The 117,786-nt window shown below is 33.3% G+C and overlaps 3 protein-coding genes across 3 annotated transcripts in view; 1 reads left to right on the top strand and 2 right to left on the bottom strand.

The window, feature by feature from the left end:
* Positions 1–8,893: 8,893 nt before the first annotated feature.
* Positions 8,894–70,309, bottom strand: LOC139529105 (trafficking protein particle complex subunit 11-like). The gene is made up of 32 exons (XM_071325379.1): positions 70,199–70,309; positions 54,206–54,416; positions 52,311–52,480; positions 51,972–52,157; positions 48,167–48,266; positions 47,195–47,268; positions 46,552–46,648; positions 45,622–45,755; positions 45,038–45,179; positions 44,025–44,115; positions 43,121–43,200; positions 42,278–42,356; positions 41,795–41,849; positions 41,050–41,195; positions 40,516–40,577; positions 32,650–32,776; positions 32,159–32,231; positions 31,521–31,578; positions 31,124–31,282; positions 30,483–30,661; positions 29,683–29,808; positions 27,597–27,649; positions 26,230–26,321; positions 25,110–25,169; positions 17,429–17,554; positions 15,642–15,749; positions 15,076–15,127; positions 13,279–13,384; positions 12,725–12,953; positions 10,603–10,770; positions 9,639–10,219; positions 8,894–9,261 (listed from the first exon to the last, which is right to left on the bottom strand). The coding sequence occupies exons 2-31, from the start codon at positions 54,407–54,409 to the stop codon at positions 10,187–10,189; spliced, it is 3,369 nt and encodes a 1,122-aa protein (XP_071181480.1). The 5' UTR covers positions 54,410–54,416; positions 70,199–70,309; the 3' UTR covers positions 8,894–9,261; positions 9,639–10,186.
* Positions 70,310–79,998: 9,689 nt separating this feature from the next.
* LOC139529106 (tripartite motif-containing protein 54-like) lies at positions 79,999–82,069 on the top strand. The gene has a single exon (XM_071325381.1). It carries the CDS (start codon positions 80,035–80,037, stop codon positions 81,226–81,228), a length of 1,194 nt encoding a protein of 397 aa, XP_071181482.1. The 5' UTR covers positions 79,999–80,034; the 3' UTR covers positions 81,229–82,069.
* A 17,492-nt stretch (positions 82,070–99,561) lies between these two features.
* The window catches only part of LOC139529107 (uncharacterized), a 20,840-nt gene continuing 2,615 nt past the window's right edge, over positions 99,562–117,786 (bottom strand). The window contains exons 2-3 of the mRNA XM_071325382.1: positions 102,635–102,780; positions 99,562–100,275 (exon numbers count right to left, since the gene is read on the bottom strand). Coding sequence (XP_071181483.1) covers positions 99,598–100,275; positions 102,635–102,778 — 822 coding nt within the window. The 5' untranslated portion in view covers positions 102,779–102,780 and the 3' untranslated portion in view covers positions 99,562–99,597. The remainder of the gene's footprint in view (positions 100,276–102,634; positions 102,781–117,786) is intronic.

Raw genomic sequence — 117,786 nt, 5'->3', positions numbered from 1 at the left:
ATTAGGGTTAGGGTTACAGACATCATTAGGGTTAGGGTTACAGACATCATTATGGTTAGGGTTACAGACATCATTAGGGTCAGGGTTACAGACATCATTAGGGTTACGGTTACAGACAACATTAGAGAGGGTTACAGACAACGTTAGGGTTACAAACAACATGACGGTTAGGGTTACAGACATCATTAGGGTTAGGCTTACAGACAGCATTAGGCTTAGGGGTACACACAACATGACGGTTAGGGTTACAGACATCATTAGGGTTAGGCTTACAGACAGCATTAGGCTTAGGGGTACAGACAACATGACGGTTAGGGTTACAGACATCATTAGGGTTAGGCTTACAGACAGCATTAGGCTTAGGGGTACAGACAGCATTCGGATAATGGTTACAGAAAGCATTAGGGTAAAGGTTACAGACAGTATTAAGGTTAGGTTACAGACATCATTAGAGTTAGGGTTACATACATCACTAGGGTTAGAGTTACAGATAACATTAGGGTTAGGGTTACAGAAAACATTAGGGTTAGAGTTACAGACAACATTAGGGTTAGGGTTACAGACAACATTAGGGTTTGTGTTACAGACATCATATGGGTTAGGCTTACAGACAGCATTAGAGTTACAGACAGCATTAGGGTTAGGGTTAGACAGCAGTGAGTTAGGCTTTATTAGGGTTAGGGTTCAAGACATAATTAGGGTTAGGGTTACAGACAACATTAGGGTTAGGGTTACGGACAGGATTAGGGTTAGGGTTACAGACATCATAAGGGTCAGGGTTACATACATCATTAGGGTTGGTTAAAGACATCATAAGGGTTAGGGTTACAAAAATCATTAGGGTTAGGGTTACAAACATCATTAAGGTTAGGGTTACAGACAACATTAGGGTAAAGGTTACAGATAACATTAGGGTAAGGGTTACAGACATCATTAGGGTTAGGGTTACAGACAGCATTAGAATTAGGGGTACAGACAGCATTAGGATAATGGTTACAGACAGCATTAGGGTTAAGGGTTACAGTCATCATTAGGGTTAGGGTTACAGACAACATAAGAGAGGGTTACAGACAACATTAGGGTCAGGGTTACAGACAGCATTAGGGTTAGGGTTACAGACATCATTAGGGTTAGGCTTACAGACAGCATTAGGGTTAGGGTTACCTGTAGCATTAGAGTTAGGGTTACAGACATCATTAGGGTTAGGATTACAGACAACATTAGGGTTAGGGTTACGGACAGGATTAGGGTTAGGGTTACAGACATCATAAGGGTCAGGGTTACAGACAGCATTAGGGTTAGGGTTACAGACATCATTAGGGTTAGGGTTAAAGACATCATTAGGGTAAGGGTAAAAGACATCATAAGGGTAAGGGTTACAAACATCATTAGGGTTAGGGTTACAAACATCATTAAGGTTAGGGTTACAGACAACATTAGGGTAAAGGTTACAGTTAACATTAGGGTAAGGGTTACAGACATCATAAGGCTTAGGGTTACAGACATCATTAGGGTTTGGGTTACAGATATCATCAGGGTTAGGGTTACAGACATCATTAGGGTTAGGGTTACAGACAACATTAGAGAGGGTTACAGACAACATTAGGGTTAGGGTTACAGACAGCATTAGGGTTAGGGTTACAGACATCATTAGGGTTAGGCTTACAGACAGCATTAGGAATAGGGTTACATGTAGCATTAGAGTTAGGGTTACATACATCATTAGGGTTAGGGTTACAGACAGCATTAGAATTAGGGGTACAGACAGCATTAGGATAATTGTTACAGACAGCATTAGGGTTAGGGTTATAGACAGCATAAGGGTTACAGACATCATTAGGGTTAGGGTTACAGACATCATTAGGGTTAGGGTTAAAGACACCATTAGGGTTAGGGTTACAGACATCATTAGTGTCAGGGTTACAGACAACATTAAGGTTAGGGTTACAGACATCATTTGGGTTAGGGTTACAGACATCATTAGGGTTAGGGTTACAAACATCATTAGGGTTAGGGTTACAGACAACATTAGGGGTTAGGGTTACAGACAACATTAGGGTTAGGGTTACAGACATCATTAGGGTTAGGGTTACAGAGATCATCAGGGTTAGGGTTACAGACAACATTAGGGTTATGGTTACAGACAACATTAGGGTTATGGTTACAGACATCATTAGGGTTAGGGTTACAGACATCATTAGGGTTAGGGTTACAGACAACATTAGGGTTACGGTTACGAAAACATTAGGGTTAGGGACAATACATCTTTAGGCTTAGGGTTACAGATAACATTAGGGTTAGGGTTACAGACAACATTAGGGTTAGGGTTACAGACATCATTAGGGTTAGGGTTACATACATCATTAGGGTTAGGGTTACAGACATCATTAGGGTTAGGGTTACAGACATAATTAGGGTTAGGGTTACAAACATCATTAAGGTAAGAGTAACAGACAACATTTAGGTTAGGGTTACAGACATCTCTAGGGGTAGGGTTACAAACATCATTAGGGTTAGGGTTACAGACAACATTAGAGTTAGGGTTACAGACAACATTAGGGTTAGGGTTACAGACATCATTAGGGTTAGGGTTACAGACAACATTAGGGTTAGAGTTACAGACAGCATTAGACTTAGGGGTACAGACAGCATTAGAGTAATGGTTACAGACAGCATTAGGGTTAGGGTTATAGACAGCATAAGGGTTACAGACATCATTAGGGTTAGGGTTACAGACATCATTAGGGTTAGGGTTAAAGACATCATTAGACTTAGGGTTACAGACATCATTAGTGTCAGGGTTACAGACAACATTAAGGTTAGGGTTACAGACATCATTTGGGTTAGGGTTACAGACATCATTAGGGTTAGGGTTACAAACATCATTAGGGTTAGGGTTACAGACAACATTAGGGGTTAGGGTTACAGACAACATTAGGGTTAGGGTTACAGACATCATTAGGGTTAGGGTTACAGAGATCATCAGGGTTAGGGTTACAGACAACATTAGGGTTATGGTTACAGACAACATTAGGGTTATGGTTACAGACATCATTAGTGTTAGGGTTACAGACATCATTAGGGTTAGGGTTACAGACAACATTAGGGTTAGGGTTACGAAAACATTAGGGTTAGGGTCAATACATCTTTAGGCTTAGGGTTACAGATAACATTAGGGTTAGGGTTACAGACAACATTAGGGTTAGGGTTACAGACATCATTAGGGTTAGGGTTACAAACATCATTAGGGTTAGGGTTACAGACATCATTAGGGTTAGGGTTACAGACATAATTAGGGTTAGGGTTACAAACATCTTTAACGTAAGAGTAACAGACAACATTAAGGTTAGGGTTACAGACATCTCTAGGGGTAGGGTTACAAACATCATTAGGGTTAGGGTTACAGCCAACATTAGAGTTAGGGTTACAGACAACATTAGGGTTAGGGTTACAGACAACATTAGGGTTAGAGTTACAGACAGCATTAGACTTAGGGGTACAGACAGCATTAGAGTAATGGTTACAGACAGCATTAGGGTTAGGGTTATAGACAGCAGGAGGGTTACAGACATCATTAGGGTTAGGGTTACAGACATCATTAGGGTTAGGGTTAAAGACATCATTAGGGTTAGGGTTACAGACATCATTAGTGTCAGGGTTACAGACAACATTAAGGTTAGGGTTACAGACATCATTTGGGTTAGGGTTACAGACATCATTAGGGTTAGGGTTACAAACATCATTAGGGTTAGGGTTACAGACAACATTAGGGGTTAGGGTTACAGACAACATTAGGGTTAGGGTTACAGACATCATTAGGGTTAGGGTTACAGAGATCATTAGGGTTAGGGTTACAGACATCATAAGGGTTAGGGTTACAGACAACATTAGGGGTTAGGGTTACAGACAACATTAAGGTTAGGGTAACAGACATCATTAGGGTTAGGGTTACAGACATCATTAGGGTTAGGGTTACAGACATCATTAGGGTTAGGGTTACAGACAACATTAGGGTTAGGGTTACAGACACCATTAAGGTTAGGGTTACAGACAATATTTGGGTTAGAGTTACAGACAGCATTAGACTTAGGGGTACAGACAGCATTAGGGTAATGGTTACAGACAGCATTAGGGTTAGGGTTATAGACAGCATAAGGGTTACAGACATCATTAGGGTTAGGGTTACAGACATCATTAGGGTTAGGGTTAAAGACATCATTAGGGTTAGGGTTACAGACATCATTAGTGTCAGGGTTACAGACAGCATTAGGGTTACAGACAGCATTAGGGTCAGGGTTACAGACATCATTAGGGTTAGGGTTACAAACATCATTAGGGTAAGGGTTACAGACAACATTAAGGTTAGGGTTACAGACATCATTAGGGTTATGGTTACAGCCATCATTAGGGTTAGGGTTACAGACAGCATTAGGGTTAGGGTTACAGACATCATTAGGGTTAGGGTTACAGACATCCTTAGGGTTAGGGTTACAGACATCATTAGGGTTAGGGTTACAGACAACATTAATAGGGTTAGGGTTACAGACGTCATTAGGGTTAGGGTTACAGACAACATTAATAGGGTTAGGGCTACAGATACCATTAGGGTTAGGGTTACAGACATCCGTAGGGTTAGTGTTATAGATTATTGATTGTAGTTGTAATTTTTTTTTCCCCCTATTTGTATGTAAAAGTATAGATAATTAATCATCCATTTTAGTTTAAAGCAACTACATGTTCTTAATTTATTTGTTCTTTACAGTTTAATTCAGAAGAAATACCTACATGGCTAGATTATACAATTAATTATCTAATTACTTAAACAATTCTATATTAATAGTCTTGTAATTTTTATGAAAGGCATAATTTCAAATCTTATCTTTAACTATATTTTGTTTATCAATTTTTTTTTTAAATTTACCTGTGACGTCACTTTTGTTTCATCTATCTACTTGTGTGATTAACAATGCATGGTTCTGTTGTGCTGTTTTTATATGCTGTCCAAGGTTGTTTTACATGTTTGTTTTGAATCTGTGGTTAGTCAGCACTTTGGTGCTGACATGGATATCAATTATATGGTATTTTTTTTATATAAATTTCCTGTTTGCAAAAGTATGAATTATTTCTAAATACTAAGGTTTTTCATATCTCAGGCATAGATAACCTTTGCCGTATTTGGCACAACTTGTTGGTCATCAACGTTTTTTACCTTTATACTTGTTTGGCTTTCTGACTATTTTGAGTTGGCATATCAAATTATAAGCCTGATACCTTTGATAACTATTAGCATGTCGAAATGTATTATTGTATTGTTTAGTGGTCTGTCCTAAATGTTCTTGCATTTATTTGTACTGTAGTCCTGCCATGTAATGTTGTCATTTTAGTGTTAAAGCATAGCTATAAAAGTGTAAGATTTCGCTGGACACAAAAACATGTTCAACCCACCATATTTTCTTAAAATGTCCTGTACCAAGTCAGAAAAATGGCAGCTGTTATTTTAAAGTTCATCTCTGTGTGTGTTAAATTGTCGTATGTTTTTTTGTTGCACTTTAGTGTTTCTGTTGTTTCGTTGTTTTCCTCTTATAAGTGATGTTTTTCCCTTGATTTTAGTTGAAATCTGGATTTGTTTCCTCTCAATCAATTTATAACTTTCGAATAGCAGTATACTACTGTTGTCTTTATCTACCACAGTAACTACAGGTGAGCGACAGAGGCTCTTGAGAGCCTCTAGTTATTGTAATTATTTGTTTACCAGACCAAATAGTTCATGGTTATTTGATTTTTTGATAATTTAGGACTGCATTTTTGAATATATGATTATCTTGTTTAAAAACATTATGTGATTATATTGGCAAATGCTTTTTGATTATGTCATTACTTGGACGCCCTCATTAAGGGACTCTAAAATATCCTGACATGACAATTGAAACATTTCAAACAATATATATTTAATCAAAGAGCAGAATGCTCTGAGGGATACGATTGCCATAGTTTTCATCGACACATGTATAGCAGTTCTGCCAAATTTTCATTTAGCAAATGCGTGAGATTTGGCAAAAATTGAAAAGATCAAAGAGGAAAAAAATAGATCCAAGGATACTGCCGCAAAAAAGCATGAACATGTGTGAGTCTCAAGCATTTTTGGCAACCCTGGTACAGCTGGATAGTATTATTTTCAAAACTAATTCAACTGCACATGCAAAATGCAATAATCTGAATAGTCACTCAACTTTAAAAATAGCCAATCCCGGTTACAAGAATATGAGCCATGTACTTATTGTGTTTTATTGAATCATAGTTATCCCGTACCATTGTAAACTCGTACCACTAAAAAAACTTGTACCAATGCAAACTCGTACCACTGCTAACTCGTACCGACTTATTCAAATGCATTTAAATGGTGTTAAATGATGAATATACATGATATACGTTACTTTCACTCAATACCTCTTTAGTCTGTAAAATGTATATAATTTGAAAGTACAATGACCAATTTGTAGCTAATGTTCCTTGTCTATTGGATAGAAAATACTGTGGCAGATGTAGATTATTAAAGTATTAACAGTTTCACCCGAAGAAAATATTAATTTTTCATGAATAAATCTTAGCAGTTAGTCAAAATGATTTCCAAAATTATTTTTACTGTCTATAAATAACAATGAAATGTAACTGAGGTCCCGAATTTTCCCGTCAAAAAAGCACATGTTTTTCAACCGTTGTAAACATAACATTCAATTTGTGATCATGGATTACAGCTTTAATTAACTTAAATTGGATATATATATATTCAATTTAAGGTACAGTTAAGGCAATGTTTTAACTTTCTTCTGGATTAAGTTCTAGTTTGAAAGATCAGTTTAAAATAATGCTTAAAAACATTCTTTATTTTTGTCCAAGTTTAAATTAAAATCCAGTATAAAATTCAAGTAATTCAACTTTATTTTTATTAAGTTTACAAACGAAAACCCATAAAACATCATATTTTTTAATATATTTTTAATGGTTCGAGTTTACAGTTGTTCAAGTTCTGAATGGTACGACTTCCCAGTGGTACAAGTTACCGTGGTACGAGTTAACTTGCTTCCGTATCTTATCACCGTAATTCTAGGAGGAACCCCATTTCTAACTCTTTAAATATTGAAGTTCCTTTGGGTCAGAGGGCATGACTTCTTTCCGTACACACTCCTCTGTTTAAATTGAGATCGTTCTTAATTTAATACGACGTTTTTCGGCATCTAACGAGTTAATTTTTCTTGTCGAGTCGTATTTATAGTATTTCGATTTTGACGGAAATACTTCCAGAAGGGAGACAACTCGAAACGATAATATGAAAGACTCCATTTCGGCTGAAGGGGTATTGTAGGTAACTTTTACGATGTGGAATTCATTTATTTTAATTTAAATTATGCATTTGATTTAAAATTATGCAACAACAATAACCCTCAAAAGCAGACAGACATAGAAAGAATCCCATGAGTTTCAAATTAATCAATGAAGCGGGGAATCCAGAGCAACCACTCAATCTGATACCCCTTGAAATCATGAAAATTATACGCATGTGCATTAATACATAAACAAACCGCGACTTGCGATTTGGAACAAGAACGTTTAAATTAAATGATATGATGAATGGTTCTCCATTTCTTTATGAGAGTACAACATCAAATATCAGTTTCATAACGGTAAAATATAGAAATACTCCACTTCAGTTCTTATGACAGAAATAGAATTACCAGAATTCAGAGAACTCTCGCATTTATCAAAACTGGGGAATTCCCTCTGACGTGTTTCTAAATTTATAAAAACACTAAATATAAATACTGTTTAATTCTGATTTTCCGTGTTGTTAAAAACACGCATATAAGTCCAGGGAAATATCACACATGAAGATTATGAGAAGAACATTACAGGAAAGTGGTATATGTTCAATCCTTTTGCTTGTTTTTACCTTTTAAAGCAAGACAATCATAAGAATCTGAGATGTTGCTGAATGTTTAGAATAAAATGAATGACGTGAGGGAATGTAGCATGAGTCAACGGTAAAAGTCTACAGATTGCTTGAAAGCAATCGTATCCCAAAAAGAGCTTCTCAAAAACAAATAAAACAAGAATGTGTCATAAGTACACAGATGTCCCACTCACACTATCATTTTTCATGTTCAATGGACCATGAAATTGGGTAAAAAATCTCAATTGGCATTAAAATTAGAAAGATCATACCATAGCGAATATGTGTACTAAGTTTCAAGTTGTTTGGACTTCAACTTCATCAAAAACTACCTTGACCAAAAACTTTAACCTGAAACTTCCACTTTCATTTTCTATGTTCATTGGACCGTGAAAATGGGGTCAAAAGTCTAATTTGGCTTTAAAATTAGAAAGATCATATCATAAGCAAAAAGTGTACTAAGTTTCAAGTTGATTGGACTTTAACTTCATCAAAAACTACCTTGACCAACAACTTTAACCTGCAGCAGGACAAACGGACGCAGACAGACGAAAGGAGGCAGAGACCAGAAAACATAATGCCCCTTTACTATTGTAGGTGGGGCATAAAAACAAATTAGGCAAACATGAACCAACAACTTCCACTGAATTAAAGTCTGACTTTGGACAGGCACATATAGAATGTATCGAGCACAACCTTCCCTTTTAACCTAGGGCAATGAGTGGTGTAACAGCATAACAAAGAACAAACTTAAAAGTTTAAAACTGGCAATCTTAGTCCGTTAGAGTTATATTTATACAATTTGAATGCAACTGCCACATGCATGGTTTGAAATCCCACACACAGCTAGTGAAACAGTTTTTAACAGTACTCCAGGAATACAAATCAAGCATAAAAATGTCAAATACCATTATTATACTGGACACAAAAAAGGAAAACACCTAATAAATTTATTTATTTTATCTTCTTTGAATGTTGTTATACAGTAGAACATATAAATAAATAACACTTTTATATAACTTTAACTTCAATAAATGTATACACAACAAAAATCTTTATATTGAAGGTGTAAATCAAGTGAAATTAATGTTTATTTTTCAATTGTTTTGCAAATATTGAGAGTTATATGAAGAAACAACTTGCAAAAACTGACATTGTGAAATACAAAAGAATTTGTATATAACAGGATTTATAGGAAATGAAAATGATTAAAAACACATTGCAATGTATCAACGTTATACATAAATATCTAATACATATAATAATCAAGTTTTTGAACATCAAACTTACTGTTATTTAAGAATTGAATGCTTCTTTTTGTAAATTCATTGGGGTGTAAAAGCGTTGACCGAAGTACATTTTGTATGAAGCGCGGAAGCGCTTCATTCTAAAAATGTGCGCACGGTCAACGCTTTTACAACCCTATGAAGTTACAAAAAGAAGCATTCAATACTTATAATTACATTTTTTAGCTATGATCAAGAAAAAACGAATTTTATATTGTTTTTATTTAATTCACCTGTGCACTTTATTGTGGGACCACGTGTTATCATGAATGAAAAGTTTTATTGAGTGATACAATTGCTTACGGAATAACATGTGATGTGCTGTTAGCTAATCAGAATAAAGTATTATAATGAAACATACATCTAATGTAATTATATAGTTTTGAATATCAGCACAATCATACAATACTAAGAATTGGTTTTATTTGCAATAACAACGGTGTAAGGTGAAAATCTTCAATCTTGAACATAAATTATTGAAACTAATAGTCATTAAAAAATAATTCCAGATACATAAATAGCATCAGGATATTATTACAACGGTCACAGAAAATTATGGCTTTTTTTATCACATAATACTACAAGCTTGAAAGTCATATTTTAAAACATTAACTTACATTAGTCAAATGTGACAAGATGGAATATCTGACAGATTTATCAATTTAATAACTGATATTGCACACATCCCAATTAACTTAGGTACATTTAAAAGAAAGAAAAAACCCCACCCATGCAAGAAGGTACTTCAGCAGTATATACAAACATAACTGCCTTAAAGTTTACAGTATGTTAGAAACTAGTATTTACATACAATTAGTATCAATCAGCTAGTAGAGAAACCTACAAATAACATATATACTGGTCCCACTGAGGAAATGACATGAAATTTAAATATCTAGATTCTAGAATGGAAATGTACATGATTCTATCCACAATGCATTCCATGTTTTTTTCACACACCAGCTGACAATGTCTTCCCAGTTGGCTGTAAATAAAAAAAAACAAAGATCAAACTAAGACTGTAAAGTATTGCAAAACATCACTTGTTTTTCCAGTTTTTAACATTTTTAACAATATATTTGGGGATAATTGTTTATACTGACAGTACTCTTAGCACAGTCTATAAATATACTATTAAAATGAATTATAAAATGCAATTTAGCCAATCAGAGTTAAGGTGTTCTAATTTTATCCCTTAAAAATTAATACTATTTGATTTCAAGTAGATTTAGGTTACTCATAAATGCATAAAGCAACCAATAACAATCATAAAACACATAAAACACGTTTTTGAATTTAGCCAAGTTGTCATAGAACAAGCACCCCTTTTTTATTTATTGATTAAGTTGAACTATAAATGTACATTACCTTTATAAAGACATGAGAGGGTAACATTTTCTGTACTATAGGATCTATAGTCCCTGGGTATCTAACCATGTTGACAGCAAGTTTTGGTAGCAGCAGATGTCCAGCCATTAAAGGGAATAAGTTGTACATCAAATTGTATGGCTTTCCTGGTAAGACTCGGAAGTGAATCTATAATATTTTGAAAATAATAATACTATTATCATGATTATATTGTGGATTCATTTATTTTCATTGATATGCAGAAATCTCTTTTTTGTGGTTTGCCATACAATTATATTGATTGATTGTTGGTTGCTTAACATCCAGTGCCAAATATTTCATGCATATTCAGGACGAGAACAAGTTCACAATAAATACAATAGGTAGGTTGATACGATAGAGCCCATCTGGGATGATGGTCGTGGAAAATTGGACTGCCACTGGAAAATGAGGGTATATTGGATAGGGACAGAAATTTTGCCTTGCAACAGGCCACCTACAGAACCCTCAAAAGAGTTGTTGCAAGGGTTCTTAACGTGCAAAAAGTGTGGCACTCCCTTTACACGAGGCATCGGATTTAACGTCCCCCTTCTGACCGGACGTGACTGCGAACTTGATACATCCCGCACAGCCAAACGGACGCCCCAATTCGGCAAGCGTTTTACTGCCGGTCGGGAGAAGACCAAGTGACCATATTTCTATACCCCAGTCACCCTTGGGGTACCATACAATTATATAGAAATTGTGTACTTCATTGAATTTTTAAATATGTGAGTCATCTATAACCCTGAAATCAATGTTCATTGGTATCCCACAAATAACAATGAATCCACGGTTTTTTGTTGAAGGAAAGCACCTTTTAAAATGGCCACAGAAAGTCTTAAAATCATCCTTTATACCTTTTTAGAATTGCTTTTAAGATGTCTTAATAGTGTCTGCAAAGATTTAGAATTGAAATGAAGTACTGTTACATTAAAAAGACAATTCACTACAAACATGTCAAATGTACATCAACTTGTCCTTTAACTTTTCTTATTGATAGACAATTACCCCTAACGGGAAGGATTGTGCCTGATGTTCATATGATGAAATCATAATCTTTCAGTCAGTTTAATTGAAGTCTGGAGCTGGCATGTCAGTTAACTGCTAGTAGTCTGTTGTTATTTATGTATTATTGTCATTTTGTTTATTTTCTTTGGTTACATCTTCTGACATCAGACTCAGACTTCTCTTGAACTGAATTTTAATGTGCGTATTGTTATGCGTTTACTTTTCTACATTGGCTAGAGGTATAGGGGGAGGGTTGAGATCTCACAAACATGTTTAACCCCGCCGATTTGTGCGCCTGTCCCAAGTCAGGAGCCTCTGGCCTTTGTTAGTCTTGTATTATTTTAATTTTAGTTTTTTGTGTACAATTTGGAAATTAGTATGGCGTTCATTATCACTGAACTAGTATATATTTGTTTAGGGGCTAGTTGGACGCCTCCGGGTGCGGGAATTTCTCGCTACATTGAAGACCTGTTGGTGACCTTCTGCTGTTGTTTTTTTCTGTGGTCGGGTTGTTGTCTCTTTGGCACATTCCCCATTTCCATTCTCAATTTTATTAATAGTAGAAGCAGAATTATAAGGCTTATAATAGCTTTTACTTGAGCCCTAGACCTTCATTGTAATAAAATTTGACCGTGATTTATAACATGATCAAAACTGTATGAATCGACTTAAATTTCTGTTCCAGAACATAGTAGACATTTTGATGAATATATTTGTTTGAAAATGACTAAAATAGTACAAACAAGAAAGTGTCCATAGTAATATCACACTATCATTTTCTATGTTTAGTGGACCTAAAATTTGAGGCCAAAACTTGAATTAGGTATTAAAATTAGGAAGACCATAGCATAGGGAACATGTGTACTAAGTTTCAATTTGATTGGACAACAACTTCATTAAAAACTACCTTGACCAAAACTTAAAAGAGATGGGACAGACAGATGAACAAATGGACGGACTGAAAAACATAATGCCCCTAGGTAGGGTATAAAAATGTATAGCAGCATACTATTTATTCATGAAGATCATATCTAAGGTTTTTTTTAAAATTGTGCTTCAACTGACATATAATATAACTTTTATAATGATTTACCTGCTTGTTACCAGAAAACATAAAGTTATCATTAGGTTCCATGGAAACTTCCATTTCCTGTGGATAGGAGGTCCTATTGTGTATGACATAACAGAGAGGGAGCAGTTGTTTCACACTACCATAAGCTGGTAGTCGTAGATCTACTGATATTGGAATGTGTTCTATGTTGACTACAGGTAAAGGAAAGGAAGTTGTTACAAATGGTAGCTCCACATCACTGTCCCATTTTCTATGAACGAAACAAAGATAAATTAGTTTCAGTTTCATAATAGTCCATGAAAGTTTGACATAAAGTCAAAGATGTCTAACATTTTTTAGCTAAAAATAAAAGTCAGAAAATGTGACAAGAATGCCAATGAGACAACTTACTACCAGAGACCAAATATATAGAAATTCAACATTAATTAAATGAACTTTTTGTAAATGTTAACTGCAAAGAAATAATTTTATCAGTATAAAAAAGCAATATAAAATTTTTTGGAGAGTTAAATGTTGATTGTCTATATTGCATGTATATACGTTATCTCAATCAAAGATATAATAAATCATTGTACCTTCTCCATGAAACAGTGTAGGTTCCTAGTGATGTTGAGGTCTGTGATGTAGATTTGGTTATCAAACAAAAACACTCAGTTGCACATTCTTTCTTGTTTAAACACACTGTAAAATACAAAAGATTTTTTTTATAATTTCATTTGATTTCCATTTTGAAAATAATGTATGATTATTCATATATTTAACTTCAAGATTTTCAAAGTACAAGTAGAAGTAATGTACAGTGAAACCTGGGTAAACCGAACCCTGATAAAACCGAATTCCAGTTTAAACCGAACAGTTTTCAAAGTCCCACAAAATTTCCCTATCAATTAACGTTAATCTAACCTGAAAAAACCGAACCCTGTCAACACCGAATTCCGAACGCTTTTTGAAGGCTCGTTAGTAAATTTGTATCTAAACATTACCTGTCAAAATCGATCAATACCAATCAAAACAATAAAATATGATTAATTATTTGCATGATTTAATTAAACAAACACAGGATGGCAGAGTATCCCCGAAGGTATTTGAGGTTTAATGAACTTGTGAGTTGTTATTACAAACTAATTAGCATGTCTGTGTCCATGTATAAAGTGATTTTTTTGTAAAGAAACGTTAAACTGGTCAGCTACCCCCATCGCCGATAATGACAAGAAAGGAACTTTTCCTCAGATCAATTAAATGCACCTTACTCAAATAATTACGGCAAAAAAATGAAAACTGCCATTCTGTAGCTAAACTGTTTAATTAAATAATAGTTTTAAAGCCTTTCACCGGATTAAGAAGTCGTGCAACACAACAAGGTCAATGGATTTCGATTGCTAGATTCCCTTTAGAGGCCCTATATATTTGATTCGAATGCTCCTGAAGACTTCCGTTAGCTATTTAGCAACGATAAAGTCCGGGAATAAACTGGACCCCTGCTGTTGTTTCACTGTTATCGTGTGCCGAAGTATCAATCAGCGGGTGACCAGTTTAGTTCGTGAACTCGCGTGTACAATGACATTCCCGATTCAACTACGGAATCGTCATATGACAGTGACTGTGAATCTGAATTGGTCAGTGAATTAACGGATGAGAAAATAATTATAAAAGGCAAAATCGCTCCACGTCGGACATTTCCCAACGAAGAGCGTGATTGACGGAGTGGCGTTTGATTTATAAACAAAAATGTAGCAAAACGTCTATCTTTTATCTTCTTTTATTTTTACATTTACATCTAAATCAACACAAAAATAAACTGTCAGCTGTTGTGTCACCTATTATTCCTGCCAACATTATTTTGGTGTCGACTTCCGCCTACCTCTACAATCCGAACACCTGTGAAAACCGAACAAAACGCAAAGTCCCGTGGGTGTTCGGTTTGGACAGGTTTCACTGTATGTATAAATACTGTGGATTCATTATTATTCGTTGGATACCAATTTTCGTAGCTTTAGTGTGTACAGGTGAACCATAAAATTAAATGTTCAACAAATAACAAATTTTCTATTACTAATATGCAGCATTCAGTAAAAACCACATAAATAAATATCCATGTACATACAAGTTTTCTGTAATCCACAAAAATTGGTTCCCACCAAAATATATGAATCCACAGTAATATTTTTTTTAAACTCTGATAAAAATAAATTGATTAATAAAATTGAGAATGGAAATGGGGAATGTGTCAAAGAGACAACAACCCGACCAAATAAAAAACAACAGCAGAGGGTCACCAACAGGTCTTCAATGTAGCGAGAAATTCCCGCAAGCTATTTGTTATCCTTTTTTTATTTGAGAAAGAATATATCAGAACAGAATAGAGACCATACCTCCTTGAATCTGTGAAACTGTTTCCTCGTCTGTACTCTGTATGTTTGTAGGCTAAAATTTAAATAACTAATATTTATTATATCCTAAAATTCATTCAAGAAATAATAATTTACAATTCTTTATCAAATAGCAGTCTATATTACACACTCAAAAAGTATGCAAAAACAGAGAGAAACCTAAATATATGTCTATGGCATACCATCACATTTCCATGTGTAGCTTTGTCAAAACCCTAATACTGCATATATTTTAACAAGAATATGTGTTCAAAGGAGACATTGCATTTGCCTGCTGATCTTATCATATTTCCATTTTCTTTTAACCACAAAATCAATACCCTACTTTGACATTTATTCAAAAACTTCTCCGCATAAGAATGTGTACTTAGTAAAAAGTTATCAAATTTCACGGAAGACTAACTTTTTATCTAACTTCTCTACCAGGAACATAAACTGAATAATAAAAAATGTTGTGCCTACTTAAATAAACTATTTATAGTTTAAAGTAAATCAAGAAGAATCATATCATGGTCATATCCTAAATGAAACACATAAATCATGTTTACCATTTGAAGTTGACTAGATTTAAATTCTACAGGCCATGGTGAAGTACATGTTAGTTCTGGTAGTAAAATGAAAGGTTCCTCTGCTTGGATATTCTCGATTTCTTCAAACTGGAATATAGAAAAAGCCATAACAAATGATAAAAAAAGTTTATATAAGATACAGGCATAGTTTATAGAACAAGAGGCTCTCAAGAGCCTGAATCGCTCACCTTGATTTTTTGGCATTTATCTTTCGTTTAAGAGTTTAAGTGTCCAATTTCATCGTAGTTTGTTTTTTTGGTTTAATGTATATTAATAAGTGTGTGAAAATGCATTTTTTTTGTCATACTTCTATGCTTTGGTTTTTGAGATATAAGCCAAAACTGCATTTTACCCCTATGTTCTATTTTTAGCCATGGTGGCCATGTTTTTTGCAGAAACAAAAAATAAAACACAAACTTAATTCTAGATACCCTAAGGGTCATTCAGCTTAAATTTGGTTAGAATTGGTTCAGTTGTTTTAAAGGAGAAGATTTTTTAAAGTTAGAAAACATGATAAACAAATTGTGTAAAATTGTCAATTTTGGTCATACATATTTATTTGAAGATCTTACTTTGCTGAACGTATTTGCTGTTTTCAGCATATCTTCATCAATAATACTATTCAAGATAATAACCAAAAACTGCAAAATTTCCTTAAAAATTACTAATTTAGTGGCAGCAACACAACAATGGGTTATTAGATTCCTTTAAAAATTTCAGGGCTGATAGAACTTTACCTTATGAACACTTTAAACCCATGTCAGATATGCTCTAACTGCTTTGGTTTTTGAGATAAAAGCCAGTAATTTGCATTTTACCCTTATGTTCTATTTTTAGCCATTGCGGCCATGTTTTTTGATGAAACAGAAAATAGAACACAAACTTTATTCTAGATTCCATAAGGATCATTCAGCTTAAGTTTGGTAAGAATTGGTTCAGTAGTTTCAGAGGAGAAGATGTTTGAAATAGTTTATACTAGACGGACGACGACGATGACGGAGCCAAGTGATGGCTAAAGATGTGATGTAATTGATAATTACAAATAAAATCTATCATAGGAATAGAAAAATCTCTAAAAGATTTCCTTCCAGTAAGTTGTGAATTTTTATAGCCGATAATATAGTATGGGTTTTGCTCATTGTTAAAGGCTGTGCAGTGACCTATAGCTGTTAATTTCTGTGTCATTTGGTCTCTTGTGGAATGTTGTCTCATTGCCAATCATACCACTACTTTTATAAGTTAAAAAGAATACAACATTTGTATGAATAAACTTGATACAAACTATAAATTTACAGACAAATCATGCCAACTGCATACACTTTGCTTGAACCCTAAACACAATAAATTCAATGTCTATTGAATACCTGCTTTAATTTTTCTACCTTTAAAAAAATTGGTTCATTGGTCCTGTAGACCTTTTTTGTAATACAGCCTGATGCCATGTGCCTGTTATTCAGTGGATGTCATTTTCTGATGTGGATCATACAGGTTTCTCATCTTTAGATTAGACCGTTGTTTTTCCTGTTTGATATGTTTTATACAGGTAATTTTGGGTCCCTTTAAAGCTTGCTGTTCCATGTGAGCCAAGGCTTCGTGTTGAAGGCTATACTTCGTCCTATATTTTTTAAAACTTTTTATATATTATTACTTGGAAGGAGAGTTGTCTTATTGGTTCCATACCACATCTTCTTATATCTGTGAAGACTGTTCTTATTTATTTATCTTTCAAAGATGGGAGTTTCCCATGATTACAAATTCGTACTCACCTTCATAGACTGGAGTTTGACAGCTACATCAAATGGAGACACAGTTGTCACGGTAATGAACTCTTCTTTCTGACAAGAACATGTGATCTGTGTCTGTTTCGTTGGTACAGAAATAGAATATTCAACCTGTAAATATAACATTACCAGACTTTAAAACAATGCCAAACTGTTTAAAAACTCTAGTAGCTAAGTTGATGACCCATTGGTGGCCTTTAGACACTTTTCTGCTCGTTGGTCAGATTGTTATCTTTTTGACACATTCTCCCTCAGACTCAATTCTATGAGAATTTAATAAAGTAACACGTAATTCATGATTATCATTCGACTACTGTAAATTCTGAAATTATTGTAAGTTTTTAATTAATATGAATAGAGTAAAATTGTACAACATGTAATAAATCCTCTCAATTATTTCACAATTTACAGTGCTGTGGATTCATTTATTTCGATGGGTACCTATTTTGGTGGATTAAGAAAAACTAAAATGCTTGTGGATATTTAATTTCATGGTTTTGCTGAAGTCTGCATATCAACCTAAATAATTTTGTTATTTGTTGCACATTTAATTACATGGTTCACCTTTACCCACAAAATACCCAAAAATTGGTATCCAATGAATAATAATGAATCCACAATATCATCATTTTGCAATGTAAGAAAATAGTCTGTTCCCCTCTTGCTGATGCTACTTAACTTTTTGTTGGTCCAATAAAAGTTAATGTTGAAAATCTCAAATATGTAAATTCAGACACATTCAGGTTGTATTAAGGCAAATAAAGCAACAAGGTGAGTATGGCAACAATAACAACTTGCATTTTGATAACTGAAATATAGCCTTGTATGTACTTTTTTTCTAAATCACAATAACAAAACTTGCATTTTTGTCAACTCTTGAAATTAAGTCAGAAACCTTGTCAGTGTTTGTTTTTAGCCATATCTTTACAAATTTTGTCCCTCAGGAAATTCTATATCTTATACTGTATTACTTTTAAAAACTAGATGTGTCAAAGCGACACGAATGGCCCCGTCTCAAAAAGTTGGAAAATCTACAACTTCTATTACAGACTACACATGTGGAAACAAAAATGATTGTAGTCTCACATATCAAGAATCAGCTCAAAATATGGAGGCCTATAGAAAATAAGTCTGTATAACTGTGATTTTCAACACGTTTCAAAGGAAGGACGAAAGACACCAAAGGGACAGTCAAACTCATAAATCTAAAACAAACAAACAACGCCACGGCTAAAAATGAAAAAGACAAACAAACAACAGCACACATGACACAACATAGAAAACTAAAGAATAAACAACAGGAACCCACCAAAAAACTAGGGGTGATCTCAGGTGCTCCGGATAAGACCATAATTTTGGCCAAAATTAGTGGAGCGTCAAAGAGTTGAATAATCTGCAATTTCAATAACACATGTAGACACAATCATGATGGTAGTCTCACATATCAAGAATCAGCTCAAAATCTGGAAGCATATAGAAAAAGAATCCGTATAAGTGTGATTTTCAACAATTTTCAAAGTTGTAAACCCAAAATTTTGGCCAAAATTAGCGGAGCAGAACCAAACTTAAACTTGATCTGTAACTAATCATGGTTTGCTCACATACTAAAAATCAGCCCAATATCTGAAAGTATTTAGAAAAAAGGTTTGTATAACTGTGATTTTCAAAAATGTATCACAGTTCAAAGCCTGAAATTACAGCAAAAATTAGCAGAGCGGAAGGAAACTTAAACTTGATCTGTAACTCATCATGTCAAGAACCAGCCAAATATCTAAAAGCGTTTAGAAAAAAAAATCTGTATAACTGTGATTTTCTACAATTCATCAAAGTCCATAGCCCGCAATTTCGGCATAACTTAGCCAAGAGGAACAAAAGCTAAATTTGATATGTAACTCATCATGGTTAACTGACATACCAAAAATCAGCCCAATATCTGAAGGCGTTTAGAAAAAAAATCCGTATAACTGTGATTTTCAACAATTTATCAAAGTCCATAGCCTGCAATTTCGGCATAACTTAGCCAAGAGGAACAAAAGTTAAACTTGATCTGTAACTCATCATGGTTTATTCACATACCAAAAATCAGCCCAATATCTGAAGGCGTTTAGAAAAAAACTCTGTATAACTGTGATTTTCAACAATTTATCGAAGTCCAAAGCTCGTAATTTCATCAAAAATTAGTGGAGCGGAACAAAACTTCAACTTGATCTGTAACTCATCATAATAAACTAACATACCAAAAATCATTTCAAAATCTGAGGCGTTTAGAAAAAAACTCCATATAACTGTGATTTTCAACAATTTATCAGAGTCCAAAGCCCGTAATTTCGTCAAAAATTAGTGGAGCGGAAAAAACTTCAACTTGATCTGTAACTCATCAAGTTAAACTCACATACCAAAAATCAGCCTTATATCTGAATGCGTTTAGAAAAAAAACTCCATATAACTGTGATTTTCAACAATTTATCAAAGTCCAAAGCCCTTAATTTTGTCAAAAATTAGTGGAGTGGAACAAAACTTTAACTTGATCTGTAACTCATCATAGTTAACTCACATACCAAAAATCAGCCCAATATCTGAAGGCGTTTAGAAAAAACTTTGTATAATGCTTTGTTGCGGAATGACGGAATTTCGGACAAGGGTAAAACTACATGTATATGGCACCGACAACTTCGTTGCGGGGGCCATAAAAAACTATTTAGGAATACTAGGTTCACATATTGCATTAACATGTCTCTATTCATAAAAAAAATATATTCATATTGATGAATATATTTTTTTTATGAATAGACTCCAAGTTCAAAGCCTAGAAGTCTTTTGATTATGTTGTGTTGCTGGATTGATGTCTGATTGAGTTATGATCACTTCTCCTTTTTTCTACTTCTCATATTTATCTGTGATTACTCAGCTCATCTAGGTTTAATAAAGACAAAGTAAAACTTTTAAAGTTGAGAGTCCAATAAGATACAATGATTAAGTCCACATGACATAACAAGAGTTCACACAATGAAATGTCTTGCTTTTAATACTGACCATTGATTTTATGTAGATAGTCCTAAATATAAAGCTTTACTACAACTATCCCATAAACTTAACATGACCCAGAAAATGAGGTCAAGTTCAGATAAACCAAACTGGAAATACCTGTACACCTTACAATCATTTCGGACACAAAATATTCTTTAAAATTAGATGAATTATTGCACATAGTACAGGAAAATTTAAAATTGATCAATGAACCATGAAAATCAGGTCAAGATCAAATGAACCCCGTCAGATAGAATTTAACACCTTACAATCATCACATTCTTAACCTTTTGCATACAGTACAAATGTATCTAAGAAACAAACTAAACATGGAAAACTTAAGATTGACCAATGATCCATGAAAATGAGGTCATGGTCAGATGATAATTGCCAAACAGTCATTTACACCTTACAATCATTCCATACACCAAATATAGTCAATCTATTGCTTATAGTATGAGAAAACCAGACCAAAAAACTTAACATTGATTAATGAACCGCAAGGTCAATCAAGCATTCTGTGAGTATTGCATGCCATGGCTATTATTATGTCAAGCTTTCTTCGGGCTCAACAAAACCTCTTGATTGATAGTTTCACCTCTTTAAGAATGGTTTACCATTCCTGATTTTTTTTCTGATAATTGAAGATTATCTCTGATTTTGAGAATGCCTCATTCATATTTCAAGTGGATCTGACATTCTGTGACTTGAAAGAAAATTCTTCTCCCATAAAAATAAGTCTTATAATGCAAAAATACAGCAATGATGTCCCTGTCTTAATTAAGTCTTTTAAAGTACCTGGTACCCTTTTTATTTGGTAAACAGAGATGTAGGAGTACAACTTGACATGGTTGCGTTATTTGCTCACTGTTTATGACCATACAGGGACCTATAGCTGTTGACTTCTATGTCACATGGTCTTTGGAGGAGAGTTGTCTCAATACAAAATCACATCTTCTTATTTTCTTTAGTCTTTAAGCGTCAAGAACATTTCCTTAAAATTTAAATTAATTTAAAAAAAGTGGTTCTCTATTTATAACTCGAAAACCACAATTTTTTAGTATTTTCACATAATCAAGAACCATTTTATTACATCTATAAGCGCCACTGTTGAACTCCTGAACAGCAAAAGTGAAGAAAAAAAACCACACATAACCAGTCTTTAAGTGTCCAGGATTTTCCCTTAAAATTCCAATTTATTTAAAAAAGGGGTTCTCTATTTATCAAACCACAAAATTTTGAATTTTGTAGACAACCAAGAACTTTAATTTTGAAAAGAGCCACCTATCATTTGGAAACTGAAAGTCTGATGGACATAGGGCAGACTTCCGTTTTACCCTGGACTCTGATAAGGGGATGTATAAAAATACAGAAGGTTAAAAAAAACAATTTTAAAATATAACATTTAATATTTCTTATGATAATATTAAAATGACAGTGTTTATTAACTTCATGTAATTCTGGTAATTTTGTCTTATCATGTGTCTTTCTTTTTAAATCGTATTACACATTTTTGTATTGATTAAGACATGATTCATACAGGTCTAGGTCTGTAAGACCATTTTCATTGTAGTGTGGATTCCTTATTATTCCTTGGATACCAATTTTTGTGGATTTCATGATTACAGTTGAACCACGAAATTTTAATATCCATGAATGTGCAAGTTTTCCTTCATCCACAAAAATTGGGACCCACGAAAATAAATAAATCCACAATATACAGGTTTCAGAGTTCTATGATATAACAATTTTATCATGTGAATTAAAGTATTTTGTAACTTCTTTATGAAGCATCAGTTAAATGATTTTAATGAAAACAAAGAAGCATTCAGGCTTTAAAATTCTTTCATAATTATATTATGGAAGAAAGTTTCAATATAAAAATTCTCTCTCTTGAAAGCGCCACAAGTTGCTGATTGGTTTTAAAAGACAAACAACAAATAAACGAATAAACCTGATCACTGTCTGCCGCAAACAGATTGACTTTTCTAATACAAATTCCATCAGAGTCTAAAATTGTTAAACTTGTCCCTGAATCATCAACCACAATTATATTTCCAAATGTTGTTGAGACCAGATCATAAGGTCTGGTACATTTTTTGTATTTCCACTTCACTTTCCCATTCTGATTCAAATCTACGACTTCATTTTGATAAAGACAGGATAAGATTGTATGCCCGTTTATGTTTTCTGTAATTCTGTATCTATTCAAAGAAACAGCCTCGCCCCACTTATATTGGCCTTCACACTTGAATTCTTGCATTCGTCTTCCATCTTTGGATAAAAAAAGAAGGTTCGGTTGAATGGAGCATGAGCTTCTAATATAGCTAATGCTTGGAATATCTTTCAGATAAAGTAATGAAATCTTTCCACTTTTAGTTGCATGCAAAGCCAAAGGATAGTTATTACTTTCTGGCAAGGTATATAGTACCTTTGGTTCATCTTGTGAATTTATCATCTGAACTGAAGCATCTATTCTTGAAATGAAGAGTAGATCCTTAGATTCTGAAATTGAACTATCTACAACAGACTTAAGGTTTGTGATTGTTCTAGGCTCTTTCTCTAATTGCATTTCAAACACACTTAGTTTATCTCCCACCCATGTCTTATCCTCAGTTGTTGCTAAACTGCTCTTACTATCAATGTATCTGTGCAGCTTATCAGAACGGTCTAACTGAATCCCAACTCCCACTGGTATCTTGTTACACTGCATAGATCCCACAATTTGTGTCATATCATTTATCTCCCCTGCATGAAAAGTTTTAACTTCCTGTGGAAAAGCTATTTCATGATCAAATTGACTGATGAATTCAGAAAAGTTTCTAACATCACTTCTAATGACTTTTATATTATCTTTTAATTTCGATTTCGTAATTTCTTTCATTTTTAGTCTGCATTTGCTTTCATCAGACTTTAATTTTGACCTTTTCTCTGAAATGTTTTGCTTGTTTTTATCCAAATCGTTCTGCAAATCATTTACTAATTCATTGGTATACTCATTCAATAACTTCTTCAACATTTCAGCGTGTTTCAATAATTTTTTCTTTTCATTGTCATACTTTTCTGCATAAAATAGATCTAAATATTTCAAAGCATTGATTTTTCTAGATATCAACGGTAAAATATCTTCTTCAAACTGAGTATTTAATTGATTAAGTTCCTCCATTTTGTTCTCATGAAATTGATCAAGGGTCTGGACCTTATGTTTTCCGTGTTGCCCGGACATACATTCTGGACAAACAAATTCCTTACAGTCCACACAATGATTTGTGTACAATCGATTATGGTTATGACAAGAAATATCAACAAGGTTGGGTCTCCATTGTGAACAAATGGGGAACTGAGCTTCCTGTCCTGAGACCGAAGCCCTGGTACAACGTGATACTGACAGTTCCATTATTGCAATGACAACAGCACACTAAATAATAACATTTTCAAATGAATTTTATCTCTTGTAAAGTATAAGGTTCACATTTTGTTTAATGGACAAGTGCATTTTGTTCTTCCTGGTCTATTTATAGTTTATATATATATATGTAATCTAATTTATCTGATAAAACTTAATATGATTAAGCATATCATTGTTTTATCTAATGCAAGTATGCAGTAAAATTTTATTTTTATTAGAATTTGTATGAGCTCACTAATACAATGATTTACAAAATTTTGTTGTAAATTTTTTTTTTTTTATTTCAAACAGAATGAATTTATATTTTGATTCTGTCTACATTTGTAAAATGTATATGTTCACACAAAAAAAAAGACCATGTGCAAAATAAAGACTGCCATCATGTAACCAAAATCATTACATCCTTGTTTTCTTGTCTTGTCCCGTTTTGTCGATTCTGTTTACCCCCAGATTATAAACTAGAGGCTCCAAGAAACCTGTGTTGCTCACCTGATAATCTTAGGTTAACAATTGATACATGAAACAATGCAAAAATAATACTTTTTTAAAGGAATCTTTGGAGATCAAAATCTAATCATTCCTTTGATTTTAACAACTTTCAACACATATAGCTAAAAATTTGAAAGAAACATTCAAAACGATTTTTTTACCCTTTTATATCCTACTCCTTTAAATGAATTATAAGCTACATATCAAGTGTTCGTCTCCGTTTTTAAAAAGATATGTAAGTTATGCAGTTAGATGTTGGATAAAAGAAGAGTGTCAATGAGATTTACCAGCCCTCCAAATTTCAAGTCTGATTTTTGGACAAAATAGCATATAGTAATCACTGAATATAAATATCTATAAATATGTGATCCAGTAATCTAACAAATAATGTCAAGTGCATTTTGTAAATATTGATAATTTACATGTTTGTATTGTCATATTGACTTCCTGGTTAAATGTTCTCTAATAGGTTCTGTACTAGACTTTGTACATTCTATACTATGAGTGGGTTGATACATGACAACTGGCCTATCTGTCATCACACTGTTATCACAACCTCTTGAATGAAAACTTTATATTGAAAATGATTGAAAGTAATAACTGTACATTCTAACCTTGAAGATTTTGATTGGTTTAAACAAATTTTAATTTCAATATGAAATTTTATAAATTGACAACATGTTATATCATTAAAACTAAATCATCAGGTTCCCCTTCAAAAATGTATTTCAATATGATTACCTTGACAAAAACTGTTTTACTTCCTGTTTGCATGTTCTTGATGTACATCTTTCTACTGGACTGAAATAAGGAAATACAATCAATCACTTTTGCATAAATTCTATAAAGCATTTACTTTCAGAATTCAGTATACATGTACTATTAATTCAGAAATTATTGTGAGGGTTTTATTAATGCTCATATTGCAACTGGTGGTGAATGCAATAACAAGAACTTGCATTCTATTATCTGATACATGATTTTTTTGAATTTACAATAATTTTCTACTGGACTGAAATAAGGAAATACAACCAGTCACTTTTGCATATATCCTATAAAGCATTAGTATTCAGAATTCAGTATGCATGTACTGTAAATTCAGAAGTTATTGTGAGGGTTTATCATAAATGCTCATATTGCAGTGGCGGATCCAGGGGGGGAGGGGGGTTCCAGGGGTTGGAACCCTCCTTTTTTTTGGCCGATCAATGCATTTGAATGGGAGCATATAGTTGGAACCCCCCCTTTACTCTGGGTTGGGAACCCCCCCTTTTTAAAATGGCTGGATCCGAGCCTGTATTACAATAATAAGAGCTGGCATTCTATTATCTGATACAAAGAAATAAATGCCGATTTGTCTGAATTTGCAATAAGTAATCTTTCATTTTTTTGTCATTTCTTTAAATCCCCATTACAAATTAAATGTATGCAATAAAATCTAAATATACAGTATAGCAGAGTACAGCATCCCTTTATAAACTTATCATTGTTTAAACTATTATAAAACCAAGTTCATAACTTTTTTTGTGTCCCTTTGACATAACATCAAACCAAACTTTATAATAGATGAGTTTCAAATGTGTGCACTTTGTAATTATAATTTATCATAATCAAATGCTAACTTTTAAAACTAAGTTCGTAAGTTTTGTACAGTTCTTTTTAAAAATCTATATAATTAATGGATTAGTAGAAATTTGTAGGATATTATTTAATAAAAGTAATGTTACAAGAACAATTAAGAAAATACTTACTTCAAGCTACCAAGCCTAATTTGGTGTTCTGTTATTAAGCTTTTTGAGTTGGTACATTATATAAATATTTTGAATTCTGATAAGTAGATTGATGTAGATTTTATTAGACTTACCATTTTTCCAGCCTGTATAACACCTATGTTAGCTTCCATTCTCTGAATCTCCAAGTTACCATCATATTCTGCCTTGTCCATACTTATATGAGCTGGAAAAATTTAAGCAGAACGTGTTTCTTAATATTCCATTAATATTATTGTTGTTATATGGTTATTGATTTTCTTGCCTTATAACCCAAATATCATTTTCTTACACAAGAAAAATTTATTAAATGCCCTATTAAAAGTAAAACTGGGATCAAATTTATACAATGTGTCTGGTTTTTGGTGGCTGATTTCTGCTCTTTGAATGGGTGGTTGTGTTTTTGACACATTCCCAGTTTCCATTCTCAATTTTATTCAACATATTTATGATGTAAAGTTTCAGCCACAAGTCACAATGTGAACTTTATACATGTATTCTATATTTTGTGTACCTCAAGAGTAGTGATAAACCTTGGAAGATTTAGATATTAAGTTAGTACCATAGGGTTAGATTGAAATTCATGGAATCTTTACTAAAAAATACAAGCCAACTTACATATTTGCAATGCAAGCATTCATAGTTTTTATTCATTTGTACACATTTTGGACATGAAAGACTGAAAAGGGAATATTTCCAAATATTTAAAGAAAATTTCAAGAAATCTCTTTTAATGACAATGAATTGACAAGAATTCTACTCTTAACTAATTTCCTATATACTAGTATATATCTATATATAACCATAAACAAGTCTTAATTGAAAACACCTTTCAAACCTATGATTGCGTTGGATAAAGCCGCAATTTCTATACGTGTGCATGTTGTAGAGGGGTCTAAATACAGCACAAACAACATTTTGCAAAAGACTAAAAGAGTGAAAAAATATATTTAAACAAAAGGCACTTGACTAACAGGTCGAACAACTGATGTTCTTAAGCCTTGTTGACTGACATTGACTATTGCCAAACAAATTGATCACAAGGTGTATCAATGGATCTCTATATTAATTTAATACCAAGTAGAAAACAATAAACTTGCAGAAAAGATGGTAAACCACAGCATGAGGTGCTAAATTTTTTACACCATATCCGGATTTGACAATTAATGTCTCTTCAGTGACGTTAGGGATCGAAAAAATATTTGAAAGGCAATTTAATTTACCTCAATTAAGGATAGACTTTTGAATGTAAAAGAGGCCAAATAGGATGAACAGATTATATAAACCGGAGTGAAAATATAATACAAGCCCAAAGAAATAAATATAAACAAGTCTAAATTGAAAATAACGTTCAAACCTATGATTGCGTTGGTTAAAACCCGCAATTTTTATACGTGTGCATGTAACAAATTTGTTGTAGAAGGGTCTAAAAAAAGCACAAAATAACTATATATATATGTACCTGTTTGTTCATTTGTAGTATTCTGGCTCTGGTCTTTTAAACCAAAAGATAACCTGTAAATGATTTTAAAATTTGAGATAAAAAGTAAAACTTACAAAAATTAGGAACTACAAGAATGTGTTCCCAGTAAACAGATGCCACATCTGCACTATCATTTTCTATGTTCAGTGGACCATGAAAATGGGGGAAAATCTCTAATTTGGCATTGAAATTTGAAAGATCATATAATAGGGAACATGTGTCCTAAGTATCAAGTTGATTGGACTTCAACTTCATCAGAAACTGCCTCGACCAAAAACTTTGACCCGAAGCAGGACAGACATACGAACGGACAGACAAATGAACAGACAGACGCACAGACCAGAAATCCATAATGCCCATAAATGGGGCATAAAAACTGCTGTTGAATATAAGTAGTTCTTTTACAAATAAAGGGCTGCGCTTTAGCACATGATACACCCGCTGCTCTTTTAACTTGTCTTTTATGCTTTAAATGAATTTATATGATCAACTAGAAATATATATACAAATCAAAAGGGATGTTACATTAATATATTCACCAAAGTTTCATAAAATCCCCCTTTTTTAAGTATAAAAATTCATTACTTAAGAAAACGTAAAATCTAAAATTTAAAAAATGGAAAGGGAGCTTATGTCAATAGATATAAACAATTTATCAAAGTTGCATAAAATTTTGTGAAAGTGTTAGTTATTGTCCCAAAATTGGAAAATCCCCCCTTTTTTAAGCATAAAAATTCATAACACGGAAATGTAAAATCTGAAATTATAAAAATTGAAAGGGAGCTTACATCAATAGATATAAACAATTCACCAAAGTTTCATGGACATTGGTGAAAGCCTTTTTGAGTTATTGTCCGAAGTGTTGAAAATCCCCCTTTTTTTTTTTTGAATAAAGCCCCATAATTCCAAAACTTAAAATCTGAAATTTATAAAAATTGAAAGGGAGCTTACATCAATAGATATAAACAATCCACCAAAGTTTCATGGACATTGGTGAAAGCCTTTTTGAGTTATTGTCCGAAGTGTTGAAAATCCCCCTTTTTTTATGAATAAAGCTCCATAAATCCAAAACTTAAAATATGAAATTTACAAAAATTGAAAGGGACCTTACATCAATAGATATAAACAATTCACCAAAGTTTCATGGACATTGGTGAAAGCCTTTTTGAGTTATTGTCCGAAGTGTTGAAAATCCCCCTTTTTTTATGAATAAAGCCCCATAAATCCAAAACTTTAAATCTGAAATTTATAAAAATTGAAAGGGAGCTTACATCAATAGATATAAACAATTCACCAAAGTTTCATGGACATTGGTGAAAGCCTTTTTGAGTTATTGTCCGAAGTGTTGAAAATCCCCCCTTTTTTATGAATAAAGCCCCATAAATCCAAAACTTAAAATCTGAAATTAAAAAAAAACGAAAGGGAGCTTACGTCAATAGATATAAACAATTCACCAAAGTTTCATGGAAATTGGTGAAAGTGTTTTTGAGTTATTGTCCGAAGTGTGGACGACGGACGGACGGACAACGGTATACCATAATACGTCCCGTCTAAAAGACGACGGGCGTATAAAAACTATAAATATAAAAGTGTTTTTATTATACATTACTTCAATAGTTATCACCTGTTGTCATGTTGACTGTTATGAAAATATGAATTGAATGATTTTGTTGTTGTTTGGTTGCACCCTCCATTTACATGGACTAATTTTAGTAGAATGTCTGAATGGGTGGTTTGTTTCATGTTGTCTCAGCAAAAAAGGCTTCATCATGGTGAAAGCTTATTCAACGTTTAGTATTAAGTAAAACTGAAGATAAACTGTAATAATTTATCTTGACATGCAGTGTTATTTAAGTAACAAACTTGAGGTAAGAAATAAATTTTTTGTGTTAGGCTATCTCATAATTCGGTAATTTTGTACATTACAATTAAGCTTAATTATTCCTATGCAATTACAAATGTAAACCATAATTTACAACATACATGTGTATCAGTATTTACTTCAATATAGAACCTATTTTTTTAAATCTTTGAAAAATTTAATGTAACAAAGAGGAAATCTTACCTAACATCCATAATATCTAATGATTCCTTATTTTCTACATCAATCACTAGTTGGTAGAACTCATTCAGCAGACATGGTGGTTCATGGTGTAATGTAAAGTTAACATTGGCTGGTCTGTGGGTCACTCTTCAAATTAGAACAATTCATTACATAAATAATTAATTTCTAACGGAATATAAACAGTGAAATTCTTGAATATCTATTTTTATAATTTGACCATTTAAATTATAAGCTTTATATTATAGATGGAAATTAATTGACTGATTGACAACTGCTTAAGGTCCAGCACACAATTTTAGATGCAATTTCAGATTAATCTCCTGAGACATAAATATTAACCATGCTTTGTATGTAAAGACCATAATGAGTCAGATTTGTAAAATGACATCTAACAATGTAACAGTTTACAGGAAGATATTTCTTTTTCCACATAACAAATATTCATATGGTACCTAGTCAGTCAGTCAGAGTCTTGTTTGAGTCACATGGGCATTCAGTTTGCCATAAAAGAATTACACCCAAAACAAACCTGTTCAAATTGATTTTAAGTTTTCACAATCTTCTTGACAGAGAGAATTGTAACAATCTCTTTAGGATTAAGGCATGCGTTTTTTTTCTCAATCAACCATAATCATTTTTTTTTTACACAACAAAGTAATGACTGAGAATTAGGTTATAATTCATTTTAAGGCATAATTACTTGATGGCAGATTTAACATCAATAGTATCCCACTCCAATGGTCCCTGGCTGTTTACATGTTTTGGTAAGATAGACAAGGCTATCTGTAAGGATAACTTACTTGATGGCAGATTTAACATCAATAGTATCCCACTCCAATGGACCCTGACTGTTTATATGTTTGGGTAAGATAGACAAAGCCGTCTGTAAGGGTGTGACAGCATCACCACCCCCACCAACCCACTTCAACTTTCCTAAACTTCCTGTTTCTAAACCAAACTCTAAAACAACTGCCGTTATCTAAAAAGAACAAACACAATGCAAGTTCTACATTCAAACTGGAATAAACCAATGAGGTTATCTGACCAAGACAATAGGTAAGTTTACAGAAGGCTGATTTAAATTGATATTTATCTCAGTTCTAAAAGTTAGAGAATGATGGCTTCATCAATATTTGTAGGGTATCCACTATTGTTAATACCTTAGATAAAATTTATCTCTAAATATTAAATGGAGAAGAATATACATTTAAACTGACTTTATCAACACCACAAAATCAAACATGCAGGAAAATAGAAATTTCGCCTCAATTCACAAAATTTGTACTATTGAAAACAATTGGAATTCAAAGCATATCATTAAAAAAAATTATATTTGAACATGGAAAGCAACTAAATAGATTTTTAATATAAAGAATTGAGATAAAAGAGTTTTAGATATAAAGAGTCAACTGTATTGAGGCTTATTTATAACATTGCTTACCTCTAGCTGTGTATCAACATCATCCTTTACAGGTAGAAAACTAAATTTATAAGATTTTGGTTTTCCTGGTACTAAATATAGATCAGCCTCTGTGCCTTCAGACTCTGAAGCAGCTGACACACCATGGCCATCAATAACAATACAGTACTGGTTGTATATCTGTAAATGTTGAATAATTGTTGTTTAAGCAATGTACAGTGTCAATATTCCATAACCCACTAATTTTAACGAGCCATTTTCATGAATAGAAAATAAAGCAAATACAAATAGTTGCCAATATGAAAAACTCGTATCTCCCTTTTAATAATTATCCAGAAATTAACTAAATGGTAAAATTAAATTATTGTTAAGCCTGCTTAAAAGTTTTATAGGCGAAACATAGAATCCATCAACATACCTGGTTACTAAAGAAAACTGACAACTTTGAAAATCTCACTGGAAATTGACAGCTTGCTCTAAAAATACAAATTAAGCTTATTTTAGGGGAAAACAAGAATGTGTCCCTAGTATATGAATGCCCCATCTGCACTATCATTTTATATGTTCAGTTGACCCTGAAAATGGAGGACAATCTCTAATTAAAAATATCATATGGAACATGTGTACTAAGTTTCAAGTTGATTGGACTTCAACTTCATCAAAAACTACCTCAACCAAAAACTCTAACCTGAAGTGGGACAGATGAAGGAATGGACGAATGAACAGAAGCACAGACCAGAAAACATAATGCCCATAAATGGGTCATAAAAAATATTTGTGGTTAAGTTTTAAAAATTCCAATCCAAAATGTATTTTATTAACATTTTGTTCCTTTCTGTCAATTTATACCATTGCTGAAATTTATATGTAGATTTAAGGCATTAAAAAGAAATTGAGGTTTTTGTTTAAGGTTTTGTCATATATTTCACTGCAAAAATAACACTTGCAATAGGAAAATTTAAACTTATTGCAAACTTTATCATTTATTTCCCATTTTGTAGTGATTTTTTAAAAAGTGTTTATTTTAGCACTTATAGATAAAAGTTATTGTCTTACCTGAGGAATACATCCAATTCTATTTCTTTATCTGCAGACACAGTATCAACAGTAAATCTGGCTTTACACTCAACTGTAATGGGGAAAAGAAATTTTTGTTATGAAAAAAAAAGACCTCAAGGAATGTGTGCTTTTAAAAAAGTTTATTGTTAGCTTCTGATGATATATACCAGATACAGATATCTGGAAATATTATCTTTACCACAAAATAACTCTAAAACTCAAAAGATACATGTTCATATACACTGAATCAAGTGTGATATGATATTTCTTCAATTAAAACAGTTAATATTAACATAAGCATTTGATGCAATACTAATCTGGTCCATTTTTGCTAAACATCAAAACATTACAACATTGCAAAACTTTCGCATTCAATGCATTTGTGAATTGATAATAGCAGTAACCTGCAATGACAAGTAAAGGATTGTTTTGAACATTTATTAAGGAATAAATTGGCATTTTTGGCTAGATATAAAACAGATTTTTACCAAAAGGAACAATATTCTGCATTTCTATGGTGAAGGTACATGGAGTATCCATTGTAGTCTGCCATAATCTTCTAGCTGCTTCTGACCCCTGAGGGTCCAGACCTGGCTCTGGTTCAGGCTGGTCGTTCTGAAAAAACATAGTCATGTGTTACAGAACTTATCATAAGCGATATGAACAAATGACAAACAGAAAATAATCTCCTTGTGCATAAGACTAAGGTCAAAGTTTTTATTTTATTTTGCTTATGCTTGTTAGTAATTTTTTTCATATGATAAATGACCTCAAAACAAGCAAAAATAAAAGAAGAATATGTCTTAAAGGGAAACTTCGCAAAAAAATCAAAAATTGATATTATGTCCATTCTGTATAAAAATGCTCAAATTTATAGATATTAAAGTTTTATTCCGCTAAATAAGAGATCACCATCGATTTTAAATTTTGAGTATCAGTTCTCTGCTCTCCGCCATCTTGTCACCTTCTCCGATGAAAAATCCCGATATGTCTATAAACCACAAAGGAACAAAACTACAGTAAACGATGTAGTCGTAATTGCGTGTCGATATCTTGTCAATCGTACGGTTGTTTTATCTGACTGAATAACTTGATACGGAAAATGGTCTTATATTTTTAAATAACCATATAGTCTGTTATTTTTAAACTGATAATATTGTAATTAGTTAAAAAGTCAAAGTTCAAATCATAAATAAGTGTTCCGTGGAAATTGTTTTCGAAAATCTAATTCGTTCATAATTCTTTCAAGTAATAAACTTTATTTAAATAAATTCGGATCTTCCCTCATCTGATCACCAGCATGGCTAAAGGTATTACTCCCAAAGGTATTGGAAGGGGTGTAAGGTGACACGTCCAGGTATTCAATCGATTTCCTGTCCGGCTGGCTTGCAAGTTCATGCATCGTTTCACTTCTGTAGGTATTGATCAGTGTACACGACCGTTACTTATAACTTTCCATTTTGAACTATCAGGTGCATGTATAATATACATTTTTGTCTTGCGTGTCCGAAAGTGATATTTATACTAGTCATTACTGAACTCATACGCTTGTTTATAAATAACATTTCTGGTGTAAAGAATATTATCTATAAAAAAAAATTAATACAAAAAAAAAAATTGAAGAAATACAAATCTATTTACATATTTTTCCAAGGGTTAATTTGGGAAAATGTAATATATACTCATTGTCAATAGTTTAGGACAGATTGGAACATACCAGAATTATTGATTTAAAAAAATGTGCGCACTTGTCGACGATTCGTGTATACATACGCCTGGGTAGAAAGTTACGGAACTATAGTCAGTAGCGCAATTTAAAATATGTATACATGTATACATTGAACATAAGAAAGAAACATACATTTTGTGTAAATTGTGGTAAAAGTTTTGTAAATTATTATAGACTAGTCCACGTATGCCAACAGTATGTAATCAATGAATTCGATAAGACTATTGTTTACCAAAAGAAGAAGAAGAAAAAAAAAGAAACAATTTGATTTAAATACAGGTCAATTTATAACTTGCTTTGGTTCATCGAAGTTAAGAACATAGTAAACTCACAGATTTATATATCAATTAGATTGTTCTCGAATAAAGGACGAAATTTGTCATCATCACAATTGTTCCAACATTCATGTAAAATATATGCAACTGGACGTACACTAATAATCCCCAAGGGATGTGAATATTTTCTAGGAAAACTATTGAGTATCAATTTCGGGATTTATTTTCTTTCTTGATATTCAATGACAGCAATTTAAAGAATAAACTGCTTGTCGGATATTTGTCCGCTTTAGGGGTATTCTTGCAAGTTGAACAGACTTATAATAACATTCAAAAATAGGGAATGATAACATTAAATTCGTTGTCTTTTAATTTTAAACATCGTTGGTCAAATAGTTATTTAAGTATATATATACCTTGGGAGACGACGATTATTATAGTAGTCTCAGATTTTAATAAGGACGTTCCCGATTATGAATAAATTTGGTTGACGTTTTTCACACTTGAAAAGAATATCTATTCGTAATTTTTCGATTCCATTCCAATACAAAAGTATTTTTTCTTTATTCGTACATATTATATTCCGCTTCGGTAGAGTTATCTTCAGATAGTTTCATATATTAATTAATACATGGCTTCCAAAAGTCTAAATGTAAGTGTTCTCGTACATTTTTTCGCCCAATAAAGACAAATAAAAATGATTTAGTAAAGCTATTTGTAATTTCTAAGTCCCCCTTTTTTATGAGACATAAATCAAGGACAAGACTTGTATATCATTTCATTCTGACATATGAATTAAGTTTCCCGTCTTTAACCGAAAATTGTGTATTTCTTAGTAAATTAACTTATTTGAATTCAAATAAATAATAGCACCAAATATAATTAAATAATTCCACGGCGACCAATTTTTATTTGTCATCAACTTGAATATGTATTTGTAATGTGTGTATTAAATGCTCCCACTGATCCGAATAGACAGTCACACCTGGCAAGGTGTGCCCTAGAGGCGTGGTTAAATATCGAAGTGCAAATAACAATTTACCTTTCAACAAGCCATCTACGAGTATTGCCACAGAACCGTGAATACACACATCGTATAAACCTAGTCATAGCAGAGATAGTAAAAGGTCAATAATCATGAGGCCCCTCATGGGGGGGTCCTAGTAATCACATAATCACCATTTTTTTGCCAATATAATCACATAATCATTAAATATTTGCTTATCTTTAGTAATCAAATAATCATAAACTAAAAATACAGTCCTAGGTAATCAAATAATCATGAAATATTTGGCTTGATAATCAAATAATCATTAAAAAAACGGCCAAGTAATCACATAATCAAAAACCCCATGAGGGCCCTCAATCATGAGTACACCAACATATTGTCTTTACAGATTATTGTACTTTAATTTGTTCACCTTATCAGTCCGAAAATGCATTTATTAAAAATAAATTTATAACTTTTTGTGTTGTCTACAAACATAATTCGAATATATACGTTTAACATAGATAATTTATCTCACGAATGAGTACAATTGAACGTCTGTGCGTTTTATCTTCTTATTATCGGATGGTTATTAGATAAAGCATAAGTCATCGGCGCGCTTACGATTACGTTAAAATATGATTAAAAACCAAGACTTTTAATGATTGTATTTTAAATCCCGGCATGCAAAAATCAGGAGAAAACGTCACGACCTACAGGAAGTAGTTGATATTTTTTCATTAATTATTGAATTTCTCCTTTATTACTGCACATATAGCGATAAAACTTTGTGAATATATATATTATGTCATAATGAACATATTTAAACCATAAGTAAAAAATCGTGAATTTTCCCTTTAAGCATTGCAATTCTCCCAAGTTAAAAACACGCATAACTCTGACTGCATGTTGTTGTCTTAGCATTGTGTATGAGTTTCAAAACATTTGAGGAAATCTTATGTTAGAGTTCGGAAACGTTAATGGGACAGACAGCACGACAGATGTATGGTCAAGGGTAATACTTAAAGCCCCTTTGCCTACAGCAGGGGCATGATATTAAGAACAAACAAAAAATTAAAACAAATAAAAGACAATGACATGGTATCACAGATTGTCATGACACATCTGATATTATAACTGCCAACTAAATACTGTAAATTCAGAAATTATTGAAATCTTTTTTTAATGTGAAAACTACATTTTTGTACATGTACTTGAGTATTGTGATAATTAGAACTAACAATCTGATATCAAATACATATTTCTGTACATATATAGCTTTTCCTAAAATTGCAATAACTTACATTGTAACTTGCATTTTTGTTCATTCTTCAAAAATTGCAATAAATGCACACAATCATTTCTGAATTCAGAGTATATAATTATCTGAGTAAGAATTTTCTAATTTTATTTACTTAAAAACTTAATAATTTTTTACATCTGTAGTCTCTTATGCAATGCTGTGATAGTTATATGCCATTATATCAGTTCCTGTTACATTTGTCCCAGTGGAAATAAGATTACTAATAATTATTTTCACTTTGAATTTATAACACAAAAGTACACCTATTTCTTAAATTTAAACACTACCACTAATAATACTTTTACTCCTACAGTTTCTTACAGTCACTGGGGTAAAGCTGATGACCGTAACTGCATTCACGGTCATCCCAAGATGTCGGATGAAAAATTAGGTCAGTTTCTGTATTGTCTGTTAAAGTGTTTCTGTATCATTTTCTTTACAAATCATACATTGAAACGATGTAAATTTATAAAAGAATCACTCGAAAATCACTAATTACTTCCGAGAAATGTGCATGAAACGGGAAATTCGATTTGAAAAAATCGTTAAGATGACCGTAAATCATAATCAAAATATTTTCAAGATGACCGTAACATAAAACAAGGATGACCGTGATTGGTAAAAAGATGACCGTAACTTGTAAAGGATGACCGTAAATTGCATTTTTCTCGTAAACAATGAAATATTTATTGATATCGACGTTAAAATTTTAACACAAATTGACAGCGATACGACGAAAATTTGAAGAAACATGAATGTGTCCCTAGTACACGGATGCCTCATCTACACTATCATTTTCTATGTTTAGTGGACTATGAAAATGGGATAAAACTGTAATTTGGCATTAGAATTAAAAAGATCATACCATAGGGGAAAATGTGTACTAAGTTTCAATTGTATTTAACTTGAAGCTGGACAAACGGACAAACAAACAGACGAACGGACGAACGTACGCACAGACCAGAAAAACATAATGCCAATAAATGGAGCATTAAAAACATTAATAATACATACGAATATTTGGTAATCGAGCCCATGTGTATGGTTCCAGAGGAAGCAGATTAAATTCTTAATTTGTCTTAATATATGCAGGCGGAAACACTTTTGAAATAGAACAAACGAATCGAAGCTCTGTGTTTATCGAGAAAGCGATAAATGTTAACTGTAATGTTTGATATAGTAACAAAATTTTAAAAAGTTAATAGAAACAAATAAAACGACAATTTTCTTATTTTTAAAAACACCATTTGCATACGTTTTCAATGTATCTATTACATAGTAATGCAAAACAATAAGATATCAAGTCGACGACATGGTTCTTATCGGGGCCTTTTATAGCTGACTATGCAGTATGGGCTTTGCTCATTTTTGAAGGCCTTACGGTTACCTATAGTTGTTAATGTTTGTGTCATTTTGGTCTTTTCTGGATAGTTGTCTCATTGGCAATAATACCACATCTTCTTTTTTATATATAGTATCTATAAGTTGGATGTAGAAAATGCATAACCTCCGATTTTTTTTTTATCACGGACGGAGAACATATCAATCTTTTAGTTCAGAAATTTTCGTGTCTGTCCTTCCATTATGTGAATCAAGAAAAAATTCCCCAAAACAGGTAACGATTGTATCGAAACGAGAAAAATCGAGTGCACCTTTTTATGTTAGGCATGTTTGGGGTGTATATTTTGTCTTTAAAACGTACAAAGCAAGAGTATTTTATATAGCATCTCGCTTCAGATTCTATCATTATTATGTATCAAAGCTACAGGTTGACTTTATAACGTAAAAAAAATGACAGGACGAAAAGATGAAATATATGGGTCAAGTAAAGAATCACAAAAACAGAGTAGGTGTGTTCGAATAGCTATTTTTTCTAAAAGTACTTGACGACAGTCTTTTAATTTGGATGATGAAAATGGATATCTTCGAAAAAATATGATTTTCTTGTGTGTGATAACTAGGGTTTATAATCTTCAACTACTGAAAATGTTTAGTCTGCCCTTCCACGAAATATTTAATTAGAATTTTTTTAAATGCTTAAGAATTTTCAAAAATTCCATCTGACATCCGAACAGACAATATTTTAAGTTGAATCAATGCAGACAAGATCATTAACTAATGCTCATTAGCTAGTAGATACATTTGTCTTTTAAAATATAACTGACATATAACGATCGATCGTAATGGTGCTATGTGGATAAATTTATCAGTTTTCAAGAGCAAAATTGGCAGAGCGTCATCCCTACAATGGCTTCCATTTCTACGATTGTGAGCATGAACTGGCGTAATGGGGAGATAATTTTGAAGAAGTAGAATCCTGACTGTATGAATAACATTTCTGTATATATACAAATTGACAACGTTCCGCCTTGTGATACGCTTTTCGTACAATACTATTTTAAGGATCTACTTTGCTGGAGCTCATCTTCACTAGTTTATTCGAATGATATTTTCAAAATGTTTCTCAACGGTTATTTTATTTGCATGACAAAATGAAAGACGATATAATATCAATGGGTGTACATGCCAATTTTCGGCATTTTTAAAAATGTGTATTTATTATATGTCTTTTAATGGAATCCCAGACACAAAAAAAAAAATCTTTTGTCGAGCAGTTGAAGGCTGTGCACCGCATTTTTTTTCATTATGCTTGTAAGGTGTCATTTTATCGCGCTTTTGTAGCATTTTTTCCCTTCCTGTTCATTTGCATGTCTTTTGTCAAATTCATTTTAAAAATTAAACCCTCTACTGTTAAAAAGATACATATGGTAATCTTTGCATTTGAAGCACGTCTTATTTTCTTCTACCTATAGGATAAAACTCTCATGTTAATATGTGTATTCCAACACTATTAATCATTTGATATAAAAAGATAGTTATATAAATACGGATATTTCTTAGAATTGAGGGTCATCCTTTAAAAATTACGGTCATCATTTACAAATTACGGTCATCTTAAAAGCAGTTACGGTCAGCCTTGTTATGAATCTCTGATTCTGTTACGGTCATCTCGATCGTGATTTACGGTCATCTTGGCGATTTTTTCAAATCGAATTTCCCGTTTCATGCACATTTCTCGGAAGTAATTAGTGATTTCCGAGTAATTCTTTTATAAATTTACATCGTTTCAATGTATGATTTGTAAAGAAAATGATATAGAAACACTTTAACAGACAATACAGAAACTGACCTAATTTTTTCATCCGACATCTTGGGATGACCGTGAATGCAGTTACGGTCATCAGCTTTACCCCAGTGTACAGTAGGTCAATATCAAATGTCTGGGAAGATTATTCCAGAAACACATGTTACCAGAAATAAGCTGATTCACCTTTAAAAAATACATGCAAAAATTGACAACTAAAAGTATTAGGAAAGTAAAGAATTTCCAAAAATTTTAAAGTTATCTTACATATCCTAACGTCCATAATTAGACAGGTGAATAAAAACAAAACTCTATAAAAATTACTAAATGATATTACCTCTTGTATTATACATATTTCAGTTATTATCAAAAATAATTTCAATTGACAATGTCAAGGGAGATAATTCTACTCATCTTTTGGGGAATACCTGGGATGATGGGACCTAAGACAAATTATACATAAATTTTATTGACATACTGATTGAGACCATTCTTAGTTAAATTTGTATGTACTCATTGAAAATTTTGCTTATTTTGTAATAAATGATTTTTTTTTCAAATTGAAAAATAAAGAACTTTATCATATCTTTGTCTTTTGGACTTTATAAATAGTTGTTTCACAGACACTCATACCACATCTCTTTATTTTGATATCTCAAAATCAGTTTAAATTTTGCTGATATATCGTTAGAAAATGCATTCAAAGTTAATATCAGCTAACGTTGAACTTGATAACTTTTCTTGGCTAAATTTTGAAAAGATGAAATATTTTCTCATGTATCTTTACCCAAACTGAAGAACTTAGAGATTTCAAACAGGGAAATGTGGATTTTTAAGCCATCAAACCCAAATGTTTTTTTTTTATCAGTAGTGATATTGAGAACAACAGTGTCTTAGATTAGAATTTTACTCACAGACATAACTTTGATCAGATTCATTTGGATTCTTGTCTTTTCTTCCACACTACATTTAGAATCTTATAAACAATTAAGGTCATTTCATTTACAATGTTTGTTTTTGTAGTTTTATAAGAAAAACATAAAATCTAAATAAATTAATATCAAAGCAAATCTACCTGTTTTCCATAGTCATGATAGTAGAATCCAAAATATTTAAAAGTTTTAATTACAGGCAGGCTACATTTTTGGCAACTTGGATAGGAAAATATAAAATCAAAAAATCATATTATAAAATTTAAATCTCTAACACTCACAATGTAAAAGTTTCAGAAGTCAATATTGATCCTGTGAAGATACAATCAACTAACTACTTATTTCAAGAGCCTTGTTGCAATTTCTAGAAAAGATTTTAAGATTTAAAATATTATCTGTTCAAACTTTCATCTTTTCAATCAAGAGTAACCAATGCCACTCTATTTAGTTTGAGCCATTTTTCTAAATGGCTGTTTCTTTCAATCAAAGCCATTTTTATTTTCAGTAATTGGATACAGGTTCCTATCAATTCCATGCAATTAGAGACATAATCTTGCACTTTAGCTGTTAAGTAGGCACATTTTAAGGAAATGTCCAGTATTGAGGTCAGTAACAGCCACCATCTTTCTGCTCTATAATCCCACATAACTTTGTTAAGCAACCTGCAAAATATCAAAGTCAACAATTGAAAATAACAATGTACTCTTATTTGTACAGTTTATTTTCTATCCATGAGTTTGACTCTCCCTCTGGTATCTTTTGTCCCTCTTTTATTTAAGTATTTGCTATTGGTATTATGTAGCTGAATGAAATACTGCAAATATGGAATAATCAATGTAATTTTTGATGGTTTCAAATTGTTTAAAGTGACATTTTTAATATGCAAGTGTTTATTTACCCTAGAATAACTAGATGTCCGTATGATGCACATATTTTACCCATTAGTATATATGTAACATTACCCTTTTTGGGTCACATAAGTTAATAATCATATTTTTAAGTCATCAAACAATTGACTTATTGAGACCTGCAGATTATGCTTTCCTTTAGCTATTTCAGAGTAGTCTATAGCTAGTCCTACAGACAAATAGATTGGTTATCTGTCAGACTAGTATATTCTTAAAGGAGGGTAGTTAACCTAACTTTATAATGACTTCACAGTTCAACTAACAAGCAAGTTAACAAAGATTCTACCTTTACCAACACACCCAAGGCATTCTGCTGTAATTGAAATATTCTGACAGGTCTACTACAAACTTACATCAAAGATTTACTGTAGTCTTTAGCATGGAAGTACTCCTCACCCATCTGTACCACTACAATGTAATAACACATACTTCTTTAATACATGCATCTTATTTATGCTTCATTTTTATGAGTTGTATTTTATATTTATACCTTCATTTACTGTGGACTCATTTATTTTCGCGGGTACCGATTTTCGTGGATAAAGGAAAACATGTATGTTAGTGGATATTGAATTTCGTGGTTTTGCAAAGGTCTGCATTTGTTACTTTTTGAAATTTGTCATTTGGTGAACATTTAGTTTTGTGGTTTACCTGTACCCACGAAATCCATGAAAATTGGTCCACAACGAAGAATAATGAATCCACAGTAACCTTTTGTAAGATCTCATTTAAACAAATGGTTAAACACTTTGAGTGTTACTTAAGTAACTTTGCGAATTATTTGATATTGTATTTTTTATCATGGATTTCATTGAATAAAACTATAAACATCTTACTTAGATATCTCTTCATCCTTGGAGACTTGTATTTCTTGAACTGAGCCACAGCACTACTCAGCAATGGTATAATTAACCACTGAAATAATCATAACATTTATTACTGTAAACAAACTTATTTTTGTTAATCGTTTTATTGCATGTGGTTATTTCTACCGGATTACACAATATCTAAGAGAGATTTTTCTAATTTTTTGGACTTCATTTTAAATAAATATTGAGATGCCCCAAATTCTTTTAAACACATGTACATAGGCAATTTTCTAATAGAGTTTTGATTAAAGAAACACTTAAAATATGCTCTGACTAAAATGAATTTCTGCCATACAATCAGCATATCGTTTCAATTTTTTATCTCAAAAAAATTTCAACATCAAATACAGAAAATTTGGCAAAGAACAAAACAAGTGTGTATTCTTCCATTTTCATAAAATCTTAATAACTGTTAATTAAGAATCAAAGAGATTTAATTTCAATAATAACAAATACTTTATCATTGCATTATAGCATACATACACCTGATGTTCAGGTGTTGTCCGTTGTTGATGTGGTTCAAATGTGTTTCTCAAGTTTCATTTTTTACAAAGATAAGACTTGATTTTCCTGTTTGAATGATTCACACTACTCATTTTTAGGGCTCTTTATAGACTGCTATTCAGTGTGAGCCAAGGCTCTGTGTTGAAATTTTTGGATGGAAAGTTGTCTCATTGGCACTCATACCACATCTTTTTATATCTATCTATTGTCTATTTCAATTCTTAAACATGTTATTCATGGACTCCTTGTGTGTATTTCATGCTTATAAACGATTATTTCTAAAAATATTACTGATCTGACACCTACAGAATGGTCTTCCTGTACTTCTAAACTCTGTAAAGCTAGAACACCATCCTTTTCTCTTTGTAGATCTGGAGCCTCAATACCTATTTAAAATTTAAGCATCATCAAATATTCAATTTGAACTCTATGTAGTATGAACTTTTACATGAAAATATAACGATCCTGCCACATTTTTTTGTGCCAGCACCAAGTAAGGAATTTCATAATTGGTTTAATGAGCAATTTTTACATTTTCTGTTTGATCTATTTGCCTAATATTTCTTAAGATCATAAACAGGACATAATACATTAAAATATGAGACAATGATGTCAAGAATAAAAGCAGCAACATTGTACAGTCACTTTTAAATCTGAAGTATTTTTTATTAAGGCATAGGACTATTTAGAGACTGATACATGTATATTGTAAAGGTACATATTTAAGTGTTGAAGAACATACAAGTATGTTGACCCTATCAAAATAATATTTTAGATGTTTTAAGGTATTTATCCCACATCTATTATTCATATTAGAGATACATTTAATTTAGTAAAAACAATTAGTGGCTATCAAGAAACACACCCTCACAGTCATGCAATCTTTTCATTATTAGGGAACAGTAAAAGCTGAGACTAAATAAAACATAATTGTGGTTCCTATCAAATGTATGAAGATTTGATGAATGAACAAAAATATTTGTGATATTGTGATAGTTCATTTCACCATTTCACAAATGTTTTTGTACATTCACAATTTCAATTCACAAATAATGGAAACATAGGAGGTATTTTAATTAATGCTAAAACAATGATTTCAAAATCTAAAATGCAAGTTTTTATTTTTACGGAACATTATACTGTTGCAAGTATTCATAAAAATACGAGAACACCCCAATACATTCTGAATATACAGTATTAAGATACTAACTCTGGTGTCCCTGTCTCCAAGGTCTTTGTCCATAAAAGTCTAATTTATACAGGTTTTCTAATGGATCAGGATGAAGAACCTGTGTCAAAGGCTGAAAACAAATGTTACATAATGTTCAAACAATGTAAGAAGTAACTGAATATTTTGTTAACAATCTCCTCTTTGACAACTAAATAAGATTAAATTATTATTGTTTTATAAGTACATAATACCATACATAGACAGGTTGGTCTAACTATTATTTTCTTGCAGAACAAATGTTGAATTTTGCTTTTGAAACTTTTTAGCAGATATAATCTGAATAGACTGTCAAAATACATAAGACTAAAAAGAGATGTACATGTATAGTATTAGAGCATTACTGAAACAGAGACCAAACTATGTAAGACTAAATGATATCAGCTCTAGAAGCATATAAAATTGAGAATGGAAATGGAGAATGTGCCAAAGAGACAACAACCCGACCATAGAAAAAAACAACAGCAGAAGGTCAACAACAGGTCTTCAATGTAACGAGAAATTCCCGCACCTGGAGGCGTCCTTTAGCTGGCCCCTAAACAAATATATACTAGTTCAGTGATAATGAACACCATACTAATTTCCAAATTTTACACAAGAAACTAAAATTAAAATAACACAAGACTAACAAAGGCCAGAGGCTCCTGACTTGGGACAGGCGCAAAAATGCGGAGGGGTTAAACATGTTTGTGAGATCTATAATCTGTTTAATAATTGGTAGTTTTAAGATCATTTTGTTATGATAGTAGACTCTATCTATTCTACTTTTATCTGAAAATCTATGGGTAGTAGGAACACATACCTTTTATGTAAAAAAAAATGTTTTGAGAAAAATAACTTTTTTAACACATATAAAGTTGTTTTTTGACCGATCAGTTTAGCTAAACAATTTCCTTCTTCTAGTATCTTGAACTAGGACAGTTTTATAACTATTAAAGACTTGGTTTCTTTACCTTTTTTTTTGAAGTATGTGACCTCTAGACTTTTCCTCTTACCTTACATAGTCCTCTACACAACTGTTTCCTAGCAACGGCATGATTGGCAGCTTGTTGGTAGTAGAACCCAGGATGCTGAGTTTGTATGGCCGTTAGTCCTAACTTGATAGCTTCATCAAATAAGTCTCCAAAAACTTGAAACCTAAACATTGAAACAGGGTATTAATACAGTTCACTTTGCATACATAATCCAACAATTGGAACTTAGTGACCTTCTCCATCCATACAAAAACAATTCAAGTGCCTTCCAACAGCCCCATATATTATATTTTTGGAGTAGCACTAAAGAAATGTTACATTTCATGTGATGCATTTGTTATGTTGGAAAGTATTTGTCACGATCTTGGTGATCAACAGACATAATTAATTTTTTTACCCATATGATTAAAATAAAAGGTTGGGTTAAGTATATACTTGACACAATCTGTGTCTACATATTCCATGACCCCTGAGAATTTTACTGACATTAAAAAAGTTGTTTTTTTATAGATTGCATAATTTTTAATTTATCTTAAAATTCATATATATGATCATCACAACTACTAAAATATATGTCATGTGACTTATAAAGTTGATATACTAACTGTTTCGACATCCATGCACTGTGCTCAAATGCTAACTCAGCAATTCCAATCTTCCCTTTGAAGAAGTCAATATGTTTCCTAAACTGTGCTATAGCATCTAGAGGAGCATTGTGTTGGAATGATAATCTGCAAATCTGAAAATGAAAATTTGCTTTTTTAAGAATATCATTTATTGGAATTTAAGAATATTTTTACACAACTTCAGAAAAATGCTGTAAAAAGAATTCACTAAGCACTTGATTTTTTTTTTATTAAATAAAAAGAGATGTCAGATATAAATAAATCAGACCTATTTGACAAAAAAAAAATACATCTATCTTCAATTCAAAAACATGCAGTACATCATAAACTTAAAATAGGTCATAGCCAGGTAACACTGAGTAAACCAATGAGTAAAGACATTTTCCATTGATTTTTATAGTTTGTTCTTATGTTGTACCGTTAAACCACTGTCCCAGGTTAGGGGGGGGGGGGGTTTGCAGCTAAAAACACGTTTATTTGTCCGCACATTAGTCAGGAGGTAAGTTTTCTCTTTTTAATTGTTTTAGGGCCTTTTATAGCTTGATATGTGGTATACCCATTGTTGAAGGCAGTATGATGACCTATAACTGTTCATTTCTGTGTCTCTTGTGGAGAATCGTCTCATTGGCAATCATACCGCATCATCTTATTTTCATAATGATAAATGACTACTGTGGATTTCATTTATTTTCATGGGTACCAATTTTCATGGATTGAGGAAAACTTACATGTTCGTGGATGTTTGATTTTGTGGTTTTGCTGAAATATGCATACAAACCTATAGAAAATTGTGTATTTGTTGAACATTTTATTTCTTGGTTCAATTGTTCAACCATGAAATCCACGAAAATTGGTTTCCAACGAAAAATAATGAATCCACAGTAGAATGTTAAAATCTTAAGTACAAACTTTGTAGTTGATGAAACCTGCTATACTCTTAATCTCCAACAAGTTGGTGTCATGCATTCTAAGTTCCAGTAAGTGTCCATATGCTTGTTTATAGTTCCTAAAATATAATCAGATGATTTATAAAATATGTACATCCCAATAGGAAATTTTAAATATTTCCAAGTATTTTGAAATATTTTCATTCAGATTTTTTTTACTGCTAATTATATAGTGAAAAGGTATTTTCAATGCTCAATCCAATAACAAAATTACAAATAAATAAATTTGGGTCCTACATTAATATTTAAATTTTCAATTATACTATATTCAAATAGTGTTGGTACTTATTTGTACTTGTAGCAAACTTACTGTTTAAAGGTTAATGACAATAAACATTTGAATTATAATTGAAATATTTTGTTTATATTTGCACTACATATTCTTAAATCTGTACTATTAACTTCTAGTGTGTCATTTTTTAATTTTTTTAAGAGCTTGCAGATTCCTGATAATCTTGCACAATACCTCCAGGGTAGCTATCATCAATCTTATTAATAGATGTACTAGGTAGAAGCATTTTACTTTACCAAAGTTGTAGGAGATTTTTCAAAATAAGGCCATTTCGGCAATGCAAACTTATCTTAATCTTTGTGTTAATACTTACTTGATAGCTGTGTGACTGTCCTGCTTTAGTTCATTGAAGAAGGCTATCTTAAACTGATGTCTCACAAACAGGAGCTAAAATTACAAATACAGTCAGTTCAAACTTACTTTACATAGATTCCACATGTTTTTTTTTTCATATTGATCTTTTTATTTTTACATTTAGGTACTTTTGATAACTATTTACACCACTGGGTCGATGCCACTGCTGGTGGACGTATCGTCCCCGAGGGTATCACCAGCCCAGTAGTCAGCACTTCGGTGTTGACTAGATTATCAATTATATGGTCATTTTTATAAATTTTATGTTTACAAAACCTTGAATTTTTTCGAAAAACTAAGGATTTTCTTACCCCAGGAGTAGATTACCTTAGCCATATTTGGCACAACTTTTTTGAATTTTGGATCCTCAATGCTCTTCAACTTTGTATTGATTTGGCTTTTTAACTATTTTGATCTGAGCGTCACTGATGAGTCTTATGTAGACGAAACGCGCGTCTGGCGTATAAAATTATAATCCTTGTACTTTTGATAACTAATTAGGTCTTTTTTTTTTTGGATTGTGAGAGAGCTGTCTACATATTCCATTATATCAATGTTCTATTTCTATCACTTTCATTTGGTCTCTTATGGAGAGTTATCTCATAGGCAATCATACCACATCTTCTTATTTTCATAATATATTGTAATTGTCATTTTTTTATCCACATTTTGAATCACTTAAAAATTTAATCTGCAACTATTTTTCATGTAATTAATATAAAAGGTAGAGAAGCATAAATCAATCAAATGTGTCTCTCACACATAATAATTTTACTTTTTTATGCTTTCCTAAGGTATTTCCATTTTTCGTAAATTTTAATTTTTACAAAAAAACAAGGCCTACCTACATGGATGTAACACCTCAATCAAAACCATTAACTGCAATAAACTATTCCCTAAACAAAGTGGAGATAGGTGTTACTATAATTACCTGGTGTGTTGTTTTGTTGAGGAAGTCTCTATGTGACTTGACTTTTCGTGCTTCACTATGATAGTAGCTTTGGGCCAATTCATAAAAAGCATTTTCTAATCTGTAAAATATAAACTTTACTGTAATATATCCTAGAAAAATAGTAAATATCAACTGAATGAATTTTTAATTGGGTCACAGTCAAGGTACTGTAAAGAAACTAGGTCACACATTTTTGTAAAATTTTACAACATTTGCTTGTTGATCTATATCTAAACATAAAACAAATTGCAGATGTCACTAACTTTAAAAAGTTAAATGTGTAAACAAATACTTTGGTCACATTAAATGCATTGTCAATTTATTTTATCATTGCTTTGAAATATGACTGTTTACAAATAAGGGTTCAAAGATTATATTTGCTATTTTAGAGAATGATGAGCCAAGGAAGCGAAGTGATATTATGTCTTTGCTGTTGCACATGCCATATAAAAAATAAATAGAGAATTAAAAGAGATGATGCCCTTGCTTGCATATAATGTTTTAAAGGATCATAACTACAGAATGGTGAAAGTGAATCCACTTAAATCAAACTTGATCTGAGTTTTGTGGTAATAAGCATTGTGTATAATTTTCATATAAACCAATTTCGTGACATATGTATGGACAGACAGACAAGGGTAAACCTTAATGCACCTTTCGCTAAGACGAGGGCCTACAATCCTTTCTTTTACACTTAGATGATCTACATTATACAAAGTCAAGGGTTTATTGTTTTTCTAAATCAAGTTATGATTCATTCAATCTCAGTTCTCCGATGACAATCATTAAATTATGACCTCACATCTTACTTACTAACAATTCATTTCATTTTAAAAGTGTTTCATCATAAAAATGAATGAGGATACTAAAGGAAGAGATGACTAAAGCAAACAAAGTAAATGTAAACTTCTGTCCATCATAAGAGATAAATACTTGACATTTTTAAGTAGAATGACTGAGAGTGCATATATATATGAAAATAATCAAGAATTCATTAAATATGTAAGAAGAATGGATATATATATTCACTATGGAACATGTCATTTGATATAAAAGATTGACCCTGACTCCCCAGGGGCGGATTTAGGCGGGGGCGTGGCGGGCGTGCGCCCCCCCCCTAAAATTTGCAAAGCATGGGTTGTCTTCAACTTATTTGAGTATCAGAAGAGACCATTCAATCTTTTTTAACATTCAAAGTATATAAAACAGTCAGTTTAACAGAATCAACGTAATTACTAATCAACTGACCTACGATTTATTTAAGTTCTATAAATATTATATACTTCCAAAGGAAGCTGTGTTTGATGAAAAAATAAATAGGTATTTAGCAGTTTAAGTACAAACAATTGTGACATTGTATTTGCGGTTTTTGTAATCAATTTCTTTGATAATCGAAGTTCTGAAACATCCCTAGCCCTTACTCCCTTTCACAATTCCATTATAGCACGGTCAAGAAAACAGTCTAGACGAGATGCTTTCTTAATGTCCTTAATGAAAGATAGAAATACTGTTTCAAGTGAAAGGTTAGTTTATAATTTGATTCTCTGTGTCTTTACATGTATATATTTCTTACTTGCAACCTGAAAATTTTACCGAATTATGTACCGTATTGTATCCATGGGAACCCCAGAAAATAAACACAACTTCGCAAACGCATCTCATTCTGACTTTAGTGGTTTGTGGCGAACACATGCATATAAATTCTGGCACGACCACCGAAAATCAAAACAAGTAAAAACAAATATTATGGAAAGGACAATTAAAAATCACGGGGGAAAGTAGAAAATTTCGTTTGCAAAATCTACTACTACTATTGGTCAGGTGAGCTGTTTTGATCTGTCTCGTCTCACTATGCTTCCGTCGGTCCGCCCGTCTATCTGTCAACGCTCCACATACATCGTCTTAACCAAGTTTGCTGGGGCTGGTGTTATGGAGTGTTAAAGTCATTCTTAAGTGAACCGGTTTCATTTCACATTATTGAAAACATGTAAAATAATTTAATTGGCTTTAATCATGTTAATAGACACATTGACGATCTGCAAACAAGGGTTATTTATTTTTGTTATGTTTCTGTATTTCTTTTTGTCACAACTACCAGCACCATGTCTTTCAAGGATTGGTTGAGATATGTATTACCTGATATTGCTCTATAGATCATTTTACAACAAGTGCTGGTGCATGTATTGTAGATTGGTTTGCATAGGAACAAAGAATCAAAATAAAATGATCTTCAGCCTCTGTTTTTTGGGCTGCAGCTTTATAAACAAATATATATGCAATATGAATCTCTTAGTGCATAATTTAGGGGTGTTAGGAGATTGTTGTAGATTTTTCTAATTTGTAGGAGACCTTGTCATAACTCGAAGGTTCTTCGCAGAACAGAAACATATGTTTCACCTCTCTCCGTCAATCTGTCAGTCAGTCACTAGTGATTGTAGATTGTTGTCAGAGTGGATTAAGGTGGTTTCTTCTTGAAACTTTAATTTCTCACTTATTTTATCTCACAATAGTCCAAAATACCTATATTCCACCCCTTTAGAAGAATATTTCAATAATGTTACCTCAAAAAATTTTCGCCACGCTCCGCACGGCGAATATAAAACTTTGCGCCCTCCCTAATCTAAAATCCTGCATCCGCCCCTGCTCCCAGATCAAATACCAAGGTATAACTACACCATTCTGACTTTTTTCAAGTGGAAAACTATATGTCTCTTGTGAAGAGTTTCCTCATTGACAATCATACCAATTACCACATCTTCTTATTCTTATGTAAAGTACACACTTTGTTGAAATAATTCTACTTTGAATTACCATTGCTACATGTGCTAGTGTTAAGTAAACCACTATGGAAAAGATCGAGTGGTAATGATGTAGATCTATGTAGAGGCTACAATATTGAACACTGCCCTTGTTAAACTTTCATTTATGAACTCATTATATTTGTATGATACGTGTACATATGGATTATGCAGAATAATTCTACAGAATGGTACATGTGTATTTCAGAGTGAATCACACCCAATTGCCAGCCTTTGTTGTGAAAATCACCATCCACCAATGTAGAGTTTTAACTGAATTCCCTTGTGTGTACTGTACATGTAAGACTAGCTTGTACCGTTTTGCACAATTTTATTATTCCCAAGTTTGGACCAGTTGTTCAGGAGATGAAATTTAAGGTAACAAGCTTAAGACAGCAATTAACAAAGACAATTGCAAAAAAAAAAACAACAGCAATGACTGACACTTTCCTAAATGGGACAAGAGAACTAAACAAGAAAATTAGCAGACATAATATAATGAAGCAGTTCAAATTATACTGTCACTTACACAAGAATCTTAAGCCTGTTCAAAAATATATTGTTTGAGTTTGTGTCATTATAACATACACTAGTTTAGTAATTTGTGTGTGCTTTTATTATTGTGATAGATAAAATGCTATAAAATTTTAGACTGCTAAATTCTATATTTGGGAATGAGATCCTATAGTAGTTTTCATAATAATTAAATCTTACAAAAAATTGTCAATATACAATAAATAGTTTTTCATTTACATGATTTAGGACAAAACTTAATTTTAGTTTTCACATTATGTTACAGCTGATTTTTTTTATGAATGAAATTTATGTTTGCTTGTGTGTCTGGTATGGTATAAACTAATGCTGTCTATTTAGTAAACACCACTTGTAATTCAATGTATCGGAAAACAGAAATATTTGACAGATCCAAAATAGTGTTCAAAAACCATATCGTCAATGCTTAGCTGCTGACATTACATCCCTCCTACCTTATAGTATATCCTATGAGATGGTCTGTGTGTGGAAGCACATACAGTTGTTTTGCTGACAAGTCACATGCACTACATAGGGAAGCAGCTCTCTCTGCAGCAATCACATCTTCTCCCGGTGGTAATGGGGCATTTTTCTGTATCAATACAACAGCTACTTTAGTTGATCTGCCTTGTAAACTATTTCTGTAATAAATCAAAGTCATGTGAAACAAGGTTCATGAAATTCAAATGGTATTGAAATTATTGAACCAATGCATGCATATACATAAACTCACTAAGTCTTGACTGCACGTTTTGTTTATTCATTACCTATCTCTAAACAACAAAAATGTTTACCTGACAATTTCCACTCTGGTAGCACATTCCATTTGTCTCTCTTTCCACATTGGTTCATCCCAGTCAAGGTCAAAGAAAACCACGACAACAGCAGGAACTTCCTGTATATGTTTGTGCATCCATCCAGTCTTGACGATACCCTTTGGAATGTACCACTCATATGACTGTCTCTGCAATATACATACAATAAATATAAGAGGGTCTATATGGAGTTTACAGTATAGAGAATAATAGAACAAAAAAATAAAGATTGAAACAAGAATGTGTCCTCAGTACACGAATGCCCCACTCGCACTATCATTTTCTATGTTCAGTGGACCGTGAAATTGGGGTAAAATCTCTAATTTGGCATTAAAATTAGAAAGATCATATCATAGGGAACATGTGTACCAAGTTTGAAGTCGATTGGACTTCAAGTTCATCAAAAACTACCTCGACCAAAAACTTTAACCTGAAGCGGGACAGACGGACGGACGGACGGACGGACGGACGGACGAACGAACGGACGGACGGACGCACAGACCAGAAAACATAATGCCCCTCTACTATCGTAGGTGGGGCATAAAAAGACATTAAATATTTTAAAGAATACAGGAATGAAGGACCTTGGCTTAGGCCATTAGTTTTCTTGGTTTATATATTTCAAGTAGGGGTCTTTATGGCTTACTATACTGTATGGGTCTTTAACATTGTTGTAGGCCATATGCTGGCCTATAAATGCTTACTTCCACTTATTTTTTTTAACTCTGGTGGACTGCTATTTCATTGACATTCATACAACATCTCCCCACTTTAATAAATACTAGTAAAAATACTTTTCAGCCCTTAAAATTTTTATTTGATACATTTTTCCTTATTTTTTTTAGCCCAAGGTGGTAAACAATGGGTTAACACTGACTTTTCATCAAAATCTGTAGCTTAGACTTAAAATGTTTTTTGTAAGTTTTTCAGGTAATTTTAGTTAAATATGAAGTTTAAATATGTATAAAAAAGGTATTTTAAACTTTAAAGGCAGTAAGTAATGCATAAAAAGATCCACAATGAAGTCTTTGAAAGCTGCAACTTTTGTATACACTAGAACACACCCGTGATATCGCGGGTTCGTGACTGAGTTAAAGTATATAACTATGCGCAAGCCTTATTTTAGCATTAGTATTGTAATCTGATAAAGTCATGCCGATTATAAGATACACAGTTTTCTCTGCTATCAAATCCTTCTGTTTGAACCCGTCGAACTGGAGCTTATCAATTATTGGTAATATTAATTATTTGGAAAACAAAAGGTCCTGGAATGGAGTATTTCTTAATCAACAGCATTGTCCTATATTAGTTATAAATAAAGTTGAATTCTTTGATTCACTGTTTTACGTCATGCCCGCTAACAAATTGAAAACTGTACCTATAAGCCTTTTTTTTAGTCCGGATTTTTAGTATTCGTATTGTTATCTTAGAAAGTCTTACTGATTAAAATACTACAATAGGTAACAATTTGACAATTTAGTAGTGTCAACCCTATGATTATGACCAGTGTATATATAGCATATTAATCCTGAATACACAGTTTGTTGGTGCGCCTGTCAGATGCGGAACGTACAGATAAGGTAATAGGTAACAGGTGAATATACTATTGGTATCGGTATCGGACCCGACCAGGAACTTCTTAATTATTGGCAATATTAATTACGTGGAAAACAGAAGGGCCTGGAGTGGTGTAATTTTTAATCTACACCTTTGTACTATATTAGTTATATATAAAGTTGAATTCTTTGATTCGTCGTTTTTACGTGATGACGGCTGACAAATTGGACCTCGTAATTTTAATTTTTAGTATTATAGATATATCAAATAGATGTCTACAATGGATGTGTCTCACATGAACATTTTGTTTTACTTACCTTGTTTGTTCTACATTTAGGGTACTCATGATCTCCTGAGAAGACCTTAAACTGCAGTGGTACACGATCAGGTCTTCTGTTGTTACAAAATGAGTCCCATATCAGTTTATGAATTGCATTATAAGTAACATCCAGACCAGTCAGGACTATTAGACTAGTAGGTCTACATAGAAGTTCTTCAGGAAGCAGACAAGCCCAAGACATTATAAATCTGAAATTAGAAAAGATTTACATTTTCACATTATGAGAACAAGCTAGATATGAACAAAAGAAAGACTTAAACAATAGATGATAGTTAATTCTCATAAAACCATGCAAGTACAAAGGTTACAGAGAAGTTAAAAAAATAATATACATAAAAATAAAAAATGCATTAAAAATGCATAAAATTCAAAATTTGAATGAGTGCCATGGAATATTTCATGCTTATGATCAATAATGATGTGTTAATAATCAGTAAAGACATCTATGATACATAGACAATTCAACACCCTGCATGCGGCTTATTGCCCTGTTGTGAAATTTTATTTTTACTTATTCATCTTACTTGTTATGGCATGTTGCTTTACTTTTACTATGTTTCTTCTATATTAAAACATTAGGTAACACACTGTCATTTAATAGATGTTTTTATAATTTTGGAAAGATTGTCTATTAGAAAAGGTCTGTTCAACAAAACATTGATTGATTGCAGAAACACAGATGTACAGATAATTACAGATAATTACATATTTACAGATTCATGGATTTGTTTTTGTATGATATATTACAAGAAGTAAAGTAAAGAATCATTGAACTATATGGCATCTTCCATTTTAACCCTTGGAATTGAATCAACACTTTGACTGACATCCATTACAAATGCTATATACTTCCTGTGCTATCATTAGATATAGAACCAGTGACGGACATATCTTCTCAAAATTTGAAAAGGATGTCTGCTGAAAAAATGGTGACTAATCTGCAGTTTCTGTAAATCTATGAATCCATATTTCTGCTATCATGGTTATTGACTGGTGTTTTGAAAATAATCTGTTCACCAAGACAACAGATCATTGAATGCTTTACAATTCTGATTTATTGTTGCCTCATGCAACATTTTATTGGTAATTTTTGGCATTCAAAGAACAAGTCAGATATGGTCAGTATACACCTTATCGCTATTTATCCGCCATTATTGAACAAGGCAAAGGTTCTGGTACGTAACATTTTGAAGCAACAATGGAAAACTTATTGTTGTATGACATCAATCATAAGTTCAAGAGGCACACATTATCTGGTAAACATGGTAATCGCAGCAGATTTCAGAATAGCAATAAGGTGTATTGGATTTTTCTACCTTTGCTCAGTTACTCACATACATGTACGTATACATGTACAGATTTAACCTTATTCTTATCAGATTAAATTTCATTTCTAAATCATAAATGTAATGCAACAGTATACTTGGGTGATGTGTTTTCATATTAATAACAATTTTCACTGCTTACAGCTTTCACTGTTGAGTTTTTTTTTACATGTTTACTCAAATTTTAAAAGCATGTTCTGTCCCATGTTTTTAGGTATTTAGATTTTTTGGTCAAGGCTTGCTACGATTTTTTACTGTTTCCCATAATTTGTGATTTTGTCTGTCAAAATAATAGCTTCATATGCTTTAGGTTGGAATTAAAATTTGGATCAGTACACAAGCAGGATATGACTATAAAATTCCGAAATGAGTATTTTCTAAAGGCTTGGTTCTGGTGATCGCTTGAATTATAAAAAAGTTATTTTTATACTTTTCAGTACGTACTAAAAACAACTAGTAAATAGTTTTAGTATGGTGTTTCAAGTGCTGAAATTGTGATTTTTTTCAGATTGGCACTGGGATTCTACAAAGGACATTATTTTTTGGGGAAATAAAAAGCAGTTTTCAAAATTTGGGATTTATAAATGTATAAAGTTAAGACTGTTTTCAACTTTTAATATGTATCAAGGATGTATAAAAAGAATTGTCAATAGAATATTGAATAACCATTCTATATAAGAACAATGATATGACAACTTTGACTCGATGGTTTGTAATAGAAATGACAAAAAAAAACACATGACGGTCACATGTCTTGAAGATCAGGTGTCTGACTGACAGACGATATAGCTATACTTCATCTTACCCCTTAGAACTGCAGAATTATTCTCACCAACTATTCTAGTAATGCATAATTTTAAGGCAGTGTCTGCGCGTACCCGCATGCGGGTACGAATAGCAAAATTGCCGTTCGTAGGCTACGCGTACCCACATCCGGTTTTATAATAAATTGCCATCGGATCGGGAATTAAACGTAAAATATATACAGAAATTATCGCAATATTAGTGAATAAAATTGATCAACTACTTAGAAGTTTTGTATATGTATGTAAGTGAACAGTTTTCCTCGGTTAATAAATATTCTTAAAATGGGAAAAGAGTGATATACGTGTGGGGAAGACATTTCAAATTTATCCTGAATTGGAACAATATGTTCAAAAGTATCACATGATCAGTCGATTAATTTTATCAGAGACATATAATATTATATGTCTCTGATTTTATACAATTGTATATGAAAACAAACTCAGAGTCAATTGCAGCTGCAGAGAAAAGAAGAACTGGAAACACAAAAAATAAAGAGGAAATAAAGTTTTACAGAATATTTTTTTCCTGTATTCACGGAGGCAAAAATTTTAAACAAGTTCGACAGGAAAAATTAAGGCCTAATACATTATTTCTGATAAACAAAGGCCGATGCCAATAATCTTCTATGAAAGCTTCGTTAATAGATAACAAAATGTTTGACGAAAATGTAAACCTTCAGCGCATCAAAAAATATTTTGCCTCTGAGGCGTGGAAGCAACTTAAAATTCGGATATTATATATTATAGGACTATAATAGAGGGGGAGGACAGGGGGTACCCTTCTCCCTTCTCCCACCCCTCTTCTCCTTTCTCATACCCCGTTCTCCTTTCTCCCATTAGAATAAAACATCTCCTTTTGAGATATTTTTTCTTGATATATTAGAATTTTTTTTAAAAGGAGAGATATTTTATTTTTTCTCCTTTCTCAAACTTTTTCTCCTTTCTCCCAGCCTTCCTCTCCTTTCTCCTACCCCCTTTCTCCTTTCTCCCACCCCTTTCTCCTTTCTCCTACCCCCTGTCTCCCTTACCCCTGTCCTCCCCCTCATAATAGTTTACAGGGACTGTACACTGGCAGACCTATTTGGAAAATCACCGTGATTTTTGTAAAAAAATCGGTGTTTTTTGGACAATCTGCGCGGAACGGATAATAAATAGAGGTTCATCGTAAATTTTCCGTTTTACAGAATATTTTGCGGTTCTCCGGAGATTTTCCGTGTCTCAGGGAATTATCCGTTTGTCCGATAAAACGGGTGTGTATTGAGTTATTGATAGAACCAGTGATGCGTGAGCGACGGTTATTGAAAGGTCGGTTGTATAATCCGTTATGCGTGAGCGACGTTCAATCATTAATTGATCGTTGTATAATCCGTTAAGTGTGAGGGACGGTTGTATTGAGGTACAGATTGTGTTATATGTAGAAGTTAACAGAACTACTAGTATCATTAATTGATTGAGATATAAGGAATTTTTAAAAATTTATCACATAATGTCTTGTAAATTTAGAGAGAAACAGATTATATATTTCTCGGGGTGAAAGGTTTACTTTTATGGTGGAAAAATACATTTGTATTTCTGAGGCCGCAGATCATTTAAACTTCATTGGCAAATAGGAATTTTTAACACGGTCTTGATCACCTGCTGATCCATCAATCGTTCAGAATGAAATGCACATTTATACCTCTTGGGGTTGAAGGCATATATTAGCAAAATTAACAATATGCTACGATGAGATAATAACAAGTTGCGAATATGGACATGCATTCATCTTTATAATTAATCAGTTCATCTGTCATTTGTTTTATTAAATTACTTTCCAATTGTGGTATAAATACAATTTTATCATTGTGTAAGACGATTTGAGAATAATGCTTTCATCGTAAATACTTCAGAAATTATAATTGATTCAAGAACCGTTTATTGGAACAAAAATAAAATGAACGGCCTGGAGGAAGTTCTAACCTTAGTTGATATCATGGGTTAATTGGTATAGCAGTATGTTACGTAATACAACGATCGTCGATGCATAATATGCATATGTATGTATATAGTATGCATGCAACTGGATTTCGACAACTCGTGGGTTGTCTTTTAGACAAAGAAGTTCCATTTTAAAGATATGAAAGTACGTCAATGCACGTCTTGTAAACTAATCTGTTACTTTTTGAAATATAAATAAGTTATATTTAAAAGATTGGATGGTTATTTCACACGTATCAAAGTTCTTCTGTCATCATTACTGTTTTTCAATTATATTTTGAGAGTTCGATCTTAAAACTAAGTTCGTCCTGACATTTATGGAATATTTGCCACTGGAAGTTAAACAACCAACAATCAATCATCTTATTACAAAATTTAAAATATGCCTGAGCGATAATATTCTCTTAAATTTTAATGTGAAAGACAGTTTCTCCATTTATAAGAAGGCACTTCGAGGTCTAATGTTAAGTGTATCTACATCCCGGGATTGAGATTTATTTACTATACTAGCAAAAAAAAAGAAAAGAAAAGAAATGATGATACGTTTTTTTTTAATAATTAAATAATTAACGTTAAAAATATATGTAATTAACTTGATCTAAAACTTGACCTCGCTCATAATAGAGAATGTTAAAAAATCAATTGTGTCGACTGCACGGGATTGTCCAACGGCGGGAAATACCCTTTAACTATAAACACAGGTGATGTTACTGACCGATTGTGGAATGTCAACTCAGGGTTAAAGTGATGTGTAATGATTGTGCGCTTGAAAGTTGAGGCTCTAGTAGGTTCATTTCAATTGATAATCGATAATCTAAAATCATTTTTTTTTCCAAATCAACGATGAAGTTTTGGATATTATGGAAGGGATTTTTTTTACGGACAACGGAGGTACCTTAAAAGTCTATAGGAAAATATACAAATAAAATAATATAAAACAATTTCGAAGGTCACAACTTGTATCTTATAAATCAATGATAAAGCGACTTCATCAGTATTAACAGTTATAAGATTGCAATCAGATGACTTTTAATTTTGTTTGTGTTTCAGGAGTGGGAGTGTATAAGATTACCTTATATTACAATGTTTGTTTATATTGCTTGACCCTTATGGGTGTAATTTTGCAATAAAGATTAAAAATATATACCAGCATTGTTTCTGGTCTGTCTGTTCGTTTGTTCGTTCGTCCGTCTGTCCCGCTTCAGGTTGAAGTTTTTGGTCGAGGTAGTGTTTGATGAAGTTGATATCCAATCAATTTTAAACTTAGTACACATGTTCACAATGATATGATCTTTCTAAATTTAATGCCAAATTAGAATTACCTCATTTCCTCAGTCCAATCAGGGACTTTCTATACTAATTAAAGAAAGTCCTTGGTCTGTTAAACATAGAAAATGATAGTGCGGATTGGGCATCCGTGTATACTAGTGACACATTCTTTTTTTAATTTATTAAACTTGTTCTCAGTGGCAGATCCAGATTTTTTTTATATATAAGGAGAAGGGAGACTAACTGATAATGTCATGAGAGGACCAGCTCCAGTCATTCTCAAGTGATTCCCTATATAATCAATATTTATTTTTCAACAAAAGAGGGCGGACACCGTGTCATTCCCCCTTTATAGCCGACTGAGAAACTCAAAGGGCTGTTTAGGCAGTCAATGTCGTCAAAAGCTTCTATGTGTTGTATAGCCAGTCATTGAGTCAGTGTCGTTAAAAACTTCCATGTATATCAGTCAATCAAATCAAGACTATTAAAAACTCTCATCAACGCCATTCCCCACTAAATCCGGCTCTGGTTCTATTAATTTCATTACTTCTTCAACATACTAGTATCGGGAGCATGTGAGTATGGTAGCACTCCGTAGATAGGTCTGTAGTTTTGCATGTATGACACTAACAGTTGGCCTAACTTATTAGAAGGCCAGGGTTGGAAGGTTATTCAACATTCTGTGGCTCAATTGTAACTACAAAATGTATATTTTCTGTGAAGTGCTACCTAAGCCGTGGCCTGGTGAACCCTACCCATTTTTTTCAAAGGATTTTCCAATAGCACATCGAAACACTTCCAGCATTCTATATTTTTTTCACCAAATAAATTGTACCTCAGCATAATACAGGTCATGAGGTACATTTGTTTGAGGAGGGGGTTTCAATTACTGTTTAATTTCCTGTTACTACGAATTTTCGGGATTTTTTTTTCCTCAGATTTGCCCTGTTGTCTTTTCTTTTAACTCCGAGTAAACCCTCACACGCGATGTTTACAGAATTATTTGTTTGAAAAATTAAATTTGTTGTATTACCTCTTTTATCAAAATAATATTTAGTTAGCTTTATTAGCGCCTTTTCAAAGTCCAAGCATTGAACATTGCAAACACATATAGATATTTTCAAATGAATTAGAAAATATCTTCCCAAATCGACAGAACGAACAGAGAGATATTTGCCACTGGTCTTTTACCCAGTTAACGATTCACTCTTGAATGCATTTCTCAAAAAACGATGGGAAACAGAAAAAAAAACCAGACTATATCTTTTGGATAAACAGCCAAGAAAATTTCCAGACATGAATATAACTGCATGGACCATCGCTTACAAGTTTTGTGACAGAACAGACTTACAACTTTACTATAGTACATGTACAGTGCTTAGAACTCTCATAATTTTACTCCAGTTTACATAGTGCATTCTTTTATGTTTTATGATAACAGAACTGTGTTTTATCAAGGTTTATCATAACTCGTATGGTTTTATGATAACTGATTTCTGAGGAATATGTTTAATAATGTAAACTTTATTTAAAGATACGTTTTTTCCAATTGGCGCTAAAGAAAAGCACCATATGAATATTCATGAACTTACAACGATTGCCCAAAATCGTTATTTAAAAATCCTGTTTGTGAGATGTAGATTCATTTCAATACCGAAATTTCGTCTATATATTAAGTTTCACCAGTGTATAACACGGAGAAGCTATCAGAAGGTACATTACTCCCATTTTGTTTGGGTGTGAACCATCGATGTTTACAGCAATATCAAAGAATAAGATGATGATGGTAGAAAGAACTATGGGCGTCATGTGGCAAATATTACATGCATATCGGACCATGAGTTGTCAATCTGTATGAAAAGATTTCCAATACAACCATATTATTGAGAAGGAATGTTTATATGCTCTCGTACTAGTATTACAGGGTTCTTGTGTCGTTCACCTTAGACACACATCTTTTTAACGATGTTTAAAAATAAAAGACAGAACCAATTTAATGTCATATATCCCTATTTTTTAATATAACTATAACAAGAATATCCCTATTAAGCGGACAAGCAGTTTATTCTTTTTTTCTGTTATTGAATATTGAATACCGAGAAGGAAAATAAATCCCGAAATTAATTTGAAACTTTGATACTCAATAGTTTTCCAGCAAAATATTCACATCCCTTGGGGATAATTGGTGTTTGTCCAGTGGCATATATAACATGCATGTCGGAACAGGAAATTTTGCATAATGTACTTTCAGAACCATGTTCACATCATTATACATTATAGCCAACAATTGTGATGACAACTCCTTCCTTTGTTCGAGAACAATATTGTTGAAATAGAAATCTGTGATTTTCCTATGTCCATAACTTCGATGAACCCAAAGCAAGTTAAATATCGACCTGTATTTAATTCAAATAAGTTCTCTTCTTCTTCTTCGTCCATCGACATCACATGATAACATACTGTTGTCATACGAGGACTAGTTTATTTACAAAACTTTTAACCCAAATAAACAAAATGTATGTGTCTTTCTTATGTTCAATGTAAAAATGTATATAATTTTGAATTGCAACTATCTATAGTTCCGTAACTTTCTATCAAGGCGTATAAAAGAATGGTCGATAACTGCGTATTGTTTGTTAAATCAATATTTCTTGTATGTTTCAAACTGTCCTTCACTTTTGAGAACGAGTACTTACATTTCCCCAAATTTACCCTTGGAAAAAAATGTGAAAACAGATTTTTATTTTATCAAATCTTTTTTTTTTTGGAATTATTTAGAGTTTTATAAATAATATTCTTTACAACAGAAATGTAATTTATAAACAAGCTTATGCGTTTAGTAATGACTAGTATATCGGACACGCAAGACAGAGATTTATACTATACACCTGATAGTTCAAAATGGAAAGTTACAAGTTATCGGTCGTATACACTGATCAATACCCTTAGAAGTGAAGCGATGCATGAACTTGCAAGTCCGACAGGAAATCGCTTGAATACCTGAACGTGTCACCTCACAATACATTTGGGAGTAATACATTTAGCCATGCTGGTGATCAGACAAGGGAAGGTACAAATTTATTTAAATAAGTTTATTACATAAAAGAATTATGAACAAATTAGATTTTCGAAAACAATTTTCACGGAACACTTATTTACGCTCATTTATGACTTTGAACTATGACTTTTTCACCAATTCCCATATAAACAGTTAAAAACGACAGACCTTCACCAATTCCCATATAAACAGTTAAAAACGACAGACCTTCACCAATTCCCATATAAACAGCAGAGGCGGATTTAGGGGGGGGGGGGGGGGGCAGGGGGCCCGGGCCCCCCCTTTTTGGGAAAAAATTTGGTTGCTTATATAAGGAATCACTGAAACGTGACTGGAGCGGGCCCCCTCTTAGGTCAGTCAGTGGGCCCCCACTTATGAAAATGTCTGGATCCGCCACTGAACAGTTAAAAACGACAGACCTTGGTTACCACGGTATAGCTGGCTTATATTAACCCTTAAACCAAATTTCAGAAATCCTTGTATTGCAGTTCCTGAGAAAAATGTGACGAAAAATTTTCAACTTGGCTATCATGTGTAAAATCAAACAAGTGTTCGGTAAACAGGAAGTTGTTGAGTGATGAATCTGAAAACGCATCAAGTTCCAAGTGTAGCTGACTTATATCAAGCCTGAAACCAAATTTCAGAAATCCTGGTAGTGTAGTTCCTGACAAAAAATGTGACGAAAAATATTCATGGGACGGACGGACTGACTGACAGACTGACGGACGGATGGACTGACGGTCTGACGGACAGAGGTAGAACAGTATACCCCCCCTTTTTTCAAAGCAGGGGTATAATTAAATATCTTACAATGCAAAGCTAGTTGTTTGCGATGTGCGATGATGCGTAGCTGTATGGTAGATTACCACGTGAATTAGATCATTTTGATTATCTTTGAATTCACCACAGTCGCTTGAACTATATTATACATATAACAGTTTTTTTTTTTAATTTTCATATATATTATACATATAACAGTATTTTTTTTAATTTTTTTTCATACATATATCACTAAAATACAAGCGACTGTGAATTCACTAACACGTGGCTGTTGACACATTACACACAATATACTTAAAATACCTGGGGCAATTTACACTTCTGGTTTATTGTCCCTTTAACCAGCCAGTGTATCTGTGTATGATGTATTTATCTACCATAATGTGCATGCAAGGGTTGTATAGCCAGTCAAGGTCGTTAAATGTATCTCTAGCTCCATTGACAGACTCCCATAATAATATATTCGAAAGCGGATCCCGGATTTTGAAGAAAAAAAAAGAATGTGGAAGGACGTAAAGACAACATTACAAATTGGACTAGGGTACATGCAACATTCAATCTATTTCTTGTGTGACAGTTTACTGACCGTCAAACCCGTGTTCAATTTATTATTTTGATATGGTTCCATCATTCGAAAATAAGTAATTAAAATCTCAGTAGGCTAAAAAAAAACTACTGGATTTTACCCACAGAGTGCAACAAACTCAGGTCACGGAAATGGTCTCTACTACTTCAAACTTTGGCAATCATGGCTAAAATAAAATCTAATCCGTCAATTTCACAGTATCACAATTTCATGTAACAGAAGAAGATAGTGCCTTGAAGATAGCTGAGTCAAATAAATATTTTTTTAAACAAGATATATGTAGGGAGCTCTATTTTTAACCAACCCGCGCATGAACAGATTCATTTTTTCTTGTATTTACTTCCTGAATGACACGACTCTAGAAATGTTTGCCACTGGACATCAATTTAAAAATTAAATAGAATCAGACAGTCATGCTCGAGCAAATAACATTGAGAACGGAACTTTATAGCAAGATATATACTATAGTGTATACAGATTGTATTTGAACACATACGAGGGTCTTGAATATTGTCTTATAGTTGTAAGTAATTTTTCTGTAGTCTTCATATTTCCCCCCATTATTCTATATTCTTTGTTTTCTTGGTGTCTATTTTATTTACTTTTTTGGCCCTTTGTTGTGCTCTTTTTGTCCATATATATTCTCTCTTCTTCTATATAAATCCTATTCAAACCCTTATAAACATACACAATCAAAATGTTCAACTCAAAACCCCAGTTGACTTGTCTATCATGGAGTTTTTCTCAACCGTTGAGAATATAACAAATGCTAAATGAGTCCGTTTAAAAAAAAGATGTGGTGTGATTGCCAATGAGAAAACTCTCGTTAAGAGACCATATGCCACAGAAATTAACAACTATACATGTAGGTCACCGTACAGCCTTCAACAATGAGCACAGCCCATACTGCATAGTCGGCTATAAAAGGAGAAAAAGTCTAGGAGTCCATTACTGATATTACATATATATATGATTAATGTATCATGCACGTATACGTCTGATGTTTAATTGTTGGCTCTGCTGGAAGGCAAAATATTTAGCTCTTTACTGACTAGTATTTAACAACTGAAACTAGATAAGTTATGAAAATCAAGGAATCTACACATGCTATAACAGCAAATTTGAACGGAACCAAAACGCAAATTAGTAAAATAATAAGTATACAACTTGCATTTCAGCATTTTAATATTGGTAATAATTAATGATGTAATGCGTAAATAAGTTATCCTACACAGTGGAACAAATGGGAAGCCAAAGTACGTTAATGTCTCGATTAATCTTCTGCAAAAACAATGTCATTTTGTTTATTTTATCTGGTTAAATCTTCTGACATCAGACTCGGACTTCTTTAGAACTGAATTTTAAATGTGCGTATTGTTATGCGTTTACTTTTCTACTTTGGCTACTAGAGGTATAGGGGGAGGGTTGAGATCTCATAAACATGTTTAACCCCGCCGCATTTTTCCGCCTGTCCCAAGTCAGGAGCATCTGGCCTTTGTTAATCTTGTATTATTTTAATTTTAGTCTCTTGTGTACAATTTGGAAATTAGTATGGCGTTCATTATCACTGAACTAGTATATATTTGTTTAGGGGCCAGCTGAAGGACGCCTTCGGGTGCGGGAGTTTCTCGCTACATTGAAGACCTGTTGGTGACCTTCTGCTGCTGTTTTTCTATGGTCGGGTTGCTATCTCTTTGACACATTCCCCATTTCCATTTTCAATTTTATTTCAATAAACTGACTTAAATAAAATTTAAGCAAGTTAAACTGTAAGCTTGCCGCCGTTGATACCCCCGCCGAAATATTTCGGTTCACAGGAAGTTGTTGAGAAATGAATCTGAAAACGCACCACACGGTACAACTTACTTGCATAAACCCTGTAACCAAATTGATAGATACGAAAAAAATGTACTTAAATAAATGTTTAATTTACATGTAATGTATGACGTACTTAAAATCATCTTTGTGTAAAGAAACGTTTGAATTGGCTGATCTTTTTGTAAAGCATGCTATTTTGACGGTTACGGATTCAGACTCATTAAAGATGCATTTCTTTCTAACACAAACGATGCAAACGGCTAAGCTCGCACATGTTTTGATCATTTTTTTCAAACACATACGTTTGCAAAGTTTACATAAACTTTGACAAACTATGCAAACACTAAAAATGCGTCTGCAGTTTGTCGTTTGTTAGTACAAACGCTGCATTTGTTTCTAACCTCAATCTGATTAAACGAAGTATTTGTTTCTACGTTTGTAAAAAAGTCTGATTACCAACAACATGTGCATGCATTATTGACAATTCAAACAGGGTCATTAAAGATTTATCAAACGATGTACTTGTTTCTACTCGTGTATCGTTTAGAAAACAGTAACACACGCGACACAACGTTTACAAAATTCTTGTTAGAAAGAAATGCGGCCTAGGAAAAATCTTATTAGAATCACAAGAAGTTCTGATAGGTCGTAAAATAAACTTCCCATCACTTTATTCTTTTCACATGTCAATTTAAAAAAAATAAATTCGCAACGAGGAAGGCTGGCCAAAATGTTCAACTTGCGGCTAGTGATTGACAGGTATGATTATATCTTGGGGCTCTTGTGGGGAGCGTGGTGTCGGACGGAAAAAGATTTCCAGTATTCATATATATGTCGTGTACATGTTGCGATTTTGTACAGGTTATAACATGTACAAAAATATTGTACTTGTTATAACTTGTATAATGCAAAAATACAAGTTATAACATGTACAAAAGTACCCCATACATGTTATAACATGTACAAAATATTGCTTAAAAACGGTGTTAACTTGTACAAAAATTAAAATAAATATAAAGGAAGTAAAATAGACATTAAAATTTATTAATGAATAAAGAACAACAATCAATAGGCCAGAACGTGTTTTTTCTTTACAGAAAAATAAACATACAAAGTTTCAGAAATGTATTCTTCATGACTTTTGTTGGAATAATGTGTTTTCATGTAATTGCATGTTTTATGCAGTCCGTCATGGCTTAAATCAGTGTGACACTTAAAGCATACATTTCTTTTCTCTTTTATTTACTTTAAGCATGAATTATCTTTGAAATTCCTAGATGACAATACACTAGATTCTAGAAACTAAATTAATCTGAAATTTTTAAGAACTATTGCTTAACATTTTGCGTAATACTCCTTGTTTTATAGCATGCAAAAACTAAAGTAATGTTTCATATGATTAATCTGTAAAAGCAAGCGAGAGCTGAAATTGTTTTCATTGGACCACGCTTCATTATAAATATCTTTGAATCTACTTTCAACATTTTTTACCTTCAGTATGACTTGTGTAAATTTATACCTCAAATTATTATTTCTTTGATAAATTGCAAGCTATCATTGCATGAGGCGAATGTCATTCTGATGTTTTAGATATACATATCCTCTGCTTTGAAAGCAGGTATTGGTGGCCCTCGGCTGTTGTCAGCTCTATGGTCGGATTGTTGTCTCTTTCACGCATTACCTATTTCCATTCTCAATTTTATTTGTAGAGAAATCTATCCTGGCTATCAGCTTAAAAATACCTGATCCCGACGTCCCAAAAAGGTCCTGCCCCTCTTAAAATGATCACAAAGTAAGGAATACAGGAGAGGTGTTTAATGAGGGTCTTAGGATAGTCAAAAATTTATTCTCATTTTTTATCTTATCAACTTTCATTTTCCTGCTAAATCTTTGTAGGTTGCCGGATTATTATGAGTTGTCAAGACTAACCCTGCAATGTATATATTGATTTTAAGCAATGGTGCACCATTTCAACCTTGAACGTTATCATAACCGATACAGTGACACCTTCAATAGATATAGGAAGATGCGGTGTTAGTGCCAATGAGACAACTCTCCATCCAAACAACAATTTAAAAAAGTAAATCATTATAGGTCAATGTACAGCATTCAACACGGAGCCTTGGCTCACACCGAACAACAAGTTATAAAGGGCCCCAAAATTACTAGTGTAAAACCATTCAAACGGGAAAACCAACGGTCTAATCTATATAAAAAAACGAGAAACAAGAAACAAAACAAACGACAACTACTGTACATTAGATTCCTGACTTAGGACAGGTGCAAACATTTACACATATTGAGGTTAATAACATCTGTTGCAATAATGGAAGCATATTTTTAGTTTTCAAATTTGTACAAGTTAAAACCATTTTTAAGCAATATTTTGTACAGGTTATAACATGTACGAGGTATTTTTGTACATGTTATAACTTGTATTTTTCCATTATACAAGTTATAACATGTACAATACTTTCGTACATGTTATAACCTGTACAAAATCACAACTTGTACACGACATATATATAAATGTCGATCTGATGTGGAAAATTGTGGTTTTTTTTAATAGCACAAAGAAAAAGACGTTAGAAGAGTAACAATGTATAACTATAAACGAATTACTTGTTTATAATCTACGAGACTGATCAGATCGAAGTTAGATAAAAAAAAAAAAAAAAAAAAAAAAAAAAGCATTCAATATCAAACCTTCTTGGTTGGAGAAAACATGTTCAATGTATACCTGCAAATATGTCTTAATAAATTATATTGTGTATTTAAATTATCTCCATTGAATACAATACAATTTATTAAATGTATCTATGATATCCTCCATAAATAAATATCTGTACAGGTAAAGTTATATTCGGATCAACAGATTGATTTACGACCTTCCGCTTGTCCATGTTGTATTGCAAAAATATCACAGCAGGTGTTACTCACACTAGACAAGTGTCAAATCAGTATGACATTATGTCGGATTACGGCATCTGCAGTAATCAAGACTCTGTTTTTACTGTTTTTACAGGAACTGATTTATCTTAACATGACAATAAAGAAGAATTTTGTAAGGTGAACATATTTGTAGTATTGCAAAGTTACCACGTGCATTTTCCTGTTCATTGGTCACATTTAAATAGATTATTCTTTATTGAACTAAATTCGATATTTAAATTGCAAGTAACTTTAATATCAAAACCACCGCTTTTTATTTCTCCACTGAAAAGGGTAATAAGACGGTTATCTTTATCTGACTGTAAACAGTGTATATAATCACAACGATCTATTAATAACCGTTGCTCACAGATAACGGATTATACAACGATCTATTAATAACCGCCGCTCACGCATCACTGGTTCTATCACTGACTCAATACACACCAGTTTAATCGGACAAACGGATAATTCCCTGAGACACGCGGATAATTCCCTGAGACACGGAAAATCTCCGGAGAACCGCAAAATATACTATAAAACGAAAAATTTACGATGAACCTCTACTTATTATCCGTTCCGCGGAGATTTGCCAAAAATCGCGGTCATTTGCCAAATAGGTCTACCAGTGGTATATTTCATTTTCAATCAGTGTGCATTTAATTTGCAAGGTTTATTATATTTTATTATTAAACTTATAAATACAATTCGAAAATATTATTTGTCATACCCTTAATTATCACCCTTCACTCGTTCTACTCGAAATCCCCATATTATCGATAATTTCTGTATATATTTCACGTTTAATTCCCGATTTGATTGCATTTTATTATAAAACCGGATGTGGGTACGCGTAGCCTACGAATGTCAATTTGACTATTCGTACCCACATGCGGGTACGCGCAGACACTGCCTAATTTTAACATTAAATAAAAATGGCTGAACAGGTAAGTTTAATTTATTTAGTTCTTATGTCTTAAAAAGCGACTTTGAATATGTCAAACATTTGTCAGGTTGTAAACGTAGTATTACTGTTGTTCCAAATATAAAAACAGAAAAAACACACAACAATGTATGCGTGTGCAGTCGAAACAAACGAAATGTGGTTGATACGAAAACATATGTCGGTTAAAAGCGCATTAGAGCTTATGTTTGTCTATGTTTTATATACCATGCCGACTCTAAATAAAGCTTATTTATTTATTTATTTATATGACATGACGATATATATCATAAGCATAGTGGTGTATGAACAGATGAAGACAGTAATTTGTAAAAAAAAATATGCATCTTTCAGGAGCAGATATGCAGATTATTTACCACACTAAACTGGACTGAGTATATATAATACGATCATCTATTTTAAATAAATTATTGGTGATCGATTTTTTGTGATATTATCGTAATGCATTAAACCTACGCTTGTTTTCCTTAACATCAAAGGTTGTTTTTTTCAAGGAATGAGTGTCGTCTTCTCCGGAAACGTCTGATCGATGTTAATTGAAGATCTATAACGGTGAAATATGTAATTCCGGATTAGTTGCTTCTTTCTTCAAATAAACTCATCATAGATACCAGGAATATAAAATTTTATATTTACGCCAGACGCGCGTTTCGTCTACAAAAGACTCATCAGTGACACTCGAATCAAAAATGTTATAAAAGGCCAAATAAAGTACGAAGTTGAAGAGATTTGAGGACCATCAATTCTCAAACGTTTTGCCAAATACAGCTAAGGTAATCTATTCCTGAGGTGGAAAAGCCTTAGTTTTTCCAAAATTCAAAGTTTTGTTAACATTTAATTTATAATTATAAACATATCAATGATAACTCAAGTCAACACAGAAGTGCTGACTACTGGGCTGGTGATACACTCGAGGAAATAAATCTCCACCAGCCGAGTGGCATCGACCAAGTGGCCGGGTTGCAAATAAACTCATCATAGATACCAGGAATACAATTCTATATTTCGCCAGACGCGCGATTCGTCTACAAAAGACTCATCAGTGACGCTCGAATTATTTTTTTTTATAAAAGGCTAAATAAAGTACGAAGTTGAAGAGATTTGAGGACCAAAAATTCCTGAAAAGTTTTGCCAAATACAGCTAAGGTAATTAATCTATTCCTGAGTGATCCTTCATTTATTAGAGATTGTTCGCTGGTCATCGGCTATATGATTGAAATTTGATAATTTACAAGGTAACCAGGAAAATAGAAACAAAATCAAAATAATTTATGTACAGTTGAAAAATAACGTAATAATATATAAAAACTATACATACATTTCACCGATAAAAATAATAGTTCATGAAGAAAAATGGGATGAGAGCAGATACTGAGATCATACTCTTGAATCCCTGTTACGTGTACTATACTGCATGCGAGAATTTGTTGTTATTAATGATTCCAATCTATAATTGTAAGTGAATAAAAGGAATATTTATAACTATCTTTAGATCACGGTTTGTATTTGCCCGAATCTAGAACATATATCATATCTATAGATTCACATTGATTCAACTTACTGTAGAAACTGGACGATACTTCCAGAAATGAGCGTATTTGTACTATGTGTGATAAGAAAGTAATCGAAGTTATATTAGAGTGTGATAAGTATGTAAATGTCAGAAGTAAATATATTAAGTCATATTGTTATAGAAAACCAAATTAGTTCAAATACTATCTGCAAGACATTCTAAGGAATTAAATAATCTGGGTAAATACCTTTATTAGACGGAAAGAATTCGTAACACTTGATTGTTTGTTATGTACCTTTATTACCAATTATGTAAATTGTATGTCAAACTCCTCTATATGTTAGAAATAGTTTATGACATTAATGCTGTACATATGTATATGTAAACTGTATACTTTGTGTATCTGTTCAATCCTATGAGCCGACTCGGGCAAAATAGTCTCTTAGGGGCTATTTTACTGACTCCGGCAAAATAGTCTCCTTGGCGCTATTTTGCCGGCTCCGGCAAAATGGTGATTTACATAGAATTTTGCTATTTTGCCGGTCTTAATTAAGTTTTTAATAGAAGTGTAGCAGTTAAGAATAGAAAAAATATAGAAACATACACTTTAATAAGGAATGTCTACAGTATACCAAAATGTCTTCTTTAAAAAATTATTTAAATTGATATTCTTTACTTTTAGAATAACTAGTCAGTCTCTTAACTTGTGTATTTTATAAATATTTAAAAAGAAAAACATAAATATCAAAATTGATACTAGTAAGTTTTTCTTTGATAGGTAGACTAAAATATATTTCTTAAAAAAAACACCATAATATATACACATAAGAAAAGCATACAAACCCATAAAAAAAATCGATATTCTGATTAAAACTTAAAAAAAAAATTTATTTTAGTTTTGAAACAAAAAGTAACACCCAGCAACTTCAAACTGATGGACGAGCGTTACAAAACCAGTGCCTTGCCTTTTTTGGATTTATTTTTTAGTCTAGCACTAGAAAGGTGCTGCTGCTGCAGACACGAACTGAACACAACACTTGTTTCTTTTGCGTCTGCATCACTTTTGCAGACTGAAATGCAGATATATATATAGACTATATACATTTTAGTATTTAGCATTCATAAAACTCATAAAATAAATGCTGTCAATAGCTAGATTTCTATGCATTGTTTGTACAATATTTTGCCATTTTGTATTAATCTTAAACGTTTTGTCTGGTTTCCATGATTGTTGTAGTCCTCGTTTCACGTTTTCTCAGTTACACATAGTTGTCGTTTTCAAAGTGCTCCAAAACCTGCTATCTGTCGAAAATCAAGTTTGGTTTATAACATCATATTTTTGTTTTCTATTTTGAACGTTTTACTGAGAGTTATTTATGGATCGTTGAAGTTTCGTTTAAATGTGATACTATACACAACAAGGTGCCTTTTCAGTCACCTCCCAGACCCAAGAAACTAACCTCCACTTTTGAGGCTTCATGTGGTCTGCCTGTAGATGATAATAAATCTCATAGTAGTTTTCCACAGTCTAATCATATGTCCAACTCTTTGCAGATCATTAGTGATGGGATTGTGTCTAATGAGTCCCAATTTTCCCAGGTTAGTGGTTTCGGTCTGGCCTCATTCTCTGAGCAGTTCCGCTTTAAGGATTATGAAATTTTTGACTCTACTTTGGGCAAACTAGTACCCAAATGTGACAAAGTGTTATCATCTACTATTTCTTCTAAACCCGCCGATGGACTGCGTCTTACTCAGTCTGTTTGGTCTAAAACAGAGAATCTTCTTAGAAACGCTTCTCATGTTCTAGGCACTGCTGAACATTTCTTATCAGCAGTTGCCCCAGTTCTTAAAGACTCTTCTCTTCCACCAGAGGTCAAACCTTTCCTATTACAGGTAGACAAGGCTTTGGGTGCCTCCCAATTGCTGATTATGGGTTCCATCGCCAACTGCACCTAATCCAAAAGATCTGAAATTTTGGAGAAGGCAAAGGTGTCAGATAATCTTAAGGATGCTTTAATCAAGTCTCCTTTGGATGAGAAGATATTTGGGTTACCACTTGATGAGGTACAGAAACATCTCAATCAAACTCCAGTCCCAGTGAAGGTAAATGTATCTGTTTCGGGAAATAATTCTAAGCGAGGTAGTTATTCTTCTGCTGGAGGCTCATCTTATAATTCTCAGGAGAAGAGGAGAAAAATCACTAATGATGGAGGTAATAAACCTAAGAAATCTTCAATCCCTAGGTCTAAACCTAACAGTTTTAAGAGAGGTGGCAAGAGGGCCAACCCCTCTTCCTAGGAAGTTGCCCCCTCGTTCGTTACTGTCAGAACCCAATCCAGAGATGTACTACAAAACTCCTCTTTCTCAATTACCAGTAGGGGGGAGGTTAACTCATTTTCTAAAAAAATGGATAAGTATTACCTCAGATTGTTGGGTTCTGTCAGTAATTCGAGGGGGATTGACTCTTCAATTCAAAGAACAACTACCTCTTTCACCTGTTCCTATCCCACTGTCCAATACTCAAGATCCACAGAAATTTCTTCTTCTGTAAACAGAAGTAGAGACTCTTTTGACAAAGAGGGCAGTGGAGGAAGTCCCTGTATCTTCAATAGATCCAGGTTTCTATTCTCGTCTCTTCCTTGTATCGAAGAAGACCGGAGGAATGAGACCGGTCATCGATTTGTCTATCCTCAACTCTTATATGATTATTCCCCATTTCAAAATGGAGACCAATCGTTCAATAAGAGCTTCTATTCTTCCAGGTATGTGGACAACATCCCTGGACCTGACGGACGCTTATTTTCATGTCCCAGTTTGCCATTCATACCGCAAATTCCTTCGGTTTGTTTGGAACAAAAGGGTTTACCAGTTCAGGGCTCTCCCTTTTGGTCTGTCAACTGCACCACTAGCTTTCACCAAACTTATGCAGGTAGCAATTGCTCAACTTCATTCACAGGCTATTCAGATTCATTCTTATCTGGACGACTCACTGATCAAGGAACTTTCTCCCGAGAAACTCTATCTCAATACAGATGTAGTCATCAGATTGCTGCTCTCTCTGGGGTTTCTCATTTCTTGGAAAAAGTCGGACCTCATTCCGTCTCAGGACTTTATTTTCCTAGGCGAACATTACCTTACTCATCAGTGCATAGTTCGACCTCCTCAGGAAAAGTTTCAGAATCTTTGTTCAAAAATTCATCTGTTTCTATCTCAAAAAACAGTCACTGCTCGCCAGTTTTCACAACTGCTAGGTCTTTTGAATTCTCTAGCCGATGTTGTTCCACTTGGTCGCCTTCACATTCGACCTCTTCAATGTTATCTACACCAACATTGGCTCTCAGCTACACAGAATTGGGAGTTTCCAGTTCCAATCATTCATCAGGAATTGTGTCCTTATTTGGTTTGGTGGACTTCTCAAGCAAACGTTTTGAGAGGCCAACTTCTGTCCTCTCCAGTCCCAAATCAGACTCTGTTCACAGATGCCTCCAACCTCGGTTGGGGAGCTTATCTGGAAGGTCTTTCAGTGTCAGGAGTGTGGACTCCAGATCTTTTGAAGGAACACATCAACATACTAGAAATGAAGGCAGTGCTTCTTGCCCTGTCTCATTTTCAGTCCCGACTGCAGAACAAATCTCTGGTTCTAGCAACGGACAACACCACTGTGGTGGCTTATTTGCGAAACCAAGGGGGAACTCATTGTTACGAGCTGTATCTTTTAGCAAGAGAAATCCTTCTTCTTTGCAATCAACTTCATCTACAGATTGTAGTTCGTCATGTCCCAGGGAAACTCAATGTGTTAGCAGATGCTCTGTCAAGAACACTTACTCCAGTCAATACAGAGTGGGAACTTCTACAATCAGTATTTCAGGCAATAACACTTCAGTGGGGTCTCCCCATGTAGACCTGTTTGCAACGAGCCTCAATTACAAAATTCAAGTGTTCATGTCTCCTGTACCAGATCCGAAAGCTTACGCAGTGGACTGCATGAGTGTTCCTTGGGACGGGATGTTCGCTTACGCTTTCCCACCGTTCAGATTTCTGTCACAAGTTCTTCGGAAGATCTCAGCAGAGCAAGGGTTGATTATTCTTATTGCTCCAGCTTGGCCCAAACAAGCCTGGTTTCCAGATCTTCTTCATCTATCCTGTGCTCGTCCACTGGTTCTACCAGTACGACACAATCTTTTGTCCCAGTTCAAGGGCAAGATACTTCATCCCAATCCAGAGAAGCTACATCTGTTCGCGTGGCTTCTCTCAGGGATAGCTTCAAGGAGAGAGGTTTTTCTGAATGCGCAGCCAGACATCTCTCCAGGGCAGTCAGAGATTCCACTAACATCGTCTATGATGCCAAGTGGACTATCTTCAGTAGTTGGTGTAGTGGGAAGGAAATTGATCCTTTCCAAATTTCTGTACAACTAGCAGACTTTCTGATCCACCTTTTTGAAGAGAAAGGATTATCTCCCTCTACTATTAAAGGCTATAGATCAGCTATTTCTAGGACGATTCTACTGTCTGGAAGTCCAGACTTTGGTAAAGATGAATTCATTTCTCTTTTAGTTAAGAATTTCACTCTTGAACGCCCTAGACAGAGAGTTTTAATCCCGTCTTGGAATTTGAGTCTTGTTTTATCAGCTTTAAAAAACCATCCTTTTGAACCTGCGGAAAAGGTTGAAATCAAGTTTTTGTCGTATAAGTGTTGTTTCCTTCTTGCCTTAGCTTCTGGTAGAAGAAGAAGTGAAATTCATGCTTTTTTCACTGCTGACTACTGCCTTCGTTTTAATAGGGATAAGTCATCTGTTACCCTATTAACGGATCCAGCTTTTTTTAGCCAAAAATCAAATTCCTGGTAGAGGTTCAGAACCGATAGTGATTCCAGCCCTTCCTGTTGATTCAAGTTCTAAAGTACTCTGTCCTATCCGAGTCTTACTTTTATATCTTCAGAGAACTCAAAGTCTCCGCACCTCCTCAAATTCCAGGTTATTTATTCCTATTAACAAAGGAAAACAAGATTTGTCTGTTAAAACCATTTCATCTTGGATCTGTAAAACTATTCAATTAGCTTACAGTTTTTCTAATGAAGAACTTCTGAATAGTATGCATATTAAAGCCCATGATGTGAGAGCTATTTCTACCTCCTGGGCCCTGTTTAATAATGCTTCTTTAGAGGAAGTCTTATCTGCAGGTTTCTGGAGAACTGAAAATTCTTTCATTTCTCATTATCTGCAGTCTTTAGCTACTCAAGCTCAGAGTTTGTACTCCTTAGGACCTTTAGTTTCCGCACAAAGAGTTGTTTTTCCTCCTGCATCTTCTGGTTCAGGGGATTCAGCTTTGTGTTAGATTCTACATTTCACTCAGAATTTATGATGGTAACGTATTTATTGACATAAAATTGTACATTTTTAAAGTAAAATGATATTTTATTAAATAAATACTTACCATCATAAATTAAAGGTCCCTCCCAACCTCCCCTTCATCCCCTGTTTTTTTCCTATGGCTTCATGCTTATGTTGGAAAATTAAATGGATGATATAAAGGCATGGTTATACGGGCACTGGTCATCCCTCTTCTCATTGGATGATATTTTTATTTTGGGGTTTTCCGCCTGTCAGACTTGCGCAGATGGATGCACTCAGAATTTATGATGGTAAGTATTTATTTAATAAAATCTCATTTTACTTTAAAAATGTACAATTTTTATGCGTGTTCACATTTTCGAATTGATTAAAATAATTTCCGAATTTATAGAATACAGACTTCAGCAACGGATAGATGTAATATAAAATTAAATGTTTGGACTAGCACTATGGGAAATTATGCCAAACAATCAAATTTTGATAAATTTATTCATACCTTGTACATATAATATAAGAAAATTTATATATTTTTCAAATACATAAAAATTACTTGAAAAAAGTTGAACCTTCAATCTTTAAATATAGTAAGGGTATCACTCTCTTCAAGCATTTATTTTGAAATGTGATAGACAAATAACTCCTGAATGACAATACACATTTGGTATGGATTTCTGTACTTTTGTAACGCAAAATATTATATCATGAAATAGTAGTAGTGTCCTCCTCTATGAAATTATGTCTAGAGAAGGACATATCTTCATTGTAAAATGATGTATATAGACAATATTTCACAGATGAATATTATGAAATTTTGTCCTGGTAAGTGGTAAGGGGAGGTCATTTTGTGTGAAATGAGTCCTTATGTCCTAGACAGATTTTCATGAAATTTTGTCTCATGAAGGGGAAATGAAATACAAGTATTGGACAAAGACATTCAAATTATTCGTCTACCCTCAAAACGCCTTCACAAAAGAGCCGCCAATCTAGTATATAGACATATTATATGTACGTTCAATTTTGGAATGTCGGTAAATTACTTATATGTATACAGTATTATGTTGAACAATGGAACATATGTATATAAGACAATTCTTTAATCTATTAAGAATGGATTAAATTTGAATCTAGCTTATATAAAAAAAAAATCTGCATGCTCAAGTGTACTGTTTTTCTTTTTCTAATAATTTGATCAAGAAATCTTTTCATGGACAGTATATCACAGTGAACATATTGCCCCCATGAAATTTTGTCCGCAGACACGATTTCATAATGCGATATTGTCATAGACAGAATTTCATAGTGAAATATTGTCCAAAAGGATGTGACAAAATTTCATGGACATGGACACTATTTCATAATGAAATATTGTCCTGGACGTATTTTATAATAAAATAGTGTCTGTGGACAATATTTTATATTAAATTGTGTCCGACAGACAGTATTTTATATCACTCTTCATCGTTACAAGCATAGGAAGACATGGTCTTGTTCAGTGCCCTAATATTGTAGCTGTCCTGTTACTATGTTAGAACATTATCTCAAATTAACTAGTATTACATCAAAATCTGATGAATTTTAGATCTGTGTTTTTTTTGTAAATCTGATATATATAATTTTTATAAACTTAAAGACGTACATGTCCGTTGTTCTATATATACGAGAGCTTATAGAAATAATACTTCCAGAAAAGATTTAGATACTTTAAAATTTAGACTGCAAAGTCTCCGTTCAGCATGATACGGAGGGACAACAGGCACTTGTCTCAGAATTTTGTTTATATTTAGGATTGTTTTGTGTATTGAGACACGTGCATGTGGGTGGGACAACGGCCGCTGCAGCGGATAGCGTAGAGGACAGATTGTTAAAAAAAACCATGGTCGATGGAAAAATGGCACAGCAAAAAGAGTCCTTGAAGGATCGACTTCCCGTCTCTAATAAATATAGGAAATTATTTATGTACTTTATTTTTAGCTTTGTTGAATATTGTTAGGTTACTTGATAGACCCGATACGAAGGTGTTGAATTTATTTTGTAAATAATTTATATTCATTTGAATTATGTATGAGGGTGGGGATGGACGTTTAGATAATAGAAAATGATGGACATACAAATATAACATTATAACGAATAGAGAAAAATCGAAAAAAAAGAGAACAGAGAACAACGAGATGCTGAAATATAAAGAATAGATAAAAACGAACAAAAAGTAAAAAGAATACAAATAAAACGTTTTAAGAAATTAAAGAAAACATATATGAAGGGCCCGCCATCAAGACCCGCACGTATGGACTACAAATTTAAATGTCTCTCTATATATAATTAAGGTCTTTCCTTTTACAAAAGGGAAAGACCTTACTGTATTTCTTCTGTTTATTATTATTATTATTATTCTTTTTCCGCCAAACTTTGACAAATTTAGCCGCGTTAACCGTAAGACGTGTCGATTTCATGTTCACACTTTGTATCGGTGTCATGAATACCTATCTGGAACTCACCCTGTTAGTCGAAATATTTTGTTGGTTCGGAGTAATCCCTCCGAAACCCAAAAACCTTGTTATCGTTCCAACACCGTAACCGTAATAGGTAGAAAAAAAACAAAGGGTGAAATTTATTCAGGACCAGACCCCGGTTCTTCGTTACATTTGGATCGAAAAGATTCAACGACTCATTGGTAGGGTTATGCCCCTATGAAAATTAACCGGTGTCGGTTGACCACCAAAACTCAGAAACCGTAAGTCGTAGACACCTAGGATCTTCACTATTCATCATCAATTCATGTATCTTTGTAAAATACCTCAAGGTCAAATTTGTATGTTGACCTTGACCTTTGACCTAACACCTTGTTATGGGATAATCTCAGAAACCATTATACTTACAGAAGTTTTGAATAGTGGAAAATGTTTGGGTCAGTATGGCGCAACTTTATTACATTTTGACCAAAAAGATTTGACCTTTTTTTAAGGGGCATAACCTCTGTTTTAGGTTTCTGGAAAGACAAAATCATCTTTTACTATATAACCAAAGGTCCTAGACCCATGGGGTCTTCAGCAATGACATTGGGGAATAATGACCTTGACAAAGGTCAAAAGGTCAAAGGTCAAGGTCATGTCCCATATAGCAAATTATGTGTTTTTGACCTTATTTAAAGGATTTTCAGTGTGTTTTAAAGCTTTTCAATACATTTTACGTCTATAGAAACATGTATTTTATATTATAAAAGGAAAGACCTCTCAATTGTTCAAGAACAATTGACAGTTTAATATCTCTTCTTTTTTATCAGTTCTTAAAATATATAAATGATAAAAAAACTTAACTTTCCTAAATGTACGATATGACCTTGTTGTCATTTTACCTAAGATAGTTTTATTTCAATGAGGAAGTAAAACCTATGTTTAGATCACCGATAGTGACTAGAAAATATACCCAAAATGGCGTTTTCTCAGTCCACAGGGAAAGCGCAGACTCCAGCATTGTGCCAGTTCTGTGAAGAATCCCCGGAGATTAAGTGGAAGTGTATAAACTGTGAACTATTTTTATGTAACCTGTGCTGTTCAAAGATACACAGTAAAAGTAAGGCATCCATGAAACATGAAATTATAAATTTAAAAGATATTGATATAGAGAATTTTGCTAAATCAATGCGTAAAGTGGACCTCCAAAATTTGATATGTACAGTTCATAGTAACCAAAAGTGTATTATTTATTGCAAAGACTGCAATGAGCCGGTTTGTTCCAAATGTTTGACCGAGACTCATAAAATGCATGACTATAAAGATCTTGATGAAGTGTATAATAATAGTATCTGTGAAATGAATGAACTTATAGGCAAATTGGAAACAAATCTTAAGTTCATCACTAATGAAAGGGGTAAACTGGAAAACAAACTTGCAGTTGGGGATAACAATTTCCAAGAAACCAGGAATTTGATTCTACAAACTGAGAAGGATATGAAAGAGGCTATTTCAAAACATGCTAGTAACCTCTTGCAAGATCTAGATGCGAAATGGAAACTGTCAGAAAATAGGATCAAAGTTGAACTTTCTGCCTTAAAACAGAATGGTGATGATTTGGAAATCAGGAAGAACAATTTATATCAATCGCTGCAAACTCATCAGGTGACAGACATATTCTCCACAACTCAAACTTTAGATAAGTCAGTACCAAATTATTCAGCTAAAGAATTTAAACAGAGTGAGACAAAGTTCAATCCTAATACTAGGCAATTGAAAATGGGAAGTACTATTCTTGGTAATCTTTATTCAGTTCCAGACTTTGAAGTTATAAAGAAATATCAAAGTAATAAAACAAGTGTGAATCATATTTTATTTTGTAATGACAGTACTGCATTCATAGGAACCCGAAGTAATGCAAGCCATAAACTACAAAAAGTCAAATTTGAAAATGACAATATGAAAGTAGAGAGAGACATCGAAATAATCATAGTGAATGATATGGAAAAGACACATGATGGTGAACTACTAGTGTCGTCTGGAGAAAGTGATCTAAAACTATATACCAAAGATGGAACATTTAAAACTTTTATGACATTCACTCCCTTAAAAACTTTAGGTATACATTTAACTAAAAATAATATGATAATAGTAGGTTTGGCAGATTCCTAAGAGTGTATTGATACAGAAAGTGGTATCAGAAGATTTGTGGTCATTAACCTGAACGGTGACATACAACATACTATTGAATACAAAGATAATCAGAGACTGTTCTCCTGTCCTTATAGAATCAAAACTTTAAATGATAAGATAGTAGTTGTGGAACTTTTAAACAATTTAGGGGGCGGTCAAGTCGTAATGTTGGATTATTGTGGACATCTCCATTGGATCTACAATGGTTGTAATAATACCAGTTCTGATCAGGATGAGTTTAGTCCAAGAGATTTGTCAATAACTTCTTCCGATATGATTTTAGTTGCTGATTTTTTGAATCATGCTATACACGTATTAAATCATGATGGGGAGATTATTATATGCAAGGATGTAAGAAGTTTAGGAATAGAGTATCCTATAAGTCTTTGTATTGACAAAAACGAAGGTTTATGGATTGGGGAAGTATCAATAAAAGAACATAAAAAGGCCGAGATAAGCTGTATTAGATTGTCGTAAGAGTTTCTTACACAATAGATTTGACATGTTAACTTAAGCTTCTTTTTCTTCTTTAGTTCATCACCCTATCATTGGCTTCAACATACTGATGATAATGTGCCGTGCCGCATGCGTGGAATCTAATTTCTGACACAAATAAAAGTAAATTTCTTTTTTTCTTCTGTTTTGCACGATACATTTTGGTTAAAATTGAGTATAGTGTATGTTTAATTCAGATATGAAGCTGTTTGCTGCATGTGAACAGATATTAAAATCGGTTCTCGGAAACAATCAAGTGAAGTACATTTATTGCAGCTACATGTAGAAGGTTCCATTGTAATTTTGTTTTTGGATAAAATGTGTTTTCATATGAGTATTTATTAATCTGTATTGTACAACAAAAGATGTGGTATGCATATGATTGCCAATGAGACAACTATCCACAAAAGACCAAAATGACACAGACATTAACAACTATAGGTAACCGTACGGCCTTCAACAATGAGCAAAGCTCATACCGCATAGTCAGCTATAAAAGGCCCCGATAAGACAATGTAAAACATTTAAAACGAGAAAACTAACGGCCTTATTTTTGTAAAAAAAATGGACGAAAAACAAATATGTAACACATAAACAAACGACAACCACTGAATTACAGGCTCTTGACTTGGGACAGGCTTTGGTCTGTTAGAAAGATCGATTTGTTAAATTTGTCTTGTTCTTGTTTCGTATAAAATAAGCTACCAATTCGAACCGGTCCTTGTAACACTTGTCAATTCTGTTATGTATCTGTATTGTATGGTCGTATGTGTTTTGTAGTTTAGTCGTGAGAGTTGTGTCCCTTTGTATTATGATGCATATTTGTCATGTGATGTTATCAGTCTCTTTGAAATAAACGTGCTATGGAAATAGATGTGTTTTTATTGCTCTTTAGCAAATGTAACTTTAGCGGCATGGGGAGGCAAGTATATGTCCCCCCATGTACGTAATATGGTGGAGGACTTCAAAACGACCCCTTTTAAGTGTATTTTATGTTAGCTGTCCCCGAAGATGAAGAATCAACTTTCTATAAGTCTAAACCACGAGGCTGGCGGCGCCATTATTTAACTTTTGACCACGTTGAAACCTTGGAATCTTCGTTCAGTACGTGGAGTATAGCAGTACCATGCAGTTGACACTGGAATCAATTTTTGGATTTTATGTGAAAATTTTGATGTTTCAAAAGTTTAATTTGGATTAAACTAATATTCAGACTGAATCACCATAGGAGTTTTCGTCAACAAAAGAAAACGGTAAAATTCAAGGAACTGTTTTTAAACTACATTATACATGCATATAACTATCGAAAGCATTTCGCAATTGTTTATTGTCATCTGAATTTTAATTTTCATTTCGACTGTTGGACGCTATCGAAATTTCTACACAATTTTAAACTTTTGACCACGTTAGAGATGGACATAAGGAAGACAGCTGTGTATGTTTATGTGTGCAGAAAACTGTAGCATGTGTCATGTGACGTCCCGGCCTATCATCTTACAGTACTTCGAAAATAATTGCTAAAGTAATTGGCGTTATCTTTACTAACTAATCAGCTTGACCTATATGTGTATTTAGGATTTAGCAGGGAATATGTGTTGCAGTTTTGAACTATTTAAATTATACTACAGACGGTACGTGTGAGATTTATCTCGTCGTACGCTACCCAGTTACAAGGAAAACACCGACTTTAATTATGAATTCCGATTTCAATTTTTGTCTGAAGGATTTTTTTTTTATTATTAATACATATATATCTGTTAACAGTTGGACTGATTTGATAGCGGATTGTCAGTAGCGGTGAGATAATAGTCATAAATAAAACCTAGGTTGATATTGACATTTCTGGAGCTATTCATTTGTTTCATCTTTATTTTATTTTGTGAGTGTGATGTATGAGAGATTGAACACGTTAGAGAGGGAGAATTAGTCGTATTTTCTTTTGACTGCATATGTAACTTATGAAGTGTTTCTTTGATGTTATATTTACCATTTTTAAGAGTTAAAGGTCTCTGATGATTATCTATCAATTTGATGTATACAGCTACATTTATGACAATATTCTAGTATTTTCCATTTAGTAGATTGAGTAAATGTATCAAATGCATATTTTTTTTTAATGTTGAATGAACGTAATGCGTGCATAAGGTCCTAAGGGGGAGATCGAGATGCCAGACGTTCGGATTTTTCTGCATTGTTTATACTGGTGTGTATGGATGCTAGATGTGAGAACTGGTCAGCCACGAATATTTCAGTTATTATAAACCGGGGCATGAGGCTTGGCAAGTCAAAGTGCATCTCCTGTGAAGGGGAACCCATTTTACACGCTATGGAACGATATATACTAAGACACCCTCGGGGCTGTGCGAGAGCGAGGGAGGATGAACAGCCCATAGGACAGGACCAGGAAACGACTATGGAACCGACAAGGACAACGAACCAGAACAACGGATGTAAATGTTTTTGTGGTAAAGTCTGTAAGAATTCTAGAGGTTTGAAGATCCATCAAAGTAGAATGAAATGTGTGCAACCCCATTCTGGCAATCAACGCACAGAGAGATCTGGTCAGACGGAGGAGGAGACCATCCAGGAAGCAAACCACAGTGATGATAGCCTCCCTGTGACCCAGGGTGAGGATGAGCACGAGGAACAGCCTACAGAGGTAGAACAACTTGACGAGGCAGAAGAGATAGAGAGGATAGAACCAAAAGTCCATAGAGAAGACAGGATAGAAACAACAGTCCGTAAAGAAGACGGGATAGAACCAACAACCCGTAGAGAAGAGAATGAGCCACGCAAAGAGAAGATCAAATGGCCAACGAATGCAGACAAAGCAGCTTGGAAAGCGCTTGACGAAGATTTGGAAAACATCTTAGAGGCAACATTAGCAGGCAGTGTAGACAGAAAGATAACAGCAATGACGTCCATTATTTACAGCGTAGGAAAGGACAGATTTGGAGTGGTACCACAAGGGAAACAACCAACAAAACTAGGCCATAGTAACCGGAGACAGAAGAAGATCAAGGAATTGAGAGGAGACATGAGAAGGTTAAAGAAGAGGTACAAAGTCGCCAATGAGAATAAAAGGTTACCATTACAGCAGTTAAGAAAGGAAACTAGGGAGAAACTTAAAACACTTACAAGAGCAGAAACGCATAGAAGAGATAGAAAGAAAAAGGCAAAGGAGAGAACAACATTTACAGCAAACCCATTTCAGTATATGAAGCGATTATTTGGAGCGAGAGGATCTGGCAAACTGGAAAACTCGAGGGAAGAAGTGGAAGAACATCTCAGGAAGACCCACAGTGATGAGAGACGAGGAGAAGACCTGGAAGAATGTGAGAAATTGTTAACACCAGAGGAGCCAAAAGAACAGTTTGATGAGTCAGACCTGAAGTTCCAAGAAGTGCAGGACGTAGTGAGAAAGGCAAGAGCAGGGTCAGCACCAGGACCAAATGGTATTTCATATAGGGTATATAAGAACTGTCCCAGACTGATCAGAAGGTTGTGGAAGCTATAAAAAGTAATTTGGAGAAGGAGAAAGATGACAGAGTCATGGTACAAGGCAGAAGGATGTTTTATACCAAAAGAAGAGAACTCCAGGAAAGTTGAACAGTTTAGAACCATCTCCCTATTGAACATTGAGGGGAAGATATTCCTGGCAGTTTTAGCAAGGAGAACGACGAGGTACCTGCTTGGCAACGAATATATAGACATCGCAGTCCAGAAAGGAGGCATGCCTGACGTATCTGGTTGCATCGAACACACCAGCGTTATTACACAGATTTTAAGAGAAGCAAAGGAGAAGAAAAGTGACTTAGCAGTGTTTTGGCTAGATCTGGCTAATGCTTATGGGTCCATACCTCACAAACTAGTAGACCTGACATTGGAGAGGTATCATGTTCCACCAACTATCAGAACTATGCTGCGAGAGTATTTTGACAAGATTGAAATGAGGTTCACAGCTGGAGACTTCACCACAGCTTGGCAGAGACTTGAGGTTGGAATACTAACGGGGTGTACAGTATCAGTAGTCCTGTTTGCAGCAGCAATGAACTTGATTGTAAAATCAGTAGAAAAACCAAGTAGAGGACCATTATTGTCATCAGGGGTCAGGCAACCACCAGTAAGAGCTTTTATGGATGATATGACAGTGACAGCAAAAACAGTCATAGAGGGAAGATGGACTTTAGAGGAATTGGAAAGGATGATTAAGTGGGCCAGGATGAAGTTCAAACCAAGTAAATCTAGAAGTTTGATAGTGAGGAAAGGCAAAGTGCAAGATGAGACATTTGAGTTAGCAGGTGAAAAGATACCAACAGTTGGAGAGAAACCAGTGAAATGCCTAGGTAAAAAGTTTGATGCAACACTAGCAGATATGGTAAACATGGGTGAAGTTCAAGTGCAATTGGTAGAATGGCTGACGAAGATAGACAAAAGTGTGCTCCCAGGAAGATATAAGGCCTGGATATATCAACATGGGGTCTTACCAAGGATATTGTGGCCATTACTAGTTTACGAGTTCCCATTGTCCAAAGTTGAGGCCTTAGAGAGAAAGATCAGTGCATGCCTAAGAAGATGGTTGGGTGTGCCAAGAAGTTTCAGCAGCATTGGATTGTACAGCACAGGAACAAAGCTACAATTACCAATGAAGGCATTGACAGAAGAGTATAAAGTTACAAAGACAAGACAGGTTATGACGTTGAGAGACAGCAAAGATGCTAAAGTGAGAGGAGCCAAAGTAAAGATCAGGACAGGAAGAAAATGGAAAGCAGAGGAAGCAGTTAAGGAAGCTGAGACTAGACTAAAGCACAGTGTCATCGTTGGTGTAACAGCAGTTGGTAGACAGGGATTTGGTATGACAACAAAACCAAGGTGGGATACAGCAAATGAGAAGGGACGGAGGGAACTGGTGCAACAGGAAATACGACAGATGGAAGAAGAGAGTAGGAATGTTAAGGCAGTAGGAATGAAACAGCAGGGTAGTTGGTTGAATTGGCAAGGAGCGAGAAGCAGGGCTTTGACCTGGAGCGAGATTTGGAGTATGGAGGGATACAGATTGAGTTTTCTACTAAGATCAGTGTATGATGTTTTACCAAGCCCATCAAACCTCTATACCTGGGGGTTGATAGAAGACCCAACGTGCACCGTATGCAAAGACAAACCAGCATCTCTACAGCATGTGTTGTCAGCATGTCCAGTCGCATTGAAAGATGGAAGATATACATGGAGGCATGACAGTGTATTGAAAACAATAGCAGCAAAGTTGGATACAACCAGGAGAAAGAAGAGAAAGATGCAGAAGAACATCACATTTGTAAATTTTGTGAGGGCTGGAGAAAAGAAAGACAACCAGGCAGAAGGTTTAGGGATAGTTGGAACAGCATCAGACTGGCAGATGACAGCAGACATACATCAACGCATGAGTTTCCCAGCAGAAATAGCAGCAACATCGCTAAGACCAGATATAGTCATTTGGTCACAGGGAACTAGGCAGGCGGTCTTGCTGGAACTGACAGTCCCATGGGAAGACAGAATAGAGGAAGCTTATGAAAGAAAGATGGCAAAATACCAGCAGCTAGTAGAGGATTGCAAACAGCGGGGATGGAGGACGTGGTGTTTGGCAATAGAAGTCGGATGCAGGGGCTTTGCAGGACAGTCAATGTGGCGGGCACTTAGGACCTTGGGAGTAGTAGGAGCAGAGAGGAAGAAACTGATTACAGAAGTGTGTAGAGAAGCAGAAGTGGCATCACAGTGGATTTGGAGGAAAAGAGACGAAGTGTGGAAAAGTACAAAGTGTTAGAACAATGAACATTTATTGTGTAGATAATGGACAGATTTAGATATACAGAACAGCATTCAGTTACAGAAGAACAGCAATGACATCAGCTGAGACATCGGAGCCGTGTATGCCATCCAGTTCCAGGTTCAGATTGATCACCTGAGCCGGCGCACCTCTGGAGGTTGTTGTGGAATAGCGCCGAAACAGCCAAGGAAGGAGGACCCCACCTGATGATGGAATTGGATTAGCATTCCTTTGATGTTTACAAGGTAATAAATGTATTTACATGAATATTTGGAAACTGATTTTAGTCTTATACGGAAGTGATTATATAGTTTGAATTTATTATAGTGCAATTTTTCTTCTTCTTGAAATTGTATATGGATAAAACACCTAAACCATTTTGATAAAATTTGGGAAATTTTCTTTTTGGGGGCGGGATGTTATGTATCTGTATTGTATGGTCGTATGTGTTTTGTAGTTTAGTCGTGAGAGTTGTGTCCCTTTGTATTATGATGCATATTTGTCATATGATGTTATCAGTCTCTTTGAAATAAACGTGCTATGGAAATAGATGTGTTTTTATTGCTCTTTAGCAAATGTAACTTTAGCGGCATGGGGAGGCAAGTATATGTCCCCCCATGTACGTAATAATTCAAAGTTTTAAAAAGTTTTGAAATTTTAGATTTTTGGAATTTTGATCAAAGTTTCAAAATGTCAAAATTCCAAATTGTGTAAAAGTTTAGAAATTTAGAAATTTTAACCAAATAATTAAAATATTAAAATTCTAAATATTGTTTTTAAATTTGATAGTTTAGAAATTTGATCAAACTTTAAAAATACTAAACCTAACGTTCAATTTTGTTTATTTCTCTTTTTGAAAGTTTGATTTTTTAAATTTTTGATTAAGATATCAAAAATAGAAAAGGGGCGAAAAGAGGGGTACCTGTAAACTGCAAAACCGGAACAAAACGAGACAAAATGAAATGAAAACATACTGATACTTAAAAAGTTAATGTATTAAACAACACCACAGGCAGACAGTTGTAAGCGGTAAAAAAATGGATGACAGAAAAAAATATTTCTCAAAAGAAGAGAATTTATTTTAAAAACAAGACGCACGGCTCTGATAATGACCATTATACTTGCTGGTTTTCCCAGCACCCATATTTTAGGAGTAACAGTAAAAACTGACCAACTCGCAGTAGGTCAAATAGTATGGTTAGGTTGAGTATGTATATATATTTTCTACTGAACTTTAAGCAATAAAATGGCTTGATGAAATACACGTTGTATTATCTCATTCGATTTCAAATGTTTCTGTTTTGCTCTACGACTTCTTACTTTCTGCAATCACGTCGGCAGATGTATATATCATTCCATGTACATTTTGAACGATCATCTTTAACGTTTTAATCAGCTATTTCTGTTCTTTATAAATTGTTGGCCTTAAATATTCAGCTTTGAGCGTTCTTGAAGAAGGTAGATCCAGAAAAACGCTTCGGTCGTAACTTTTAACGTTTTGTAATATTATTTTTACTAATTTCTTTGATCTTTTATGTGCTTTAAAATCTGATGTTTTGGAAAGGAGTGCATTAACTTCCCGATTTTTAAAAACGTTATTGCACTGTCGGAGGATTATTCAACAATCTCCCATTAGAAAACCATTGGTGGGAGGAGCCAACAAGCAGTGCATTAACTTCACTGAAAGTGCACAGTAACGCTCTACCTCTTTGTTTACATAAACAAATTATTTATAACTTCTTCTTGTGTGTATTTTTTAAGTTTTTTTTTTTTATTTGTCCATCGTTTTTTTCTGTTCCCAATGTTGTTTTTGTTACAGGATTTCCCTGGGAATTGTAAACTTCTTTTACTTGAAAGAAGAGAATAGTGTGTGTTTTTTTCCTAAGATTCGCACTAAAATTAAACTCTTGAGTAGAACCTCACAGGGAATATCTCTGAAAATAGCAAAAACTGAATAAAATTAAACTAGTACTGTAAGTGAAAATATATAAAAGCCCACCGTTATGCTTTAATTAAATGAAACAAATTCAAAGTTAGTCAGTTAATAAGTCGGCAACATATTTATTCAATGAAAATTAAAGTTACAATTTGAGAATGTAGCGGCATCAGAATCATTCAAACGGCATGTATTTGTGTTATCACCCAGACAGTGTTTCTTGTTCAAATTCCTTGCAAACGGTTCGGCCACAGCAGTTTTGGTTTGAACAGATTCCTGTAAACTGTCATTCATATCACGATCGGACGGGGGGTTCAGGACATCCGATACTCGCTTTTGAATGTTACAGTTAGCGGTCTTGTATGTTCGAAGCCTTTCGTAGAGCGGTGCCAAGTCCTTTCCATAATCTGTTGCTCATCTATTCCTGCTTGGTATAGCGCAGTAGCACATGTTCTTTTTCCCGAGTGGTTGGTAAAGTTGGCAACCAAGCCCCCCTTTTCACACATTTCACGCATTAAACCATTCAACTTGTTCACTCCTAACGCGGACTTTCCGTAGCGATGCTTATCTTGGACATCAGAAATAAGTTGTTTGCGATAAAATATGCCAGATGACTTCAAGTATGTTTCATAGAAGTCAACTATGCATCTTGGTCCTGCAAAAGAAGAATTATGAACTTTAAAATGTATTTTCCTCGCTAAACTTATGTTGCTTGTATAGAAACAGAAAGAAATAACAAGTGGTATTTATTATTATTTAAAATTAATATAAAAACTAGAAAACTTAACTGATTAGTTAGAAAGGGTCTCACCGGCAAAATTTTAAATATTTTATGGGAAACAGTTGAAGATTCAGAAAATAATATAGGCCAGTCATCAATCCCGTCCTGTCTTGCTCGAGAGGTTCTTGAGATGAAGCGCCCACAATAACTAGCTTTTGAGGGACGGACAGACAGAAACAAACAAACAAACGGACGGACGGACGGATGGACAAAGTGAAAATAAAAGACAACCACGTGCTTTTAATATGGGAGTCTTCAGATTTCAACAAGTTTATACGATTTAACGTGAAACAAATTTGTCACGGTTTTGTCATTCTTTTTGTTTCAGAAATACATATTAACGTCATTTTGGTCACGCCTTAATAATTAACTATTTAATGTCTGTATAATATATCTTTTCATTGGTTATATTACAAATCATATATAGCCACGCCTTACTCATTAAAATTTTTAATGCACTCAAACGCTACACGTTTTCGATGCATCAAAAATCTTAATTCGTAAGAGCCGTGCTATATATATAACTTGTACACAATTCCTTTTTTATCGAATGCATGACGATCATATATTTCCTTGTATCGATGATTTCAGTTCTAAGTATTGGTACGACAGTCGCAATGAACGTTGTGCTAGTCTGGAATATGGGAGGTTTTTGATATAATTTTAACGCTGAAACTAAGAGTAAGACCAATATTAGTGGAGCCAGGATACTGCTATAAGGTATCTACATAAAGTCATCATAGATAGATACCAGAATGTATATTTTGTATTTGCGCCAGACGCGCGTTTCGTCTACAAAAGACTTATCAGTGACATTCGAATCAAATTAAGTTAAAAAGGCCAATAAAGTCAAATAAAATTAAAAAGGCCAAATAAAGTAAACGTTAACATCCAACTTAACGTTCTGGTTTTGTAAAAGCTGTACACATTCATATAACATAAACAATATTTTCAGCCTTCATATTTATGTAATAGTTGCCGCTGTACATTAAGCGCATATCTATTCATTTGTATGTGTCGGCGTTTGTAAATTGAAAATAATTTTCCAAAGTTTATATCAGCGATAAATGGTTATTATTTGTTTTTTGAATCCGATATATAAATATAGTCACTAACGTGACACTCTTTTTTACTTTGATACTTCCACGAGGGGCTTCAATAAAGGTACATAAATATATTCTGATCCCCAATTTGATGTAGAAAACAAAATCTGTGCAAGCAGAGGACAAAAAAAATATTTTGTATCCAGATTTTCCCCATGCCTTATAGTGTTAAATTTTTAAACCAAATAATTTGATTAATAGCGAAGAAAAACTTTAAGTCATAAGAAACGAGTGACCGGTGAATAATATTGTTCTTCCGATTCTTGAACCAATGCATACAAACATCATAAACTTAGTCTTCTGTGCACGAATTTATCATTTTTTTTCGTGTAAATTTCGTATAATCGTCAATTTTTTTTTCAATATGTCTGGTAATTAAAGTTTGAGTTTTGAAGCCGAAGTTTACCTGTTTGTCAACAATCGACAAAAAATCAACAAAAAAGCATGGAAATTGAGTACGCGTTTAACATGTAAATTCAGATAGTAGTTCATTTTAAGGACATCCATGCGTATTGTGATCACCGAAATTTTACGAGATGGGTCACACTGAGGTCACTTTGCATACAGAAAATATGTCGGGGGAATTGCTTCCTCAGTCAGGAGTCTACTTCGTCAAAATTATCTCCCCATTACGCCAGTTCATTTTCACAATCGTAGAAGTGGAAGCCATTGTAGGGATGACGCGCTACCAATATTGCTCTTGGAAACCGATAAATTTATCCACATTGCACCATTACGATCCTTATATGTCAGTTGTATTTTAAAAGACAAATGTATCAACTAGCTAATGAGCATCAGTTAATAATCTTGTCTGCATTGATTCAACTTAAAACTATTGTCTGATCGGTTGTCAGGTGGAATTTTCGAAAATTCATAAACATTTAAAAAAATTCTAATTAAATATTTCGTGGAAGGGCAGACTAGATTTTTTTAGTGTATGAAGACTATAAACCCTAGTAATCACACACAAAAAATTAGAATTTTTCGAAGATATGCATTTTCATCATCCAACTTGAAAGACTGTCGTCAAGTATTTTCAGTAAAAAAAATAGCTATACGAACACACCTTCTCTGTTTTTGTGACTCATTAGATAGGTATTTCACTTGACCCATATATTTCATCTTTTAGTACTGTGATTCTTTTGTGTTATAAAGTCAACCTGTAGCTTTAATATATAAAAATGATAGAATCTGAAGTGAGACGATGTATGAAATATTCTTACTTTGTACGATATCAAGACAAAATACTCAACTCAAACACGCCCTAACATAAAAAGGTGCACTCGATTTTCTCTTTTCGATACAATTATTACCCATTTTTTGGAATTTTTTCTTCAGTCACATAATGGAAGGGCAGACACGAAAATTACTGAACTAATAGATTGATATGTTTTCCGTCCGTGGTAATTTTTTCATAAAAATCGGAGGTTATGCATTTTCTTCATCCAACTTGAAAGATGCCCATGTCGTCGACTTAATATCTAATTTTTCTGCTTAACTATGTACTAGATAAATTAAAAACTTATGCAAATGGTGTTTTTAAAATAAAACACCTCGTAATTGAGAAGAAAATTGCAATTTTGTTTGTTTCTATTAACTTTTAAAAATTTTGTCACTATAGTAAACAATACAGTATACATTTATCCCCTTCTCTAACAAAGAGCTTCGATTCTTTTGTTCTATTTCAACCTGGTTTCCGACTGTTCCTGGAAGGAAGGAAGCACTTAAAATAAAGTAAACTTCTTCTTAATATGAATAAATTAAAGAATTTTCTTCAGAAAAAAAGTATATGTACATAAGTTTTAGAATGAAAACTATCCATTGAGTTATAAAAAAACATATGCATTATTTATTTTAATTTGACGTTTCTTATGACTTTAATAAATTTGTTTGCGCTGTGCGCAATTTTTTTTCTCTTACTTCGACAAAACAACCATATAGACTGATGCTTGTAAAAAGTATATGCATTTACCATAATATATCCATTAGCGGCCCTAAAGGATCAACCACTGTTTTTAAATAGCAAATGAAAGGAAATGGGATTTTTTTTGTATGAAGGGATATCATTGTTCCGTATTTGTTATTTGTGCATTTTTAAGTTATCGTACGACAATTAACTTTGATCAAAGTAAAAGAACACAGGTACATCCAGTCAGAATGGTGCGTGTAAAGAGAGTGCCACGCTGTCAGCTGCGTGATGGATTTTTCCATTTTTGGCCATACACCAATGTTGCTAGAGCATCTAAAAACCAGTACAATGTCAAACGCTAAATTTTAGGTAAAGCATTTACCTACGGAACGGAACGCTGAAAACTGAATATTTGAAAGTCAAGTAAATATAAGAGCCGAAACAATTGAAGAAGTGTTTGGCCAAAATGAAGTTAAACATAACAAGATCCATCTATAAGGGCTGCTTTGCACGAGGGAGTTGAATCCTAAGATTCTTTGTAATTTGTTTGTAAATAACCTATTCTAAATCATCGATTTTTGGTTGCCAGTGACAAATATTTCATGAATATTCAGGAACAAATTAGCAATAGATACAACAGGGAGGGATTGTGCTTGTTATTCATATAATGAAAAAATTATCTTTAAATTAGTTTAATTGAAGTCTGGAGCTGGCATATGTCAGTAACTGCTAGCTTTATATACAGTAGTCCTTTGTTAATTTATTATCATTGTCATTTTGATTAGTTTCTTTTGTTTCCTTTTCTGACATAGGGCATGGATTTCTTTTAAAGTGCGTTTAGCTGTGCGTATTGCTGTGTGTTTGTTTATTGTACATTGGCTAGATGAATAGGGGGAGGGTTGTGATCTCACGAAACATGTTTAACCCCGCCGCATGTGTGCGCCTGTACCACTTGTAGGAGCCTCAGGCCTTATTATAGTCTTGTATGATTTTAATTTTAGTTCATCGTTATATTTCGGAGTTAAGTATGACGTCCATTATACCGAACCATCACTGAACCAATACACTGTTTTTATCTAGGGGCCTGCTGAAGCACTTCTAGCCACAACGTTCATTGCGACACCATAAATTAAGTATTCCATCCGTATCATTACTTGTAATTGAAATCAATCATCGTCATGCAATCGATAAATAGAAAACAAAAGTTTTAAGTGACATGTGACCGAAGCGCTTTTCTGGATCTTCTTTCATCAGGTACGTCAAAAAGGCGAATAATACTATTTGGCACTGGGAACACCAAATAGCTCTGATTTTTTTTTTTTTTTTTTTTTTTTTTTTTTATCTCAAATGCTTACCTTCTATTAGAGATTTAAATCAACTTATTTGATGCCGGTTTAAATAGGTTTAAATATTTTTGTTAATAGATGCACAACCTTAAAATTTCAGGATACTATTATTCCATGTGATGTATAATATGTTTTATAAAAAACCCGACTTCTTCTTTTAATTATTTATTTTGTTGTAAAAAGTTATTTGATAGATTACGAGCTAGTTATTTCTAACTAAGAATCAGAGCCGTGTTTACAGGTACCCCTCTTTTCGCCCCTTTTCTATTTTTGATATTTAATCAAAAATTTAAAAAATCAAACTTTCAAAAAGTGAATTAATCAAAATTGCACGTTAGGTTTAGTATTTGAAAGTTTCATCAAATTGAAAAACGATATTTAGAATTTGAATATTTTAATTATTTGGTTAAGATTTCAAAATTTCAAAACTTTAACACAATTTAAATTTTGAATTTTTAAAACTTTGATCAAAATTCCAAAAAACTAAAATTTCAAATCTTTTTATAACTTTGAATTGATAAGTGTGACACAGACCGGGTCGAAATTCTCCATCACATCAGCACTTTAAATCTAGGGTGTGATCTAGAATTATTATCAAACTAGATCATGGAGACTGGGGAACTGTAGTTTCGAATAGAAACACGTATGTTTCAGGCAATTAGGTCATGTTATAACAATTGTTTACTAAAAGATGTATATTGTTCCAACCTGCAATTAACCAATGGATTTGCTAAAAAGATTGAACAGTTACTTGCTACATTAAATTTTTCACATGTCTGGAAAAATCATGATACTATTTCAAAAAGGCGTTTATTATATGCAATTCATACCAAACTTAATGATAGATATCTTAATTATTGGAAAGAAAATATATTTTGTGATAACAAATCAGTACATGGTAATAAGCTGAGAACATATAGACAGCTTAAAGAAAATTATAAATTGGAAACCTATTTATTGTTAAATATAGACAGAAGAGTAATAGGGCATTTTGCTAAAATTCGTATTAGTAATAGTGTTCTTAGAATTGAACAAGGGCGTCACACTAAAACCCCTGTAGAAGAAAGAATTTGTCCTTTGTGCCTCTTAGAAGTTGAAGATGAATTTCATTTCACTTTAAAATGTACAAAACTAAATATAATTAGAGACCAACTGTTTTCCAAAATTAGTGAAATAGTTCCTTCTTTTTTAAATATGACTAATGAAGCAAGATTTAAATTTTTATATACGTGTGTTGAGACTGATATAATTAGAATTATTGTTAAATTTATAAGCGACATGTACATTTCTAGAAATGCTTTATTAAGCACTAAATAACTTTGTGGTACCACCTCCTCATATAATGTTTATGAAATTGGTATGATATATATATGTTTGTATGTTTGTGTATAACAAATTTGTATTGTCTTGGTATCAATCCTGTAATTTTGGATTTTAAACCAATAAAAATTACTTACTTACTTACTTACTTACTGTTATTGTCTTACTAGTTTCAGTGTTGTACTATGTAAAAGTCAATAATTGTTCACAAATAATTCATCTGCTTTTGGTCGGTTTGTTGTCTCTTTGACACATTCCCCATTTCCATTCTCAAATTTATTTTTATCTGAAAATTTAATAAAATGCTTAGCTGAGCGCAGCCAGATACGACTGCAGAGGACGAATCCTGAACAGTTTTGACACTATATGCAAGCTTGATACTGTCTGAATTTGGTTCTGATCAAATGTTTGATATAATATAGGTTTCTGACGCAAAATAAATGTGGTAAAAAATCTGGCAAATCTATTGCGCAATACTGTGTAATTGAAGATTTCTTCTTGAAACTATTCAAAGCTTTGAAATTTGAAAAATCAAAATCAAAAAATACGTACCCCTTAAAAAAATGGAAAAAAAAATCCCCTACTTTTGAACAAATACCCCAAACTTAATCCCAGCCTTTCCTTTCTAGAATGGAACCTTGTAGTACAATTTAAGATATATCCATCAGGGGCGGATCCAGGATTTCCGGTTAGGGGGGGCGCAAAGTTTTATTTTCGCCGAGCGAAGCGAGGCGAAATTTTTTTTTTAGGTAAAATTATTTAAATATTCTTCTACAGGGGTGATATGTAGATATTTCGAACTATTGTGTGTTAAAATTAGCGAGAGATTAAAGTTTCAAGCTGAAACCGCCTTAATTCCCACCTGACAAGAATCTACAATCACCGCAATTAACAAGAAATATGTGAGCTTCTATTCATTGAGACTATCCCCATATATTTCCCAGAAAACGGGACTGAAGACAATAAGGATAGAGGCAGACCTTAATCAGGAGTACACAAGCTGACCCTCCATATAAACAAATCTAGCGAATGTTATGTCAATGGTTGCTTGGAAAACTGGTGTTACATTCATATTAGTCAATCGAATATCTTCAGGGGGCAAATACAATAATGACATACTAGTAATAGATTTGTATGCTTCCTAGTGGATCCTCCGGACCAAATATCAAGTGACTGACCGACAGATGAACGGATAGAGGTAAAACATATGTCCCTATTCTTCGGAGAACCACCGAGCCATGATGGCAAGATCTCCCACAAATCTACAACAATCTCCTAACTTACGCACTAAGGGATTTATATTGCATATATGAGTGAGTTTATAAAGCTACAGTTATAAAGCTGCAGCCGTAGTCATGCGAACATTTTATTTTGTTATATATTGATTCTGTGTTTCTGTGCAAACCAAACTATACAATCAAGACACCAGCACCTGTTGTAAAATTATTTCTATAGAAATATCAGGTAATATCTTAACTAAAAACATTGAAAGACATGGTGCTGGTAGTTGTGACATAAAGAAATACAGGAACACCACAAATAAATAATTGTTTTGCACATCGCCAATATGTCTAAGCCAATTGTACATGGTTTCAATAATGTGAAATTTAACTGCCTTACTTAAGAATTACTTTAACACTCCACAACACCAGCCCTGCCAAACTTGGTTAAGACGATGTAAATGTGAAGAGTTAGACAGATAGACGGGCGGACCGACGGACGCAAAGTGAGACGAGACAGATCAAAATTGCTCACCTGACCAATAATAATATTATGTTTTGCTAACGAAAATTTTAAATTTTACCAGCGATTTTTAATTGTCCTTTCATAATATCTGATTTTTACATTTTTTTATTTTCGGAGGTCGTGCCAGACTTAACTGTGTTCGCCACAAACAACTAAAATCAGAATGAGATGCATTTACGAAGTTTATTTTCTTGGGATCTCAAGCATGTAATACGGTGCATAATTCGACTAAATTTTTAGGTTGCAAGTGAGAAAGAAATATAGCCACAGAGATACAAATTTATAAACTAACCTTTCGCTCGAAACAGTATTTCTATCTTTCATTACGGATATTATGAAAGAATCTCACCTGGCTGCCGACTGTTTTCTTGACCGTGCCATGATGAAATTGCGAAAGTGAGTAAGGGATGTTTTGGAACTTAGATTATCAAAGAAATTGATTATAAAAACCGCAAATACAATGTAATATTTGTTTTTACTTTAACTGCTAAAAAAAACTATTATATTTGTCATCAAACGCAGCTCCGCGTTTGACACCTTCCTTCGAAATAATTTATAGAACTTTTATAAATCGTAGGTCAGTTGATAAGTATAATCAAGTTTATTCTGTTAAACTGACTTTTTTTTTATGTATTTGAATGTTAAAAAAGATCTCTTCTGATACTTAAATAAGTTGAAAACAACCCATGCTTTGCAAATTTTAGGGGGGGGGGGGGGCGCACGCCCGCCACGCCCCCGCCTAAATCCGCCCCTGTCCATACACTTAAACACAAGTTATAATTGTTAGGAAACTAGAAAAATGCTTGTTTTAGTGCCTTTTTTGGCCAAAATTCCTTCACGTTTGGAGCAATTACCCCAAAAATCAATCCCAGCCTTCCTTTGTTATATGAATCCTTGTGGTACAATATCAGAGAGATCCATACACTCACATACACGTTATTGTCCGGAAACTACAAGAACATGCTTGTTTTGACCCCTTTTTTGCCCTTAATTACTTAACTGTTAGCACCATTACTCCCAAATTGAATCTCAACCTTCTACTTGTCATGCTTGTGGTATTAAAGATTGTGGTGCAATTTCAGAGCTATCGAGATATGATACTAGTATACACAAGTTATTATCCTGAAACTAAAAACATGCATGTTTTGGGCCCCTTATTCCGAAGTGGTGGGGACCATCACCCCCAAAATCAATCCCAACCTTCCTTTTGTGTATTGAACCTTCTTAAGAAATTTCATAGAGAATCATTCACTAAATATTGTCCGGAAACCAAACGTGTCTTCGGACGACGACATCATAGCATTATACAAACCTGCACAGTCAAACAGAAACTTCTTCAGGATTTTAATCGCCAAATTCAGGATTTTTATAGTCAATATAACCACATTTACCACAGGGGTCTTAATGAGATGACATTTAAGGAAGATGTCAATGATATAGCAACACAGAGACATAAACAAACAATATCCAAAATACAAAAAAAAACAACATGGTTACATTCAGCTTTTCAAAGATCTAGAGTTCGATTTTTGATGAAATCAAACTTGAAAGTTAAATTTAAGACCCTTTGGACTAAAAATCTAAATTCCTAGTACTAGATTAGATTCGATATAAAAAAAAACATATATTTAATTTTTGTTACAATCAAACAAAGTTTAATTGTGGACCCCAATTTGAAAACCGGGCCAAAAATGAAAAAAAAAAATCTTAATTGAGGTTGGTATTCGGCATATTTTCTTATTTTTCGACTTTGTGTTTCGTAAACCGTTGTTCCTCTTTTTTTTCAATAGCTTTGTCAGTTTTTCATCGAATTACGGGTTTGGATATCCCATAGGTATCGTCGGTCTCTGTTTTAAAATAAACAAAGACAAAATAAACCAGTATTTAAAGATTTATAATTGACCTCTTTTTAGTAAGCACAATCATATCCTGTAGCTTTTAGAGTAGTTTTGCCATTTCTTTCAATTATATGGTCTTGCTCACTTCCACCCCATACACGACAAAAACTGTGAACTTTTATGCCATCATTATATTTCTTTACGTTAAATCCACCATACATCATTGGAACTGAATAATGAAACGGACCCTTTTCATATAAAAAGGCAAGTTGTGGGAGTTGAACTCCATGTTCTTGGATCAGTGTCTCCACTCGTTCCAATATAACTGCATGCAGAGATTTCTCCATTATAGCTATAGATTCTGTTTTATTCTTTACATTTTCTGGTAGCTCAAGAAGTCTTAATATATCATCATCTAAGGAATTTTTCACTGCTAAGTCGTATGCTGTTTCTCCATTTGTTGTTTTAAAACATTTAGTTGCACCTTTTTTCAAAAGATCTTCAAATACATACTTTGGTGCTTTCCCGGCAGCAGCATGATGAAGTGGTGTATACAAGGAGGGTAAAGAATTTGAATCACCTTTAATGGGGAGTCTAGAGAAATCTACATTTCCAGTGTTAACCAAAGAAACGAGCTCGTCCCAGTTCTTGTCTTCACCAAGTTTGTCAAGTTTTTGATGGCATTCTGCAAATCCTATATGGAAAACATCCTCATATACATTTGTTGGATAGTCGTAAGAGGAAAACACCTGTAAAAATGAAATATGTATCATATAATATAGTTATCAAAGGTACCAGGATTATAATTTAATACGCCAGACGTGAGATTTGTCTACATAAGACTCATCATTGACGCTCATCTTAAAACGGTTAAAAAGCCAAACAAGTACAAAGTTGAAGAGCATTGAGGACCAAAAATTTCAAAAAGTTGTGCCAAATACGGCTGAGGTAATCTACTACCGGGATAAGAAAATCCTTAGTTTTTCGATAATTCAAAGTTTTGTCATCAGGAAATTTATAAAAATGACCATATAATTGATATTATACATTTCAAATGAAAAAGATAAGACAAAGCTTAACAACATAGCGACAGTAGCAACGACAAAAAGTAGTTAATTAAAGCAACATGTAGTTCATAAGATCGTGTATATCTTGCATCATTGAGTATGTTGATGTTTAATATACTGCAGAACCGTCGTGATTGTGCATAGCCCGTTTACTGTTCTGTGACCTTAACACAACAGATAAATAAGGCTATTTTTTGGCGCTTATTCTCATTTAGACCTAAAGTCTCAATGGCTTTTTTTTTGTTTGTGTTTGAGTGTTTCTGCATGGTGAAAATAAATTCAGAGTTTAAAGCACTTTATATGCACTATGCAACATGCTGTAGTTCTTTCTAAATCTTGTATCTCTTTTATTTTGTCAGGTGTTTCCTAATCAAAACAAACCTACCTTACGTACCGCATAATAAAAGCCATTTGCAAAAATCAGGTATATAAAAAACCAGGGGCGCATTTAGGCGGGGGCGTGGCGGGCGTGCCCCCCCCCCCTAAAATTTGCAAAGCATGGATTGTCCTCAGCTCAATAAAGTATCTGAACAGACGACGAAAATTAATGTCGTCGCCTTGCATCTGTTTTAGCATTCAAAGAAGTATATAAAACAATAAGTTTAATCGAATCAACGTGATCACTTATCAACTGACCTACGGTTTATTTAAGTTCTTTAAATATATTATACTTCAAAGAAGGTGTCACACGCGATATTGCGCTTGATGACAAATATCATAGGCTTTTAGCAGTTAAAGTATTACAATTGTGACAGTAGTTGCGGATTTTATAAACAATTTCTTTGATAATCGAAGTTACAAAAACATCCCTACCTCACTTTCCCACAAAGTAGGTGAAAGTGCCCTGTTGGTTATTTCATCATTGCACGGCCAAGAAAACAGTCCATTTTAGATTCTTTCTTAAGAAAGATAGAAATACTGGTTCATGCGAAAGGTTAGTTTATTAATTTATATCATTATTTAATATATCTGTATCAATATATGTTTCTCACTTGCAACCTGTAAAGTTTGCCGAAGTGTGCATAAACGGTCAAGGCCCAAACTCGTACTTCCGTATTACATAGAATCTCATAAAAATAAAGATATTTTCGAAAGGATCTCATTCTGATTTTAGTTGTTTGCAGTAAAAAATGTATATAAAAGGTTTGCCACGACCTTTTTTTATGAAAAAATCGCAGGCAAAAGTAGAATTTTTAGTTTTCAATATCTAATATTGGTCAGGTGAGCAATAGAGTCAATGAATAGAAGCTCACAGATTGTTTGTTTATTATATGGTAATTGTAGATTGACAGGGGTGGATTTATGCTGTTAAAGCTTGAAACTATATGAAAATATCTAGGTAATTTTACCACAAAATCTTTCTCGCAACGTTTTGCTTGGCAAGATATCTACATTGCACACTCTCTAGAAGAATATTTCAATAATTTCGATAATTATACCTCAAATTTTTTTTCGCCTCGCTCCGCTCGGCGAACATTTAACTTTGCGCTAATCGAAAATCCTCGATCCGCCCCTGAAAACGGGATATAAAGGTTACGTCAACGAGTTAGTATCTTAACGACAAAATACAAATAAACGGTCTTAAGCAATACATAAGTATCTTTTCGTATACCAAACTCTAAATAATACCGATTCTAGAAAGAGAAAGTACCCAATGGCCATCGCTTCAATCAGGATAGAAACAGAAACAGACACGCTAAAAATGGACTATAGTGTAGAATTAGAATATAGTGAGACAACCCCCGAAATTGTTTTCATAAAACCCCCTAACATAGCGTTTTACAACACTTTTTGCACCAGATCATTCCGCATAATAAAGTCAAACTAAGTCATTTTAGTCCCTCTGGTCGAGTTCTTCGCTAAACCTTAATATGGTGATTTTAACACACGAAAAACAATTTATTATAACCATAAATTTACATGTGGAATGAAAAAATAATCCCGAAAAGCGCATCGGACGCATAAAATCAATAAAGCATTAATTGTTTCCATTTTTTAAAAGTCCATTATCTTTGAAGGGTTTTAATAAAGGAGTACAAACCGGTAAATCGTCAATCTCCCCTGTCACAGCAGGTTCCTTTGATGAAGAAGCCTCCCTATCTTTTCTACTGCATAAGCGCCTACAGCAGCATGACTTGCTTACCCAGTTCAATAAACGATGACACAATGTAGTTGAGCGGACCATATCTGAAAAAGTATATATATTTTATGATTTTCCTGCGTTAAAAACATGATTTTCGAAAAAAAATCCAAATCAAAAGTTTGAAAAGAAAATTTAACATTTTTTTATAAAACAATTAGAACTATCTGAAGTCAAAACTAACCATTGTATGACGGGAATCACGCCATTATTCAGGAAATCTCAGATGCACAAGCAGAAAAAGCAGCTCCACATATAGTACATATCATGTTCAAATGCGATTACTCACTCTTTATTGTCTCAGTCGAAGAAAAGATTGATTGATTGTTGCTTGCTTAACGTCCAGTGGCAAATATTTCATGCACGTTCAGGACGAGTCGAGTAAGAGGACGGGCTTTTGACTACGATAATAATAACTTATACGTATATATATGGCACGCGGGAACCACATAAATGAGATAATCACAATTTATCAAGGATAATGATAGATTATCGGTCGACCATTATAGATGTACGGCGTAAAGTATACTTTACGGTTGTAAATGCATTTACGAAATTATCGTCGACAATCTATCATTATCGATCATAAATGCATTAACAGTCGACAATCTATAATAAAGGAACGCGGGAACCACATTATTGGATAATTACAGTTTAACGGGCGATTCGTAAATGCATTTACGCCCTGTTTTCGATTGCAATTCATATGTACCCAATCACAATAGGTTATCGACAATGCTAATTAATTTTGTCCAATCATATCCACCGATTCAAATGACAACGCGTTTAAGTCAAATTGATCGTCTAGCTAGATCTCAACAACCGGCAATTAATAGTATTTTAGAATACTGTTTATCTGTAAAAATTGAGACGAAATTATATTACATGCAAGTTTACAGTTATTAATTATTATACTTATAATAATTTTACCGTGACAAAGTTAATAAGTTATAACTGGTACTAATTTCATATACATGGCAAGTCGTTGTAGAATAATTTACTTTCTAATTTCTATATTAATGCATCATTTATCATTTTTAATATAACAAAATATTTTTTTTTATATCAAATATTTTATATTAAAAAATCGTGCATTTTTTTTTAATCATTAACAGAGACACACATATATATAATATATATGTACCGTGACATATATTGTTTTTTCCGGATTGAATACCATAGTATTGCCCAGTGCTTCTGTTTAAATAAAGTAATTTGTTTAGTTGTAAAAACAATTACCAAGTGATAATCCATTTAGAACTTCACCTCCAGCTTAATTTCAGGTGATTAATTGGAGGGCAATAAATTGCGCAATCGCACACCTGTAAATCCAGTCACAACTCGGGCTACAGAACTAATTATTGGAAAATCGGACACATATAATTTTACTGTGTAATTAAGAAGCAAATCTTAGCAAATAAATGCGGTACAGAAAAGTTTCTTGCAATATCAACTGATCATTACCAGATTTTAATTTTTAAATTAAAAGAAATGCCGAGAAAGTAGCTTTTTATTTGTTTGGTGTATATAATAACCATAAATCCACTTATTCATGGTATGGCATCAATATTTCTGACCTGACACTACGTACTTTATATTGCTTAATTCTATAGAATTTAATATGCAATGTTTCGGGTTCTTTCAGGAATATTCCAAGGTAAACCCTCATCAGAGGCCGACAAATACTGTCTAGTGAATATCTAAATGTACATAATTAAATAAAGTTTATCAAGAGAAACAAAAAAGAATCATATAGACGGTGAAACATTTGTAAAAGAAAGTAAGCCTCACAGGCAGACAGCTTAATCTGAAAGAATCAAAATATTTTAATTTGGCAGAACTATAACCAATGAATATCTATAGACAGAATATATTCAGAAACAAATTTTGTACATGTTGCTATTGTTTCTAATAATTCTCGCCAGTGACAAATCTTTCATGTATGTGTAGGACGATGATATAGTGATGGCCGAAGGTTGTTTGCTAGTATTATAGTATAACTTCCATAGTTCATTGACAGTCATATTGATTTATAACTAGTTTTCATGTTCTGTATAAGGTTTGAAATGATATAGCGATGAAATCTTGATTGTGGTCGCTTAACATCTAGTGGCACATATTTCATGTTTTTTTAGGGCTATAATATAGAGACAAGGGTGTTTGGTAGTATAATAGTATAAGTTTTATGGTTCATTGACAATCATACTAGTTTGTACGTAGTTTCCATGTTACCTTCAATGGTTTGACATATTAATGAATTATCGATTATTGGTTGATTAACGTTCAGAGGCAAATATTTCATATATTCTTAGGACGATGATATAGGCACGGAGATGACATAAGGTTATTTGCTAGAATAATAGTAAAACTTTCATAATTCATTGACAATCATATTACTTAGGTCTTTCTACCTTTCCGTGGAAAGACCTATTGATTTTGTTCTGATTATTAGGTCTTTCCACCTCTCCGTGGAAAGACCCATTTATTTGGTTTTGATTATTAGGTCTTTAAACTTTTCCGTGGAAAGACCTATTGGTTTTGTTCTGAGATTTATTGTTTTTCTTCCGCCACATTTTGTTCTTACGTAGTATTGTGGTTTCGCAAGATGTCGCCTAGATTTTTTCGCATATGATATCGAACAGTTATTGCGCTTTTGAAACTGACCCTGTTAAACCGTACACTTTACATTGTAAGTGTTATCTCCCCGAACACTGTTTTCCTTGTGTCCACTACTCCTTCACAACCGTAAAAAATTACGACAAATTTATTTTACCAAAGTGCTTGCTATATCTTCAAGATGATGAGTTGGATTGAACCAAAGTTCTTTCCCCTTATGCATTTGATATAAGTGATATGCATATAAACTCATAAACCGTAAGCCGTATAAACATAGAGTCGCTTTATTGAAGGTCCTTGGGTCCCAACTTAGAAAATTAGGTCAAGGACAAGGTCATGTTCAAATTTTGACATTCACTTCAAACTGCTTTTACTCAGAAAAATGTTCGGGGTAAAATTTTAAAAAATGTGAGCAAAATGTTACATTACACTGTATGTCGAGAGTATTCGTCGAAATTATACGCTTAGTATTTTGGGGGGTTTTCATGCCACTGAAATGGAAAAACTAACAAATTAACTAATTATAGCTTCAGAATTTACATCTATCATGATGCGTACATGCAATTTATCTTTGTAAATCATCCAATGCCCACAAAAACCCATCTAGCCCTCCCTTTTTTTTGGAATCCAATTTCTATTTTATTAAAAAAAAAAATGCTAATCTTTCTTATTTTATGAATAAATTTCTTTCTGAAATACAAATTTATTCCTGCAAAATAAAATCTGCTCCAAATCATGTACATGTAAATACATTCAAATAAGAGAATTGATGAATATCCTATAGTCAAAGCAGGTACTTGATGAATATCCTGTAGTCAAAGTAGTTACTTGATGAATATTCTATTATCATAGCAGGAACTTCATGAATATCATATAGTCATAGCAGTTAAATGATGAATATCCTATAGTCATAGCAGTTAAATGATGAATATCCTATAGTCATAACAGCTTCTTGTTGAATATCCTACATTCAAATACGAGAATGGATGAATATCCTATGGTCATAGCAGTTACTTGAGTAATATCATATTGTCATATCAGGTACTTCATGAATATCATATAGTCATAGCAGGTACTTGATGAATATCATGTAGTCAAAGCAGTTACTTGATGAATATTCTATTATCATAGCAGGAACTTCATGAATATCATATAGTCATAGCAGTTAAATGATGAATATCCTATAGTCATAGCAGTTAAATGATGAATATCCTATAGTCATAGCAGTTAAATGATGAATATCCTATAGTCATAACAGCTTCTTGTTGAATATCCTACATTCAAATACGAGAATGGATGAATATCCTATAGTCATAGCAGTTACTTGAGTAATATCATATTGTCATATCAGGTACTTCATGAATATCATATAGTCATAGCAGGTACTTGAGGAATATCCTGTAGTCAAAGCAGTTACTTGATGAATATTCTATTATCATAGCAGGAACTTCATGAATATCATATAGTCATAGCAGTTAAATGATGAATATCATATAGTCATAGCAGTTAAATGATGAATATCCTATAGTCATAACAGCTTCTTGTTGAATATCCTACATTCAAATACGAGAATGGATGAATATCCTACAGTCAAAGCAGGTACTTGATGAATATCCTGTAGTCAAAGCAGTTACTTGATGAATATTCTATTATCATAGCAGGAACTTCATGAATATCATATAGTCAGAGCAGTTAAATGATGAGTATCCTATAGTCATAGCAGTTAAATGATGAATATCCTATAGTCATAACAGCTTCTTGTTGAATATCCTACATTCAAATACGAGAATGGATGAATATCCTATAGTCATAGCAGTTACTTGATGAATATCATATTGTCATATCAGGTACTTGATGAATATCCTATAGTCATATCAGTTACTTGATGGATATCCTATCGTCATATCAGGTACTTGATGAATATCCTATAGTCATAGCAGTTACTTGAGGAATATTCTATTGTCATAGCAGGTACTTGTTAATTTTTCTATAGTACTAGCAGTTACTTGATGAATATCCTGCAGTCATAGCAGTTACTTGATAAATATCGTATAATCATATTAGTTAGTTGAGAAATACCATATTGTCATGTCAGGAACTTGATGAATATCCTATAGTTATACTAGGTACCTTATAAATATCATACTGTCATAACAGTTAATTGAGAAATGTCCCATAGCAATAGCAGTTACTTGATGCATATCCTATTGTCATAGCAGGTACTTGCTGAATATCGCATAGTCATAGCAGTTACTCGAGAAATATCATATTGTCATAGCAGGTAATTGATGAATATCCTATTGTCACAGTGGACACTTCAAGAATACCATACTATAATAGCAGTAACTTGAGGAACGTTCTATAGTACTAGCAGTTACTTGATGAATATCCTGCAGTCATAGCAGTTGCTAGATGAATATCCTATAGTCATAGCAGTTACTCGTTGAATATCCTAAATTCAAATAAGGGAATTGATGAATATCCTATAGTCAAAGCGGGACTTTGTGAATATCCGATAGTCATAGTAGTTCCTTGATGGATATCTTATTGTCATAGCAGGAACTTGATGATTATCCTATAGTCATAGCAGTTATTTGATGGATATCCTATTAGCAAAGCATGTTACTTATTGAATACCCTATATTCAAATAAGGGAATTGTTGAATAACTGATAGTTATAGAAGATCTTTAATGAATATCCTATTATCATATCATGTACTTGATGAATATCCTATAGTCATAGCAGTTACTTGATGGATATCATATTGTCAAAGCATGTACTTAATGAATATCATATTGTGATAGCAGTTACTTGTTGAATATGCTATATTCAAATAAGGGAATTGATGATTATCTTACCTCCTATACATTTCTAGGAATATGATTGGTTAAAAGCGACCTCGTGGAGACCGTGTATATTCAATATTAGGTTAGTAGGGAGGCGGGGCTTATTTCAATATTAGGTTAGTAGTGAATTTGCGACTTAGGCACTGTTTGATTATTTCAAATATTGAAAGTTCTTTTTAATATTGTTATATCAAGGTTGTTTATTATAAATATCTGTCGTTTACATTAGTTTTTTTAGTGCATATCAATTGAAGTAGGTTCTTAAAATTGAACACCTGAACACTTTATTACAGAAATAAGGAGATGTGTTATGAAAGCAAATAAGACAACTTTAGTCTAAATTCAACACATAAAGATAGTCGGTAAGATAAATTCGTTACATAGTGTGCTAGTGACCTAATATGATATATACAGGGTAAGTAAATTCCATATGGGGTTCGAGCTTCGCTCTCACCCCATATGGAATTTACTGACCCTGTATATATCATATTAGGTCACTAACACACTATGTAACTAATAGTATCCTTTAGTCAAAGCAGGGACTTGGTGAATATCCGATAGTCATAGTAGTTCCTTGATGAATATCCTATTGTCATAGCAGGTTACTTGTTGAATACCCTATATTCAAATAAGGGAATTGGTGAATATCTGATAGTCATAGAAGATCCTTAATGAATATCCTATTATCATATCAGGTACTTGATGAATATCCTATAGTCATAGCAGTTACTTGATGGATATCCTATTGTAAAAGCATGTACTTAATGAATATCATATTGTGTTAGCAGTTACTTGCTATATATCGCAAAGTCATAGCAGTTACTTGACAAATATCATATTCTCAGAGCAGGTAATTGATGAATATCCTATTGTCAGAGTGGACACTTCAAGAATATCATACTATAATAGCAGTAACTTGAGGAACGTTCTATAGTAATAGCAGTTACTTGATGAATATCCTGCAATCATAGCAGTTACTAGATGAATATCCTGCAGTCATAGCAGTTACTTGTTGAATATCCTATATTCAAATAAGGGAATTGATGAATATCCTATAGTCAAAGCAGGGACTTTGTGAATATCCGATAGTCATAGTAGTTCCTTGCTGAATATCTTATTGTCATAGCAGGTACTTGATGACTATCCTATAGTCATAGCAGTTACTTGATAGATATCCTATTGGCAAAGCATGTTACTTGTTGAATACCCTATATTCAAATAAGGGAATTGGTGAATATCTGATAGTCACAGAAGATCTTTAATGAATATCCTATTATCATATCAGGCACTTGATGAATATCCTATAGTCATAGCAGTTACTTGATGGATATCCTATAGTCAAAGCAGTTCTTGATGAATATCCTATTGCTATATCAGGTAATTGATAAACATCATATACTAACTCAGATCAGGTACTTGTTGAATATCATATTATCATATCAGGTACTTGATGGATATCCTATTGTCAAAGCATGTACTATATGATATCCTATTGTTATAGCAGTTACCTGTTGAATATCCTATATTCAAATAAGGGAATTGATGAATATCTTATAGTCAAAGCAGGGACTTGTTGAATATCCGATAGTCATAGTAGTTCCTTGATGAATATCCTATTGTCATAGCATGTACTTTATGATTATCCAATAGTCATAGCAGTTACGTGATGGATATCCTATTGTCATAGCATGTATTTGATGAATATCCTTTTGTCATAGAAGTTACTTGTTGAATACCCTATATTCAAATAATGGAATTGGTGAATATCTGATAGTCATAGAAGATCCTTCATGAATATCCTATTATCATATCAGGTACTTGATGAATATCCTATTGCCAAAGCATGTACTTAATGAATATCCTATTGTGATAGCAGTTACTTGTTGAATATGCTATATTCAAATAAGGGAATTGATGTATATCCTGTAGTCAAAGCAGGGATTTGGTGAATATCCGATAGTCATTGTAGTTCCTTGATGAATATCCTATTGTCATAGCAGGTACTTGATGACAATCCTATAGTCATAGCAGTTACTTGATGGATATCCTATTGTCAAAGCATGTACTTAATGAATATCCTATTGTGATAGCAGTTACTTGTTGAATATGCTATATTCAAATAAGGGAATTGGTGAATATATGATAGTCATAGAAGATCCTTAATGAATATCCTATTATCATATCAGGTACTTGATGAATATACCATAGTCATAGCAGTTACTTGATGGATATCCTATTGTCAAAGCAAGCATGTACTTAATGAATATCCTTTTATGATAGCAGTTACTTGTTGAATATGGTATATTGAAAAAGGGAATTCATGAATATCCTGTAGTCAAAGCAGGGATTTGGTGTATATCCTATTGTCATAGCAGTTACTTGCAATCATTGCAGTTACTTGATGAATATCTTGCAATCATTGCAGTTACTTAATGAATATCCTATTGTGATAGCAGTTACTTGAGAAATATAATATTGTCATAGCAGGTACTTTATGAATATCCTATTGTCAAAGAAGGTACTTGATGAATATCATACTGTCATAGCAGTTTAATGACGAATATTCTATAGTCAAAGCAGGTACTTGTTGAATAACCTATAGTCATAACATGTACTGGATGGATATCCGATAGTCATAGCAACTACTTGTTGGATATCCTACATTAAAATAAGAAAATTGATGAATATCGTATAGTCGAAGCAGGTACATGATGAATATCCTATAGTCATATCAGTTACTTGAAGATATCCTATTGTCATCGCAGATGCTGGATGAATAATCTGCAGTCATAGCAGTTACTTGATGAATATTCTGCAATCAAAGCAGTTACTTGATGAAAGTCCTATTAAGATAGCAGTAACTTGAGAAATATCTTTTTGTCATAATAGGTACTGGATGGATATCCTATATTCTTAGCAGCTACTTGTTGGATATCCTACATTCAAATTAGAGAATTGATGAATATCCTTTAGTCAAAGCAGGTGCTTTTTGAATTTCCTACATTCAAATGCGAGAAAGGATGAATATCCTATAGTCATAGCAGTTACTTGATGAATATCATACTGTCATGTCAGTTTAATGAAGAATATTCTATAGTCAAAGCAGGTACTTGTTCAACATCATATTGTCATAGGAGTAACTTGACGAATATCATAAAGGCAAGGCAGTTGCTTGTTGATTATCATATAGTTATAACAGGTTCTTTTTTAATGTTCTATTGTCATAGCAGTTACTTGATGAATAACCTATAGTCATAACAGGTACTGGATGGATATCCGATAGTCATAGCAACTACTTGTTGGATATCCTACATTAGAATAAGAAAATTGATGAATATCGTATAGTCGAATCAGGTACATGATGAACATCCTATAGTCATATCAGTTACTTGAAGATATCCTATTGTCATCGCAGATGCTGGATGAATAATCTGCAGTCATAGCAGTTACTTGATGAATATCCTGCAATCATAGCAGTTACTTGCTGAAAGTCCTCTTAAGATAGCAGTTACTTGAGAAATATCTTTTTGTCATAGTAAGTACTTTATGAATATCCTATAGTCAAAGTAGGTACTTGGTGAATATCATACTGTCATAGCAGTTTAATGAAGAATATTCTATTGTCAAAGCAGGTACTTGTTCAACATCATATTGTCATAGCAGTAACTTGATGAATACCCTTTAGTCATAGCAGGTACTGGATGGATATCCTATATTCTTAGCAGCTACTTGTTGGATATCCTACATTCAAATTAGGGAATTGATGAATATCCTTTAGTCAAAGCAGGTGCTTTTTGAATCTCTTACATTCAAATACGAGAAAGGATGAATATCCTATAGTCATAGCAGTTACTTGAGGAATATCATATTGTCATATCAAGTTCTTGATGAATATCCTATTGTCATAGAAGTTACTAGATAAATATCTTATAGTCATAGCAGCTTCTTGTTGAATATCCTACATTCAAATACGAGAATGGATGAATATCCTATAGTCATAGCAGTTACTTGATGAATATAATATTGTCATATCAGGTACTTGATGAATATGCTATAGTCATAACAGTTATTTGATGGATATCCTATTGTCATAGCATGTACTTGATGAATATTCTATTGTCATAGCAGTTACGTGTTGAATATTCTATATTCAAATAAGGGAATTAATAAATATTCTATAGTCAAAGCAGGGACTTGGTAAATATCCGATCGTCATAATAGTTCCTTGATGAATATCCTATTGTCATAGAAGGTACTTGAAGATTATCATATAGTCATAGCAGTTACTTGAAAGAAATCCTATTGCCAAAGCATGTACTTGATGAATATCCTATAGTCGTAGCAGTTACTTGATGGATATCCTATTGTCATAGCATGTACTTGATTAATATCATATTGTCATAGCAGTTACTTGTTGAATATCCTATATTCAAATAAGGGAATTGATGAATATCTTATAGTCAAAGCAGGGACTTGTTGAATATCCGATAGTCATAGTAGTTCCTTGATGAATATCCTATTGTCATAGCATGTACTTTATGATTATCCAATAGTCATAGCAGTTACGTGATGGATATCCTATTGTCATAGCATGTATTTGATGAATATCCTTTTGTCATAGAAGTTACTTGTTGAATACCCTATATTCAAATAATGGAATTGGTGAATATCTTATAGTCATAGAAGATCCGTCATGAATATCCTATTATCATATCAGGTACTTGATGAATATCCTATTGCCAAAGCATGTACTTAATGAATATCCTATTGTGATAGCAGTTACTTGTTGAATATGCTATATTCAAATAAGGGAATTGATGTATATCCTGTAGTCAAAGCAGGGATTTGGTGAATATCCGATAGTCATTGTAGTTCCTTGATGAATATCCTATTGTCATAGCAGGTACTTGATGACAATCCTATAGGCATAGCAGTTACTTGATGGATATCCTATTGTCAAAGCATGTACTTAATGAATATTCTATTGTGATAGCAGTTACTTGTTGAATATGCTATATTCAAATAAGGGAATTGGTGAATATATGATAGTCATAGAAGATCCTTAATGAATATCCTATTATCATATCAGGTACTTGATGAATATACCATAGTCATAGCAGTTACTTGATGGATATCCTATTGTCAAAGCAAGCATGTACTTAATGAATATCCTTTTATGATAGCAGTTACTTGTTGAATATGGTATATTGAAAAAGGGAATTCATGAATATCCTGTAGTCAAAGCAGGGATTTGGTGTATATCCTATTGTCATAGCAGTTTTTGCAATCATTGCAGTTACTTGATGAATATCTTGCAATCATTGCAGTTACTTAATGAATATCCTATTGTGATAGCAGTTACTTGAGAAATATAATATTGTCATAGCAGGTACTTTATGAATATCCTATTGTCAAAGAAGGTACTTGATGAATATCATACTGTCATAGCAGTTTAATGACGAATATTCTATAGTCAAAGCAGGTACTTGTTGAATAACCTATAGTCATAACATGTACTGGATGGATATCCGATAGTCATAGCAACTACTTGTTGGATATCCTACATTAAAATAAGAAAATTGATGAATATCGTATAGTCGAAGCAGGTACATGATGAATATCCTATAGTCATATCAGTTACTTGAAGATATCCTATTGTCATCGCAGATGCTGGATGAATAATCTGCAGTCATAGCAGTTACTTGATGAATATTCTGCAATCAAAGCAGTTACTTGATGAAAGTCCTATTAAGATAGCAGTAACTTGAGAAATATCTTTTTGTCATAATAGGTACTGGATGGATATCCTATATTCTTAGCAGCTACTTGTTGGATATCCTACATTCAAATTAGAGAATTGATGAATATCCTTTAGTCAAAGCAGGTGCTTTTTGAATTTCCTACATTCAAATGCGAGAAAGGATGAATATCCTATAGTCATAGCAGTTACTTGATGAATATCATACTGTCATGTCAGTTTAATGAAGAATATTCTATAGTCAAAGCAGGTACTTGTTCAACATCATATTGTCATAGGAGTAACTTGACGAATATCATAAAGGCAAGGCAGTTGCTTGTTGATTATCATATAGTTATAACAGGTTCTTTTTTAATGTTCTATTGTCATAGCAGTTACTTGATGAATAACCTATAGTCATAACAGGTACTGGATGGATATCCGATAGTCATAGCAACTACTTGTTGGATATCCTACATTAGAATAAGAAAATTGATGAATATCGTATAGTCGAATCAGGTACATGATGAACATCCTATAGTCATATCAGTTACTTGAAGATATCCTATTGTCATCGCAGATGCTGGATGAATAATCTGCAGTCATAGCAGTTACTTGATGAATATCCTGCAATCATAGCAGTTACTTGATGAAAGTCCTCTTAAGATAGCAGTTACTTGAGAAATATCTTTTTGTCATAGTAAGTACTTTATGAATATCCTATAGTCAAAGTAGGTACTTGGTGAATATCATACTGTCATAGCAGTTTAATGAAGAATATTCTATTGTCAAAGCAGGTACTTGTTCAACATCATATTGTCATAGCAGTAACTTGATGAATACCCTTTAGTCATAGCAGGTACTGGATGGATATCCTATATTCTTAGCAGCTACTTGTTGGATATCCTACATTCAAATTAGGGAATTGATGAATATCCTTTAGTCAAAGCAGGTGCTTTTTGAATCTCTTACATTCAAATACGAGAAAGGATGAATATCCTATAGTCATAGCAGTTACTTGAGGAATATCATATTGTCATATCAAGTTCTTGATGAATATCCTATTGTCATAGAAGTTACTAGATAAATATCTTATAGTCATAGCAGCTTCTTGTTGAATATCCTACATTCAAATACGAGAATGGATGAATATCCTATAGTCATAGCAGTTACTTGATGAATATAATATTGTCATATCAGGTACTTGATGAATATGCTATAGTCATAACAGTTATTTGATGGATATCCTATTGTCATAGCATGTACTTGATGAATATTCTATTGTCATAGCAGTTACGTGTTGAATATTCTATATTCAAATAAGGGAATTAATAAATATTCTATAGTCAAAGCAGGGACTTGGTAAATATCCGATCGTCATAATAGTTCCTTGATGAATATCCTATTGTCATAGCAGGTACTTGAAGATTATCATATAGTCATAGCAGTTACTTGAAAGAAATCCTATTGCCAAAGCATGTACTTGATGAATATCCTATAGTCGTAGCAGTTACTTGATGGATATCCTATTGTCATAGCATGTACTTGATTAATATCATATTGTCATAGCAGTTACTTGTTGAATATCCTATATTTTAAATAAGGGAATTGATGAATATTCTATTGTCATAGCAGGTACTTGATGAATATGCTATAGTCATAGCAGTTATTTGATGGATATCCTATTGTCATAGCATGTACTTGATGAATATTCTATTGTCATAGCAGTTACGTGTTGAATATTCTATATTCAAATAAGGGAATTAATAAATATTCTATAGTCAAAGCAGGGACTTGGTAAATATCCGATCGTCATAATAGTTCCTTGATGAATATCCTATTGTCATAGCAGGTACTTGAAATTTATCATATAGTCATAGCAGTTACTTGAAAGATATCCTATTGCCAAAGCATGTACTTGATGAATATCCTATAGTCGTAGCAGTTACTTGATGGATATCATATTGGCAAAGCATGTACTTGATGAATATTATATTGTCGAAGCAGTTACTTGATGAATATCCTATAGTCAAAGCAGTTCATGATGAATATCCTATTGCTATATCATGTACTTGATAAATATCATATACTAACTCAAAGCAGGTACTTGTTGAATATCAAATTGTCATAGGAGTTACTTGACGAATATCATATAGGCAAAGCAGTTACTTGTTGATTATCATATAGTCATAACAGGTTCTTTTTGAATGTTCTATCGTCATAGCAATTGCTTGATGAATATCCTGCAATCATTGCAGTTACTTAATGAATATCCTATTGTGATAGCAGTTTCACAAGAAATATAATATTGTCATAGCAGGTACTTTATGAATATCCTATTGTCAAAGTAGGTACTTGATGAATATCGTAGTGTCATAGCAGTTTAATGACGAATATTCTATAGTAACCTATAGTCATAGCAGACACTTGATGAATAACCTATAGTCATAGCATGTACTTAATAAGTAACCTTTAATCATAACAATTACTTTGATTTAAATCATATAGTAGAAACAGTTACTTGATGAATATCATGAATATTCTTTAGTCAAAGCAGTTACGTGAAGAATAACCTACAATCATAGCAGTCACTTGATTAATATCCTATAGTCATAGCACTCTGTGTTTTTTGGTTTGTTAGATGTATTTTTGTTTGTACCCAACTGATGATATAAGCTTTTTTCCACTAAATTTAATAGTTTATTCTTATGTTGTACTGTTTTATCACTGTCACAGGATATTAGGAGGGTTAGTGTCTTCGAATAAGTTTTAACCCACCACATTCTATATTTGCCTGTCCCAAGTCAGGATCCATTCAGTGGTTGTCGTTTGTTGCTGTAAAACATATTTGTTTTCATGATTCCGTGCATAAATTGTTTTTACATTTGTCATTTTGGGGCCTTTTATAGCTATGCGGTATGGACTTTGCTCCTTATTGAAGGCCATATGGTAACATACAGTTGTTAATTTCTGTGTCATTTGGTCTATTTTGGAGTTGAATCATTGGCGATCATACTACATCTTCTTAATTTTTTTTTATGAAAGTCTGGTTCTTCTTTTTAGTTATCGAAGAGTCATGCACAAACAACGGGAATATTGGAAAATAACCTTTAATACTTTTTTTTTTTTTATTCATTTTTGAAGAATGTAAATGAATTTTCCTTTTTTCTAAATTGCACTCATTAATTCTATATCTATTTAAAAATTTACTGAGAAAAAAGTAATCAAAATTACGGTATATAGCTCTTAGGCAGATTTGAATTTCGGGGGAGGGGGCAAGGATTTTTTTTTCTGGACAAACTTTTTTTTGGCGAAAAGACGAAAACAATTTTTTTTCTTTCAATTTTAGAATTACATATAGTGGCAGCTGAGGATGAAACAAACACTTATTTTTCTCAGGGTCAAAAACAAATATTTTTTTTCTCCAAAACCTGGAAACAAACTTTTTTCCCAAAAAATATCCATAGCAACCCCCCCCCCCCCCCCCCCCCCCACCCACACAAAAAAAAAATCAAATGCTACATATTAAAATAGGTCATTTCTATAATTGTAAAAATACTTTATCTGAGTTATCTCCACTAATTTGGCAAAGCTGAAAACAAATTACAGCCGTAAAAATGAGAAAACACATACCAACAATCGATCAAATGTTGCTTTAAAAATGAATTAAACAATACAAGCCACAATTGTATTCAAGACAGCAAGTCTGTTGTCTGTTTTTATAGTAAACATTTACTGAATTCGTTTTTGTTCACTGAGAATATATTCCTAAGACGAGCTCAAGTATGTCAATTAATTCATAGGGCATCATGTGATAGTTGAAATTACCCAGTGCAATCATTTTGTGTCCAAC

The sequence above is a fragment of the Mytilus edulis genome, chromosome 6 (assembly GCF_963676685.1).
Source record: "Mytilus edulis chromosome 6, xbMytEdul2.2, whole genome shotgun sequence".
NCBI classification, from domain to species: domain Eukaryota; kingdom Metazoa; phylum Mollusca; class Bivalvia; order Mytilida; family Mytilidae; genus Mytilus; species Mytilus edulis.
This window is presented reverse-complemented; position numbering and strand designations above follow the sequence as displayed.

Excerpts from the sequence above, each read along its gene's own strand:
- LOC139529106 (XM_071325381.1), top strand. The coding sequence starts at position 80,035 with ATGGCGTTTTCTCAGTCCACAGGGAAAGCGCAGACTCCAGCATTGTGC.
- LOC139529105 (XM_071325379.1), bottom strand. The coding sequence starts at position 54,409 with ATGTCTTGGGCTTGTCTGCTTCCTGAAGAACTTCTATGTAGACCTACT. Across the intron at positions 40,578-41,049 it reads CATGGAATTGATAGGAACCT|ATTCTAAATGTAGTGTGGAA; the intron begins GTATCCAATTAC and ends ATTGTTTATAAG. Across the intron at positions 32,777-40,515 it reads ATCTGATCAAAGTTATGTCT|AACGACCAGCCTGAACCAGA; the intron begins GTGAGTAAAATT and ends ATGTTTTTTCAG.